The 129,292-nt window shown below is 37.8% G+C and overlaps 2 protein-coding genes across 5 annotated transcripts; one reads left to right on the top strand and one right to left on the bottom strand.

The window, feature by feature from the left end:
* Positions 1–34,393: 34,393 nt before the first annotated feature.
* Positions 34,394–92,143, bottom strand: BZW2 (basic leucine zipper and W2 domains 2). Of its 3 annotated transcripts, none has more exons than XM_036862847.1 (12): positions 91,994–92,143; positions 74,746–74,810; positions 65,205–65,381; positions 60,909–61,012; positions 57,379–57,444; positions 53,777–53,912; positions 49,472–49,581; positions 45,238–45,408; positions 43,144–43,290; positions 41,874–42,012; positions 35,541–35,663; positions 34,394–34,856 (listed from the first exon to the last, which is right to left on the bottom strand). In XM_036862847.1, the coding sequence occupies exons 2-12, from the start codon at positions 74,801–74,803 to the stop codon at positions 34,828–34,830; spliced, it is 1,260 nt and encodes a 419-aa protein (XP_036718742.1). In that variant the 5' UTR covers positions 74,804–74,810; positions 91,994–92,143; the 3' UTR covers positions 34,394–34,827. The 3 variants fall into 3 exon arrangements, with proteins under 3 accessions (XP_036718742.1, XP_036718743.1, XP_036718741.1); XM_036862848.1 differs by having other exon boundaries at positions 91,978–92,102; XM_036862846.1 differs by lacking the exon at positions 91,994–92,143 and adding an exon at positions 77,842–77,922.
* Positions 92,144–92,472: 329 nt separating this feature from the next.
* On the top strand, positions 92,473–127,688 carry ANKMY2 (ankyrin repeat and MYND domain containing 2). Of its 2 annotated transcripts, none has more exons than XM_036862845.1 (10): positions 92,473–92,767; positions 100,028–100,092; positions 105,613–105,637; positions 107,548–107,646; positions 113,594–113,754; positions 118,139–118,353; positions 119,146–119,281; positions 123,401–123,529; positions 124,494–124,623; positions 126,384–127,688. In XM_036862845.1, the coding sequence occupies exons 1-10, from the start codon at positions 92,701–92,703 to the stop codon at positions 126,566–126,568; spliced, it is 1,212 nt and encodes a 403-aa protein (XP_036718740.1). In that variant the 5' UTR covers positions 92,473–92,700; the 3' UTR covers positions 126,569–127,688. The 2 variants fall into 2 exon arrangements, with proteins under 2 accessions (XP_036718740.1, XP_036718739.1); XM_036862844.1 differs by lacking the exon at positions 105,613–105,637 and adding an exon at positions 105,681–105,819 and having other exon boundaries at positions 92,474–92,767.
* The last annotated feature ends 1,604 nt before the right edge of the window (positions 127,689–129,292 follow it).

The following is a 129,292-nucleotide window of genomic DNA, read 5'->3' as shown; positions in this document are numbered from 1 at the left end:
TACTTCAATTCTGTATGACAGTCTCTAGATCCATCCACCTCTCTACAAATGACCCAATTTCATTCCTTTTTATGGCTGAGTAATATTCCATTGTATATATGTGCCACATCTGCTTTAATCCATTCATCTGTTGATGGACACTTAGGTTGCTTCCATGACCTGGCTATTGTAAATAGTGCTACAATGAACAGTGGGGTGCATGTGTCTTTTTCAATTATGGTTTTCTCTGGGTATATGCCCAGTAGTGGGATTGCTGGGTCATATGGTAATTCTCTTTTTAGTTTTTTAAGGAACCTCCATACTGTTCTCCATAGTGGCTGTATCAATTTACATTCCCACCAACAGTGCAAGAGGGTTCCCTTTTCTCCACACCCTCTCCAGCATTTGTTGTTTGTAGATTTAATGATGATGCCCATTCTAACTGGTGTGAGGTGATACCTCATTATAGTTTTGATTTGCATTTCTCTAATAATTAGTGATGTTGAGCAGCTTTTCATGTGCTTCTTAGCCATCTGTATGTCTTCTTTGGAGAAATGCCTATTTAGGTCTTCTGCCCATTTATGGATTGGATTGTTTTTGTGATATTGAGCTGCATGAGCTGCTTGTAAATTTTGGAGATTAATCCTTTGTCAGTTGTTTCATTTGCAAATATTTTCTCCCATTGTGAGGGTTGTCTTTTCATCTTTTTTATGGTTTCCTTTTCTGTGCAAAAGCTTTTAAGTTTCATTAGGTCCCATTTGTTTATTTTTGTTTTTATTTCCATTACTCTAGGAGCTGGGTCAAAAAGGATCTTGCTGTGATTTATGTCATAGAATGTTCTGCCTATGTTTTCCTCAAAGAGTTTGATAGTGTCTGGCCTTACATTTAGGTCTTTAATCCATTTGGAGTTTATTTTGTGTATGGTGTTAGGAAGTGTTCTAATTTCATTCTTTTACATGTAGCTGTCCAGTTTTCCCAGCACCATTTACTGAAGAGGCTGTCTTTTCTTGTATATTCTTGTCTCCTTTATCAAAAATAAGGTGACCATATGTGTGTGGGTTTATCTCTGGGCTTTCTATCCTGTTCCATTGACCTATATTTCTGTTTCTGTGCCAGTACCATATACCATACTGTCTTGATTACTGTAGCTTTGTAGTATAGTCTGAAGTCAGGGAGTCTGATTCCTCACGTTCCGTTTTATTCCCTCAAGACAGCTTTGGCTATTCAGGGTCTTTTGTGTCTCCATACAAATTTTAAGATTTTTTGTTCTAGTTCTGTAAAAAATGCCACTGGTAATTTGATAAGGATTGCATTGAATCTGTAGATTGCTTCGGGGAGTATAGTCATTTTCACAATATTGATTCTTCCAATCCAAGAACATGGTATATCTCTCCACTGTTTGTGTCATCTTTGATTTCTTTCATCACTGTCTTACAGTTTTCTGAGTACAGGTCTTTTACCTCCTTAGATAGGTTTATTCCTAGGTAATTTATACTTTTTGTTGCAATGGTGAATGGGATTGTTTCCATAATTGCTCTTTCTGATCTTTCGTCGTTAGTGTATAGGAATGCAAGAGATTTCTGTGCATTAATTTCGTATCCTGCAACTTTACCAAATTCATTGATTAGCTCTAATAGTTTTCTGGTGGCATCTTTAGGATTCTCTATGTATAGTATCATATCATCTGCAAACAGTGACAGCTTTACTTGTTCTTTTCCAATTTGGATTCCTTTTACTTCTTTTTCTTCTCTGATTGCTGTGGCTAGGACTTCCAAAACTATGTTGAATAATAGTGGCGAGAGTAGACATCCTTGTCTTGTTCCTGATCTTAGAGGAAATGCTTTCAATTTTTCACCATTGAGAATGATGTTTGCTGTGGGTTTGTCGTATATGGCCTTTATTATGTTGAAGTAGGTTTCCTCCATGCCCACTTTCTGGAGAGTTTTTATCATAAATGGGTGTTGAATTTTGTCAAAAGCTTTTTCTGCATCTATTGAGATGATCATATGGTTTTTATTCTTCAATTTGTTAATATGGTATATCACATTGACTGATTTGCGTATATTGAAGAATCCTTGCATCCCTGGGATAAATCCCACTGGATCATGGTGTATGATCCTTTTAATGTGTTGTTGGATTCTGTTTGCTAGTATTTTGTTGAGGATTTTTGCATCTATATTCATCAGTGATATTGGTCTGTAATTTTCTTTTTTTGTAGTATCTCTGTCTGGTTTTGGTATCAGGGTGATGGTGGCCTCGTAGAATGAGTTTGGGAGTGTTCCTTCCTCTGCAACTTTTTGGAAGAGTTTGAGAAGGATGGGTGTTAGCTGTTCTCTAAATGTTTGATAGAATTCACCTGTGAAGCCATCTGTTCCTGGACTTTTGTTTGTTGGAAGATTTTTAATCACAGTTTCAATTTCATTAGTTGTGATTGGTCTGTTCATATTTTCTGTTTCTTCCTGGTTCAGTCTTGGGAGCTTATACCTTTCTAAGAATTTGTCCATTTCTGCTAGGTTGTCTATTTTATTGGCATAGAGTTGCTTGTAGTAGTCTCTTATGATGTTTTGTATTTCTGTGGTGTCCGTTGTAACTTCTTTTTCATTTCTAATTTTATTGATTTGAGTTCTCTCCCTCTTTTTCTTGATGAGTCTAGCTAAAGGTTTATCAATTTTGTTTATCTTCTCAATGAACCAGCTTTTAGTTTTATTGATCTTTGCTATTGTTTTCTTTGTTTCTATTTCATTTATTTCTGCTCTGATCTTTATGATTTCTTTCCTTCTACTAACTTTGGGTTTTGTTTGTTCTTCTTTCTCTAGTCCTTTCAGGTGTAAGATTAAATTGTTTATTTGAGATTTTTCTTGTTTCTTGAGGTAGGCTTGTATTGCTATAAACTTCCCTCTTTGAACTGCTTTTGCTGCATCCCATAGGTTTTGGGTCATCGTGTTTTCACTGTCATTTGTCTCTATGTATTTTTGATTTCCTCTTTGATTTCTTCAGTGATCTCTTAGTTATTTAGTAATGTATTGTTTAGCCTCCATGTGTTTGTATTTTTTACGGTTTTTTCCCTGTAATTCATTTCTGAACTCATAGCATTGTGATCAGAAAAGATGCTTGATATGATTTCAATTTTCTTAAGTTTACCAAGGCTTGATTTGTGATCCAAGATGTGATCTATCCTGGAGAATGTTCCGTGCGCACTTGAGAAGAAAGTGTAATCTGCTGTTTTGGGATGGAATGTCCTATAAATATCAATTAAATCTATCTGGTCTATTGTGTCATTTAAAGCTTCTGTTTCCTTATTTATTTTCATTTTGGATAATCTGTCTATTGGTGTGAGTGAGGTGTTAAAGTCCCCCACTATTATTGTGTTACTGTCGATTTCCTCTTTTATAGCTGTTAGCAGTTGCCTTATGTATTGAGTTGCTCCTATGTTGGGTGCATATATATTTATAATTGTTATATCTTCTTCTTGGATTGATCCCGTGCTCATTATGTAGTGTCCTTCCTTGTCTCTTGTAACATTCTTTATTTTAAAGTCTATTTTATCTGATATGAGTTTTGCTACTCCAGCTTTCTTTTGATTTCCATTTGCATGGAATATCTTTTTCTGTCCCCTCACTTTCTGTCTGTATGTGTCCCTAGGTCTAAAGTGGGTCTCTTGTAAACAGCATATATATGGGTCTTGTTTTTTTATCTATTCAGCGAGCCTGTGTCTTTTGGTTGGAGCATTTAATCCATTCACATTTAAGGTAATTATCGATATGTATGTTCCTATGACCATTTTCTTAATTGTTTTGGGTTTGTTTTTGTATGTCCTTTTCTTCTCTTGTGTTTCCCACTTAGAGAAGTTCCTTTAGCATTTGTTGTAGAGCTGGTTTGGTGGTGCTGAACTCTCTCAGCTTTTGCTTGTCTGTAAAGCTTTTGATTTCTCCGTCAAGTCTGAATGAGGTCCTTGCCAGGTAGAGTACTCTTGGTTGTAGGTTCTTCCTTTTCATCACTTTAAATATATCATGCCACTCCCTTCTGGCTTGTAGAGTTTCTGCTGAGAAATCAGCTGTTAACCTTATGGGAGTTTCCTTGTATGTTATTTGTCATTTTTCCCTTGTTGCTTTCAATAATTTTTCTTTGTCTTTAATTTTTGTCAGTTTTATTACTATGTGTCTCAGCATGTTTCTCCTTGGGTTTATCCTGCCTGGGACTCTCTGCACTTCCTGGACTTGGGTGGCTATTTCCTTTCCCATGTTAGGGAAGTTTTCGACTATAATCTCTTCAAATATTTTCTCTGGTCCTTTCTCTCTCTCTTCTCCTTCTGGGACCCCTATAGCATGAATGTTGTTGCATTTAATGTTGTCCCAGGGGTCTCTTAGGCTGTCTTCATTTCTTTTCATTCTTTTTTCTTTATTCTTTTCCGTGGCAGTGAATTCCACCATTCTGTCTTCCAGGTCACTTATCCGTTCTTCTGCCTCAGTTATTCTGCTATTGATTCCTTCTAGTGTAGTTTTCATTTCAGTTATTGTATTGGTCATCTCTGTTTGTTTGTTCTTTAATTCTTCTAGGTCTTTGTTAATCATTTCTTGCATCGTCTAGATCTTTGCCTCCATTCTTTTTTCTGAGGTCCTGGATCATCTTCACTATCATTATTCTGAATTCTTTTTCTGGAAGGTTGCCTATCTCCACTTCATTTAGTTGTTTTTCTGGGGTTTTATCTTGTTTCTTCATCTGGTACAAAGTCCTCTGCCTTTTCATTTTGTCTATCTTTCTGTGAATGTGGTTTTCCTTCCACAGGCTGCAGAATTGTAGTTCTTCTTGCTTCTGCTGTCTGCCCTCTGGTGGATGAGGCTATCTAAGAGGCTTGTGCAAGCTTCCTGATGGGAGGGACTGGTGGTGGGCAGAGCTCAGTAAAACTTTAATCCACTTGTCTGTTGATGGGTGGGACTGGGTTCCCTCCCTTTTGCTTGTTTGGCCTGATGCAACCCAGCACTGTAGCCTACCTGGCTCTTTGGTGGGGCTAATGGCAGACTCTGGGAGGGCTCACACCAATGTGTACTTCCCAGAACTTTTGCTTCCAGTGTCCTTGTCCCCACAGTGAGCCACAGCCACCACCCCGCCTCTGCAGGAGACCCTGCAACACTAGCAGGTAGGTCTGGTTCAGTCTCCTATGGGGTAACTGCTCCTTGCCCTGGGTCCCAATGCACACACTACTTTGTGTGTGCCCTCCAAGAGTGGAGTCTGTCGAAGTCCTGCAATCAAATCCCGCTAGCCTTCAAAGTCTGATTCTCTAGGAATTCCTCCTCCCGTTGCCAGACCCCCAGGTTGGGAAGCCTGACGTGGGGCTCAGAACCTTCACTCTACTGGGGGGACTTCTGTGGTATAAGTGTTCTCCAGTTTGTGAGTCACCCACCCAGTGGTTATGGGATTTGTTTTTATTGTGATTGCTCCCCTTCTACTGTCTCATTGCGGCTTCTCCTTTGTCTTTGGATGTGGGGTACCTTTTTTGGTGAGTTCCAGTGTCTTCTTGTCGATGATTGTTCAGCAGTAAGTTGTGATTCTGGTGCTCTCGCAAGAGGGAGTGCTCTCTACCCATTCTTAATATATAATAACTTCCGTGAGAGCAAGAAGCATGTTAGGAAGCTTTAACATTTTGTTCTCTCCTAGTACCTAGCAAATTCTAGGCATTCAATGAATGTTTATCGAATGAATAAATGCATTTACACCATCAAATGTTTATTATGAGGCTCCTATACCCAACTTTCCATAATCACTTGAATAAATTATCAACTATAAGACTCCGTTATATACATTCCTTCATTTTTTTTTTATTATACTCCAATGAGATCATTATGTTTTCCTATGTTATTAACCTCATTTTAAAGATCATAAAGTTGAGGCTTAGGGATCACAAGGGATTTGCTATTGGTCACACAGCAGAATTACTTCATCCTAATTCCAGGTCCCATTCTATATCTAGGCACAAAAGGGTTCACTTTTTTGAGCAGGCCTGAGTTACTCAAACCCTGCACATCACAAAGAGAGGCCAGTCTTTAGAACTGCCCTTGGCCAGTTCCTGGGAGATGAGCTGAGCCCTGGTATATTCTACCTGATAAGTTCTTTGTATGCCTGTGGCCTTAGGCCATGCTGTTCTTGTGGTGAATGCCTGTTTTGCTCTGGCAGGGGTTGGGAGGACTGGAGTCTGAGTTGTGGTCACTCACACAGTGCTGCATGCCTACCTGAGTGATCCCCAAGAAAAACCGTCAAGGCTAATGGGAGCTTCCACGGTTTGCAACATTTTACATGTGTTGTCACACATCACTGCTGGGAGAATTAAGCATGTCCCCGTGTGACTCTACTGGGAGGGAACACCTGGAAGTTTATACCTGATTACTCCCGGACCTCTCCCCATGCACCTTTTCCCTCTGCTGATATTAATCTGTGTCCTTTCACTGTAATAATCTGTAACCATGCATTTAACAGCTTTTTGGAGTCCTTCTAGTGACTCACTGAGACAGGGTGGACTTGGGGATCCCTGGCACAATATGTAATACACCATGCTACCTGCCTTGCCAGGTTCTAAAGTATGTTCATTGTAAACCTAGATTTTCAGTTGGAAAATAAATGCTTTTTATAATTAACTTCTTTATAATAAAATATTCCCATGCTATTTTCCAGAGATACATAGTTTGAGATTTGAAGTTTGTTAGAAGAACTCACCAGATAGCACACAAGAGAGTTTTAAATCATTTCTTGTGTTTCTTGGCAAGCATCAAGTATTAAGACAAAAATGCAGTAAATTACTTTATGCGGTAAAAAGTAAGACATCATTGCCTCATCTTTTTAGAAAATCATAGGAAATATAACTATTATATTCATAGAAGTGGTTTTGACATGTGGCATGATATAAATACCACTTATTTGGGAGTCTATAAATCTCATTTAACCATGGATTAGGCCTTGGGTAAGTCTGACCGTACAGTTTACTCATCTATAGCCTGCAGTGATACCACTTTTCCAATATCTCATTTAATCAGAGTGAGGAGGAAAAGAGATAAAACATATGAAACAAATCTAGAATCATTAAAGTAGTATGTAAATGTAAAACATTATTTTACGTTCTCAACTTAGCGGCAACAAAGCAGTATTTTCAAGGTAGCTCATTTGTGCTCTTAAGAAAGTGCTTTTAAATGGACTCTTTTATAGTAATTACTTGAATTCTTAACCATAAGACTCATACTTAAAACTTTAACCATTTTACCCATAAAAGTAATGTATACTTATGTTGTTAGCCTATAGGCCAAGTGGCAGGGCTGGGTAAGGAAAGGCACATTTTATATATTAATTTATAGCTCTGAAAGAGCATACGGTTGGACCATAAAGAGAAAATGTTGCAATAAAGCAGCGGCCAACCCCCACAAATATAAATATTACTTTATAAATACGAGAAAAAAGCACTTAAACTTATAATAGGGCTTGAATAATGCCAGATGTGATCCAATAATGTGACATAATAAGTCAATCAGGATAAGCTAGGTTATGATGTTGTCCTGTTAACCCTGCAACCTCATGCATTAACACAGCTGAAGTTTATTCCTTGCTTATGCTGTTTCTTCAGAGATAGCATAGTCTTCTGCTTTGCGTTGCCACCGGATTCGGGATGACGGAAGCTCCCCTATCTAGTGACGTGACTATTCTCAATACAAGCCTTCTAGGCTTGTCATATCCTGGGAAGAGGAAGGGAGCACGGCAAACTTGCACCTGTTCTTAAATGTCTCAATCGCTCCATATAGCTCATTTTCTTAGGTAATTGGTGCAAGAGACTGTGAAGTCTTCCAGAGAATGAACTGCAGTCAGCACCGTTCATCTCTACCGCAGTAGAGATGTGTCACAGGGTGATGAATCATTCCTATAATAACAGTGTGAGAAACTACGCAAAGCAGGCGAACCCAAAGTCTTCTCTAGCACCTAGTAACACTAACTCACGGGTGCCTTGGCAGATTATACCTTGTAAAATTTTTTTTTAATTAATTAATTTATTTATTTATGACTGTGTTGGGTCTTCGTTTCTGTGCGAGGGCTTTCTCCAGTTGCGGCAAGTGGGGGCCACTCTTCATGGCGGTGCACGGGCCTCTCACTATCGCGGCCTCTCTTGTTGCGGAGCACAGGCTCCAGACGCGCAGGCTCAGTAATTGTGGCTCACAGGCCTAGTTGCTCCGCGGCATGCAGGATCTTCCTAGACCAGGGCTCGAACCCGTGTCCCCTGCACTGGCAGGCAGATTCTCAACCACTGCGCCACCAGGGAAGCCCAACCTTGTAAAATTTTATGTAACAGACACGTCTTGGCCTATTCACTACACTGTGCCTTGGTACCTACCCAGTACCCATTTACTCCAGCTATCTTCTCCCGTGCTGAAAGTATACAGTGTTTCCCAGTAACACATGTAATGCAGAGGAAGGGGAATCTCACTCTATCTACAAGGCTGGTTCTTAGCTAGTTTAGTGGCTTTCCTTGACCACAGGCTTTGCTTCAGGTGTATATATGTGAACACAGTGGTCTGATAAAGGAGAATCTCAGGAGTCTTACTTGAAATAATGGGGCAAAAGTTGCTTCTCATAGTAGGCAGTTTTAAAGCATGGCACATGCCATGGTAAGAGAAACCAGTCTAAGGATGGTGATAACACAATGAAGGCACAACCAATAGAATAAAAGAGAAATGAAATGAGAGCCACTGGGCTTAGCCAGTCATGAAGCCCTGTCCTTCCTCTAAACTTGCACAGGAGCTAATATGTCTTCATAAGGCCATTGAGTCAGGTATTTACTATGTGCAGCCAAAGATATTTTAACAGATTAAATACCTAAATTCCAAAAATACCTGCAGATCTACAATGTACACAATTATTTCAAAAATATGCAGAGGTGACCAATGAAACATCACTCAAAAGTCTGGATAAAACTAAGTTTACATGAGAGCACAGGTGTCTGTGACCCTAAATGAGTTAAAATGAATAACTCTACAGGAACACTGTAGTGAGTCCCATTGTGTCAGGGTTCTCCAGAGAAACAGAAGCAACAGGACAAAAAGAGAGAGAGAGGAATTGGGAATTTATATACAGGAATTGGCTTACAAAATTATGGAGGCTGAGAAGGCTTATCATTTGCTGTCTGAAAGCTGGAGAACCAGGGAAAACAGTTGTGTAATTTAATTCAAGTCTGACGGCCTGAGAACCAGGGGAACAAGTAGTGTAAGTCTGAGTCCAAAGACCCTGAGTCCACTGACCCGGGGGGGCCAGTGATTTAAGTCCAGGTCTCAATCTGAAAGCCAGAGAACCAGGAGCACTGATGTCCAAGGGCAGGAGAAGGATGTCTGAGCTCAAGCAAAGAGAGCAAACTCGACCTTCCTCTGCCTTTTTGCTCTACACAGGCCCTCAGGCAATTGGATGGCACCCACCCACACTGGTGAGGGTGACCTTCTTTACATCCTCACAGACATGCCCAGAAATGGTGTTTTACCAGCTATCTGGGCATCCCCTAGAGTAGTCAATTTGACACATAAAATTAACCATCACACCCACTGAGTAAAATAATCTCTCAAACTCGCTCAGCTCAGACACACTTCTTTTCTCTTTTTAGCTTTTGCCGTTGACTTTAGAAGATTTCCTTCTTAACTTTTCTTCTTGCAAATTCCTCAGATATCAATAGACCATCCCCTACCTCAGCAATCTCTGTCTCAGGCCGCAATATTTAAGAAGTACACATATTACTTTTACAAGTGACACCTACCAACTGCCCATGCTTTACACAAAAGGCTAATTTAACATTAACTGAAATTTATCACTAGCAAACAAAAATTTCAGTAAGAAGGAGTTAAAATTAGCTGAACGTTATCTTTAAAATGTGGCTACTACATCATGGTGTAAATTGTTGGGGAAATAGAATTAAAAACAAAATCATCTCCCAACCCAGAAATCCTCTCCACGAAGACAGTAGAGAAAGAAACACTTTTTTTTTTAATTGCATAAGCATTAAATCCCTCTAAGAGGCTGCAAGAAGAGAGAGGAATCTTATGCTTTTATATAGCCAAGCAGATACAACTCACCTTATACATGTTCAAAAAATAACTAATAACTAGTCCTCAAGAGGACTTGACAGCACCATTTGTCACACACACGTAGTTCATCCTTAGTTTACCTGGTAATTAGGTAACCATCTATATTAGCTAGCTGGCTTTACCAAGAAAAAAAACAAAATTCTCAGATCTTTATGACAGGAGGTAGTTTTGCAACTTAGAACAAAGCACCCACCTAAATTAGTGTACTACCATCCCCCAGAAACTGGGAGAGAGGGGTGCTATCTCCCTTGATGTTCGTATTCAGAGAGATGGCTCCCAGGTTCTTGAGAAACACATTTTTGGGTCACAAAGCTGACCAAATGCTAATGTCATCCTCAAAAGGATTGATGTACATTTCAAAAAGAGAAGAAAGTACTTCCAATTATACGTTTTCGAAAATAAATCCTCCAAGAAAAAGAGGGAGAGGAAAACTCTTCCCTTATTGTCAACAGGGAGAATCAAACCTCTTAATTTTGAGTTATACTTGTCCTTACATGATGCACATATTTGGACAATAAAGTGGGTGAAATTTCATTCAGCACATATTTCTAAGACTGCCTACTATGCGCCAGGCATGCGCTAAGCAGGTCTGAAATCCTTCGTCCTTTTTCTAAAATAAGGAAGCTCTGAAATTAGTAAAGTTTTTTATAAGTCTGATGCTGAGATTCTTTTAGTAGCAAAATTTGACCTAAAATGTCATGAGACTAAGTATCAATTTAACCTTCATTTACTCCACTTGATATAAATAAATCTTGATACATTTTACTGAGAATTATTAATGTGTTTGAATACTGGATAATATCCCAGACTCTGCTTAGTTAGCTTCAGTTATTGTTTTACTTTGATTTTTAAGCCAAAAAAACATCAAAAGGTAGGGCAGTGGGAGGAGAGAGATTAGCAATATATACATATAAGTTGCATTAAATTTTTTTTTCATTCTGCATTATAGCCAATTAACAGAGGTCAAAGAAGTAGAAAGAAAAAGAGAAAGAGAAAGTAGACTGAAGGAAAGCGAAAATGCAAGCATCATATATACATATGAGGGCAAGGATCATGTTTGTTTTATTTTCTGTTGAATATCCAGAATTTAGCACAGAGCCTAATACAAAGTGGAAGCTCAAAAAATATTTGCTTCATGAGAGGTACAGGAGGAAGGACAGCTGGATGAGCACAGATAATAGAGAAAGACAGACAATCGTAGAATAACCACCAAGGGAAAGGAAACAAAGAGCATATTCCTAAAACTGTAAGGGTTTGAGGGGAGAGAGAGAAAAAGAGAGAGAGAGAGAGAACAGGTAGAGAAAGAGACAGGAAGGAAACAGAGAGATCAGGAGCTTCTGAACTATTAGTGTGGTGACAGCTCTTTCGTACAGAGAGAGACTTCAGAGGTCTATTATCTTTGATCTTTGAAATGCTAATTCACGGATTAAAGACTTTCCAGCACTTGTTATTTATACTTAACTTTTTAGAGGAGGCCTCTGAAAGGCCAGGCCACAGCAACTCCCCAGGTGGGAAATGATGCTTTTGGTTGCCCTGACAGTGACTAAAGAACCAGGGTGATGAGGTGAAGCCCTGTCAAGGTCTGAGGCCATGCATCTCTTCTTTAGAATGAGTAAAAGGTTATCCAGCATCTGATATGTTTACATTTGAAAAGAGATGTTACACAGAATTGCAATAACATTGTTCTTTTCCACATGATCCTTTTTGTTTGGTAATGTCATCCAGGGTCATTCATTCTGTAACTATTAGGGACCTCTGACTATTAGTTATTCAGAAGATCCCTAAACTTTCAAGTTGTTCCGTTGATGATATCTTTTAGATTTTTTTTCATTGTAAAATTTTGTTGTTCTTGTTCAACCCCAAGAGATTTCATCTAGGCAATAAGGAAGAGCAAGAACAGGGTACAGGGCTATATAGACAAAAGGAAGGGTCTGTGAGGAAGGAAAGTCCATCATCAGTTAAGTGATATTGAAACTGAGTCCCCTAAAGCTGAGTTCCTCTGCCAAGTATATGATGAACCTCTCTATCCAAAACTTTATTCCCTTTCTTGTCCCGCCCTTGTTGCCCTCAGGATTGAGGAGTATCAAAGAAAAAGGGGGGGGTTGAAACTGAGCAGGACCCTGAGGGGCCCTCCTGGGTACAAAAGCCTCTCCATGTCCACCATTTCTTGTTTGTAGAAAAAGGCTTTAGTCTCCGAGGCCTTCCCTGAGTTCCAAAGAGCAGACTCAAGCAGTTACTAATTAGGGAAGAGCGGGACTGCAGAAACAAAGGAAAAGCAGTTAAAGAAGAAAAGTAATGACAATAGTTTAGTTATAAACATTCCTAGTTCCTCCTCAAAGGAAATGTATAACAATCTGACACACATATTTGAGTTGTTCTGCAGGAAATTAAGACCCCTGGTGGGGACCAGAAGCTTGATTAAGACTCCTCAAACATCACCCTGTTATCCCACTGCCAACCAATCAGAAGAAAGCCACACACCCTGTAGCCCTCACCCCAAACACTGCTTTTAAAATCCTTCCCTGAAAGCCATCAAGGAGTTTGGATCTTTGGAAGATGAGCTGCCCGTACTCCTTAGCACACTGCAAATAAATACTGTACTTTCCTTCACCACAGCCTGCTGTCAGTCAATTGGCTTTGCTGCACAGCAGGCAAGTGGACCCAAGGTTGCTTCAGTAGCAATGTCAGCACAAAGATTCATAAGAACAAGATAAAATTTGGAGATAGGGCACAAAGCAACAATTTAATTTTAGCTTTTCCTCATCTCAGCCAGGAAGTTTAGTCCTGGTTGCCCTTGAAATCATTTGAGGAAGTTTTAAAAAATATGGATGGATTTCTTGGCCTCACTTCCACACAGTTTGATTCAATGGCTTCAGAGTAGGTCCTGCACATCTCATATTACACACACACACACACACACACACACACGCACACAACTCATTTTGCACCTGAATTACCAGGATGGTCTCTGAGCCAGTTTTCCTTCTTCCACTCTTTTTTCTCATACAATTCATGCTCCACATAAACTTGTTTACGACACACTCTTGCTGAAATGCTTAAGATCTTTCTTAGAATGGTCCAGAATTGTCTTTACCTTTTACTACATGGACATTTCTAAAGTTCCTCCACTATTATATTAGCTATTTAAAGTTTCTATTTAATTTGAATAGTTGAATCTTTTCTGCTTCAGAGGTTACTCACAGAAATATATAATAAAATGCTTCTGCTAGTCTTGTTCTGGCCCAAAAATATATGCCAGATATTAAAAACATCAAAGAGCAATCTACTCTTTTTTGGCAGTCATCCAATAATCTAATTACCAATCGAAAAACAATCTACTTTTTTACAGTCATCAGTCAAAAAAAAAAAAAAATGAGATCATAGTACCTAGAACTGTGAAGGAAGACAGCACAGACATAATTTCCTTCAGCTGCTTGGCACTGATACAGTTAACTAGGTTCTAGGACTCACCAAGGAAATTTCTGAGGACTTCCAAAGGCATTACCCAGCAGAAGTACCCAAAATCCTCATCCTTCCAGGCATCTGATACCATGAACTCATTTTTCTGCATGAGGTGTTGCACTTTTCAAGTTATTTAGCACCTCCACTCAGCAAATACTGCAAAGGAAGCAGTCTTAGGGCAGTGGACAAATAGAGTCATCCACAATTTGGAAACCATTTTCTGGTCCCAGAGGGAGTCCTAGAGAATGAGACTCAGGTCATAAAGCACTGGTAGGCACCAAGTGCAACACCAGCGTAGGCACCATTATTCCTCCAAGGTCCCCAGTAGCAAGCTGGGTCTCTTGGCTTAACCTCCTGGGGTATCCCTAACTGATAAATAGGTAAAAGTATAAAGAAAAAGAAGAAATTATTTATTGTTTTTTTAATTTATTGAACATAAGCAAAAGATTTATTCCCATTCCTTTTTTTTAACATTTAAAGTGAACTATTATCAGTATGTACATGATCATAACCCATTATTACAACATAAATCTCTATTATTAAAAGAGTCTCATCCTGTTGTTAACATTATTATTAACAACTAATATGTAATGAGGGCTCACTATGTGCTGACAATGTGTTAAGCATACTATATTGATTATCTCATCTAATTGTGACTAAAATTTTGTGAGAAGCTGGGTAATTTGCATAATCTTGCATATGAGAGGACCTGTATTATGAAATAAATTTCATCTCACTCAACGGTGACAGCAACCCTATGAGAAGTTAATAAACTTTTTTAATAGGGACTACGCTAACTACAGTAAAGGAAAGTTGGGAAATATTTGTGGAAAAGTAATAATTGTGGTAAAACGTTTGACAAATAAGAGCAGAATAGTTTGTTTTGATGCATTTGGTAAGGAAAGCCAACAGATCTTAAACAGAATATAAGATTAGAGACCTTTAAGATGGCACTGATATTCTAGTGTATCAGTCATAATAAATAGCAACTTACACTTGCAAAACACAATTTATTCCATTCTACATAATTCTCAAAACACTAGATAGAAAAGTTAAGGACAAAATCCTAACTAAAATTCTGTTAAAGAATCAAAAAAATAAATAAATAAGAATCCCACCAATGAGTTAGAAATTCTTCTTTAGTTGTCTACTTAAGAAAAAAAAACCTCGTTGAGATAATATATTTAAATATACAGTTGACCCTTGAACAATGCAGGGTTAGAAGTGCCGACCCCCTGTGAAATCAAAAATCCAAGTATTATGTCTGTCTCAAAAACAAAGAAATTAATCAATGATTCACCCAAGGGCAGGAAGCTAAAACAGTTTGAATAGGATCAGGACTCAAATTCTAGTACTTTTTTTTTTTTTTTAATATTTTATTTATTTATTTATTTATTTATTTATTTATTTATGGCTGTGTTGGGTCTTCGTTTCCGTGCGAGGGCTTTCTCCAGTTGCGGCAAGCGGGGGCCACTCTTCATCGCGGTGCGCGGGCCTCTCACTATCGCGGCCTCTCTTGTCGCGGAGCACAGGCTCCAGACGCACAGGCTCAGTAGTTGTGGCTCACGGGCCCAGTCGCTCCGCGGCATGTGGGATCTTCCCAGACCAGGGCTCGAACCCGTATCCCCTGCATTGGCAGGCAGATTCCCAACCACTGCGCCACCAGGGAATCCCCAAATTCTAGTACTTTTGGATCCCACATATTGTGATCTCTAATCCAACACAGGGTTTTCCCCCCACACTCTGTTTGAAGAGCTGTAAAATGAAAATACAAGTACTATATTTATTGAAAAGAATCCAGATATAAGTGGGCCTATGCAATTCAAACCCACGTTGTTCAAGGGTCAACTTTAAAATGACTACATACTTCAAAGAGCCAGCTTCTCAGATATAGAAATTCTAAGGATAATTTTCATTTTTAAGTTTTTTATAAAAATAATGATGGACTTGTAAAATAAACTTATTAAAATTTGCATTTTGAAATTTATGCATATTCTTTAAGGGTGTTAGAGCATTTAAATATCCACACCTAAAAGTCACACATGGCTTATTATCTGTAAAAATTTGGATGAGTAACTTAGCTTTGCTAATCTGGTTCATCAGCTGTAAAGTCAAACTAATAATAGTTTTACCCTACAGGGTTGTTTTGAAGATAAAACGAAAATTGATTATTTGGCCTTAGGGAATAAGTATAATTACTGAAATGACAATTATATTTGCCTACTCACATTTACAGAAGCCTGTGTACTTATTTGATTACTATGTGTTTTAATTTGGCAAATGTTTAAATTAGCTTTGAGTGGCAAGATTCCCAATATTGAAACACTTTAGAACACAGTATTACACTCATATTTAAAAGTATTTGCTTTATTCATCTGTCTCTAAAAACAATTTCTGATCAATGTTAGGATGCTCACAAATTTGACATTTAATTATAATTATCTTCAATGTTTTAAAAGAAATTTTTATGTCAACTTGATTTCAGACACCCAGCAGAGCTGTTTGTGCTCCATACTCAACTTGGAGTTCCATGTGGGTTACCCAGTATATTAGTTGGTGTCTTAGCTCAGGCTGCTATAGCAAAATGCCATAGACTGGGTGGCTTAAAAAACAGATATTTATTTTTTCACAGATCTGAGGCTGGGAAGTCCAAGATCAGGGTGCCAGCATCATTGGGTTCTGGTGAAGAAATTTCTTCCTGCTTTGCTGATGGCTACCTTCTTGCTGTGTCCTCATAGGGCAGAGAGATAGAACGAGAGACTGTAAGCTCTCTGATGGCTCTTTTTTATAAGGACACTAATTTCAACTCAGGGCGCCATCATCATGATCTCATCTAAACCTAATGACCTCCCAAAGGCCCTATTTCCAAATACCCTCGCAATGGAGATTACGGCTTCAACATACGAATTTTGATGGATACAAGCATTCGGTTCATAACATTTGGCTAGGGCTGCCATGACAAAGTACCACAAGCAGGGTGGCTTACACAATAGAAATTTATTGTCTCACAGTTATGTAGGCTGGAAGTCTGAAATCAATATCTGTAGGGTTGGTTTCTGCTGAGAGCCGCACAGGGCAATCTGTTCCATGCCACTCTTTCAGCTTCTGGTGGTTTGCTGGCAACCTTTGGCATTCCTTGGCATCCCTCTGTGTGCGTCTCTGTATCCAATATTCCCCTTCTAATAAGGACACCACTCATATTGGATTAGGAGCCTATCCTACTCCAGAATGACCTCATCTTAACTAATTACATCTGCAATGATCCTATTTCAGATAAGGTCATATTCTAAGGTATTGGGGATTAAGACACCAACATATGAATGGGGGGGGGCACAATTCAATACATAGTGCTTAGTTACCTTTACTATCTGTAAAACTTAGATAAAGATATGAAACATATTATTTAGTTCCTAAGTAGTCATAGGATATATTGATTTTTCACATTAATATATTATTTAATACATTACATGGTCTATGTTTGAAGTATTGGCCATATTGAAATAAAATTCTGAGCTTTGTGAACAAAAAGGAACATTCATTTACAAAAAGAAACAGAATCCTAGGTGTCATCTGAGAACACCTTACCAAATCAAATTGGTAATTTGCTCAGTTTCCTGGTATGGTACTTTTAGTGTTTAAAAGTGTTTTCTCAATTAGCTATTAAAAAGCATTTAATTTTGCATAAAGCAGCTTTCACTTCAGAGCCTTAATTAAAAGTCACTATTCAATTATTTATGTACCACTCAGGGTATCAAATCATTTAGAAGGAATAGCATGTAACATTTTACAGATTTGGGCTCATTGACACTCAGGGTACATTTAAAATACGATTATGACTTTCCTTCTTTGGGTTTGTATCTGTTAGCCTTTAGAGAAAGCTGCCAGCTAATGCGTTCTCTGATGAGATCAAAAGCCAAGATGATGCTAGAAATATTCTGAATACTCAAAAGTCCAGAGAAATATGAAGCTCAAAAAGTTATACCAGCTTGCAGGAGAACAATTAGGTTGATACAACATTTTAAGAGCTAAGTAATAATCACGCTGAAAGAAGGAAGACTCAGTTATCTAATGCAACAGGACATCTGTAGCTCCTTGGTGACCAAGCAGGCTCTGGGGGTGTTAGACTCCCCACTGGTGACATCCAGCCCTGGCCAGCTAACTTAGGGGCTCCTGAAGCAAGAGGAGTTTAAGGATGTGTCCGTGGTTCTCCCAAACAATGAGCTACCGAGGGTGACACTACCCATCATGGACAAGCTTCCCAGGGAGGAGCTATAGGAGTTCTATCCCAGGTGGAAGCAAGTCAAATAGTTTCAGGTGATACCCAGAGGCATAATGGGGGCTCTGCCCAAGTACAGCTTCGAACAGCAAACCTGATCTCTGTTTTACATTCACAGGATCCCAAAATTCTTCGTCAGTTTTAAGTTTTAATATCTTCAGTAGTGTAGATGTTACAAATTTATAAAGTGAGCATGATTTGGAAGACTATTTATCTGTACTTATTTAGTTTTGAAATATTTGAAAAATTAATTTTTTTTAGTCACTCTGAAGATGGCAGACACTGACTAAAACAAAAAATTAAATTAAAAATGTATTATTTGACCAACAAACATATGAAAAGATGCTCAACATCACTAATCATTAGGAAGAAGTAAAATCAAAACCACAATGAGATATCATCACCTCATACACATTAGGATGGCTAATACTATCAAAAAAACAGAAAATAACCAGTGTTGGCCAGGATGTGGAGTAATTAGAACACTTGTGCCCTGTTGGTGGGAATGCAAAATGGTGCAGCCACTATAGACAAAAGTATGGTGCTTCCTCAAAAGATTAAAAATAGAATGGCTGTATGATCCAGCAATTTTGTTTCTAGATATATATCCAAAAGAATTGAGAGCAGGGTCTCGAAAAGATATTCATACTTTAATGTTCATAGCAGCATTAATGGCAATAACCAAAAGGTGGAAACAACTCAGATGTCCATTGATGGATGAGCTGATAAACAAAATGTGGTATATACATATTATAGAATATTATTCTGCCTTGAAAGGGAAGGAAATTCTGATACATGCTATAGTGTGGATGAACCTCGAGGACATTATGTTAAGTGAAATAAACCAATCACAAAAAGACAAATACTGAATTATTTCCTTACTATGAGATATCTAGAGTAGTCAAATTCATCAAAATAGAAAGTGGATGGCGGGTTGTCAGGGACGGTGGAAAAGAGGAAATGGGCACTTGTTGTTTAATGGGTATAGAGTTTCAGTTTTGGCAAGATGAAAAAGTCCTGGAAATTGGTTGCACAACTATGTGAATACACTTAATACTACTTAACTGTACATTAAGAAATGGTTAAAATGGTAAATTTTATGTTATGGGATTTTTACCCCAATAAAAAATTTATTATTCAAAGTTTCTCAAAACTGCATGATGTGGTAAATGTAAATAATTTACATTTTCAATTTTTTTTTATTTTGAAGCATTTATACTTCTGAGATTATTGAAACTTAAGAACATCTTAGACTTTTGAGATACCCTATGTTTTTGGTCTGCCTTCCATTTATGGCTGATGGTATTCACTATTAAGTTTAGTTTAGCCAACGTGTTACTGTGATAAAATCCATGTCATAAATAAAAGCTTCAATATTATTTTGAAATACTTGATATTTCCAAAATTTGTATGGATTTGAAATCTATTTGCATTACCACAGAACTTTCAATATTTCATTTGGCAATGAAAGAAGTGAAGTACCATCAGACCCTAAAATGTAATTTCAAATATATATTTTAGAATAGTTGCAAGAACAGTTAAAATCTCTTCACTTTTAATTATGAAAATTTTCAAATATATAATAAAAGAACAGAGATGCTGGGATAACTGGAGACTTATGTTCAAGATTCAATAGCACGCTATCCAAAGAGTTGATAGAAGAATCAGAAGACTCAAAAATACTGTGTTACTGAGGAATAAAGAATTTTAAGTTGTTAAAAAATAACTGCTTTTTAAAATGAAAATGAACTGCTTTTAAAATCAAAAAAGTGTTTACTTGCAAAATCAACTTCCACAAATAAAAAGTCCATGAGATAGTCTTCTAATTTAAATTTACATTTTTCTTGTCATTGTTTTTCCTTTTTTTTTTTTTTTTTTTGGCTGAGTTGCTTTTGCAAGATCAGTGAAGTCATAGCAGTTATCAGGAGGCTGGTGAATAAATTCATCCTCCTAAAAACAAACATTGTCTACAACTTTAAGTGAACAAGCTGTTCTCCAAAGCAAATATTTTCACAAACACCATTTTCCATAAAACAAAACAATTCTAAGGTCAACAATGCTTAGGGCATCTCTAATAAATCAAATATAAAATATGAATATAAAAAGTAAGAAAATTGAAATATTAGGGGAAATTTCCTTCCCCTTTTAGTACAAAGATATTCACTTTAGGATGACAAGGAACAGACTGAATGTAGATTTAACTAACTTTTTATGGTAAATAAAGGCTAAATATTGTCCTCTGTCTTCCTTTCTCTCTAAACACGTAGTGATGACTAATCTAGTGATGTGAATTCATGCATCACTTGCTTCAGCGTCTTTCTATTTTTTCTTCTGTTTCACTTACGGATCTTCAAACAGGGACTTTTTTTCCCCTTTGACTTAATCAAGGCTGAATTAAAGTATCCTGGGCTAATAATTTCTTTTCTCTCTTAGTTCATCGGGAATGAGCACTGTAACCAAGCTTCCTTATATTCTGATTGACATTTTGACAACTGTAGGAGGTTGAATAATTACCCCACACACATACCCCTGCAAGATATCCACATCCTCGTCCCCAGAACCTGTGAACATGTTACTTACATGGCAAAGGAGCTTTGCAGATGTAATTGAATTAGGGATTCTGATATGGGGAGATTTTCCTCGATTATCCAGGTGTAATGTAATCACAAGAGTCCTATAAGAGGGAGAGTAGGCATACACAGAACAGGCTATGCTGCTGGCTTTGAGTATGGAGGAAGGAGCCACAGGCCCAGGAAGACAGGCCACGTCTAGAAGCTGAAAAAGGCAAGGATCTGTATTCTTCCCTAGAGCCTACACAAGAACACAGGTCTGCTGACCCATTCTAGACTCTGACCACCAGACAGTGGTTTTAAGCTACTACACATGTGGTGATTTGTCTGCCAATAGGAAATTAATACAACAATGGTCTATAAGCAGCTTTCACTCATCTCCTTTGTGAGATCTGCACCTGTTGTCTCTAGTGTTGCTTTTAGGTGTGTTTTTGAGGCCAGCACTGCTCAAGCCTGTGCCTCTGGTTACTGGCCTAAAGGTGATTGAAACCCTAGGTGAATGGTGTTGCCTTAGCTGCCTGATAATAAAGAGCTCCGTTTCTCCTATGTGTGACTACCTAAGATATAGATTAGAAGGTCATTCACTATAACAGAAATACTAAAAAATTAATTTTGAATAAGATAGACCCTAGAGAAAGATTCAAGGAAACATCAATACTGAAGCCCAATCAGTGACTCTAAGCAGTAAGTTTTAGCTCTTCTTCAACACTGCTTTCTATAAATTTGACTGGAATAAACTCATCTTGAACCTGTATTGCTCTGAGATAAGTCTGAAACTATCAGACCAAATTGATATGAAAAATGTTTCCTAACTGCAATACTCTTATGCTCTTTCATTAAAGATTGATCTTTAAGGCTTTCTCTGATTATCCTCTTTCCTATTTGGTTCAGAGCCCAGATCGCCTGTGGCTTGCTTCTGCTTCCATGTAGAATTAAGAATATTATTCTGTCTCCCTTCATTCTCCTGGGCTGGATTCTGTGATTGCTTTTTCATCTTATCCCTCATTTACCTTCCAAGATAAACAGCACTTTCTGCTAAAATCCTGCTGAAAGATGGCCTGTAAGAGATCAATTTTTTTTAAAGTAAGGCATGAAGTCACATTTAATTCACTCTGGGTTCTGCAATTCTGAGGGCCAGCACCGCCTCTAAACATTCCAATCCAGTTTCAAAAATTGGATCTTTAGCACGATGTGTATTACTTTTTAAATTCTTTATCAGTGTTTATAAAGTGAAGATAAGAAAACCCAATTCATCCAAAACAGACACCAGTATGTGCAGTGTCAGTGGTATGCTAGAGAGCATAGCTGCCTTCCCAAACGGACACTAAGAGGCCGTATTCTTTAGTTGGCTATTGTGTTGGACAAATCAAGTTTATTACCTGAGATTTTAAAAACTGAAAGCTACAGTGAGTTATCTAAACTGCTCCATATTTCTTGGAAAACGGGCTATTACTTTTTTTGAAACAGTATCCTGTTCTAAGGCCAACTCCTAACAGAGATGGACAAATAGTAAGTGGGTCACTGGAACAGGCATTTCATTAAATCAGCCTCAATTCTTCCTTTTCCCATCCCTTCCATTCTCTATACCCCGAGTTCCCATTCCTCTTCATTTTTCCATTATGAAAATATGTCCGAAGGAAAGAAGAATGGCCCCCAGGGCAAAAGTGAGATGCTAGTAGGGTACTCTGATATTGACAATGGCACACACATTTCCCATGGGAGTGGGGCCGTCTTGCTGTAACTACCTGCCTGAGCTACCTTGATACCACTATTTGGAAAGCCCTTGCCAGCAGGCTTCTATTTTTTTTTTTTTTTTTTTCCAGAAGGAGTACATTCTTTCATGAGTTCTATGTAATTTTCCTGAGTGTACACATTTCTAACATATTTTGCAGTCCAATCTTTAGAGACATCTACTGTATTCATTTAGTAACTAGCAAATCTTTTACCATTAGAATCATTCTTTATTTTCAGAATGATTTTTAAGAACAAAAATATTTTCCCCACATTTAAAACAATACACAAATCATAAAAACCTCCTGGGAGTTTATTTGCTTGAAACTTTGTTGGTCATTGCATATGGAAAATAACTTGTTTATATACACAAGGGGAAAAAAATTAATAAGCCTTTGGACTTCATCGAACTAAAACAACTTCAGGAATTAACATTTGACTTAAATAATTATTTTTAACCACAGTGTGGTAGAGGAATTTATCAGTGGCTTTTATGAATTTGATTGAGCATGTAAAAAAAATTGTGATTTGTGGCATTGGCAAATATTAAATTTTCTTATTACAACCATTCTTTTAGGGTATCCTGAGAGCATATCGATAGGGCTCAAAGAGATCAGAAGACAGTTCTAGAGCAGCTCCAAGTCTCAGCTCCTATGTATGGAATTATGGAATCACGGACACTTAGAAAGATCTGTGTTCTTAGAGGTCATCATGTCTAACCCTCTGCTTTGGCAAGAAGAAACCCATCAAGAGAAGATAAGAATGAAGAACAGAGAGATCATGGTCTCTCTTTTTTTTAATTAAAAACCAATTGAGACCATGGTCTTTTGAATCCCAATCTGATGCACTTGGAGACTAAATGTCTCCAAAACCATTTACTGCAGACTTCAAACATAGCATAGTTTTGTAGAATATGTTTAAGAATGAAAAGGTTATAATATCCATTTTAGAGATTTTCGTTGACATTTTTGGAGATTTTATTTTAATCTGAAGACAAGCTGAAGTCATATTTTCAGCACTTTAAAATGGGATTAAATAAATAATTTTGTTATTCCATGTAGCTTCCATGCAAAATAGTGTATATGTCCCCATGTATGTATATATGTGTGTTTTGGTGTCTGTATCTATATCTATAGATATATATATATCCTACTGGTTCTATTTCCCTGGTAGAACTCTAATCAGTACAGATTTTGGTATCCTTTTATCTTGATATCATAGTTCACTGAAGAAGTTCTGGGATGTAATGAAACCCACAATCTATTTCTACAGTGGTCTATCATCATTATTTCTAAGTGCTTTCAACAAGCTGCCAGTAGAGGTGATACTGCAATTACCAGGAAATATGCCAATATTTGTAATTTTGTTTTTTTCTGTCAACTAGAACATAAGAAGTTATACTAGGTTTTAAAGGTGACTTTAATGATACAAAACTATCAGAGACCTGATAACTGCATCCCACTCCAGGTGTGATACTGATGCTCATTCACTGATATTAATTTTGTGATATAAATTATGACCAAAAGGAATTCTCTCTTCCCATGACACCATCAATTTCCAGTCCCTGATTATTATTATTATTTATGGTGGTGAGTATACCTGCCTTCCTGATTAAGTTGCTTTTTTATTTTTTATTTTTATTTTTTGGCCACACAGCACAGCCTGTGGGATCTTAGTCCCCTGACCAGGGATCAAACCCGCACCCCGTGCATTGGCAGCACAGAGTCTTCACCACTGGACCACCCGGGAAGTCCCCCTGATTAAGTTTTAATAGAGATTTTTGTTTCCTACGGAACCTACAATGATTTTTACAAAACATTAGATTTTTCTTACTTCTGCCAAAGTAACTAATACCTGACAGAGTTGGTAATCTAAGATGAAGGAGGATTTCTGGAACCAGAGCCTTCTCTTTGGAGCTGTGAGCAATCAAGTTGAACGTGAGTTAACCGACTTTCATACATATCCCTGCCTAGGATCTAGCACAGAGTAGGATGTGAAATATTGTTTGAGTGTGGTATAGTCAGATGCCAAGTTCATAGCAGAAACACGCTCTCCTTTGTTATCTCCTAGATCTCTCCTGACTTTGGGGGCAAACTGAACCCCACTTTAAGCCATTAACAGCAACATGATAAATCGTTCCTTAAATTAGCTCTCCAAATGTGGAGGCTACAGACTTTTCCCAGAGTGTTTAAAAGACAAATGTAGCTGAGTCGAAAAAAGCTTACATCTGTCTAATAAGTGTGTAAATGAACAAGGATAGGTGTGGGTGTTGTGTGACTACAGCTGCAAGCTGGAGTGATGGGCTGGTCAATAAGATCCCTAAAGAATCCATTGTTCAAGGTCCTGCTTCTGATAACGGCTAATTTCTGTAAGACTGAACTCCCCAAAGATAAAAGATATAAACTCTAAACACATTAGGAAAAATAATTACTTAAAGGCACTGGAGAGTGACAAAAAATCAGGCAGATACTAGTGGGGGCACAAGCAATGGGAGGAGTTGACACTTGGAGGAAGAGAAGAGCACTTCGTGAGTGGATCCCACTCTCCTTTTTTCAGAAGTATGATATGTATGCTATCTAATATCTACGTCTATGTGTACCTTTTAGCTTCGGGGAAGTTCCGGGAAAATGACTTGAATTCCCCACCCCTCCCCAACCACCTTGCCCACTCATTGGAAAAAATGGAGTCATACAGTGGAACAAGATCTTTCAGCACTGAGGGTTAAAAACTGCAAGCCCAGAACACTACATCCAATGAAAATATTCTTTCATAATGAAGAATGTGGGCTGATCTATACCTATACTGTAAAAACAGGATTTGGGATTTTGTTTTATAATGAAGAGACATGGTACCAGATGAAAACTCAGATATTCACGAAAGAAGAGGAGCGCCAGGAATGACAAATCAATGGGTAGGTATAAAACAAGTTTTTCTTTCATTAAAAAAATACTCAGAACTGTTGAAAACAGAAAGTGATAATATTGTATTCTGCAGTGTATAATATTTATAGATGTCATATATATGATAACAATTACACAAAGAATGGAGGAGACGGTAGACAGACCTATACAGTTATGAGGTATTTATATTTTATGCAAAGTATAACAATAGTACCTCTAAACTGAAAATTTAAGATTGTCCATTTTAACCCCAGCACCATCACTAAAAATATAAAGAGGTACAGGTAGAAGGCAATAGATAAATTAAAATGGAATTCTAAAAAATATTCAATTAATTCTAAAAATAGGCAGGAAAAGGTGGAAAGAGGACTAAAAACAGAGGGGACAAATAGGAAAAAAATTCCAAAATTATAGACTTAAATCCAACTATGTCAATAATGAACCAAACACACTATTTAAAAGGCAGAGATTGGGCTTCCCTGGTGGCGCAGTGGTTGAGAATCTGCCTGCCAATGCAGGGGACATGGGTTCGAGGCCTGGTCTGGGAAGATCCCACATGCCGCGGAGTGACTAGGCCTGTGAGCCACAACTACTGAGCCTGCGCGTCTGGAGCCTGTGCTCCGCAACAAGAGAGGCCGCGACATGAGAGGCCCGCGCACCGCAATGAAGAGTGGTCCCCGCTCGCCGCAACTAGAGAAAGCCCTGGCACAGAAACGAAGACCCAACACAGCCATAAATAAATAAATAAATAATTTAAAAAAAAAAAAAAAGGCAGAGATTATCAAGATGGATTTTTTAAAAAGTAAGACTCAGTTATGTTGTGAACAAGAGTCATACTGTAAATATAAAGACACCGATTGAAAAGGACATGAATGAAAAAAGATATGCCAACAAATAGTATGCCTTAAAAGGGTGGAGTGACTGTACCACCAGATAAAGCAGACTTCAAGACAAAGGTTATTACTAGAGGTAAAGAGGGACATTTTCTAATGAAAAATTGGCCAATTCATGAGAAAGACATAATAATCATAAATATGTATGCATCTGATAACAGAGCTTCCAGACACATGAAGCAAAATAGGTCAAATTAAAGAGAGAAATGGACAGTTTATTTAATACCCCTTTCTCAGCAACTGATGCAACTACTAGGCAAAGAAATCATTAAAGACAGAATCTCTGAACACCATCAACCACAATGATCTCATTGATGTTTACAGAACATTCCATCCAACACCTGTAGATTACACATTATTTTCAAGAGCATGTGGTACATTCAAGACAGACCAAATGTGGGACTGTAAAACAAGCCTCAATAAATGTAAAAGCTGTGAAATCATACTGTGCAAGTTCTCTGACCACAATGAAATTAAACCAGAAAGCAGCAACAATAATATGTTAGAAAAACTCAAATATCTGGAAATTTTAAAATGCACTTGTAAATAGTTCATGGGCCCTTGTCACAGTTCATAATATTTCAGAAGCCATTTAGTATTCACTATGATGTGAACTGATGTGAACAGAATCAACAGACGTGAGCTATGATGTGTTTTGATGTGAACAGAAGGCTAGAGGCTGTATTGGCAAAGTAAACAGCTTTTCTAAAATCCATGGAAAACCTTTAAGTTTTGGCCAAAAGAAAGATAAATGATCAGAAATTTCATTTGTTATTTTATCCTTGGTATTAATATGGCATTAGAATTTTAAAATCTTTTGTTTACAAGCCAGTTAGCCTAAATGTAATCCTCCTATCTAGACCCCATATGCATGTACATATAAAATTCATCTTTCCCTACTCTGTTGCCCCTATGTTCCTCTCTATTATCCAGATGTCTATTTGAGAATACTCATCTTCCAGATCCTACTGTATTTAGAAAATGTGCTGCTTATTCCTACTAAACCTGCTGCTGTACTTATCCATGGTAAGCTACTGTAAAGAAGAAAAAAAAAAACCCCAAATACATTTTCATTTCATTGCTCAGTAAGAAGATAAGAAATTGAGAAAAAAACAGTTTTTAGAAGAACTATAACTTTTCAGAAGGCCGTGCACTTGGGAATGAGTTCATATTAGCTAACAGCCACTTCCATAGCTTGGTCTGAGTTATATAGTTACAGGGCATTGACATCCTTTATTCTCCTAAATTAGCAAAGAAGAAGGAAAAAAAAAAACACCTCCCTGAAGCATTCCAGGTCAGCTTGCCCTCAGAGATATTTTTCAGTCTCTGATTCAGCTTTCAAGAGTAGTGAAATCTATTGTCTCAGTAACCCCTTATCTTGTGCCAAAGCTTGGTCCTGCCTTTGTTCTAATTTTCCTTCTACCCTTATGTCTTTTAGGGATGTGTTTCAAGATAACCTGACACCTGAAGTTTAAGTTAGGTCAGTGGTTCTTAAACCTAACCATGGGTCAGAATCACCAGGGACGCTTGTTAAAATAGATTGCTGGGTCTACCCCTAGAGTTTTGGATTTAGCAGGTCTGGAGTGGATCCTGACAATTTCCATTTCTAGCTGCTTCCCAAGTGAGGCTGATGCCGCTGGTCTGGGGTCTACACTTAGAAAACCATTGGCTTTTCCTGTTCAAAGGGAAAGAGAATGTTAAGAAATGTTCCAGCATTTACTCAATAGGATTTTTTCTATTGCAAGAAGTCAAGACTGTCTGAGTTGAAAATGTTTCAAACTCTCTCATACCTCTTAAGAATACTTAAGGATACAGAGGAGACAGGAGCTTGAGAGAGCTAGGGAAGAAATTATAGAAATTCAATAGCTTTTAAGTTAGTCTAAATCAAGTTCCCATTCTGTGAGGCTGGGTTGCTTCAACATGCCTATTCCTAAGGGTTTAGAAACCAGTTAGTCCAGTGGTTCTCAATCTGTGGTCACTGGTTCAGCAGGAGCAGCATGACCTGGGAACTTGTTAGAGATGCAGATCTTCAGGTCTTAGCCCAGGTGTACTGCATCAGAAACTCTGGAGCTGTTGTCAACAATCTGTAATTAACAAGCCCTCCAGGTGATTCTGATGCACGATAAAGTTTGAAAACTAATGATCTAGCCCAGTGAGTGTTTCCCTTTCTTAGACCTGTTCTAAGAGACCGTAGGCTCTGTTCTGGAGACCGTAGGCTGAGGGGTTCACAGTTGGTCAACATTGTGTGGTCAACACCCACAAATGTACTGTTGCAGTGCCTGGCTAAACAATCCTCATGAGAAAATATTTCTGCTTCTTTTAGAAACAAATAAATGATAGGGTCAGATCATTTTATAAATTATAGCCCCACCTTTTATTGGCTCTGTTTCAGAGAATGATACAATCAATAATGATGGATTTCTATCCAGCACATTAATCCAAATTCTCACCAAGTAGCTAGCAGTCAGGCTGTGTTCCCAATGCTGAAATTTTTAAAGAAGGTATAGGAACACATTAGGATGAATTTCTGATGAACCCTTTAAAAAGGAATTCTTAATACACATTTGTTCATTTATTCATTCAAACATTTCCTGAACACCAACTTCCTGGAAGCTATGCTGAATGGCAGTCAGAGATACAGTGATGACCAAAATACAACCCACCTCCTTTATTGAAGACCTAATGGACTGCAGAAGTCAGCACAGGAGTGGACCTTGGCAACCATCTGGCTCTGTGGTTCTCAGTGTGGCCCTGACACCAGGGGAATCAATTATCACTGAGAAGTTGTCCTCAGACCTTGTCCCAGACCTACTGAGTCAGAAACTCAGTGGAGGCGGGGAGGGGCGATCAACAATCAATTTTAAGTCCCTTGGGTGGTCCTGATGCATGCTGAGATTTAAGAACCAGCAATCTAGCCTCATTATATTTTACCTTTCTTAGGTCCCAGACCTAAGAATCTGAGAAGCTGATGAAAACAGAGTTTTGCTTTGAACTTTGGATGTTCTGAACGATAAAGACCCAGTTTAAGGACTGATCTTGTCCAGCTCCTTATTTTACAATTAAGCAAAGTAAACACCAAGAGTTAAGTGACTTGCTAATTATGTTAAACAGCTAATTAATGACAAAATGTTGCCTCCAAGTTCAAGCCAACCAATTCCAAGTTCATTTCTCTACTCTGTTTACACAGCAGCAAAAGCAAAGTGTGGGAGCAAGGACACCCAACTGAAGCCACAAGAATTTCTAATTTGATTAAAGAATCTATCTTGGGCTTCCCTGGTGGCACACTGGTTGAGAGTCTGCCTGCCAATGCAGGGGACACGGGTTCGAGCCCTGGTCTGGGAAGATCCTACATGCCGCAGAGCAACTAGGCCCGTGAGCCACAACTACTGAGCCTGCGCGTCTGGAGCCTGTGCTCTGCAACAAGAGAGGCCGCGATAGTGAGAGGCCCCGCGCACCGCGATGAAGAGTGGCCCCCCGCTCGCCACAACTAGAGGAAGCCCTCGCACAGAAAAACAAAGACCCAACACAGCCAAAATAAATTAAAAAAAAAAAAATTTTGTTAACCTTAAGCCTTTAAAAAAAAAAAAAAAATCTATCTTGCCCATATCAAATGGGACTACTCCTTCAGAGAAGGCAGGGATAATTTTCTTTTTCGTAATAACTACTATGAGGAAATATATGCACTCCAAAACTATCTCTGATAAGCAGATATGCACCTAGGAATTATTCTCTGTGCCAAAAGAAAATAGTGCAACATTTTGGTTCATTAAAAAATAGTGCCCTCTGGGCTTCCCTAGTGGCGCAGTGTTTAAGAATCTGCCTGCCAATGCAGAGGACACGGGTTTGAGCCCTGGTCCGCGAAGATCCCACATGCCGCGGAGCAGCTAAGCCTGTGCACCACAACGACTGAGCCTGCGCTCTAGAGCCGGTGCTCTGCAACAAGAGAAGTCACCGCAATGAGAAGCCCCCCGCTCACCGCAACTAAAGAAAGCCCGTGCGCAGCAAAGAAGACCCAACACAGCCAAAAATAAATAAGTAAAATAAATAAGTAAAATAAATAAATTTTTAAAAAAATAGTGTCCTCATGTTTCTTATGTTCTTGCTGAAAGAGCTGCGTATTATTGTTCATAGATTGACCGGGTGCGCTTAATCACATATCAGAGAAGAATTAAACACAAAAAAAGACAACGAAACAAGGTAAAGTCGAATAAAAGAAGGCACAAACGAAACAATACTGCATGCAGCCACCTCAAACACAGGCCAAATGAACCTATGCTGTCAGAGCTCAGGATGATGATTTACCTCGAGGAGGTAGAAGTGGAGGCTGGGAGGCGGCATCTTCTGGGACGCTGCTCATGTTTACGTTCTTTATTTGAGCACTGCTCCCACAGGTGTGCTTAATTTCTATTCAATCCATAGACTATGCGTTTTTCTTTCTTGTACATCAATATATAGTTGAAACATACACAAAACCAAGGTGTAGAGACTTTAAGGACGCAAAGATTCGCTCTAAAAAGTTTTCACGGAAGAAATATTTTATTTCCATCTATTCCACAAGTAGAGGGCCATGGCAGTTTAAAGGCATCTATCAGGAGGAACATTGAAGCCTATCATTTTTCAGAAAGACAGAGTGTAAAGAAATAATTGCCATTAGCAGGGAGAAGTTGAGGTCAGACACCCTGAATCAACTGAGTCCGGAACACCACTTTGGCTCAAACCAGATGAGTCTATAGCCATGTAGGACCTGATGTGTTTCCAGACTGCTGCTTTTCTTGGCTTGACAACGAAATATTTTAATTTCCCCACTTCTAGAATTTTACAAATTGGACCTGAATTCCAGAATTTTAAAACTTTCATATTTTTAGAGGTTAACAGATAATTTTTCAATTTCTTATTGAAATGATATTGCCTGGGAGTTAAATACCTTCAAATGTATAAATTGCAAATTCAGAAAATAAGACCACATTGTGTTAACATTATTTAAATTCCTTGACCCCAATTCCATTTCTATTTTTTTCTGAATAACCATAAGATGAACAAAGACTTATGTAAGAATATTTTAAATGGCTATTTTTAAAAGCAAAAATTTATAAAATACCTTATACTGAACATAAAGAGTCATAATTGTGCCCCATCCATACCAATTATATATATTTTAAAAATCACTTATTTGAAGGACAGTTATTGATGTAGTATCAAATACCACTTAATAAAGAGCAGAATAAAAGAACTGGTACAGAATGGACTTAATTTTTGAAAGAATTAAGCAAAACCGTATTTGTAAAAATATAAAAACATTAAAAGCTCTCATTTCTGTGGCAGAATACTATGTGATGTTTAGTTTCTTCCAAAAGCTTTTCTATATTTTCCAAATTAAACATGTATGAGTTTTTAAATTATAAAGATATTGCATGCTCTTTCTAAAGAAATCCAAGTATACAGATTAAAAAGAAAAAAACTCTCCTTCCCCTTTCCTTCTCCCACCCCTGCCCAAGACTTATGCATATCTTTCAATACAGAGAAAAAGTGTTAACTTTTTATAATCAGATTTTTTTGGCTTTTGTGTCATGCTTTTCCCATGCCACAGTTATAAAGCTATTTCCAAATTGTCTTTTGTGCTTTCATTGTCTTAACATTAGTTTTAATCTATCCAGATGAAAAACTGTATGGTTGACATACAGTTTTAACCTAGCCAGGAATTATTTTAGTATGTAGATTCGTACTGCTGTGGTAGCCAGCCTCCAAGATGGCCCTCAATTCTCCCCACCGCCTGGTAGTCACACCTCAGGCAGACCCCTTCCACATTGTACCAGGGTTGGTCTGTGTGACCCAAATAATGTGTAGATGGGATATATGGGAGGTCATTTCAAATATTAGGTTATTAAAGATGGCTTCCTCCCAGGGCTCGCTTTCTCAGACCACTCATTCTGGGGAAAACCAGCTGTTAGGCTATGAAGACTCTCAGGCAGCCTAAGGAGAGAACACTGTGGTAAGGAACTCAAGTGTCTGGCTAAAAGTCAGCGAGGAACTGAGGTCCACCAACCACTGCTGCTGGGCTACACCCCACAGGCTGGCAAGCCCTGTACTCCCCCAGCCTCAAGACCAAAGACAGAGCCCCGAGGCAGCAACAGGGACATTAATGGTTTAAAGGATGGGGGATCTTACTTGTCTGAAGCAAAGTCCTGGAGTGACACGCCACGGTATGCGTCAGACGGCAGGCAGGACACCAGGGCAAGACGCGGCAACAGTCTTCAGTACCACGGGGAGAGGGAGGTTACCAGTTATAGAGGGAATTGATGTCAGGTTGGCTCATTGGTTACCAGGGAGACCACCTGAGGGGCACGCCCCTTTCAAACTATCTTAGTAGAGAGTTCGGATCTAAAGATCAGAACAATCACCAGCTGGGGCCAAGGTCAAGTAGGCATTTACTGATTAGACACTATGATTAGGAGGGAAGGTCAGTCATGTGAGGCAGGGACTGATTGAGCAGGGGATGTAGACAGAGCAAGAGAGCAGGCATCTTGAGTGGCCCTGATCATACAACCGCTGTCAGCTTGGAAGCAGACGCTACAGCCTTCAGAGGACTGCACTCCCAACCAATAGTTTGACTGCAACCTCAGCAGAGGCCGAGCTGAAAGCCACCCAGGTAAGCTGCTCCTAGATCCGGACCACAGAAACTGATAGGATAAACATCTGTTGTTTAAAGCTGCTAAATGTGGGGATAATCTGTTGTGTAGCGATAGATAACTAATGTAATTACTTTTATAATTAGGACAAGTTTTATTTTTAAAAAGAAAAAGAGACACTTGTCTTTCAGAGAAAGAAGGGGCTTTGGTTGAATGATTGTTATTAAGTTCTTGCTGATAAGCATTCTCCCTCTCCCCCAATGCTTGCTTACCTGAAAATCACTATCTTAAGTTCGTTTGGGAAAAATATTATGCTCTAGAAAAGATAAGTATTAGTATCCTACAATTCCTATAGTTTATAGGCTACAAAATTGATTTCCCAGATGTTTATTCAATAGAAGTGCTAGCTGAAAAAATTTTTGAACTGTAGAAACTTACATTCTCATAAATACTTTGATAGCAGAATATAGGAAAAAAAGAGCAAAGGCGTGGGACTCAGAAGTGGGACCTTTAGTTCCATCTTGGTCACTAACTCTAAGACCTTGGACAACTGCTTTTCTAGGTCTTAGTGTGGACCCTTTGGAAATAGCGGGGCAAAGTCAAATATCCTCTACTGCAGTGCCCTTCGCATGTTTTACACATGATCCCCTAAAATGAAGGGGGACATACTGACATAAAATTAAATATAAAATACATAAAACTTGACATATAACATTTTTATTACAAATTGAATGTAATTTGCATTATTTTATCTTTAAGTATATTCGTCAAAACATCGGAGATGAAGATTGAACTTGATTTACAGGGTGTGCCTGTCACGTATCCTAATTGGCAGTCAGCACTTGTCAAATTAGTTTGCCAACTTTGTTTTCAATGAAAATTATTCATTTTTTTCACTTTAAATAAACACATTAAATAGGCACTCTGTAACGTGACTACCGTTTAACTTCATAGTTCTAATTTTTAGATAGGTGGAAGGGTAGGTAGATGATGGAGGCTTGCCATGAACCGAGGGACTGGAAGAAATCAGATACCCCTCCCTTCGGTTTCCTGCTTTTCTCTCAAGGGACTATGCTATAAAGGCAATGCATTCTAGAATTGTCTTTGTTGAGTACCATGTGGTTTTCATCTCCAGGGCAGTGTACCATATTGGGGTAGATGAGTTAATACTTTTTTTTTAAAGTAAGACTCTCTTTTTTTTTTTTTTTAATTAATTAATTAATTTATTTTTATTTTTGGCTGTGTTGGGTCTTCGTTTCTGTGCAAGGGCTTTCTCTAGTTGCGGCAAGCGGGGGCCACTCCTCATCGCGGTGCGCAGGCCTCTCACTATCGCAGCCTCTCTTGTTGCGGAGCACAGGCTCCAGACGCGCAGGCTCAGTAGTTGTGGCTCACGGGCCCAGTTGCTCCGTGGCATGTGGGATCTTCCCAGACCAGGGCTCGAACCCGTGTCCCCTGCATTGGCAGGCAGATTCTCAACCACTGCGCCACCAGGGAAGCCCGAGTCAATACTTTTAAAGTTCTTTATCCTATGACTTCCAGTCATTCTTGGCTGCAGTTATTCTGTCCTTATTATTTCCTGTGTAATGAAAATGACATTCTCGTATATAGATAATAATTATTATTAATAATATCACTTCCTGATATTACTGCTATGTGCCTGTATTTTGGGGTTGATTTATATTTCACTACAAAGATAAGTGAAGTGCATTAGTTATGATGATAAAAGGAACAGAAGGGTTTCCATAGACAAGAACAATTCAGCATTTTGGATGGGAAAAAAAAGCCTAACACTGAAATGTCATCTGTGTAAGAAGTCAAGACAGTAAAGAAATAAAAGCTCTGAAAATATAAGCCCAGATTTTTAAAAAGCCATTTATTTTAAAAAACTGGTTTGTCAAATCACATACACGAGCAGATACACAACTACCAAAGCGGCCCTGTAATAGACACCAGTGGGGCATTCACCACACAGTACCTGAAAAATACAGCTAAAAAAGAGGGGTCTGTGGAGTATTTAATTTCAGACACCTGCTGGACTCCCTGCTGAATGGCTTTAAGTTAGCATATAGTGAGTGAGAGGTAGAGTCCCAAGTATAATAGCTGATGCCTCAGGGCTCCATTTAAAAACAAAACAAAAACAAAAACCATTTCCCCCTCTGCACAAGGGAAGCCTATCCTATTTTTTTTTTTTCCTTTGTGAAAACAGAAGCCAAGTTTCTCTTCTCAAATGGTTCAGCATTCCCAGTAAGAGTGTTGTGTGGTGACCTAGGTATTGTGCTTCTTGAGCCGTCTAATTTTCTTCACCTTCAGATTCAGATTCTAGGAGAGAAGAAAGAGAAAAGTCAGGTCATTTCTTCTGAGACACATTTAAATAAGGTCATGAAAGAGTTTCTACTCTATCTCCCTCCCCCACTTAAAAAGACATTTTTGCCTAGGCATCCATTTACTAGGTAAGAGAGTCATATATGAGGGCAGGCAGCAAACTTTTGCTCCTTTTTGCTTTTAAACGAAATTACCTTTCTAAAAATGCAACGTGCTCAGAAATATTATTGGTGACTAAAACTATTTATATTTTTCTGCATCTGCAACTTTTCATGCTTAGTTGGATTATGTCTCATCATTATTGTTCTTCCAACTTGTATTGCCATTTTAAACACCAGTCAACTGGTAAAGGTGCTATAAAAATCGATATAATCCCATAAATGTGATTAAGCCAAATGTATTTTTTTTCCTTTCACAGCTGCTGATTATTTCTTCCTCTTTGTCCCTTAAATTAGGGATAATTTAAGAGGTTTTGGTTTTGTTTTGTTTATCTTGCAGAAATTTTCATTGCCTTGATTCAGAAAGGAAGGCTAAGAGGTGGACAAAATGTCTGATATGGAACACACCTCAGAACTTTAGTTTTAGGAAGGCAAGAAAAGTCTGTGGAGGGGGGAGCTATTTTGAATTATAGTGAGAAAGGATTTGCTAAATGGTCACCCGAGTTGTTAAATGGAATCATACCTTCTTCTGCGTTTTGTAACCACTCAACAAATTTCTTCATCTGGTCAAGAAAAACACTTTTGCCTTTGGCAACATGTGCTTCTTTGTACCATTTCAATATCGCTTCTTCACTCAGCACATCAGCTGCAATTTCAAATCAAAGGTTTCAAAGTTACCACATACATGTCATGTTTTAAAGCAACTTCATGTCTTACAGTTTAATAGAAAGCAATCACTTCAAATATTAAAGCTCTTTTATAAAAGAAATTCGTATTGAAACTTATCAGAAGACAAGAACCAAGCTTATTTCCATACAGCGCAGTGCCCTATGTATTTTAGTAGTTAGGGTAGTGATGGTGATGGGACTGGGACTTGAAAATCTCACAGTGCTAATTTGCTGGTAGGAAACTAGGTTATTTTGTAATTTTGCCAATGAATCAGCAATTCTAGCATTTCAGAACACTCTGTGTCCTGCCACCAACTGCAAACACATCTTGATTAAGCAGCAACCACAAATGACTGGTCTTTTAAGGCGATTTACTTTAGGAGGAAAAAAAAGCAAATGAAAAAAATGTAGACAGGATGCAATAATAATGTTAATAATTAAATATAATGATGAGCTTCCTGGGTGTACCATGGGACCAATACACACATAATCCAAAGTTCTACATTACTCTATCGCTAAGTCCTAAATTTACTTTCCCACAGCACAATATCTAAATCACATGAGTAATGTTTTCCTTGTACACTGTTAGGAGAGAAACAAAAAGTGTTATCTATTAACTATTACCTAGAACTCTAAATTCCACAAATATGCCTTGATACCCTCAAGTTACCATTAATTTAGAATATTTAATGTTAAGAATAGAAAGGGGAATATGAAAAAAATAGCCTACAGACTTTGCCAATGTTCTAATAGGTTATCTTTTGGGATTTTGGTGTGGGAAATGAGATGGAAAACAGATAAAAAGGATTTATTATTGTCCCCAACGCCTGCCCAATCCATTGCAAATGCTGATAAATCATTCTAATGATGTTTTTGCAGTTAAAATATACCTTTAACTTATGAAAACAAGAGAAATGATTTGATACTGGTTTCATTCAAAACATCAGTGATCTTTTCATAACAAAAACTTTGTTTTCTTAAAATTAATAATTGGCTCTTGGATTCAATTGAAGGGGTCAAATTGACTAAAAATGCACATGATTGGTTTTAGAAAATATAAAGTTTGTTTTATTTTTTATTTTGGTCATTAAATACACTACATTTTGCAAAGGAAGAAGGAAGTCTGGATTTATTCATATATAAGGACTAGACATAAAAATTATAATCAGGAGCCCTAAGGAATTACTCTTAGCTTCTAGTCTTTTAGTTTCTTGTGCTTCCAGCTCCACACTCCCCACTCACAATGATGAAAGGATTCTCCTGCCTCTTGCCATCAAAGTCCAGTTTCCATAGCAATGAGGAGCAGATGCCTTACAGCTCAAGGAAGTGACCTGTTACTGGGTAAGATGGCTTTGCAGAAATCTTTCAGGAATGCTAATTAGCTCAAACATGGAATTTTAAAGTCCCGTTTATATAATTTGTTTTTATGACATCTTTAAAATGCCTGTGATTTAGACCAATAATTTCCAAACTGTTTTGATCATGCTCCCCTATCAGTAAGACAATTCTGAGTGTGTACACACAACATATGTGTATCTTTTGTTTTATAAATTATATGCATGTACTATATAACTGCTATTGTTAATGTTATAAAACAAAACATAGAATTAAACATGTAAAGAGAAATTCTCTTTTTTCTCCTCGCCTTCATGAATCATGTTATGACACAATGTACAGGTTGGAAAGGCAACAGAGAGTGTAGTTTAGCGATACTCTTTGTCTCAGGTTTTCCTTCTGAAGGTTGAGAGCTCATTCTCTGAAGGTTGAGAGTTTTATTGCCCCACAGAGGCCGAAAGAGGCCATGCAACTACTAGAATCCTTGTCAGTGACTGTGCTTGTGAAAAGGACGACACATGATCGGTAAAACTTATAGGATGTCTCATCCACTGAAAATCAGACAAACTGTGCAGAGCTGAGTTCTTAGAAGAACCTAATTTAGTAATAAACACCTGCTGCAAGACCAAATTTCTAGTCCCAGGGGAATAAATAATAAAGAAGGGACATAAGCACCCACACAGGGCAACTTTGAGGCAAAGCACGAACACCAAAAAGAAAGTCGACTTTTGTGTAGGGAAAAGTCTAATCTAAAAAGGAAGGAACTCCTTGACAAATGAAGAAGAGAGAGAACTTTTTTTTCCCACTAAGGAAAAGTAGGGAGAGGAGTTCATTATAACTGGGAGATGAAGATGACAAAGTGTTGGGATCTCCCAAAATGCATACTAGGAATACGGAGGATCAGTAAAAGTACAGCAAGAAAGGAAGACATTCTACAGTTGCACAGAGCCCCCTCACATTACAGTACACTTCTCTCCCCTCGACGTGGCCAACTTCTTCATCATCTCTGGTGAAATACTTGTGTCCCTTGAGAGGCTTCCTTTTTCTTTCTCCAAGTTAGCTTCAGCTCTGAGCTGGGGCCCCTCCTCTATCATCCTTTCACTCCTAATCAGCATCTATCTGTATGAGCCTTATTTTAGCCACTGACAGGGTGATTATGATTCTTGATTTTCTTCTACACTCTGAAATCTAGGAAGTCAAGGACTATTTTGTTCATCATCTCATTCCCAGCATTTAATAACATAAGACTTGCCATCTAGTTTGCATTCAATAAATGTATAATGTACAAATCGATGAACTTGATGAGAAAAACTAAATATGTCTCAATGTGTAGAGTTATAATTCAAAATTTGGGTTTTCATGAGGGTCAGAGAGACAATATTGTAAAAGTGGTTTGAGAACTGCAAAGTTTTAGGTAACGTTAGTTATTTAAATATTTAAGTTGAAAACTGTGTCACTTGGAACTTAGAAAATTCAGTACTTTTTATTAGCAGTGTCACATAGGGACACAAGTCAAAAATAATTTACCTTAAGAAAGCTGGCACTATATGGTGAGAAGGCAAATAACCTTTTTTTAGAACAAGAATAAGAAACTTCTTTTAGAAAAATGTGCGTGAGGAACAGAATTTAACCTAAGAAATATCTGCAAACAATAAAAGCCATGATAGAGATACCAATGGTACTTGAGAAGGTAGTTATATATTTTTCAGACCTACATGCTGAGACTATGGTACTTAGCTTCAGGAAGAAAGAAAATTATTTTAGAAAGTGAATAATGTGATATTTAAAAAGTAGTGATGGAAAAAAAAAAAAGTAGTGATGGATTTACTATTTTTCCTACTGCCTTAGAAATATAAAAATCTAGATTTTAGTACAAAAAGTACATCTTCACTAAGTGACCAATCACCACTTTCTCCTTTCATTGCCGAAAAGCATTATTATTTAAAGTTTATTCATTTTTATTCCACTGTTTTTTATATAAAACATCTAAAAATCTTTTAATAATATCATTCATTTAAGTAATTAGGTTTTCAAAGGGGACATGAGGAATCATACCCTCATGTTTCTGTTATCCTCAAGTTCTGGAAATACAGTAAGGTGGGTGTATGTAATAGAGACTTAAAATGGGAAAGAAGAAATGATTTCCATTACATTTTTGAAAACCTGCTTGAAAGCAAAATGTCAACGGATCCACATCACTAGATAAAAGAAACAAACAAGACACTATCTGATATTTGTAAAATGTATATGTGTGTATGGAATTAATGATAAGTATAATCGTAACCATGTTACCATAGTTCATGGGATTTGTCACTTCTGGCATCCAATACCCTTTAGACCAGTGGTCCCGGATGAACAGTCACAGCAACACCTGGAAATTTGTTAAAATGCAAATTTGCGGGCCCAATGCTGTACCCACTGAATCAGGATCCCTGGGGAATCTGTTTTAACAAGCTCTCCAGGTGAGTCACATGCACACGAGCCCTGGGAAAGGAGTGCTTTAATACATGCTGTCCTCAAGCCTTCGTAGGCATATGAAATACACAAGAGCACCCAAATCCTCATAAAAACAAATGAAATATATGTGTCCAGGTGCACAAGTGTTTGTTGGATGAAATAAGGTCAAAGTAAAAAGTACTATTCAAAAAGGAAGGTAAACACAGTAACTCTCCTAACAGTAGTATGGAACAATCATTCCTTGGGGGTTCCATGTTCTCAAGAGAAAAAATGCAATTACTTTACTAAAAAAAAAACAGCCTGTATGTATAATTTTGTGGAAGATTATGAAATTACCTAGAAAATGACATTTAGTTTTAACTTTTCAGTGATACAGTTTAGGTTTCCATTTGTAAAAGTTTCCTGATTTCATTTCCAAATAACTGAGTCAGAATAAAACTGTTACTGACACTTATCCTCCTGTGTTCCCTTGGGCCTGCTCATACTTGCCACAGACCTTACCAACTGAAACAATCTATTTAAAAGCTGACTACCTAGTGAATCAACGGCCTAAGGAAGAGCTAATGCCTCTTCTTTTTACTTCTCAGTGCCCACTGCTTGGTTATTTTATAACTTCAGGTCACTGTTCCTGAACATTTGGGGCTGAAGAATAGGAAATAAGTCAAAGCAATCAGTTTTGCTAGCTGTTAGTAGTTGTTATAAAAAGTTTAATGGGGAAGGATGTTGGCATTCATTAATGGTTAAAATGAGAAATTTGAAGAATAGGATTTTGATAGTTTATATGCCACTTACATGCCTTTACTGATAAAAAGCAGTTTATTTTTTGTTTGTTTGAATTAAGTATAATAATGAAATGAGGTATTGCTGCAGACGAGGCTCAAACAACTACGTCTCAGTTAAAAACAAGGATTTGGTAAGAGACACTGTTTGGTTGGGTTGGCTACTAAACAACAAGGAAGGTATTATGTGTTTAGGCAGCTAGTTTATAAACAGTTTGCTTTTCTGTAGTGGAAAATATTGACCACTCATGAAGCGAATGTGAAACCTATCCCACAGGCCTCTCTACCAGTTTAAAATGGAGCCAGCTGTGGCCGGTGTGGACAGAATGGCCACTGGCTGTGGGGGGCTGCTTCTCTTTCTTGGCTCCTGGGTACCACAGGTGGGTTGGCCATAGGACCTGCAGGTTTGGTTCTGATGGGTCACCTAGACTTAAGACATTGCTATCTCATGACCACATCCAAGAGGGTCAATTCAGATCTGGCCACAGAAAAACACCTATTACTGAATTTCAAATGGGACTTGGCAGTCATCACAGTCTCCCACTGATAATGAAAATTGTGCCAAATACCTTAGTGCTGAGAAAGCAAAAGATCACCCAAACCCTTGTGGGCAAGATGTATGCATTTGAAGAATCTGGAGAGCCAATTAAAACTCTTAGTGAAATGCTATTAAACATTTTAAAAATAGCTAGTAATCAGTAACGTAAAATTTTTACATTCCAAATGCCCAACTTGTCATTCAAAATAGACAAATTTAAGAACACATCAAAAAGCAAAGAAACATTTGGTTGGTATTAATTTATACTTTAGCCTTTTCTGTGTTATGCCATTTAAGATAGCAGTAACTGCTAATAAACATTTTATAATGTTCAAAACGTATCATTTTTTAAGTGCTCCTTTCCCCCCGCCTCATAAAACTACAAAAACCTAGACCAAAGAAGAGTCCAGGATCATTTTTTTTTATATACTACAGGTATAGAGATTGAGATCAGTTAAAACCCTAATAGCTAAAGATGTTTAAAAAAAAAACAAACCCTAATAGCATTCATTTTTAATAAACTGGCTATGCCAGTTGTCATGGCAACCTAATCCTTATAAATACAATAACAAGACAGTAAATGTGAAGTTCTAAAAATAGCCATTTCCTTGGAAAACAGGAGAATGGCTGGGCCAAATAACTAAAATACAAAGTGAAAAGCTAATTATTTCAGTAGTTTTAAAGTCAGCTTTATGGCATCTGAAAAGGTATGCACATACTATATGTAAACATTTGGTAATCATCGTTGTTATAGCTAATCCTTACAATTCAAAAACAGACCTTATTTTTTGTAATTACAGTCTTTTTCACCATCCCTCCCCACCAAAATTATTAGTTCATCACCAGTCTTCTAGCAATTTCCACCAGTGACAAGTGTACAGGGGCCTAATCAGGCTGGTTCCTGAGGCCACGCATGTCTATGGTGTTTGCACCTTCTCTCTCTACATAATATGGCTGCATCACTAAAACTCAAAGACTATCATTAACCTATATCCCCCTCTGCCTCACCCCCTACTCTGTCCCTCAAAAAGCTTCAACAAAACATAGAAACACAGTGGCAGGACGACATGGATACACACCTTTATAAAAAAGAACCACGATCTTCTGAAAGGCTTTCATGAAATGGATGTTGTCATAACAGTACTCTTGAACCTTCTGGAGGAGGATCAGCTCTGACTGGCCTTGGGAGCTGAACACAGCCAGGAGTGGAGCGTATTGCTGGAACAGAAGTGGGGAGTAAAACCATTTACTCTCGTGGGAGGTGCAGGGCTGACACCACTTGAATCATAACAATAATCTGGAGGTTTGCTTAGAAAATCTTCACTTTGAGGATTATCTTATTCTAATATTGTGACCAATCAAAATGAATTTTTTATCCCTGCACCTTATCAGATTTCTCTCACTGTACCCACTAAAAGAAACCAAATATGAAATTCTATGTTAAAGATAACTGCTATGCTACTGTGTCTGTCTAATGGGTCCTGTGAAAATAAGACAGAGTTCCTAAGTTCCAAAGGTTGCCAGGGCTGCTGTGACCCCTCCACCACTGACGTGTGGCTCTGCCACTGGAAGAGTGGGCGTCTCCTTCCCAAACATCCCAGACCCCTCACATCTCATCTTTATGGTTTTGTTCATACTGTTCCCTTCATCCCAAATGACCTTGGCTTCCAGTTGTTGATGTTTGGCTATTGTTTTCTCTAAGACCTACTCAGCTCAACACTTAACTCCACCTCTGAGCCTTCCCTGGTCAACTTAACCTGCATAGGCTACTCACTGCTCTGTCCTCCTAAATACTGAGAGTTATCTGAATTTACATCCTACCTAGTTTAAACTAGGTACCTGTTGACCTCCCAATTCAAGTGTAAACTCTGAAGGCAGGCTCTAAGTCTTCCACTTGTCTTAAGACACTTTTATAGGGAGAGGACAATAAAAGCAAAAACATATGTATCTCCCCACAAAAAATATACAATTTACACAATCAGTTGATTTCTTCCACCACTCAGTTTTCAAATTCTAATGTCAGCTTGTAGTTTACTTAAAAAATACTCATTAAGAATTTTTGTCATGTAGAAGGAGAACCAACAGTTAGACTATATTTCCCTTTAAATATTGAATATATGACTATTCTGTGGATTTTCTGACATTGTTTTTAGTAAGAACTTACCCTTAGGTATTTCATAAGCTCTTACATCTGAAACATTTTAGGTAGTGGCAAATTTGAAAAGAAAAACACTAGGAAGTACATGTTTGGACTGAGTGTGGGCGAATTATGATTAGAACCCATCCATCACATTGTTAAGAGCTGCAGTTGGCCTGCAGCCGAGACTGCGCACTGTTGGGACCCTGTACCTTCAGATGCTTGAGGGCCTGCTCGGCAACGAGCTCTTCCTTCTTGTTCCATTCCACAGCGTTCATTATACAGGTCCACAGCAGTCCAATCACTGCTGTTTCTGGAAGATCGTTCCTCTTCATTTCTTCTTTAACATAGAGCACCACCTAAATTTCACCAAAAAAAGGAGTCAGAGAGTAACAGACAGATGGGGAGTTCCTCTCTCACTGTGCCCGATCAGTAGAAGGTTAGGGGCAGACAAATATTCTGCTCAGTTCCTCCCCTCCTGGCATATACTCTCAAGTTACGAGAGGCAGGAAAAACACAATGATTTGTTCTCAAAGCAGATTTATTTTTAGTCCCAAAAGTAATAGGCTTATCTCTGGCCAGGAGGTGCTGGATAATGGAAAATAAAAAAAGAGAATCGTGGTTTCTTAGGGGCTATTCTTTTACAGGCAGGAACCCCTTTGCGTAAAGCAGGGCAAAGATTATTTAAGACAGTTTGACTTTCTGGGGTTTGAAGAAGGCAACAGAGCTGTGAATTTTTACTTCCGATCCTTAACTTTAAACCTCTTGAAAAATGTCTTGGGTTTGTACAAGGCATTCTCTGCAATTTATTCTTTAATTATCGCTTTTTTTTTTAACATCTTTATTGGAGTATAATTGCTTTACAATGGTATGTTAGTTTCTGCTTTATAACAAAGTGAATCAGTTATACATATACATATGTTCCCATATCTCTTCCCTAATTATCTCTTTTGATGATCCTCATGCCTCATGTAAATAAACTGTAAAGTGCAAAGACTGTTTTTTTATATGATACATATCAAAGCAGCAACACTGAGCAGGCTATTTTTCCTTCAGAATTACTTTTAAATATGCAAATGTATCCTGAAACCTGATCGTATGGAATAAAATCTGCCTAACAGTATACCTTATATTAAATTTGTTTGGAAAAATCTTTCTCCTTTTGAATAGAATCACAAATAGAGGTGAGGGCCTCAGAAGTGATTAAAAACCATAATATCAATATATCTCACGTGTACTACTTTGTGAGTAGTACAGCTATTTTTCTCCCTTCCTTTTTTTTAATGAAAATACGTTGCTTTCTTTCCTGCTGACCTGGGGTACAGAGGGGTCAGCTGTGGGTTAAGCAGCCTTTGAGAACAGAAGGAACTGGGAAGTCCTAGTCCCCCAGCTGGGCTGGGGAAAGCTGCAAAGAAAGGTGACATCTCTGCACCTAAAGGTATCGCAGTGTTATTTGGTTTGCTTTTTTTTCCCCCATGTTAAATCATGTTCAAGTTGTTTGCTTGGAGAAAGATTACTGAATATACTGCTGACCTTAACGCCATGAGACTTAGGACCAACAACTCCACCTGCTGGACAGCATCGGTCTGGAATTCTCCAGTCCTAAACCGCAAAAGGTACCTTGCAAGGCTGTGAGCACGCAAGGTAGTGAGGATTTGGGACTTGGGAGTAAGTGGCAAAAGGAAAGGACTCTTCATGCAATTTTTGAATTATCATGTAAAAGTTTTTAAAGTTCAAACAGGAAGTTTTCTTCAGGCAGGACTTAAAAAAAAAAAAAAAAGATACAATCATAGCCGTAAGAATGATAGCTATACAAAAAGGCAGTATTTACGTTATGTGAATACGCAACTATTATGAGTGGGATCCAGTGAGCCACTGGTCCAACTGGTCTTTACCCATGATATGAATGCAGAATCACCCCTTTTATGTCTTAAAATTAAAACCTATATATATTAACCCAATACTTAACCATATTATGTAATCTGCAATAAAATGGGAAAACTACCATAAATCGAGGTATATACTGCTAGTGGAGAGTAAATCTATTCAACAGATGAAACATTTTGACAACCATAGCAACCTGGTTAAATAAGTCACTTGTGTGGAAATACTCATTATTTTCTGGAACATCCTGGAGGAGTCTGATACTTTGAAATCGAGCTCACTTAAATGGTATGAAAAGGGCCTCAAGTTCATAGCAATAAACAAAGGGAGGTCTCCTTAAGGGAGGTAAAGCTTGTGCTGCACAGGCTACATCATCCGTCTGGCTAAACGGGTTTGCAGTGATGTCAGTCCACGGTCCCCACCTCCTTGATCGGGCATTCCTGAGAAAGACGCTCCTGGAGCTCCTTCTGCAGCTCCTTCCTGGTGCCCAGGGACTGCTGGACTCGGAGGAAGTCGGAGAGCTCCTTAAGACCTGCGTCAGTGAAGTACTGAGCAAAATGATCCACGCTCTGTCTGTTAACTGGAAAGAGCTCCTGGGAGAGAAAAGAAGAGAGACTGTTATACGACATGCCATTCACATTTCAGCAAGCATAAAGAACAACACTTTCATATTAAGAGAGCACTTAGAGTATCTCATATTTGGAAGAAAAGAAGAAGGATTGAGTTTTTCAAAAGAATAAATCTCGGATATATTTCTTGAGCATCTGCTAAGGTACCTTCCAAAATTAAGCAATTTGACAAAGAAAGAGAATAAAAAATGCTAAGCAACTTACATAAACTAGTTTCACTCATTTGGCACTGCTATTTACTTCTTCTTTTACTTTAATCAAAGTGTAGCATGTACAAAAACAGAGCTAAATTTGCTAAATTAAGTACAAATAAGATGATAACCCTGAATAACGTTGGGATTATTTTAAACTGACTAGAAAAAACTGAAATCATTAACCACACTGTTTCCTTAACTATGAGTTAACAGACCAAAGCCAGTTTTAGTAATGCTGAAATGATCTGAGATAATATGAGGAAAACAACATTGACTATTATCATCTCAAGGGCTTCTATTCAGCATTTCATTAAGGAAAATGCTGCTATTATTCTAAAATAACAGCTCAGAGCTAAAGGGAATTTTTGTTGTATCTCTTAACGATGGTGGCTCTAAATTAGGTTCATGGCGAGATCTAATCTAAATCCGCCCTACTATCTCTTCAATTCATTACATAATTCTGTTGGAAATTTTTTAAAAGAGCAGCACACCACGGCTGCCCTCATATTTTCACCTCACTTCCATTTCACCTTACACAGCTCGGCAGAGTCTCAGGAACACTTAGTCATGTTCTAACCCTGTGTGACGCCAACACCCAACTAAGAAAGGAAGGCAATTTTCAAAGCTCTCGCATTTTTCAGACTGCTGCAGAGTCTACAAAATAGATCCAAACTTTTACGATGGTTAGATTTGCATATATAGATGGCCAATGGCTATGTGGCTTCAATAAAAATCTCAGAAGAAAGATCTGCAACGAGTTTGCCACCAAGCAGAGGGACATAGCCAGATGGCTTCTGTCATGACTCAAATTTCAGTATTCTCTGTACCATCATCCCATAATTTGCCTTGTTGAGTCATCAGTTTCAAAATGTCAGAACAGAGTTGGTGGGAGCAGCTATCAAACACACATTCATGTTAAAGCAAACATTTCATACCTGACTGAAATTCTGTCACTGATATTTATTCTACCATTCAAGAGGCCTTTCAAATTTGGGGGGGGCAGGGAACTAGTTTAATTTTGAGTTTCTTCTATGAATCAAGAGGTGGTGGGCATTTTACTCATAATTGTAAAAAGTAGAAATTTTTCTACAAAAATAAACTAAGTCTCAACAAGGCTAAGCAGCTTGACCCAAATTATGCAGCCAGAAATATTTAAGGACATAGCTGTGTGACCCCAAAGGCAATAATTACTCTGTTACTCGTGCCGGCATTCAATACTCAATTTAGGGAGAATGTGACTGCAAATTCTGATGGAAAGTTAAGAGTAAGACATCATCACACATGTCACTAGTGGTTTTTTATTTATTTTTATGAACTATAACCACAGTCCTTATGAATGATACATAACATCTTGAAAATTATTATTCTGATTAAACTGAGCTAAAATCAGTATAAATCATATCATGACTTTTACTAACTTGGAACATAGTTTGCATTTGTTAGAAAAATCCTACCCAGGTAAAAACCTCTATCACCTCATCCCTAGATTAAGGTCTCCCTACTTCTGCCCTTGCTCCTGAATCTGCTCCCAATGCAACAGCCAGAGAGATCCTGTTAAGACCCCCAAATCACATTATGCACGTTTTGCAGAGACTTTTCCAAAAAACTTCTCATCTTACTCAGGATAAAAGCCAAAGTTCTTAGATGATAGGGGACCTGCTGTGCCTCTGACCTGACCTCCTACAGTTTTGCTCTTACTAAATACTCTCTCTTTCTTGCTGTCCACAACATGCCATGCCTCAAAGCCTTTGCATTTTCTGTTGCCTTTGCCTGGAATACTCTTCCTGGAGATATCTAAACAGATCGCTTCTTCACACAAATGTCACCTTATCAGAGAGGCCTCCTCATACCACACTGACACTCCTCAGTGCTTCCCTATTTAGTTTTTCACTTTTTATTATACCACGTATTTTAATTGTTTATTTAGTTTATTGCCTGTCCCCCTGAAATAGAATGTAAGCCCCATAAAGGCACAGGTTGCTTGCTTGATTTCTTTCAGTATCTTCAGCTCCTAGAAAAGCTACTAGCCAATGTCTTGATCATTGTTCCCTTTTCCAGTGATGGGGGGCATGATATCAGGCAGGCATGGTTCTAAGGCACAACCACCCTGTCCTCATGGTGTTTCTGGTAGAAACTGCTACCTATGCTTTTCATGTTCAAAACGTATGTAGACAAAGAAACCTAGTAAGAACAGTTAAATGATATGTGTTTTTCAAAAAGGAAATACATTAAAAAAATTTTAATGAAGTAACCTAATTAAGTTAACCAAGCTCTGCCTATTGGCATCTTTAAGGAACCATGCTTTAAGAAATAACTGAGTCTTTTGTGGTTAAGTTGTTATTGTATCTTTGTTCCTAATAATTCACCCCCGCTTCTCCCTTAAACAAGTATTCAGTGAAGACCTTCCTTGCTGTATCTGTCTTCACAGGTGGAGAAGTAGCCCATGAGTGGACTAAATCTTCCTACCCCAAGCCAGGCTTCTCAATGACTTCTTTTGACGAAAGAAGGTGAGCTTTTAAAGCACCGGAATATCTCCCTTCAGTCACCTGTGTTCCTGTCCTCTGCCATGAGGACAGAATAGCCCAGATGGGAGCTGCTCCTTCAGCCTGGGACCGAGAATGAAAGGGCTAGGGCCTTGCCAAGATACAGCTAATCCACAGACTCAGGGACAAGAATATATTCCTTCATATGAACTTCCACCCACATCAGCAACCTATTCACTTGTCTTCTGTGACTTCTATATACCCTTCATTGCTAGAGAGTAGGTTCCATGAAGGCAGGAAATTTTTCTGTCCTGTCTCTACTGGCTCCACAGCTTCTAGGACTGTGCCTGGCACAGAGCAGGCACTTAATAAATATAAGTTAAATGAAAAGTATTATCAGTGGCAGAAATTGACAAGAATCTAGACTTAATTTTTCTTCTTTATCATATTCTAAAGACTTCCAAGACCCAAATAGGGCTATTTTAGGTAAACCTCAAGAGATAAAGGAATTTTAAGTCATTGAAAATACAAGAGTTTACAATGAGCCAGATTTGGAATTATCCCATGAATCAACACCCTTGCACAGAACACAATGGAAGAGAAAACAGATAAGTAATTAGGTAAAGAGAAGATAGCAAGCATGTCTTGCAATTTTAGACTTTGTCCTAAAATTGTAAAAGCAATTTCACTTGAAGCAATCTCTGTCATCTACACAGCTGTTGCTTCTGGCAGAAACAAATTACAGGGAGCAGATAGAAATTATGAGGACAAAATATTTTTCTTGATTTTCTTTGAAAAATACAAAAAGAAGTAAAAATATAATCAAGCAATCATGATACTGGGAGCTTCAAATTACTATTAGCTTGTTAGCTTTCTTAAATATCTAAGTATTTCCAAGGAATCTTAGTATAAACAAGGAATCTTCTTTAACCTTTTATTTTGTTAACAAACTAAAGTGTATTTGAGGACAGTGTCATTCAACTACGACCCAAGATAATCACAAATGTCTAATTAGGTGGGATTGATGTGACTTTAAATTTCATATTAAAACTTTAAATTTCTATAGTTATTAGCTGCAAAAGAGTTAATTGTGATAAATGTTATCACTATGTCAACAAACTTCTAAATTTGAAAGTCTCTGTATTCCCTATGACTCTTTAATTTTATCATTCCATTTATTTATGCAACAAAGATTAAACTGTAATTAGTTTCTATCTGCCAATAATACAGAAATAAAAAGAACCATGTTCCAATTCGACATAGACTCGGGCATTTGTTATGTATTACATCACAATTGACAGAGCCAAGGCAGAAGCATGAAACATACAACCCTTTGCCCAGACAACTTACAAGTAGCCTCTTGTCTAAGTTGGCTTTTCTCAAAGAGGAGGTAACAGAGTTGGCATCTTTTTCTGCCATCCATGCTTTAAAAAGCTTGACAGCAAATGAGGCTGCAATGCCTGTTAAAAAAAAAAAAAAAAGAGTAAACCTTTTACAACAAAAACCACTTGTGATGATATACAAGGCAACATTTCCCATTAGGTATCCTGAAATGACTAAATAACTCAAAGACTTGATTTGGTACAAAGGAAAAATGGAAAGCTCTCTAGGCACTGTACTATTCATTACTCAAGAAAATATTTTCATAAAAAGGGGAAAAAATGTTAAAGTACTTTTCAAAGTTGGACTCCCTAATTCCAACCTGTTATAACCATAAATTTATTTATTTTTACCTTGGTCAAAACCAGATTCAAAGCCAAGGATCTTCTAGTGTTTTGCCTCTATTTCACCCTGTGGTTCACCAGTATTTCATATTTTTTTAACCGTGATCCTGAGGTACAGCAAATAAATCATAAGCCATAAAACTGAAATGTCAACATGTCAACTAATTTGCTGATAAGTAATACCAGTGAAAGAACATTAACAGTGACTGGTATAAATAAATAAAGCTACAGGATGAACATGCATCATTTACTTTACAGTTTTACTTTTTGTAAAAAGCATTTTAAAATATTCACGAGTTAAGGTATAAAAATGTCAGTGCTGCTTTAAGCTGAAATCTTTTCTGGATATTTTTAAAGAGATTTTAAAAATAGCTATGTTAATCAGGAATCTACTCAATTACATACCCATATTTATAATAGGATTTATTTCCAATATAAATAATCAGATAACTAATAGCTTTTCTGTGAACACTCCAGATTTCTAAATTAATGTTGCATTTGTGTAATGAAGACTTAAGGAGTAGTTGAAATATTAAACTGATTTTTCTGAGTTGAAGGCTTCAGTATTGTTGATGGTCTAAGCAGTGTCTATTCTCCTTTCCTCTTTCCTAAGAGAGTTCCCATTTTGCTCAGGCCAGGTGACTTCTATCTAATTAGTCTCAGCCCTGGCACCATCTTCTTCTGCAATGATTAGTCTAGTGATCTAACTTATTGGCCATAGCATCCCCCAACAATTACTACTGGGCGGGTCATGTGGCCAATTTCAGCCAATCAGCTGAAGGCAAGATAAATTATCCTATGTTCAGAAGTGCTCTTCCACTGAACCTGAATGAAGAAGCCTGTGCCATAAATGAACCAGCAGACTTCTTTTTAAAGGCTAAGGAGTCCACCCTTGGAATGAAGTCGATGCTATGGTAATGGGGGAAAATGCCTGAGTCCTGAATGATATTGCTGTTCACCCTGAAGTCTGCTCTGCTTTTATATTTATTGTTACATAAGAAATAAATGCCCTTGGTGGGGCGGGTGGGGGGGGAAACTTAGGAGGTTGGGATTAACATATACATACTACTATATATAAAATAGATAACAAACAAGGACATACTGTATAGCACAGGGAACTACACTCAATATTTTGTAGTAACCTATAAGGGAAAAGAATCTGAAAAAGAATGTATATGTGTGTGTGTGTGTGTATATATAACTGAATCACTCTTGCTATACATCTGAAACTAACATAACATTGTAAATCAACTATACTGCAAAAAAAAAAAAAAAATTTTAAAAAAAGAAAGAAAGAAAAAAAGAAATGTGCCCTTGTATACAAATTTGAGTCCTGTCTTCCAGTTACTTGCCGGTAAACAAATTCAATTGATATATATATATATAATATATAATTTATACAGACACCAACTTTACCCAATTCTTTTCTTTTGAATAGCAGAGAAACTAAGCCCCCCAAATTGTCTGTGACAATAAAACCTGTGATATGACCTGGAGAATTTTATGTTATCAACTTGTTGACCTGGATTTTTTTTTTTTTTAATTTTTTTTATTTTTTATTTATTTATTTATGGCTGTGTTGGGTCCTCGTTTCCGCGCGAGGGCTCTCTTCTAGTTGTGGCAAGCGGGGGCCACTCCTCATCGCGGTGCGCAGGCCTCTCACTATAGCGGCCTCTCCCGCTGCGGAGCACAGGCTCCAGAAGCGCAGGCTCAGCAATTGTGGCCCACGGGCCCAGCCGCTCCGCGGCATGCGGGATCCTCCCAGACCAGGGCTCAAACCCGTGTCCCCTGCACTGGCAGGCAGACTCTCAACCGCTGCGCCACCAGGGAAGCCCTGGATTTTTAACATTACCATTAGTTCCAAAAGTCAATATAAAACATAATATAAATTTATGTAATTAAATAAAAATAAAGATAACAGATCTTGTAATCCTCATTGTAAGTAAGAGAAATAAAGCATGCTTGAAACTAGGAGTCTAAAAACCAGGCTCAAACCTATCATTTTACATTAAAAGTGGCTCTTGGTGGAAGGATAGGAGAAATTTCTTTGTACTTGAGATTTTACTGAGTGGAGGGTCCCCCATAGCCACTTGTTGGGTGGGAGGTTGGGGAAAAGGTATAATTTCATAATCCTTTCCTATTTGGGAAGGAAATGTTTAATACTTTTGTTTCTAGAGATGGTGGAGTATAAAGAAAAAACATATGACATAGGTACTATGTCACTTCCATAACAAAGGTATTTTTCTTCTCCTTTCCTACCCCTCTAACATTTTACCATAAAAAATTTTAAACATAAGAAAAGTTGAACAATAAACACTCATTTACTGACCATCTAGATTCTATAACAGTTAATATTTTGCTGTATTTGCTTTACATACATAAATGGACATCTGTCCATTTATCCTTCTAATAATTTATTTTTTAATACATTTCAAAAGAAATTGTATACATCATTTAGGTTTTTCATACAACCAGAAAGGCAATTATTTTCTGTTATAAACACTAGGGATAATCTGATGTAATTAGTATTTACTGTTTACATTTTATCTTGTCTTCCTAGTATAAAATGTCTAGTACCATAAGTAAAACATGAAGGATCATGAATTCTCTTCAGGAGAATACTTTAAAGTGCTATAGTATTAACAATATATTAATAACAATTAGAGAGCTTGAAAACTATAGAGAATCTCTAAATAATATCATTTGACTCTCAATTTACTATTCTTTTCTCAGCTACAAGAAACTATAACCCATTTCACTGCAGGTATGAATGAGGCTGGGACTTCACATTTGTAGGAGAAAAACCCAGTTCTAAGAAGAAACAGGTGTGTTCGCAAAAGCTCTTTTAATTTATTTTTAAGAAAAAAAGAACTCTTTGTTTTGTGTTGCATTATAACTTGAAAATCATTATCCTCCTGCAAGAAAAAAAGCCCACTTCTGTATTATTCTATAATCAAGTAATCGTATGTATGCCCATCAAACTCTTAATGTCTTAAAATTAAAGCAAAACTCTGATGCAGCCATCTGGACTTCTAAAACAGAAAGAATATCTGAAAAATGTGATCAAAATGAACTTCTGAGCACAACATCTTGAGGGGAAACAGTCCAGAAGAATGGCCCCAACCAGGGAAATGAACAACAGTTTAAGGGGGCATCTGGGAATGTGAAGGGCCATTTTTGGCTATTCTGCTAAATGGAGGCGGGTGTTTTAGGCTGGCATTCTGTGTCTGAGGGCAAAAAGGTTAAATGTCCCACAAAGCACAAAAGAGTCCTGCACAATGAAGCACTGTCCCAACAAAGTATGCCAGTAAGCATCTATGCTGAGAGAAATGGTTTGGACCAGATCAATTTCAGGGTATTTGACCTAGGCATTGAGTCTTACACCAAAAATTCCAGCTTATTATTATTCTTTATTTGTCTTTGTATAGGTGTGCATATTTTTTCTCCTAATTGCCTACAAGAAACATGTACAATTCTCTTATTGTTTGAAGACACACACACTCACACACACACAAGTCTCTTACATGGAGGATGGGTGGGAAGTAGAGACCACTAAGAAGAGGCACTGGTGGGCTGGGAAGACCCCACATGCCGCGGAGCAACTAAGCCCATGCGCCACAACTACTGAGCCTGTGCTCTAGAGCCCTCGAGCCACAACTACTGAAGCCCGCACGCCTAGAGCCCATGCTCCACAGCAAGGGAAGCCACCACAATGAGAAGCTTGCACACCACAATGAAGAGTAGCCCCAGCTTGCCACAACTAGAGAAAACCCATGCGCAACAACGAAGACCCAACGCAGCCAAAATAAATAAATAAATAAATTTATTAAAAAAAAAAAAAAAAAAAAAAAAGAAGAGGCACTGGTATTTTTCTATCTTTGGCTTTTCTTTTCTTTTCACATCTGACAGGTAAGAAAATGAGCATAAATACCTTCTTTGACTAAGCTGTCAGTAAAGAGACTGGTGAGGATGTTGGCAGGAAGGGTGCCATTGCCCAGCAGGATCCCAGACAGCATGGCCAACTTTGTCTGCTCTGCTTCAGAAAAGGCTTTAAGGAAGAGGAGAAGCTGTGGGTCAAACAAAAGAAACCATGTCTATAAAGTAACGGACTAAAGTAGGAAAATAACACACAAGGTACATCCATGGCTAGACGGCACACAACTGGTGGGTCTTACGCAGCACACTTCTTATTCGTTGGAGACACACCCGTATGTTCGATTATAAATTGGATGCTTTATCATAGTTCCTTTCTCCCAAGTTCACTTACAACATAGCTATAGATAACATTCATGGGAAGGAAAACAGACATTTGGAGAACAATGTAAATGGGTCACATAAATAATTTACATTCGACTTTGTATATGACAAAGGGTAAGTACTACAAAGTGTTTTCTGAAATACACTATTGCCTTTCATATGTTTTTCACTTCTATGCATGCTCCCCTCACCATCCTCATCCTACATCTACCCATTTTCTTTGGGTTATAACAAAAAACAAACAAACAAAAAAACAAAAACAGGAGTCAATAAGCTTTGACATGTAGCATATACTTTTCTGAGCCCACAGCATATAAAACTTTTTTAAAACAAGACTGCTGAGTGAAAAAAGGGTTTTCTAGGTTCTTGATGCCTCTTTTAAAATAATGAGATTCAACACAACATTGTAAATCTGCTATACTTCAATAAAAAAATAAAGTTAAAATAAATAAATAAAACAATAAAAAATATATAAGCAAACAAACAAACAAAAAGAAATTCAAACTAGGTATTTTCTAGATCATACAGTTTTACCACCAGCCCTGGTGATGAGGAAATGATGGATATAAGATAAAGAAAAGTTCCTAGCAGAGTAAAGGCCTCTGCTGTGATTTTGTAGTGAGAGGGTGACAGTGTTGTTTGGGTCCTTCTGGGTCACCATGCTGCCATCCTCTTATCCCAGCAGTAGGGAAAGTAACAAAGTAGCAACCCCAGAAGGGTTGAAGGGAAGCCAAAGCAAAGGGGATTAGACCCCACTTGCCATTTTGAAGTCTAAGAGTATCCAGGCTTGTAGAATGCCCTCCTTCCTAACCCTCCTCCACTTAGTGCTTTGACTACATTATATTTATATTCCACGGCTATTTTCTCTGTTTCAACAGACCTTAGGCATGTTACTGAGATTCCCCAGGGCCCAATATCACTATTGGGGCCCTGTTGACTTTTTCATTACTCTGTACCGACAAAAAAATCACTGGCATCATATAGGCTTATTAAATGCTTTACAGCCAACGAAATTCCATTAGCTCTGTGCGGTGGGTAAGACTATATTAATTTACCATTCCCAACAGTTAAAGGATTTATTACATTACAGAGAGGTTACGTGACTCCAAATATTTACATGATGAGTAAGTGGCAGAACTGGAACCAACGAGTCCGTTTCACTCCCAATTTATGCCTATTAAAATCTCAATGATTTAAAAAGAAGTCACTTTCTAAGTTCACAAGAAAAGAGGGAGTGAGGGAAGGAGGTATCAATGGTTAAAGCTCCAGGGAGCCCCAGGAATGGGGTAAAAAAACCGACAAAACTATAGATACTTTATATCAATCTGGCTTCTTTCTCTTATTATTAAAATAAGTAAGATTGAAGTAAATAATGAAAAAGAGCCCCCAAGATTAAAATATTAACACTACTTGTTTAAGCACATTAATATACTCATATTCATCAAAAAAAAACTCAATTATAGCAAAATGGTGCAAAAATTATATCTTTTCTTAAAATTAATATCCACATTGCTCAATTACACTAGTCAGCATTAAAATCAGATGCTACATGTATTGCAGCAGAATTTTCTTTAAAAAATGGATACACTGTGAAAAATAAATAATTCTTGAAAGCATGTTCATCAAATGAATCAAACAGAAAGTTTTCAAGGTTCAAATGAACTAAGAGAAGAAAAACATGAGTGATATTATTAGGCAAAATGATAAGATGTTTATTTGAATGCTTTAACATCAGCTTTTTGGTCATATCTATCCCTCTATTTTAATGAAGCACTTGTTATTTTCTAAACATCTAGCAACATAATGGACCACTTTTATCCATTTAAATGTTTCTTCATGTTAAAAAAAGTAATACCTGCTAGTAGAACAAATCTAGCAACACAGAATAATATAAAAATGTGAGTAATCTCCTCTTTAATCCTATTTCCTTAGAATTAACATTATTAACAGTCTGACGTGTCCTTTCAGATTTTTAAATGCACCTATATATGTCTATATTTTATAAATAACTAGATGCATATACACATGCTTTTACTGAATTACGCACTGATAATAGCTCAAACTTGTTGAGTGAAGCAGATAGTCTTCTGAACACTTCATGTGTATTAATAATTACAAAAGTCTTGATCCTCGCTTTAAGACAGAGAAATCTGAGGCACAAAGAACTTAAGGGACTTGCCTAAGGTTAAACTTCTACCAAATGGTTGCTTTTTCATTCAACAATTTATCATAGACATTTTCTTTTATCAATTCACGTGGTTATGCCTCATTCTTTAAACGACTGCATATTATTCCACTATTGAGAGACCATAATTTAATTAACCCATCTCCCATCATGAACATTCAGGTTACATCTCAATATTGTGATGAACATCTTTATACATATAGTTGTATGTATACATGCTGAAGGATTCTTTTAAGTGTGAAAGTTGAGTCATGGAGAATGTAAATTTAAAACAATGATTTTACTGTTTAAATGTTCTTCATTATACATGGAACCACTCTGAACAAAGGGAAGTAAGAGTAGGTAAGCAGCAAAGGAGATGTTGCAAAGTAACAAAGTAACAAAGTAGATGATTTCTTTATTCCCTTGGTTTATAATTTAGGCATATACCTAAAATCAGAAATGAAGACAAAGCAGCATACAAATCTGTAACAAGTTAATGTAGTGACTGCTATATATAAATACAGAGGAGCTACAAATTAGAAGGAGGAACATGTTGCAGTTTCTGAAAAGAGGGCTTCTTTAATAAGGTGCTATTCTTTATTCGGCTACTTATTAGAGGCCAATTACCGTATTAAGTACCTTACAGCTCATCTCATTTATTAGTACAACAACCATAAAGTATGTACTTTTACTGCAGCTATTTTATAGATGAGAAAAACCACTGAGATTTACACGCAGACACACCTATTTCCAAAGATGTGCTTCTATCCCCTTTGCTAAACTGCACCTTCTAAAATTAAGGAATTTTACTGAGTATTAGCTGCTGTGCTATGCTCTTTCACAAGCTTTAACTAATTACATATTCTGTAAAACTAGTCCTTTGAACAAAGCATGCTGGCTTACATTAAACATGAAGGAAAAATTCTAGGCTAATCATGTTTTCTTTCTACAGCTATTAGCTAATGATCTGTCATACTCATTCCTTCATTCAACGAACATTTATTAAAAACTTAAGAGGTCCATGGTACTTCTGGACCATCACTGTAAAAGCAACATTTTTGTCCTTCTTCATCATTTTAGCAAACAGAGCATTACATTTGAATTTTTACCTTTTTCATTTCATCCTCAAATGCCTTTTCCAAATACTTATATCTCCTGATGAGTTTATTGAAGACCTAAACATAAAAGAGAACCAGTCAATATTATGTAAACAATTTTAAAAGGCAACAGAAGGAGGTGTAGAAACTCACCCTAACTACAAGGGTCTACACTAATAAAAAGGTGTAGTTAAACATTCTCAGACTGTGATATGAGAACTATCAGCATTTCAAGGAGTTATTATGACCTGAGGGAAAAAGAGGATCAAAATGCACACGTAGGGCTTCCCTGGTGGCGCAGTGGTTGAGAATCTGCCTGCCAATGCAAGGGACACAGGTTCCAGCCCTGGTCTGGGAAGATCCCACATGCCGTGGAGCAGCTAGGCCCGAGAGCCACAGCTGCTGAGCCTGCGCGTCTGGAGCCTGTGCTCCGCAACAAGAGAGGCCGCGATAGTGAGAGGCCCGCGCATCGCGATGAAGAGTGGCCCCCGCTTACTGCAACTAGAGAAAGCCCTCGCACAGAAACGAAGACCCAACACAGCCAAAAATAAATAATAAATAAATTTTTTTTTAAAATACACATGTAGAATAAAACAAATTCATTCGAGAATGTAACAGGTGAGAACCAAAAATAACTTTGATGAAAATGAAATGAATATAATTTTAAAACTGTGTGATGTAGAGATTGAAAATAACTGAAACTAAGCGGATTAGATATAATCACTTATATACTGGATATGATGAAGAGGAGATCAGAGTTCAGGGGAGATTATACTCCAGGTGAACACAAGCACGAATTCAGCAGATGAGCAATAAAGATTACTGGCCTCCACAATCCAGTTAGAATTCTCAAGCAGGGTTTGCAACTGTGTCCGTGGAATTCTGGACTGTTTTTAAGAGGAATGTTGTTTGTTATGGACTGAGTTCGTGTTCCTCCTAAATTCATATGTTGAAGTCCTACCCTCAATGTGACTATTTGGAGGTAGGGACTTCAGGACAGGGTTAAGTGAGGTCATAAGGGTGGGGCCCTAGTCTGACAGGACTGATGGTCTTCTAAGAGCCAGGAAGGGAAACCTCACAAGGAACCAAATCCATTGGCACCTTGATCTTGGACTTCCCAGCCTCCCAAACTGCAAGAAATAATATTCTCTTGTTTAAGCCACCCAGTCTGTGGTATTTTGTTACGGCAGCCCGAACAGACTAATACAATGTTCTTATTTAAATGGGGATTTTATAAATATTATTTTAATAAGTGTGGAAATGATTTCTGAATCCAATTCCTTTCTCTTATACCCACGTGATATACTCTCATCTAAAACTTTGTGTTTCTTCCTTAATGTGATCAAGATGGAGTTCAAGAGTAAAAATTATGGTGTTGCCCTTTGTGAGGAAAGAAAAATGAGCCAGGAGGGAATTGATAATGCAATAAGGCAAAAATAATAAACTCTACTGAAGTCCTACAAATTTGATTTCCAACTTACACGAGCACTCACATATTCCTTAGTGTGATTACCATCAGGAAAAAGAACTCTCCTTATCCAAGAATGATTCTCCAAATCCCCACAGGTAAATGTTTACATATGAAAGCAAAAGTCATTATACTACCAAAGTACTCTTCAATGAACTAACAGCTTATAAAATTAACTTCCACTCAAATACCTTTCTCAATTTAATCTCTCTCCCTGACTACCCCATTGACCTCTGTCAGTCTATCAGTATATAATAATGTTTAATAAACCTAGAAACAATAATGTATCAAAAGTTCTTTCAAATATACGTATTCCATATGAAAAAACAAAATCATAAGTAAAAGAAACTATCCTATTTAGAAATAATGATGAGGTTAAGTCTATATAGATCTTTTTAATTTTATGAGAATAGTAGAGTACTGATTTTTCTTCCAGACCTTCTTATCTTTCTTTCCCAGTGGGACTCAAAGAGCAAATAATACACCTTGTACTTGCATTAATTTAATCCTAACAAAAATTCTCTGAGGAAGGTAAGGCAGGCATTAACATCACTGGCAGACCTGGAAACTGCTACTAAGTATCGGAGCAGGAACAGAACTCAGAAATTCTGATCCTCAGTGAACTGTACTTATCTAATATATCATAAGGTGAGAGAGAATTTTAAAAGAACAGCTTTTGAATTGAGAACATCTGCTTCAGTATCCACCTGGCCCAAGGTGTTTGTGGCCATTGACGTAAGAGAGTAGAAGCAAAGATTTAGAGAGGACAGGTTAGAACATCATCCACTGAACCCACGTGCTTAACCTTTTGGTCCATTTTTAAAGATTTCCTTGGTTTTTATCTATTACACATTTCTTAAATATAAAAAAGGGGAAGAAATATCTATGCTAAAATAGCATGTGATTAAAAGAATAATTTTTGAAGTTTAAATTCTTAATGGCCGCATATCCCAAATTACTTGGCTTAGCATGCCTTACACATTTTAATAAACAAAGTAAAGACAGTTTCTAGCATCTGAAATCACGTAGCTGCCAGGGATTCCTATGGCCTTTTTCATATATATATATATATATATATATATATATATATATATATATATATATATATATATAAAATGAAATGTGTAAAACAAGAAGACTTGTTGACCTGGGACTTGCCTTCATGGTTTAGATGGGAATAAAAACTGACTTTTAAGAAGAGTCAGTGAAAGAATCAGAATAGGAACACACCAACCCTAAGCTGGCTGGTCACAATGCACATATGTTCAGCTTTAGAAGGTAATGTCTACAAGGTTGTCCCATTTTACACTACCACCGCTTCCTGATCTTCACCAGGGCCTAAATACTTCTTAATTTTCACCAATCTAATGAATGCAGAAGGGTATCTCGATATTGAAATTTTCTCAATGAGTTTGAACTCATTTCCTTTGTTTTTTGGAGGAATTGTGTTTCCTCTTTTCTGAAATGCCTGTAAGTCTTCTCCTAATAGGTTGCTTGTCCTTTTCTTATTGACTTACAGTTCTTTATTTAATCTGGATATGAATCCTTTATCGGTTTTATGTATTACAAGTATCTTCTTGCCTCTTTCTTTTAAACAGCTACCTGAGAGTCTGTTAATATGAATTATTAAACTCTTGGATTGACATATATTGTTTTCATCCTTTGATATTATTACAAGCAACACTATAATAACTGCCACTGTTTGCGTCACTTTACACATGCCACTGTCTAAGGGATGAAGTCCTAGAAGTAGAATTGCTGAGTCAAAGGGAATGTGTAGTTTGTTTTGAAAGATAGTGCTAAACTGCTCTCCCTAAAGCTTGGACCAATATATACTCCACCAGAAATTATGATTCCCCATATCTCTTATAGGTGAAAGGTAAAGAAACTCTACTTTGGTGAAGCTTTAATGTCCATTATCACGAATGCAATTCAGTATCTCTTCCTATGCTTAAGACCTATCTAATATCCCTATTTAAAAAGTGGCCTGTAGAATTTCTGAACCTAATGTTTTCCTAAATCCTGTTCAAATGTTTCCCTTCCAGTACAACAATCTCTCAGTGACAAGCTCTACCTGAGCATAGTTTCGGATGGTTTCGTGATCTTCATTTGCTGAAAACACACAGTGGTTGGTCATCTTGGTCTTGTCACCATCATCTATGCGTGTTCCTCCAGGGGCTAAAAAGGGAAAGGTAATGACCATTAGGACGATACTGAAATCAGAAGAGCATTTGCAGAAGAGATCAATTCCTGCACATCAAGGAAAACAATAAAGGTAGAAGTCACATAAACTTTCATAGAATGATATGCATGTGTAGACACACAGTTTTTAGATTATCATCTTAATAAAATTTTGTACAGGTGGTTGTATTTATTACAAAGGGCTAATTAAATCTTGTACATAAATTAATTGCATGAAAATAGACTCCTGAAGGAGGTGACTTTTCTAAAAACTAATTTACTTATAAAAGATGCATACATGTTATGATTTGTTTACATTTCTAACATAATGCAAAGTGGTTGTTCGATTTTCTATTCCTACCATAGTGTATGACGAGATTGTTGTTCTATATACTTGCCTTCACTAGATCCTATCACTACAAGTCTGGTTCTTTCCAAAGTACATCCTTAACCATGACAGCTAAACAATAACATTTGTTCAGTGAATTTAACTTGATTATTCTCAGTGCAGTTCCTGATGTTTTCCCACATCAGGACACTTTTCAGGCTTGATAATATTTTGCTAGACTCCAGTTCACCAATACTGGAACTGCCCAGACCTGGCTTTTACAGATCTTGCTGGTTTCTACTTCAGTAGGTATTTAAAATGTTCCCTCCTCCACCAACTCAGTTATTCACACAGGGTTGAACAGTATACACTCTGACCCCTTGTCATTTGTATTTGATCACCCAGTGGTTGCATTGGCTAGGAAAGAGTGTATTTTATCCTCTCTAATCTTTTTTCCCCACGGCCTATAGAGTAATCATGGAATAAATGGATGGACCAAAAGAATGCCTTTTTTCCATTCCTCAACTTTCCTCATTCAAAGGCTCCTCCTGTAAGTTTCAGTGGTGGTCATTACAAACATTGGTTGATTAGAAGACCAGAGTCAGAACACTAGGTACTTTTGTTTTCTGATTCTACTTTATCAGAATAAGGGTAGAAATTTGAGCAAGCCAAGTTAGAGTAATAACTATTATATACTCAACAAGTATTTGCAGAGTATACACTTGTATAGGCCACTCTATTTATTTTAGTGTTTTGATTTCAGTCATATTTCAGATCTTTGGATGAAATGAGCTACACATAGCCAACTTTTTTACAGACTCCGGCATACAGTTTTATAAGTAAATTCGTTTTTAGAAAAGTCCGCTCCTTCAGGAGTCTATTCTCATGCAATTAATTTATGCACAAGATTTAATTAGCTCTTTGTAATGAATACAACCACCTGGAACAAAATTTTATTAAGATGATAATCTTCTAAAAACCCTGGGCTAATGATTCCTATCTGATAGAAGTTACATAACTGAAAAGTCTGATTTTGAAACTACAGTCTTTTCTCTTAAGAGGTAAGATTTAAAAATTGTATTCCCTTACAAAACAAAATATTTGTTATACATTGATAATATTGCCACACCTCACATTTAAAATTTTGTTCCCTGATATCGGGATGAAGTATGAATTGCCATTTCTAAAAATTTTGGTGATCCTGCTGTTTTTCTCAAACTAGAAGTAAAAGAAAAGTATTTCCTTTTTTTAAAATTTTTTATAAATTTATTTATTTTATTTATTTATTCTTGGCTGTGTTGGGTGTTCGTTGCTGCGCGCGGGCTTTCTCTAGTTGTGGAGAGCGAGGGCTACTCTTCGTTGCAGTGCGTGGGCTTCTCATTGCAGTGGCTTCTCTCGTTGTGGAGCACGGGCTGTAGGCGCGTGGGCTTCCGTAGTTGCGGCACATGGGCTCAGCAGTTGTCGCTCACAGGCTCTAGAGCACAGGCTCAGTAGTTGTGGCGCACGGGCTTAGTTGCTCCGTGGAATGTGGGATCTTCCCAGACCAGGGCTCGAACCCGTGTCCCCTGCATTGGCAGGCGGATTCTCAACCACTGCGCCACCAGGGAAGCCCTGAGAAAAGTAAAGTATTTCTTGTGTCTACTCTTCAAAGGGTACAACTGAAAAACCAAGATAACTGTTGTCTCAAGAATAACAGGGGAAGGTAAATATTTTTGTGGGAGTGAAGAAAATTCTTACATACTCCATTTGTAAACAAAATGTTTACATAAAAAGAATGCACCTGGCTGACTTTATTCATTACATCATAGGTCTGGCCTCAGTAGACATCTGGGGTTGTACTGCCTGTGCTCGTAAGTTGTACCAAACATTTGCCCTCCCCTCTTTTGGATGGATAGGTGTGGTGTGAAGGAGTGAAATCTAGGCTGCAGATATAAATTTGTTGATCATCATTATAGAGATGGTAAATGAAGTCTTGAGATAACCAATGCAAAGCATATAATTTTAAGCATATGTAAGGGGACAAATATGGAAACGTAGGAGTCATGTGAGAAGTGGCATCTAGAGAGGTAGGAGGGAGTCTAAATTGTCCCATGTAAGGCAAGAAAGGAAAGCATTTCAAGAATGATGAAAGGGTCAACAGTGCTGCCAGGAAGGCACTAAGAACTGAAAAGTGTGCGTTGAATTGACTGGTGAAGTCATGTGTGACTTTGGCAAGAACCAAAACCGACCAAAGACTACTCTTGCATAGAATTTACCAGTGCATCGATAAAAGTATACCACAACTAAGGAAATTGAAAAAGCCAATAATCACATCAGGAAAGGTTCAACTTCACTATTAATTATAGTTTTCATTCTTTTTAGAATCATCTAAGGTAACATAATACTCATGGGCACGAAAGGCAACAACATACTGCAGAGTAAACATAAAACAGCATGTAGAGTATCACATTTGTATATTATCATCCCATTCTCAAAAGTTTATGTATTTCGGTAAAGAGATTTCTAGAAAAGAATTAACCAAAATTATTAACAATAGCTATCTCTGTGTATTGGGATTTGAACACACTACAAAGAGCTTTTTATACGTGGACTTGAATTACCTACAGGGATAAACTGAGACTTTCATAAATGATAACAACAAAATAAACTTGGTACATAGTGAAAACCAGCAGTTCAGATCAAAAGGGGGCCTGAAAGTAAACGGGACCAGGTACCAGCATAGATAGATCTAAGAGCTCAGAGGGAAGAATTAAAGGGTAGCTCTACCTAAAAATGTATGTATACACCCTGTCTTAAAGTAGATTGGCTTAAGCAGCTTTTCTCAATGAAAGGCACTCACAGCACGCTGGGCAGGGCAATTTTTCATTGTACTGAATGTTCCTTGCACAGCAAAGTAGGTGGCATACCTGGCCTCCACTCCCAAGTCTTTGTAGCAACCAAAACACTTCCACACATTTGCGAATGTCCCCTAGGCAGCTGAAAATCACTGGCCTGGGGATCTGACCATTTCCAGTGATTTATGGTTACCATAGGAACTAATTATGGAAACCAAGTTCTAAGAATAACTATGAAAGGAAAAATGGGTGGTTGTGATACCTAATAAACATTTAGAACAATACACCATACCACTTAAATAGTATTCTGAAGCCTTTCCCCCTGATGTCCCTGCTCTATAAGACATAGTTTTTATTTTGCTTTTTATCTATCTTTAACAATTTCCAAACTTCTATCTTTAATCCTTTTACCTATACACTCACAATTACAAGGATTTTTTAAAAACTAGATTTAAACTATATTTCGTAGACATTTAACTTTCTATGGATGAAATGAATTTTAATGAGAATTAAATTTAATGGGAATTCTTTTTAAATTTGTTGACACAGTTAAATCTCACTGCTCGCTATACCAAAAAAAAAAGAAAGAAAAAGAAAAAAAGGGTGGGACTCAAAAGAAAGGTGCTACGGCAATTGGGATTTAATGATATATACTGGAAGGATCTAGATGACAAACATAAAGTTATACTCTACTGCAGAAATTACTCCTCCTAAGTCCACTCCAGAAACATTCAAAGATTAGGGACACATGGAAAAATTGGCTTTTATCTAAAGTCAAGGGGCCAATCGTGTTGTATGTCAACAAAAGTCCTCAATGCTATGCCTCTCTTAACTAACAATCATTTCATAGCCACATTAATACCATTCTAAATCGTAATCTAGGTAAAAGTTGTAGAGACTCCCATCTACATTTTTTTTATCAATTATCATAAATGTAAGCTTATAAAGATTCTATCTCATAAGAAAATATTTCAGTAGAATTGAAAGTACGTAATATTATAAGAAGGTGCTCTAATGTGTGGTTTACCGAGCATACTACCAGCCACCAGGATATCGAAGAGTGTGTCTGCATAGCGACGATAATCTAATCGTGAGCCTGTAGAGTCCAGAAACTTGGCTACAGCTTCAAGGTCGTCACCAGCTTCATTAAGTCCCTGGACGAGTGTATCCCTGAAGACTGTGGGTTCGAATTTCTCTTTTTCATCTAAAATAAATACAGAATACAATTATTCTTTTACTTACACAACATATTCCCAAATGCAACCATACATTTCCTTTGTTCACTGGTTTTTATTTGATAGTATGATTATTTAAAAGTTGAAGGATGATTAAGTTTTTCTACTAGTTTTTCATGTTAAAGCCCTTGTTTAAATATTTATTCAAGCAATTTATTTCTGTTTAAAGGGGCCACACTCTATCTAATACATTAAAAAAATTGATGATTGATCATTTGTGTCACTCATAGGATAGGCCAATGTAACCTACTAACCCTATCTATCTGATAAACAATAAAGTATAACAATCAAAACTTAAAATTTTGTTCCACTTAAGACAGAAAAAGAAAATGATCCGGGGAGAATCACTTAAGAATAAGGGAGAATATATAAACAAACAAAATAAAGATTGGGAGGAAGAAAATCAAGAGGGGTATCTCTTTTTAAATTTTTTTAATCTAGATATAATTGACATATGATATATTAGTTGCAAGAATACAATATGATTTGATATTTGTATATATTGCAAAATGATCACCATAATAAGTCTAGCTAACATTCATTACCCTACATAGTCACAAATTTTTGTCTTGTAATGAGAAATTTTAAGATCTTTCTTAGCAACTTTCAAGTATGCAATACAGTATATTTTTTAACTTTTAATTTTATATTGGAGTATAGCCTGTTAACAATGTTGTGATAGTTTTAGAGGCACAGCAAAGCAACTCAGCCATACATACACACGTGTCCATTCTCCCCCAAACTCCCCTCCCATCCAGGCTGCCACATAACATTGAGCAGAGTTCCCTGTGCTATCCAGTAGGTCCTCGTTGGTTTCATTTTAAATATAGCGGTGTGTGCATGTCAATCCCAAACTCTCAAACTATCCCTTCCCTCCACCTTCCCCCCTTGTTAACCATAAGTTCGTTCTCTAAGTCTGTGAGTCTGTTTCTGTTTTGTGCAATACAGTATTATTAACTAGTTATTATGCTGTATATCACATCCTCATTACTTATTCTACGATTGGAAGTTTGTACTTTTTGACCACTACCTTCACCCACTGCTCCCTCCCCACCACCTCCTCACCAGTGTGCCTCTGGCACCCATCAATCTGTTATCCATGAGCTGTTTTTTTGTTGTTGTTTGTTTGTTTTTGTTTTAAAGATTCCACACGTAAGTGAGATCATACAGAATTTGCCTTTCTTATTTCACTTAACATAATGCCCTCCAGATCCATCCATGTAGTCACAAATGACAGGACTTCCTTCTTTTTATGGCTGAGTAATAGACTCTTAGGTTGTTTCCATATCTTGGCTTATTGTAAATAATGCTGCAGTGAACATTGGGGTGCATGTGTCTTTTTGAGTTGGTGTTTTCATTTTCTTCCAATAAATACCCAGAAGTGGAGTTGCTGAACATGTGTAATTCTATTTTTAAGGAACCTCCATACTGTTTTCTATAGTGGCTGCACCAATTTACATTCCCACCAATACTGTTCAAGGGTTCTCCTTTTTCCACATCCTCACCAAACACTTGTTATTTCCTGGAGGAATTTTTTTTTAACAAGATAAATTATTCCAGAGTACTTAAATATTTAAAAAATATCGTGAGCTATACGTTTATGTATCCAGCTTCAGAGCAGATGTTCTCAACCTTCTTGGTTTCATGACCCCTTGACACCCTTCAGAAGTAGTAGAGATTCCAAAGAGCTCTTGTTTATGGAGGTTACATCCATGGATACTTACTTTATAGAAATTAAAGCATAAAATTATTTGTTACATGAAAAATATTAGTGAGAAGAGAGGCACTGTTTTACACTTTTGCAAATCTCTTTAATGTCTGGCTTAATGGCAGACAGATTCCCAAACATGCTGCATGCAATTTGTTGCAATATCACACAACCTGCAGCCACCCACTGTAAACTCATGAGAGAATGTGTGAAAGGTGCAAATAATATCTCGGTATTTTATTTGAAAACAGTTTTGACTTTGTAGATGCCCTGAAATATTTCAGAGGATTTAGGGGTACAGATATTATGTAAGTTCCTCTCCTCAGCAGACTCTAGAGGGACTTCTTGTGGAAGGTCAGTTTTGAGCAAAATCTTGAACAAAATATAGATCATATGCCGTTAAAAAATGTGAAGATAGCAAACTAGGGGTCAGAAGAGGTGTAAAAAAAAAAAAAGACTAGGTTAAAGGCAAAGTATCTAGGATTCAGTTCAAAGGATTTCACCTTTTTCCCCCCTTATGCAGAGTCTGCATATGGTGAGAGAGGGGCAAAAGATCAAACTAGAAGTTAAAAAAAAAAAAAAATTCTATCATATGTGTCTTTAGAGATAAGTAGATATTGCAACTGTTAAAAAAAAAAAAAGGAGGAGGAGAAGAAAAGAATGCTATAGAAAAAGAAACATTTCATGAATAAAAAAAAAGTTCCTAGAAATGAAAAATATGACAGAAAAACATAAGAACTCAACTGAAGAGTTAAAAGAGAAAGCTGAGAATATCTCTTAGAAACTGGGAAAAAAGTCAAAGACCTACAAAATAGGAGCAAAAGGATAAGAAAAAGAGCAGACCAGTCAAATGTCCAAATAATAAGTGAATAAAAAGATATTTTTTTAAAAAAGGAAAGGAAAGGATTTAAAAATTTCAAGAAAGTTTTACCGTACTGAAGGACGTGAGTTTCCCAATGAAGGACTGTCTAGGGATCCAGCACAGGGATTGAAAGTGGATCCACAAGGTGCATTCATTACTGTGAAACTTCAGAACACTGGGAATAAAGCAACTCTCTGAAGTTTCAGGTGCAAAAAACCAAATCACATATAAAGTATCAAGAAACAGAATGACTTTGAATTGCGCAACAGAAATACCAGAAACCAGAAGATATTCCTTCAAAATTCTGAGGAAAAACAATTTTCAAACTAGAATTCCAGTGTTCAGTCACACTACTAATCAAACATAAGAGCAGAATAAACATATTTCAAGACATTCAAGGCCTCAAAACTTATGTTTCTGATACACTCTTTTTAAAAGCGATTGAAACAGATACTACACCGAAATGAGAGAATAACTCATGATTTCACAATCTTAGTAAGTCATGAGATCCCAGGAAAAAGAGAAAAAAAATCTAAGAGACAGACAACAGTACTCTTCAGGATAGTGATGAAGGGACATTTCAAGCATTTCACGTTAACAGCTGGACAGTTGGCCTAGAGAGCAAACCGAATGGAAGAGGGTTTTTCAATACAATCATACAATATGATATGATACATAGTCAGAATTCCTTCAATGTAATAGCATTGTTAGAATTCCTAAAGTGTTTATATTAAGAGATTTACATAACAAGGGAAAGGGTAGGGTTGACTAGTTTTAAGGTACAGAAGACTAAGCAAAAAAAAAAAAGATTGATTATTATTAAACTCATTAAAACCAAAGAGAAAATGGTGTTCAGAAAAATAAATCAAATAATAGTTCAGCTCTGAAGAACATGTACCAAGTCACAATAATATGCACCCTAAACAGGAGTCTAGCTAAAACTGTGATATAATGAAAGGACGGAGAACGAGAAGAGGTTTGCAGGTGGGTAGGGCGTGAAAGAGCCGAATCCTTATCTCCCATAGGAGGAAATGCATCTAGAATACCTCCAACAGAAACATCAAGCATCAGCCATACAGGAGTGTTACTTGGCCACAGGAATGCAAACGCTAAAAGAAGCAGTTAAAGAGTAGAAAGAGTTCCGCTGGGGAACAGACTTGCTGCTGTTAGAACATGTCTTGCAGAACTGTTTGACTATTTAAACCACGTACACGCACGACTTTGATACAATTAAAAACTACATGTAAAAACCAGACAGCAGCTCCCTGGTTTGTACAGACTGCCTACCTACAGTCTAACAGAAGGGATGTGCTGTAAGGGGTTAATACCACAGCCTCAGAAACAGAGAAGAATGGCATTCCCAGTACCAGCCAGAGTCACGCAGCATAAGATACCATGAAGACAGATGTAAATTAACTTGAACACTATTCGTCATGAACAAGAGATAAAAGTCCTTTTGATGCCATAAGCAAAACATTATGCAGCCAAGAACATGCAAATGTTGACCGCAGGAAAAACATAATTGGGGTCTTGTTGTGAAGCGGGGGAGGGAGAGAATGGGCACCCTAGAAGCGTAGATCACGGGGCGCAGAAGAAGTGGGTAACTGTGACCCACAGGATGAACTCATTGGCAAGCATCATCCCCTACTCGGGGTCCAGCCAAAGGGTAATTCACCACCCACCTTGGGAAGAAGTTCCCTCTCCTTTAACACAAAAACATGAGAAGTAAAAAGACCAAGAGCTGCTTATTAAGTCTCGTGACCAGCTCCCAAAATCAATTGAGGCCATCTGCACAATGGCACCCCAACATGCTTTGACGTTGACTCAGGTGGTAGAACAGACTTTGGTGGTTTGAAAATTATAAATTCAAGACACTGGAAAATATAAGTTGGGCAATAAGGTACGCTACAAATTCATGCAGACAGCTTTGTTTTGAATCTAAGAGACAACTTAAAAACTTTTCTTTGTCAAAAGGCCCTCATCCACCAGTTATACTTTTCCAAAAGACTTGCTAAGGGAGAGGGAAAGTAAAAGGAGGAAGACAGCACATCATGGCCAGAGATATTTCAACAGTGAGTAATAATGCACAAGGTCAAAATGATCACGTATAGCTTAGGAATCTTAAAAAGTCATGATGGCCTGGGAGGATTAATGATTCTCTTGCAGGATGAAAAGCAAAACTCCCACCTGCTAAGATAAGTGTCCATCTAGAGGAAAACAAAATTCCTGTACAGGAAAATGGCAAGAACATTATTGGAAGTTTGGGGAAACAAGACAATATTTTACCCATAGGTTCTTTTTCATTTCATCTGAAACAACCAACGGTATATACGATTTGTATTTCATTTGAGGACAGTGTAGCAGAAGTACCAACAAAATCCTAACAAAAATATGCCATTGCTTCCTTGAGTTTCCATTTGGCAGGTCAAAACTCCCTTGAGGTAGGAAGTACACAGTTAGGGTCTCACATTTATACTGTGTTGGTGAATCACAAGTGTGACACTGAAGAGTCAGTCATAATCACCCTCACACAACGTAGAGAAACAGGCCTATTTCTGACACTCAAATACGCCTGTAAGTTATCTAAATACATTGCTTTCTCTAAGAACTATGGTAAATCGTTAAGACAGCATTTTCCCAATGTGTTAATTAAGTGACAAATAACATAATCTACCCTCCCTTTCTGAAGGTCACTGAGTTACAGTAAATGAATTAGAACGATCATGGGTTTTCCAACTACACACACACAGATTTACTTCCGTATATATTTAAAGATTTACCTCATTAGTTCCTAACACCACTTATTACAAATCTAAGAGTGATTTAAAACCACCAAAACAGATCTAAAGCCTCAAAGAGAAACCTGAGTATGTGGTCCCTCTGGAGGCCTGAAGTTTGGTCATTTTTTTCTCTCCTATTTTCACTAATTTTAATCCAATTTCTCCACAAAATTTAGAGGGAGGCCAGTTCAATTATTAAATATTTCATTTCACTAAGCGTTACAATGGCTCAGGGGAGAAGCGTTCATCCTTTCAGATTCCTCCAAGTCACACTAGAAAACATAATTTCTCTGGAGAAAATATTATAAGCAAGATGTGCATATTTCACAAAGGATACGTTCGATATGACGTGTCCTACCATGATGTTTAATTTTGATGTTAAGCAAAAAGAAATACATTTTTTTTCTTTAAACTTTTTTTTTTTTTTAATTTTTATTTATTTTTAATTTATGGCTATGTTGGGTCTTCGTTTCTGTGCGAGGGCTTTCACTAGTTGTGGCAAGGGGGGGGCCACTCTTCATCGCTGTGCGCGGGCCTCTCACTATCGCGGCCTCTCTTGTTGCGGAGCACAGGCTCCAGACACGCAGGCTCAGTAATTGTGGCTCATGGGCCCAGCCGCTCCGCGGCATGTGGGATCCTCCCAGACCAGGGCTCGAACCCGTGTTCCCTGCATTAGCAGGCAGATTCTCAACCACTGCGCCACCAGGGAAGCCCAAGAAATACATTTTTATACTAACTTGGCAGGGAAGAGCATTAACTTTGCTAGGAGATAGGTACAAACTGAAGACAGAGCTTCGGAAGACAGCCTATTAAAATGACCTTGAAATATCCTCCGTAGATTTTTTTTCTCGGCTCTACAAAACTGCCGACCATTTATCTGAATTCAGCCCCATCATAATAGCAGAAGAAAAGCCAAAGCACGATGAACCGTCAGGATGCAATTCACTATTATGAAAAGCAGAAAATGAGGTTGACTCCATTTTTTTTTTTCCAGTCAGCAGTTTGGCACAAAATGGCTCAAGTACTGCTCTAACCCCCAACAGACCCGAGTTATATAAATCTAGATCAACTGACAAATGATAGATAACATATTTCTGGGTGGCTCTCTGTGAGTATTCCCGCAGCTATCAGACACAGGCACAGTCTTGCCCACCAAATGAATCAGAGGCAAACCAGTTCAGTGTTAGAGGTAACCTTTACAGTCCAAAACTGAAGACTGACCGTAAGGGCCAGTTTACTTGCTGAATCATGCCTGCTCTTGTGCAACACATCCTTGGGCCCTCTCCTGGCGTTGGAGCTCAGCTACTGTGAATCAGCGTCACACTAAGAAAGCTGCCTGAGTTGGAGATCCAGGTCTGAGATTAACATGCTCCCTCAGCGGGCAGGCGATGGCAAACCTTCCTTCACCTCACAGTTGGGCATACATTAAATATTATCACATTACTAGGCGCAACAATACCTTAACTGTAACTAGGTTTCTGATTAAGTCCTTTGGAAATCATCGACGTCATTTATGTTTTTCAAGACGGCTTTAAACAATGAGACAAAGAACGCACGCTGGTTGCAGCACCTTGCATTGCTATCTGCTTCCAGATTTCAATCCGCATTGTGTAGTGGGGACACAGTTTGTAAGAGGGCTAAATATAATAGAAGGGGGTGGTTCAGACTATACTTGTACTTAGCTTATGGGGATGAGTCAAGGACGCAAAAGATAAAAATAAAAAAGAAGAGTACAAGACAGAAATACTATACAAAATAACCATATCTTTTGGTTTTTAAAATATTTTTTAATTTTCATTTTTTTAGTGGGAATGTGAAGCTTTCCGGCAGGTAGCATCTACAGTTAAATTTAGCCCTTACTGCTACCTAGTGACTCTTGCAATCTGTTCTAATTCAGATGATATATTGTACTGAGAATTCTTTTCTTTCTACATAACTACACTTGCTACTTACATAGACACAGCATTGCAAGAGAACTTCAGCTACACACATTGGCTGGAAATGCCAAAGGCACGTGATATAGTTTATCAATTCAACAATTTAGCACTCGATGACCATTACATGGCATTCTGCTTCATAATCAGCTATGAGGCCTTCAGAAAGATATTCAGTCATCCTTTATCTTTACACATGATACTTCCTTAAATATTTTTCAGTCACTCTCCTCAGTGTTAGTCAACATAATAATTTCATACCATGTTTCATATTTTAAAAAGTTTCCCTATTGGGACTTCCCTGGTGGTCCAGTGGGTAAGACTCCGTGCTCCCAGTGCAGGGGGCCTGGGTTTGATTCCTGGTCGGGGAACTAGATCCCACATGCATGTCGCAACTAAGAGTTTGCATGCTGCTACTAAGAAGCCCACACGCCGCAACTAAGACCTGGCACAGCCTAAATAAATCGATAAATAAATAAATAGACTAGGGCTTCCCTGGTGGCGCAGTGGTTGAGAATCTGCCTGCTGATGCATGGGACATGGGTTCGAGCCCTGGTCTGGGAAGATCCCACGTGCCGCGGAGCAACTAGGCCCGTGAGCCACAACTACTGAGCCTGCGCGTCTGGAGCCTGTGCTCTGCAACAAGAGAGGCCACGATAGTGAGAGGCCCGCGCACCGCAATGAGGAATGGCTTGCCGCAACTAGAGGAAGCCCTCGCACAGAAACGAAGACCCAACACAGCCAAATAAATAAATAAATAAACAATAATATAAATAAATAAATAGATAGATAGATAGATAGATAGATAGATAGATAGATAGATAGATAGATAGATAGACTAAAAAGTTTCCCTATCAAGTTTTGGCTCAACTACTCTTAAAACCAAGAGGATTTCTATATAATTATGCAAAACTGATTAAATATTATAAAAGATTTAAAAATTCTTTACACAAAAAGAATGGGAAGATGAACATAACAAAAAGAAGTCACTCACATATAGAAATTGTACCAGCCATCATCAAACTGGCTATATCACTTCTCTTCGCACGATAAAAGACATTTGAAAATATCCTGAGTTTTACAGACACTTAGGGCAGTAAATTTAGTTCGACTTTCTAAATTCTGAAAAGGTTAAAACTCTTCAATATCTTCCCTAATTTACTCTTCTCTTAGTTTTACTATCTTGGCTTATGAACGTTTTCTTAAAAACACAAAGAAAGCAAAAACGAAATGCAAACGCTGATGTTAAAAACAGTAAAGTTTATCAACTGCCTTCAGAGCCTCGCATGAGAGTAAGGCAACCTGAACAGATATAATCATCCTCATTTTGTAGATGAAGACACAAAGCTCAGACAAGTTAAATGACTTGTCCAAAATCAAACACCTAAGTAACTGGCGGTTCTGAGGCTTGAATGCACACCTTCAGATTTTACAGTCAGAGCTCGAAAGACAGAAATTAGTGAGGTTAGGTGGAAACAAAGATAATACCAATTCTTCTTTGTGGAATTAATTAAGAAACCTCAGCTAAAATTGGAGTCCGGACAGGCCTGTAGGGGGAGCTCTTATACCCTGCCATGCATCATCAATTACTCCAAACAGGAAGATAATTATGCCTTCCTCTCTAGTCTCCAACAGAAAGGTGTTGCCTACTTTACTATCCGGAAGGAAGAAGAAAACTTCTCTCCACCTAACCACAGCTCAGCCAATCAGAGAATGTACCAGACCAAACTATGAGTAGCCTCCATACTTTGGACTCCCAGCTTCCTCATGTGGACTGTTGGGTTATTAGAGCTCCTCTCAACTCCCCTCTTTTCCCTATAATAGCAAGTTCCGCTTCCTTGTTCTCTGACTTGCCCCATAGTTCGCATACCCCGAACTGCAATTCCTCTGGGCTCTTCCCAAAGAAACTCGCTTTTGCTACTAAAATAACTGGCTGTTGTATTGTTAAACTTGACATTCACCAACCTTATATTTTGATTAGAACTTTAAACACACATTTCCCCCAACCCCGTCCCCACCATACACACACAAACACACAACACAACCTACCCCTTTTCCGAGTTTTGAACCGCTGGCCTGTTAGCACTGGCTTCTGATGCTTATTCATAAAATTTCTGAAAACCAAGAAAATAAGATTAGGCACTTCAAATAAGCAGTTCATATAATATATAGCTAATAAGCGTATGTTTGACTTCACCCATACTAAATATACTTTTTAAAATGAGATAATTGTAACTACTGAACTAGCAAAACTTTTAAAGTTTAATAATATCTAGTGTGGACAAAAGAGACAAGGAAAATAACCACAGACATAAACTTTGATATAAAGGATAAACTCCATGCAATACTTTTGGGAAGCATTTGGTGAATATCTATAAATATTTACATGCGCATAACCTACGGTCCAGCAATTCCCTTACAAGGAATTTATTCTACAGTTATACCCACACAAGTATGCAAATATACGTGTATGTGTATATATAAAAGGATTTAGCTGCAACATTGTTGGATGCATAAAAAAATGGAAGTTGAATACCCATAAACCTATCTAGTTCAATAAGTTATAAATAAGCCATCAAATGGAACTACGAAGCTTTACAAAATGAATTATATCCAATGTACTACATATGGCCCTGGCTACCTCTCTGATTATGTTTCCTACATCTACCTCTTCCCATCATTCACTGCTCCAGCCACATTGCCCTCTTTGCTTCTTCCGGTGGGCCAGGGAAGCCATTCACGTGGCTTTAACTCTCTGCACTCACTCAAATGCCTCTGTTTCAGAGACCTTCCCAGACCACCCTGACTAACAAGACTCCTTCTCTCTCTCTCCCTCTCCCTCTCATCTAGCTCTATTTCTCTTCATAGCTCACAGCAGCCCCTGTCATTTCATTAGCATCTGTCTGCCATGGTCTATTTCCCCCAAGAGTAACATCCATGTGGGTAGGGACTTTGTAGGTTTTACTCAATACTGTATCTTTAGCACCTAAAACAATACTGAGAGTAAGCATTTAAATTTAATAAATAATTGTCAAATAAGCTGTTGCACTGATATGGAAAGATGTTCAAGTAAAATTGTTAAAGGAAAAAAGCAAGTTGAATAAAAGAGTGTAAAGCATAATTTTTCGGTTAAAAAGGGGGGTACACGTAGTATTTCCTTTTCTAGGCAAGGAACATTTAAGAACGATACAAGAAACTGTTAGTAAGCTTTTCATTTGTTTGCTTAACCTCAGAGGATGAGTACTTGGGTATTTTAAATTCTCCTATTGGATTTAATATATAATTTAAAATATCAAAAATTATCTTTTAAAAAAGTGAAAAACCTGCCCTAAAAGACCTTTTACAAACTGAGAATAACCTTGCTGGCATAAATATTACAATCTGAAAATATGTCTAGATTGCCTAAATTATGAGGACCAAACGATTAAGATAATGTCAAGCAAATTATTTAATTATCTTTCAAAGATTTTTAAAATTGTGATTTGAAAATGTCTAGATTTTCTCCATTACTTATACCATTAAATAATCAAGAAAATTTGCAACATTAAACAGTAAATTATTTAATTATATCTCAAAATTTTTAAAAAATCCTCAAGAATGTGCAAAAATTATTATTCAGTTTATGTACCAAAACTTTCTTCCAACCCCATGAAAAAAGAGAAACGTGTATTTTCACACAGAAAGCAATCTGTTTATCATTGAAAACTTGAATGACCATTTTTAAAGTGAAACTAAAAAAAATTTTTTTAATAAAGTAACAAAGTCCAAAAGTAATTCCTTTTATGGTTTAAGTAGAGAGAATTTTTATCAATCCTATAAAGTGAACTTACTACATCCTGCTTTGAGATATAAAGGTGACTAAGCCGGATTCCAAGCCCTCAAGGAACACAGAGCCCAGCAGAGATAAAATACAAACATTTAGGGCTTCCCTGGTGGCTGGCGCAGTGGTTGAGAGTCTGCCTGCCAATGCGGGGGACGCGGGTTCGGGCCCTGGTCTGGGAGGATCCCACATGCCGCGGAGCAACTAAGCCCGTGAGCCACAACTACTGAGCCTGTGCGTCTGGAGCCTGTGCTCCGCAACAAGAGAGGCCGCGATAGTGAGAGGCCCGCGCACCGCGATGAAGAGTGGCCCCCACTCGCCGCAACTAGAGAAACCCCTCGCACAGAAACGAAGACCCAACACAGCCAAATAAATTAATTAATTAATTAAAAAAAACAAAAACAAAAACAAACATTTATAGTACAATGTGACAGGTGAAACAACAGCGGGACACACCTAGCTAACCAGTATAGAAAAGGTATTGATTGCTGTATGTGTATGGGGCAGAGCAGCTGCACAGTGAAATGACTACAAATGCAGTAACCTTAATCAATGAAATCTCATTTCATTTGAGAAATGTTGGAAATAGAGTTTCTAATGCATTATTTATATTCACTGCAAAACTCTTTCATTCAGAATTTTCCCTGTTGGCATTTTCAACAGATTCACTCTATACCAGCAAACATTTCCATTGGAGCACAAGTAATAAATATACGTGTGTGTGTGTGTGTGTGTGTGTTCTCCTTAATGTTTCCACACCTCCCAAAACACAACAAATACCGAAATACCATACAAAATATTTTCTTGTGTTAGCGAAGAAAAATACCTGTTAAGAAGTTTGGGTCTCCTACTGAGATACAAAACCAAAAATAGAGCCTGAAACTCCTCCAGGAGGTGAACATGCAAGGAAGGAGTTTCCTTTTTTGCCAAAGATGTTTTTATTTTAGAATTAAAAAATATTTTTAAAGTGGGAGTCCCCTCTAAAAGACTTATTTTAAGGTCTAGAATATAAACATATAGAATTCCCTAATTAACTCTACCTTTACACCTTGTTTCTATTTTCCTGCTAATGGGAATTACTACCAAACACAGCCTACGTTGGAGAGAATTACTCTATTTTAAAAATTCTTTAGCTCTGTTTATACTTTCTTTAGTTCTAAATACGAAAGTTTCTTTCTTCATAGCCCAGTTATGTAGGCTTATTTTACACTACCTCAATATAGTCTATGTGGAAAATAATAAAAGAACACATAAACATAAAAAAATATGCAAAGATTTTGACATACACAACATCCAAAATAAATCAAACAAACACAGAGACTCACCTACTGGTACTGAAAGACTAAATGAAGATATTCTGTTCACCAAAAGTCTCTATCGTTTAGCTGTTACTATTTGGAGTAGAGGCTTGGCTTCCCTCTAAATTTAGCTCTGGTGCTACATTATAATCTGCTCCAGTGAGGGTCAGCCTTTATAAGGCACTCACTGAAGCTCTGGCCAAAGAAGAGCAAGGGCACTTTGACTAAGAAACTGTGCTAGCTTAAACCTGGGAAAGTAACAAAGGGAGAGTAACAAAGGCAGTTCTCTTAGGCCAATGTCAAAAGCTCACTTTTATTAGACTGCATTACAACTTACAAGTTGAAATAAACTAACATCATGATGATTTGGCTTCCATAAAAACTATAACCCAAACACTCACATAGAAAATAAGCTCATGGGACTTCCCTGGTGGTGCAGTGGTTAAGAATCCGCCTGCCAACGCAGGGGACACGGGTTCGAGCCCTGGTCCGGGAAGATCTCACATACCGCGGAGCAACTAAGCCTGTGTGCCACAACTACTGAGCCTGCGCTCTAGAGCCCGCGAGCCACAACTACTGAGCCCACGTGCCACAACTACTGAAGCCCGCATGCCTAGAGACCGTGCTCCGCAACAAGAGAAGCCACCGCAATGAGAAGCCTGTGCACCCCAACGAAGAGTAGCTCCCGCTCGCTGCAACTAGAGGAAGCCCGCACACAGCAACGAAGACCCAACACAGTCAAAAATTTAAAAATAAATAATAAAAATAAATTATTAAAAAAATAAAAAGAAAAGAAGCTCATGTCCCACCAAAATGGAAAAGCTCCACGGTTTAAAATAGAATTTTAAAAAATTGTATGTAAAGTGGTAAAACAAAATGGATTTAAGTATTTCACATGTCATCTAAGAGACTAAATTTCTTGCATAGTTTAGAAGATAAAAGAAGGCCATAAAAATACTAAAACGATCCAATCAACCAAACATTAGAAACCAGGTACTTTATTAATGAAATAAACATTTTTGAATCAATTTCTATTTAAGTCTAAATGGAAAAGTTTAATTGAAAGATTTTTAAATCTAACATATTAGATAAATATCGCCCCACCTCACTTTATTAATCTTCTAACTGCCCTCGTGCTCTTTTCATATTCCACCCCTTACTCCCAACCAGACTCTGGGTCCAAGTGTGACAATGGGCCAGCAGCATTGAAGGGTCTCATGGCTATTGTGTATTAATCCTGCCACTTGCCCTGCCCACCCTGAGTAGATTGACACCTTGCGTGTTGTCTTCCCTCGTATTCTTCCTTAATTCTCTCCATTCTGGAAAGTGTCTGATCTATCACAGAAGGCCGTACCTTCTAGTTGTCCCTACTAGTGGATGCCTGTTCTCAACCAGTAATCAAGAGATTTGGCCTGATACTCTATTCTTGCCTGTTCTTCTGGTCTGGCTCATCTTTGAAGTATGATAATCTGCCTCATGTAAGGCATTTAATATTACTAATATATGCTACACATAAAATAACTATGCTATTCAAACAACCTTGACATTATAAATACGGATACTCTAAGGTAGAGTCAATCTTTTTCTATAAAGGGATAGAAAGAAAATATTTTAGGCTCTGTGAGCTACATGATCTCTGTTCCAACTACTCAGTTCTGCTGTTATAGCCTGAAAGCAGCCATAGGCAATATATAAATAGGTGGTCATGGCTGTATTCCAGTAAAACTTTATTTACAAAACAAACAGTGGATCAGAATGGGCCCCCAGGTTGCAGTTTGCCAACACCCATCCTGGAGAGGTGTACCCAACAGAACTATCTGTGACCGTGAAAATGTTCTATATCTGCACTGTCTAATATGGTAGCCACTAGACACGTGGCTATTGGACCCTTGAAGTGCGGTTAGTGTGACTGAGGAACTAAATGTTTCATTTTATTTAATTTTCATTAATTAAAATTAAAATTGAAATAGCCAACGTGTCTAGTGGCTATCGTGTCAGGCAACCCAGTTCTAAAGCATTCCCTATGGCCCAACACACAAACTTGATAAAAAGGTTAAAACACACTCAAAGAATAGGAATTTTTTAATTAATATTTTTCAAATAAAGTAGCTCTGCAGAGCATTTTGCCCAAATTTCAAAACTATGTGGCTACAGCAGGAAAGAAAAGAAAAAGTACCAAACTTCAAAGTGAAACTCTCTTGGTACCGTCAATATTACTTAAGACAATGGGAAGAGAGAGACTTCCGATTCTAAGATAATAAAAATTATAGGGCAACAAGATTATCCCCAAAGTATAAAGTGTGTCATAAAGATGCAATAACACCAGCACACAAAACTCAAAATATAACTGACCCACTTTACTGCAACGTTCTCAGGATGTACTCTGTGTTTAGGAGCAAGTTTCAAGAACTACCTTTTATTCTATATTTCAAATGGGTAAAATAATTTACCATAAAAGAAAACTAAAAATTGCCCATAATTATAAACTATTCTCCTTTCCATTAAAGCTAAAACTGCAAGAACAAACATCATAAACTCCTGTACAAAAAGTTGTCATATCTAGGGATCATTTGGGTTGATAACATTGTAGCATCCTTCTCTCAAAAGAAAAACAAAATTAAATTGCTCTGTGAAACTTTAAATTATGAACATTCTAAAGCGATAAGCTAAATATTTGCCTATAATTACACTACACAATTTTGTTGCCCAGAATAACATTAGCTTGTTCAATATCCTTACCATGATTTTGTAACAGCCTCTCTGGACTCAAAATCACCCAGCCTCTACAACAAACTTCGCTATAGCTCCTAGAAAATTCTATCTAAGTTTCAGTATTTATAATAATTGAAAAAACATTAAAAATTTAAAATAACAAATAGCCTACCTATAAAAGAAAAAATGTTTCTAAATAAATTCAAATATTTCTTTAATACAAAAATATTACTGTTATATTCATATCCTCTTCATTCTTATAATTAATGATATAAAAGAACAAAGATATCTTTCTTAAAAAGCACAAACTTAAACTATAGTTCTCGCCTCAAAATTTTACAACGGTAGTTTGCAGCAAGGGACATTAATGGTAGGAACTTAAATTGTGCTAAGCAACGATCTTTTAAGAAAGAGGGATCAAAGCCCAAAGGAATTGTGTTGTGAAAAAAAGTACACTGAGTTAACTATATTCATCTAAATCTGCCTTAAGAAGACATAAAAGCATCGTGATTAAATTTTCATTATAATATTTCCAAATTTATTTCACTTCTTAAACTTTATTTTTGAATAATGATTCTTGCTTCCCTTTAAATAAAAATATTCCAGAAATTACATTTTAAGTATCAATGTACAACCTCTTCACTGAAATAAAGACAATTACATAATGTCACTTATTTCATCTCAATGAAGTTATTTTCAAAAACTTTCAAGAAGTATAAATTAACTCTGAAATAGTTTCACACTGCTTATCAATTCATGCCATCTACTCAAGGGACTCCGTAAGCAGTCCCTGGGGCAAGCACATGTCCTTCTCTGGGCCCTTCCACTTTCCCCAGTTGGGATCTCTCCCAGGCCCTTCCCTTCCCCCAACAAGTGACCAGCCCCACTCAGCTTCCCAGATGGCCTAATCTTGCTGATGTCATTCTTATGTCTCAACACTTTGAAAAACACAAACACACCTTCAACTACACACCCTGAACATACTTTGGCTTTTAGAAAGCTCATTCCTCAAACATAACATTTCAGGGTATCTTAATAGCAAAATGTCTTAAAACCTCTGTTCTAGTTAAGACCCTTAGAACTTTTGTCTGCAAGACAACAGGATAGTGATAACAATTGCATACCTACGATATTTCAAGTTGTAAATTCAGAGAATTTAGAGGAAATGGTGGCATGAAACAGAGAAATATCCAATGATTAAATGTCTAGCTGTGGTTTAAATATATTTATTAATTTATCAAGTATTTTAGGGGGGCTTATTGTGTATCAGGCATTGTACTAGAGCACTGGTTTCACTCCAGGGTTAATTTTGTTCCCCAAGGGACATTTGGCAGTGTCTGGAGACATTTTTGCTTGTCATGCTGGGAGAAGGGGGGTGCTACTGGAATCTAGTAGGTTGAGGCCAGGGACGCTGCTGAACAATCTACAATGTTGTAGCAGAGCCCCCTACGACAAAGGGTTATCTCGCCCAACGTTTCAATTGTGCCAAGGTTGGAAAACCCTGCATGAAAGAGGAAACAAAGGTAAGCAAAGCCAGAGATGGGCCTTGCTCTCAAGAACTGAAAATTGTGCACACAGGTCTAAACACATCAGAGCAGCAAGCAGGCAGATATTTCCTTGAAAGACTTATTTCTGTTTGCCAAACATTAATGTCAATTGTAGACAAAACAAATGCATCACCGAGTAGCTCTGGTAGGGGGGTGATGATACTGGGGAGGGGCTAGGTATGTATGGGGGGAGAGGGTATATGGGAAATCTCTGTACCCTTCTCTTAACTTTGATGTGAACCTAAAACTGCTCTAAAAAACAAATTAAGTTAAAAAAAAAAATCAGCATGCCAGAGAGCAAGTCAGTTGATTAAGGCTAATTCTGTATCAAACACAAAACTGATGCAAGTGTTTATGACTATCAGTACAAATAGAAGACTAGAAGATAAGTTATTATGGCGAGGGGGACTGAAGTCTGTTCCTCTCTTCTCAGCACTGTAATCAAGGAGGAGAAGATGACAGAAGCTTCTGGGAAAAAAAATAACACCCTAGACTGGTAACTAGTGGGAGAATGTTGCTTTGCAGCAATGGCTTTTACAAAACATGGGAATGAAACTTCAGGAAGTTCAAAGGTGGTGATGGACAGGAGTCCAAATGTCTTCTCACTTGTGAGTTCTCTCAACCAGGCCACTCCGGCCCCCATCCTCCCAGGAGAGGAACTGCCCAAGCCTGTCTAGCAGATGAAGCTTTATTTGAAAGGTTGCACACACACAAAAAGTTACCTACCATACATATGCCTATTTCACAATGAGGACAGCGTGAAATGGATAGAAATGCCCAAGCCTAGCCTGGGACTTAATGGGACACAGCACACTGATGATATGAAACTGTATTCCCAGATACAATTTTAAAGGAGTGGATTACAGTAACTCAAATTGAGAGAGAGAGAGAGAAAGAGAGAGAAGACCAGTGCCACATTACGAACTTTCAAGTATACTTTTTCAAAAGGCTTAAAATCATTCATTTGTATTCATTTATTAAACATACCTCTATCTGGTACTGGTCAATAGGGATGCAGATGGGACCAATCAGACAAGATACATAGACAAGATGCATGGTGCTCACTTTCTAGCAGGTGGAGGTTTGACCCACGCACTGCACAAAAAAACCTGGCAGTGTGAGTTAAGAAGAAGTAATGGTCTCCAGTATGTTAAAGTACATCACATGATGAATTTGAGTTGCAGTTGTGTTTATTAATGCTTTAACAATTAAACGTGTGTTGCATTTTTGTTTTTTTACGTTTTAACTTATAATGGATATCCATGAAGTATGGAACACTTTGAAACCCGAAGAACTAAACCTAGACCCTCATCTCACACTCTGATAAGGTTCTGAGATGTCACGCCACTTGCCTGAGGTCAGGCATTCCATTCTAACCTTGGTGATAAAGCAGAGATCAAAGCAGAAAAATCAGGCCCTCACAAACACAGAAGGGTCAGGGCCAGAACCCGTCAACTGTCTCCTTGCAGTGCACTTCTCCAAAGAACCAGCTGAAGTTGCCGGGTAACCATTCATATGATTCTCGAAGGCAGCTTTTTATTATTTGCCTCATGAATTTTATGGTTTAGAGTTAGAGAGTGAAGCATAAATATTAATTTTAACGTCTAGTTCAGCACTTGGATAAACTGAATTAGCATATGTTACCTCCCAAATGCCAAATAGTTCTCCGTGGAGTTCTAGTAAGGAAAAAAACATTTGTCTTTAGCAAGAGGATTTAACAGAAATCCTGCCTCTTAAGGACATGTAAATAGTAGGAAATCTATGGCTCCATGGTTTCTGGTACTACTGGAGCTGGTTCTCAACTTCTTTCCTGCAGAAGCTCAACGCTAATGTAAACACCATCTTCACACTCTTCCACGCCGATGTGGCATCCTTTCTTCTAGCCAGCAGCTTCCTCTGTACCAGCAATGTGGGCCTCTCCTTCCTGTTTACAATAACCCCATTCTATTACCTTGTATACTGAGAAAAACATATGTCATGTTCTCTTTTTTCCTTAGAAATGATCACAAATCCAGGAAGCTGTCGAGGTTGGTTTGAAAAGCATTAAAGTCTTTTGTGTGAATATGCAAAAAAGAAGAGGATACAGTAGGATATTATAAAACTGCACACCCCATGGTGGTTTATGATATAGTCTCCATAGTGCTAAGAGTTAATATTCCTTACTGCTACTCACCTCTGCCTAGCAGTTTTCTTGAGATTTATTTAGAAGTCCCCAAAATAACAGTACATCTAACAATTATTTTTTGAAAGTCCTCTTCTAACATAAAAATAAGTCGAACTATGAAAAGAGGAAACACAATTCTACACATCTCACAAATTTGTTATTATTGTTTCCCTACTAATATATTATTATTATATATATAATTGAGAGAATTAAAGATAACAAAACAAAAAACAACAAAGGATACACCTGAAATTTAAAAAATCAAGAAAGAACAATGAAAGCACTGTCTCTTTGGCATTTGCCAAAAGAATGGTTCATTCAGTGAGTTACCTAAACCTTTTATTTCCAAAGCAGTTTACAAATATGACTATCAGAATATTTTTTGGCACTTTTCACTCAAGACATGCCAAATTTAGAACAGGCCAAATTATTCCAGTTGGCATTTAGCTGCCTAAAAGATACTTGCTGAAGAGACCCATGGCCCCAATATAGACATCAGAATGAGTTAAGAATGAAAAGTATTCTTGTGTATACTGCTGATTGATACTGGTATACAGCAGACTTTTAAAATTTAGAAATTATTCTAAATTGTCATGTATTTTTTCCCCTAATAGATACAAAGGAAAAATGCTGTGGAAACTAATGACAACCACAATCCTGCATTAAAATGACTCACATTAACCTGATTATTAAATCCCCAAGTTGCATCTCTCAGGTTTAACTGTTTCAGCCATGTCTTTATTCCATTCATCAATAAAAGTAGAAAAGAAAAAATCAGAACAGTCCAACTGGAAAAAAAATCAAACTGAGAGAATAAAATTCCTTTAAGGCACTATATAGATAAAACCAGTTCCATGGATCATATTTTACTTGCAAAATAAATTTCACAATTTCCTACTCATTTTATTTTCTAGCTATTTTGGCTTTTGATATCCTAGCTATTTTGGATAATTTCAAATTAGTTTGTATTCAAAGGCAAAATATCCGAATAAGTATATGATTTTCTCTTCCATGGTTTCTTTTTATGTCCATTATTAACTTTCCTGCTACCACCAATTCTGAAGATACTGCTTTATAATTTTCAGTTTAGTCTAAAACATGTGATGTCATAAATTACTTGAGAGCAAGAACAAACCTAGTGTGCTTTAAAATATAATCTACCACTTCTGTGATTTTTAAAAAGTTGACATATTGAAGAAAACGTGCCTTTGAATGAAAAAAATTCTAGCTCCAATAGGGTTGGCCAGAAAATTACAGCCAATATTTATTTTATAAATATTTATAACATGTTATAATATTTTATGGAGTTGTTTTCTTGGGGGTTGTTCTCCCTGGAATGTTCTCCATTTTCTGGCTCGCCTGCCCAAATTCACCAATCCTTCCAGACTGTTCAGAACCTCACTTTCTCTAGTCCTCCCACTGAGCTCCACCCGTTCTGGAATCTGCACTTGTGACGGTACTGCTCTGGTTGGTGACTGGAGAAGGCTGTGTGGGGAAGGGGTCATTTGAGCTGAGAAGGATTGGAGTAAAATGTGATATGCAGAAATGGGTGGAGGAGGGCATTCTGGGAGCAGGAAGCCGGTGGGTGGGTAGGGAGTAACCACATTGTTCACATTAGAGCTGAAAGGCTGGAAGGAGCCAGCCAGCCACCTGAACAGCCAAAGGGAAGTTCTCAAAGGGGTCTAACCTGTCGGCTGACTGGGGGTGAGGGGGCGGCTTTTGGATGATGACTTTAGTCCCTATTGTTTCAGGGGCTGGCGGGTCTCCTAAAGGATAGTGGAGGCCTCTTAAGGACAAAGATCATGTCTTATCATTTGGGATTCGCTGAAAACAGATGCATACCAAGAACTTTCTTATTATTATAAAAAAAAAGTTAATCCTGATTAATATTTTTTAAAAAGTTAATCCTGAGATAGAATTACTAGAATTATATCTTTCATGAAAGTCTCTCTTGAAAAATAAATCTCTTCCAAACTGTAGGAAGTTGGGCTTATGGCAAATACTAATGTCTATACAATTTTACTTTCAAATGATTTCTTAACTAGGCCTGTAATTGTGTTATTCATCTTCTTCTCAACTGTAAAAACAGGTAGAATTGGCCCTAAAAATAACAACTAATTTTTATATAACATTTTATAGTTCACAGGGTATCGTCAAGGATCCTCAAAGTCATCCTGTAAGTTTGGTTAGTATCCCTGTTTTATATATGAAGAAAGTGAAAGCAAGAGACATTGCCTTGGAAAAGCCATCTCATCACGGAGTCTTGGTTTTCCCACTCTAATTCTCAGAGCTATGGCTGTGCTTGGCTGTCTCCCAGGGCTCATCCATAATCATTTCCTACCAGGTCAGAAGAGGCTACTTAATGGGACTGCTTTACTCCACAATCAACAGACCAGGAAGAGATTTTACTCAGAGGCTGATGAATGTAGTTTTAAGGGCTGCTTTGTCTGCCGGGTCTTTTTAACACAACCCCGCAAGAGATAACCAAATAACAAGAGATAAAAACACCGATTTTCTAGCTTAAATGTATTTATTGGGAAGGTGAATGCTACCTTTCCCCTCCTGATGCAAAAATAGCTTTCTATTTTTAATTACTGGAACCGTTTTACTATACTCAGAGATAAGAGGCACCAGCCTTGAGTTTTAAATTCCACAGTGACATAGCTAATATATAAATATATATGAGTTGAAGTTGGATATACACTAATGTGTGCTTCAGCATTACCTGGCAATGAGACTGGATTGGCTACATTGTCCTTAGACACTGTGAAGGCTGGGCTTTGAAGCTTACTTAAATATTCTTTAAGAACTCTTCAAACCAAATCTGGGAAGAAATGTTATAAATGATACCAAACAGTTCCATGTTGGCTTCTGGAAACATTAACATTTCATAAGTCCAAAACATCATAAAAGAAACATAAACATCAAGACATGCAAGTTATAAAGTTTTAAGAATTCAGAAAGCAGTTGTCAAAACAAGCATTTAGTTAAGCCAATCCTGAGGAAGGACGTGGTGGGCACACCTCAGTGTGGTCCTCATTTTCATGCAGTGAGATACCTCCTCTAACTATTGCTCATGACATTACCAAAGTACTCCTTTTTTTGGAAATGCCTTTTGACTTGATTTATGTGACACAGAAGAAAATCAGTATCTCCACTTCATTCATGTCTTGATTTTCTCAGTTAAACTAAATATATTTGCACCCCTTGTTGAGACGTGTCTGCAAATTACTTCGTCAGGGTCTAAAAAAGATGAAGATTAGCTGCCAGTAGGATATTCATAAGCTTGTGACACAGCACTGAGATATGCCACCTACCTCTTCGTTTTGTGGAGAAGCTAAAAGGTGATGTGAACAGTTTATGGAAATGCATTGTTCACAAGACAGTCTTTTGCTGATTTAGGTGTAACTGTTTTAACATTAAATGGATAACCGCGTAAGCGCAACTCTAAGTATAGAGAAAGAGCATTTGTATCCATATTGCTTTCTCTCTCTCTCTCTTTCTCTCTCTTTTTTTTTTTTTTTGGTTTAAACTACAACGACAATTTCTTAGTGGCTGTAATACTTCCAGATTTCCTTTTTAAAACTTCCTTATGGAAAATCTCAGATATATCAAAAGCAGAGAGAACAGTCTGATGAAGTCAATGTACTCATTGCCCACCTTCAACCCTTAACAACACGGTGAACTTTGTCTCATTAATGTTCTTACTCAGTCCCTGTCTCCCACTTTCACAAAATTATATTGAAGCAAGTCTTAGATATCTTACCATTTTCCCCCCTTAAACAATTCAGTACATATCTCTAAAAGATAAGGGACCTTTTAAACATATAACCACAATATTAGTTTCAAAGAAAATAAAAATCCTAATATCATCAAATATCCACTCAGTCAAGAAATGTACCTAAAAAATGAAAGTTAAATGTCAAGGAAAACATTACCCCAAAAGTTACAACACTCAAAAGTGAGCTATTCTCTTGCAATAAAAAGGAAACGGCATTCTCTTAAAGCACAGAGCTGTATGTACGTCAAGGGCTTCAAAGAGGGAGTCCAGGAACGGTCAGCAAAATTTGTAACGTGCATATGAACAATTTTTTTTTTCTTGGTTGATAGCATTCATCAGAATGTCAAGCAGCTTGAGACTGAAAACATTTAAAGACCTTCTGCCCTTGGTTATGATTGTGTGTGCTTAGGGCCACATCACCTCACATTGCCTGGAAGGATTAGTCAAGTAGGGAAACGAATCCACCTAAAATAACTTGGAGATCAAACTGAACTCAACTCAGCATGTACTGAGCACACACTAGGTGCGAGACACCGGGTCACAATCTTGAGAAGCAAAGGTAAACTAATCCTAGTTAATTTATAGTCTAGAAGGAGAAGGGGTCAAATAGATTAAAAAAACTGAACTAGGATGTCATGAAAAAGGTGCCTGCTTTAGGTTATTTTCATGGGGATCCAGATGAAGAAGCAAAGATGTTAATTTCAGGGTGCAAGGTGGCTGGGGACCAGGGCTTCTAAGAAGATAGGAGAAAATTAGAGGATGTCAGCAACTGTACCAGCAACTCCTGAGGAAACATTGTTCTTATCGCCCTTGCTGAGGGACAGGAATAAAAATGTTTACTAGAGCCTGTATTCTCCTCCTGGATGGGGTGGGAGAGGCGACCATGAAAGTATCTTGAAAGTTGACACTTCATCAGATCTGGGAAGGAGAGAAAGGCTCGGTAAAGAGGGAAGGGAGGTCATTCCAGGAAGAGAAAAGCAGGAACAAAGGGGTGGAAAATACTGGCACGTTAGGGAATCATCAGTGAGGTGACCTTAGAGCAGAGTATGTGGGAGGGGCTGGCTGGCTGACTGGAAATGCCGGCTGGGACCAGAAGTCGGAGCCTCCCAGACCAAACCTGGGCTGGTGGAGAGGAACCAGAAGTAAGAGACCAGAGCCTCTATTCTGCGGCAGGTGGAGAGCCACTGACATGCTTTAAGTGAATCAGTTCTGTCTTCACAAAGTATGTCGCATCCTTGGGTGGATGATGAGTGCTCAGTGTATATTGGTGGTGGTGCCTTAATGGTGGTGCCTTGAATGAGCTGGATGGGAAGCAGGCTACTTAGGAATCCATTGCAACAGGCCAAGAGACGTCCAGCGTGGTAGAAGTACAAAAAGGGATGATGGGGACACATATAAGAATTTCAGACATTTCAGAAATCATTATTTTTTAAAAGGAGAAGAAAGAAACAGAGACCAAAGCAACATATAAATTCTATTACACATTGTGGAACAATGTGTTAGTATGCTCTCATTTCCGTAAAAAAAAAAAAAAAGTGGAGCTACACATATAAGCTATAAACACATACAATTTCTCAGAAAGGTATGAGAAAAATAGACACCATGGGTTGTAGGGCATGGAGAAGAAACTGTGCAAAGAGGTCGGAGAGTCTTTTGTACCTTTGGCACCCTAAACCACATGAACGTGTTATCTATTAGCTAAAGAATATATAATTTCCCCCTTACTGCTAGCCACAGAGATACAGAATAATGAAAAGCGAAAAGGTTTTGGAGACAGATCTAGGTTCCAATTTTGGCTCTGATACTTCCAAACTGTGGGTCTGTGGGCAAATTAACTTCTTTCTGTTTCTGTCCCCTTATTTTCAGAAACAGGGGTAATACTAGCTAGGTCGCTACAACAATGATTAAACAAATCCTATAACAGAGCATCTGGTAGAATATCGGCACAGACTAAGGACCCAATAAGTAGTAGCTATTTTATTACCAACAAAACTTCTTTGATGTGAATACATTCTTAATACAAAAAAAGTTCCTTGATCTAGTCTAAGGTATGCTCATTAGCTAATCTTATTCCTACATTAAATATTAACACTGTCCAAAAACGATTAATGAATCCATCTGATGAACACAATCCATTACGTATCTGTTTCTAGAAATTTAAACTTAACATATTACTTATATGCATTTCTAGGCAGATGTTAGCTTTTTTACTTTAAATGTCATTGACTCTAGCTTTACTGAATTCATGTATTCACAGAGGACTAAATACCAACGAGGTGCCATAAGGCACCAGGAAAATAGATAATAAGTTGCTATCCTCGAGGAACTGACAACTTCAGTGAGACAAACAGGTGTGACCTTCAAGTAACCATGGCCCCAATTTGGCACAAGAGATGGAAATACTGGCAATGAAGCACCCAATTCTGTAACATCCCTTGTAAAATGTTAAGTCACATGGTAAGGGAAGGTTACTCCGCAAGCATTTTCTTAGGTTTCTGGGTTTCTTCTTCATGATACTGTGTTTTCAATCAGTTGTAACTGCGGCAATAGCAGCATGCTAAGTGTTACAAAAGATGGGTCACTCAAAAGCCTTACTACTTGTTTGAACAGTCACGTCATTATTAAAGCATTCCCAAACAAAAGTTTCTTTGTTATACATTGTGATGAATAATTTCAAACCATTTTCATGTGATATGTTCTGGCTCAGATCTGCCCCAGCCTGTAAAGATGAAGCCTTAGACAAGAAAACATCTGGGATTTGGGGAAAAAATTTTGTTAAAGGCAGGAAATAATGAACATCTTCCAGGATTTCAGAAGTGTTAGTGAATGCTTCCAAGAAATGAAGGCGTAAGGCCAGAGGAAAATACACTTCACTTCATATATGGCACAGCGGGGAGAAAGAGTGATGGTGGGGGGGGATGCTTAACAAAAAAAATCTACATAATTATACAAATATTTCTCTTTGAAGCAGATGCGTCTTGGGAGAAACACTAATACTAGACTGTAGAGAAACAACAGTAAACACTAATTTCTACAGAAGCTTTCGCTGATGCTTTAAATATGTTATGGATGTCCACCCGGGAGGAACGACTGACTTCGTATTAGCAAGCAAGTCCTGTCTCTGAGCCACAGGAGGGTACACGCTTGTATTTGGCCCCTAGCTTCCTATAGTGAAAGCCTGAAGCTACATATTACAGTTGAATGAAGGTTGGATTAAGAGGCTAATCTAATGCTATATATAGACAGCAACACCAATTTAATCTCCGCCCCTTCTCCCTCCCCTTCCTATTTCCATAAATCTCAAGATCTGAGTTACAAAGATACTGGGAACTCTAGAAGAGAGAAGAGGCCCTCCCTCCCCCCTCATCCCCGGCTGTCTTTCATAAACGAATATTAGTGCAAGTGTAAATTGCTTCCAAACATCCTTAACGGACACCATAGAGCGATCAGATCCGGTTTTCTTCTACAGCTCCCACAGACGCCAGAGGAGATGACAAGTGGGGGTGGGTGGGTGGAAGGGTGAGGAGGGTAGGTTGCCAAATGAGAACTACCTTCTCCCGAGACTACTCTCACATGCGTTCATATCGCTCGTAATGGGGAGCTCCCCTCTCCACCCCACCCCGAGTCCAAAGCCTCAACCCTGGCTTCCCGGGAGTTACATCTGGCAGTGCCACGCACGGGACGATGGGCACCCGCCACTTCCCACCTCGTGGCCGGCGCCTGGCCGCTCTCGGTCTCCCAGGACGGCCAAATGTGGCAAGTGGAGGGTCTTCACTCCGGGGCACTGATACGCGGTATAAGTGATGGTAATGGGGTGGAGGGGCGGCTTCCCCACCGAGAGGAAGGAAGCCGCCCCAGCAGGCACATGCTTCCTCAGGGCCAGCTCCGGTAGCGGGGAAGCTCCCGGTGGGGCTCTGGCTCCGGTTGTCGAAGGCTTCCCGGCTCTCCCCCTGCCCTACCTGGGCTGCTTCTCACCTGTCCGAGGAGGTAGCGGCGACGCGCGAGGCTGGGGGCTGCGGCGACTCCGGCAGCGGCGGTGGCAGCGGCAGCAGTGGTGGCGGCAGACAATGGAGGAGTGAAGGACAGACACATTGACACCGACACACGGAGCTCGGCGCAGCCCCGCCTACCACGCCGCCACGCCTCCCAGCCCGCCCCCGTCCCGGGCCGCTCCACTCCCTGGGAAATGAAGGGGGGTGTATAGCGAGAGCAAGGGAGATGCATGCCCGTAGCAGAAACTGCCGAACACAGAAATTCCAGAAAGAGAATTTAAATACTGTGTGTCCCTAAATATCTGCACCGGAAAGGATGGCGGTGGGGGACGTGTAACAGGCATTTAATCCCCCCCTCTGATTTTCTCCATTTGGTTTTTCCTTCCCAGGCTGTTCCAATGGGAGAGTCTCGCTGCCGCCTCCTGCAGCTCCTCCTCCCGGCCGGGCCAATGACTCGTGGGGGGCGGAGACTACCGCTGGGCCTGCAGAGACTGCCTGCCCGGCTCGCCCGAGCTCGCCCGCTGCTCGCCAGCCCCCCGGAGGGTGGAGAGAATTCGAATGCTTCCGCGGTTGGCTACTTAATGTCCTAGTCTCAAGTTGCCAAACCTTGCGGCTGGCGTTCCTAATACAGACACGTCGTTTCTTTTTAATACTTCCAAAGAAACAATAGCTGTCAAGCTGGCGGAAGCAATGGTTCACATGAAGAAAGGCGAGCTGACCCAGGAGGAAAAGGATCTGCTGGAAGTCATCGGAAAAGGTGTGGGTGCTGGGCTGCGGCGGGGGCGCTGCCTGCCTGGTCCGGGAGGGAAGGGGGGCGTGGCGGAGCCCGGGCGGCGCCCCCGGCCCGGCTGACCCTGGGTTACGGTTTTGCGAGGCTGACATCCTGCGACCGGGAAACAGCGCTCCTACCTTTGGTCTGGGACCGGTTGCGGGGGCGGAGAGGTGGGGAAGGAGAAGCGCTGCTGGGATGGGAGCGGAGGTTGCAGACGTTCGTTTTCTAAATCAGCGTTTGGAAGGGTGCACATTTCCAGGCTCCACTTCGGATGATAATGAGCGACCCGGGGTGGGGCCTCAGAATGTGCATTCTTCAAAACTCTAAGGTGATTTTGACCACAGTCCGTCTGGGCGATAGTGGCCTGGAAGTTTCAGCTTCTTAGATAGGTGTCTAAGGGCCGTTTCGACTTCCGGAGGCCGAAAGATCTGGATCCCTTGGCTGTCCCCGCCCTCGCTTGGGGCGGGTGGAGGGAGCTCCTAAGGAGAAGGGTTCTTTACAAGGGCATAAAACGAGGTCTGTAATTTGCCGCATTGAGGCTTCTGAGTCCAGGGCCTCCCTGGCTTCTTTCCAGAAGCCCCCGGCCGCCGCAGGAACTCTCACAACAGCGAGGAGGTTGGGGAGGCGTCCACACCGCTCTGCGCACTTCGCAGGGCTGCGACCTTCTAATCGCGCTCTTCCGCGCTTTCCCTTCCATTCTCCCAACGCGCGTCCCACTTCCGCCGCTCCGGGTCCTAGGGAGGGAGACGCAGGCCCCGGGGACGAGCCAGAAGCCATGTTTTCCGCGCCGTCCCCGAGTGGACGTCCCAGAAGAGTTCCCGAAGTCCCGTTACCTGGCAGGTGACAACAGCGTGACTACGTGGCTTCTGCACTGTCACGGCGCGGCGATACGGATGTATGGGAACTGCGGGCATTGTTCATGTGGCTGTTTTAAGCTCCCTCGAACGGCAGAGAAGCCAGTCATTGCAACATAAAACTTCCCAATTTCCAGTCTTTCTTTTTTTCTAAGTAGCCTGGCTCCCATCTGGACATACAGAGAGTAAGGCACATGTATTCTTTATACTGACAAGAAAAGTCTAAACGTAAAGGAGAGAAATATCGGATTGGAACTCAACAGGTGCTCATGAGCTGAGCCCACCCAATCTGATCTCAACAGGTTTAACTCAGTCACAGCTGTAATTTGCTATGACGTGTTCTTTGCCTAGAACTGTGGGACTTGGGAGTTGGTGCAGACTGTTTGTTCTGCACGGTTCTCGCTGACCTGTTTGGCACTGCAGTCTCCCTTTTCTGCCTGTCTCTGGTTCAGTTCTCCGTGCCTTTGGTGGCCCTGGGATTCAGCTCAGCAGCCATGTGAGTCTCAGCTCTGTGCCAGGTACAGTGCTGGACAAAAAAGGAGACAAAGGATCAACTTATAATCCACCAGGGATGCAAATTCTGTTTTTGAGCAGTCCAGAGCTATCACCCTCTCTCAAAGGTGTAAACAAGTGAGCAGTTTTATAAAGTGGGTCTCTGAAAGGGGCAGGTGGTGTGTGTGGGGACGTAGGGAGGGAATCCTTGGATACATTATTAGGTGTCCACCAGTTTTTATTTTTAAAGATTAAATAAAAGAATTAATGTGAATTTAGCCTGGTTAGCACTGTGATTTTTTTCTGGGCCCACATTGTGCAACAAATTACACAGACACTGTTTCACCTATTTAATTGGTCCAAGCTGATGAGAAAAAAGAAGTGAGATGGACATAGTATGTGATACATTCTTGTCAAGTGAAGGTCTGTTGGACATTACCATACTCTTAAAAAAAGGCAATGGGAGATAAGAGAAAGTAACAACCGTAGCCAACCTTTACTGATTGTTATTTTGGGCCTGGCATAATTCTTAGCACTTTACATATATCCATGCGTTTAATCTTGATAAGCTAGGAATTATTTTTAAGCTACAACATTATGAGAGACAGCATAGGATGGTAGTTAACCTTTCAAGTCTGATTTGGAATCCTCCCTCATTCATTTGCTGGTGACTTGGCCTTGGGCAAATTACTGTTTCTGAGCCTTAGGTTCTCCATGTGAAAAATGGTACCCACCTCACAACATTGCTATAAGGATAAAATGAGTTAGTGTGAGTAATGTGTTTAAAATACTGTATTGGCTATTATTACGGTAAATATGGCAGTCTGTACTTGATAGACAAGAAACCAAGAAACTGAAAAGTTCAAATAGCTTGCCCAATATAATACAGGTAATAAGTGGCAGAGCAGAGATATCATATGGCCCACAGTCCTAGAAATATGCTGGACTTGAAAACAAACTAAACAAAATGAAAAAATGAAACCAGCACCATAGTCCATACCATACCTTATTCACTTGGAGAGGCAATTTAATTGCAGCAAAATATTTTCATCTGTCAAGTTAAATTAATTTTAATTGTAAACGTTATTGATTTTGTAGTTTTGTGTGCATTTAAAATTTGTAAAATAATTTTTGGCTTGTAGATGAACGAAGCTCATAAACAAAGTTTATATTCGTACTCATAAGAAGCAATTTTCTTTAAAGGAGGTGAGTAGAGTTCTGATTTTTTTTCCCTTCGATACATTTCTCAACTTTGAGAAGCACTGGCTTAGTCAGTACTAGTAGGTGGAACTAACGATAAGTTTCCAGCCACCTGTGACCTGTCATCTTGGCCAATCTGAAATAAACTCAGCAAATTTTTGAGTTCTCCCTCCGGCTAACCACTGCCCTCCAGAAGTTAAGCCGATTGTAAGTGGGGCTTACAGTCCAGAGAATACCGCACATTGCTACTGGATACTTTTAGACAATTTCTTCTTCTGAGTAAATGCACATTCTAGGTATTCTACAGGTTGTTAATTTGTTAGAATGCCAAAAAGAAGTTCCAGATGAAACTGAGAAGCTGTTTCTCACATATTCATTTAAATCATAGTCACTGACAGCATCCATTTCACAACATTTCAGAAGAGAAATGAAATCACTTAAGCACAGTTAACTGGGTTATATTACTTGTAGATTGACCCATTCTTCTAAGCTCTGATATCTTTTTCATTAAACACTGAGGAAGTGCTATTTCAAAATAAATTAAACTTTAAGAATATAAACCAGAAAGTCTTTCATTACTTATCTTGTTTAGTACTTGAAATCCCTGGGATCACTGTTGCCGATTTCACAAGAAAGTAACGTACTTTTTTTTTTTTTTTTTTTTTTTTTTGTGTTAAAGGAACTGTGAAGCAGACTCGGACAATAAGGTTTATTCTACCAATTTTATTGGAGTATAACTAAAGTACGATAAATGGTACATATTTCAAGTGTACACTTTTTTAAAAAGTCAGTTTTGACATAAGTGTACATCCACGAAACTACTGCAATCTAGACAATGAACAGTTCCATCACCCCCAAAATGTTCTACATACCCATTTGTAATCTGTCACTCCCTCCACCCGTGTCTCCAGGCAACCACTGATAGGTTTCTGTCACTATTGATTAGATTTCTCTATTCTAGAATTTTATGTAAGTGGAATTATACAATAAGTATAATAAATATTCCTTTTTTTTTTGCATGACTTATTTCACTCAGCATCATGATATTGAGGTTCATCCATACTGTACCAATAATTTGTTTCTTATTTTTTTCTTTTATTCCCTATGTATGGATATACCACTATTTGCTTATCTGGTGACACTGATGGACATTTCAGTTGTTTCCAATTTGGGACTATTAAAACATCCTGCTCTAAGGTCCTGTGTAGTTAATAATGTTATTTCTAGTACCTCTGGTATATAGAAAGATTCAGGTCTACTAATAATTATAGCATAGAGTTCAAAGACAAATTTAAATTCAAATACGTAGTTACCATTAACTATATGACTGGGCAGGTTTTGCAACCTCTGTGGGCTTCATTGTCTTCCTTTACAAAACAGCTCTTTTAGTTACTCTAATTTTTTTTTTTTAATTTTATTTATTTATTTATTGATTGATTGATTGATTGATTGATTGATTGATTGCTTGCTGGCTGGCTGGCTGGCTGGCTGGCTGGCTGTGTTGGGTCCTCGCCTCTGTGCGAGGGCTTTCTCCAGTTGCGGCCAGCGGGGGCCACTCTTCATCGCGGTGCGCGGGCCTCTCACCGTCGCGGCCTCTCTTGTTGCTGAGCACAGGCTCCAGACGCGCAAGCTCAGTAATTGTGGCTCACGGGCCTAGTTGCTCCGCGGCATGTGGGATCCTCCCAGACCAGGGCTCGAACCCGTGTCCGCTGCATTGGCAGGCAGATTCTCAACCGCTGCGCCACCAGGGAAGCCCAGTTACTCTAATTTTTATGTAGTGATTCATAATCCTAACTTGAGGACATTTTGTTACAAAGTCTAAAAATAGATACACCTAGGAGAATTTAGAAACTTTACACTTAAACAGATTCACTATTTCAAAATATATGTTGTAATTAGAAGTCTCTCTTTTAAAATACATTTATAACTATGTATCTATGATTAAGTCTGTATCCATATATTATTTTTACATTCAGATACTTTAATTATTTTATACATGATTTTACTTATACATAAATGTAACAGCAACTAACAAGCCAAATAGTTTTTTAAATACTTGACATAGATTCCTCAAAACATTCCTGTTGAGGGATCCCACTAAATGATTGAAACTCATAAATATTCAGATCTCATGACTATCTGATGGATTGCTGGAAACAGAAAATGTCATGTTTGTTTGTTTCTCCCTTTTTGTTTGTTTTGGCTACTTCTCCTTGTCTTCAGTAGAGACCAGTGGTCCCAAACTAGATATTAGAAGTGTCGCAATGAATTATATTATGCTACTCTAAATATAAATAACAAGAGCATCTAATATGCACTGAGGTTGTACTCTGTGCCCCACACCAAGACAAGCCCTTAGTCCTAAGAACACTATGGGATGGATTATTTCTGCTTCCTATATAAGAAAACTGAGGGTTTTCTAGGACTTGTTCAGTTTTATAGTGGTCCTGAAAGGGCTCTAGTGTGGTATAAGAGAGGGCAGTAACAGTGAGAGTATCACTCTTACCATCATCTCTTCTCTGCTAAAATGCTGGTCCATCCAGATAAGTTATCTATCCCACCCTAATGGAGCAGGTTGGGTTGTGTTTTCTTCTCTGGAGCAACTTGGAGAAATTCTCACAAGGGAAAGAAATTATTAAATATTATTTTCGTCAGTTATGTCTATTCATTTTTGTCTCCAGTGAGGATAGATGTTGACTCATTTCCCATCCCCCTTATAGTACCACATCCCCTCATCTTAAGAGTTTGTTAAATCAGATTTAACATATTTCTTTCCCAAGTAAAGCAATTAATCTTTTCAATTTAATTGCAAAATATTGTTTGAGAGTCTACTATGCACAGTAAGGAATGACAAAAAATAAAAATCCTTCTGTGTAAACTATGTGTTTCCCATTTCCATGCTATTCTAGACCTTCTACAGTTTCCTACTGTCATTAAATTGGGAACTCCAAGTTAGAAATCATCACAAGTTTTTCCTCTTGGGGGTATTTTTGCTCATCTATTTTCCAAAATATGTTTTCATTCTCTAGAAGCCCAGACAGTTTCAGAAAAATTTTCCCATCCTGGTCCCTGCATTTCAAAAGACTAACTGGTATTCCGTGGCATGTGAGTGAGCAACTCATCTTTTTTTTTTAATTGCCCTGCGATTGGACAGATTTACCATATACATCGTTAGCCACCGGGCTAAACATTTTATAGAATTATTGGCCTGTTGTCTAATATGAGCCAAATGTCTATGATTGCAATCCCCATCCTTTCCCTAACATATAGCAGGCTTTGGCATGATCACAATCCCTATAGTATTCTCCCTTTATTGCATAAACATCTCTCGGTCAGATGGAAAATAACTTCAGTTATTCCTCAGTGGATAACGGGGTTCAGCTGAAGCATCTTCCTCAAGTGAAATTGGTGTGCAGGAGTTTGTTCTAATTCCTTTCCAAAGATGTTTGAGAGTCTCTGGTGAGAAGCCACAGGTATGGATAAGCTTCCCTGCACAACTTGCTTGCATGTTTGAAGGCTTTCCCCTCTCCCTCTGTAGCCATTCAGCCAGTGATACCAACTGCCCTCAGGTGGAGTGTGGGATCAGACAAATGAACTATGGACAAAATAGCTGCTGTCATAATTCGGGGCCTTGTAGATCACTCACTTGACATTTCCCCAGCTGAGCTATTTCGCTATCAATCTAGGAGACATTTCTGTATCTCCCCTCTGTTGGTGAGGGGTACTCAGACCATGTGCCTAAGAAGCAGGTTGGGTAGAAAGAAGCAGGCTAAGCTCGATTCTGCATTCCACCTTTAGCTCTGGAAGAATTGCAAAGTTTAACACATTCTTGAACTATAATTCTAAATTTAAAGACAAGAAATAACTCCTAGTTGAGGATGCTTCTATTCTTTTATGTCCTTTTAGAGGAGAGGCTTATCTCATCCTTTCTCCCTGAGAACATGCAATTTCATTATCCTGTTCCCTGTCACACCAGAAATTTTTTGGTAGAACATGTGATTGGCTCCTATTAAGGATGATAATAGCAACATTCTCTCCTGCAACTATGCCTTAGTATGCCTTACAGAAGGCTGGAAAACCTGATAGTCGTGGCCCAATTACAGCTTATTTACAAATTTACAGAGACTGACCTTCAGGTTTACATCGGATGGCTTTCAGTATGAGAGTCTGAATACTGACCATATGGCACTTTTGTATAGCACCAGGCATAAAAGATACATTTACCTCAGCATTTCCAAACCAAGAATTCTATTAGGAGCATGCCATCAATTCACAGGACGTAGTGGTGACAAGGTATATAAATACTGACTGTATTTTGAACTGTTATTACACTGACAGCAATTTAAGCTTTAGATGGTGGGTTGGATTAGATGCCCTTTAAGATTTGTTTCAGTATTAAAAGTCTTATGCTTTGTGGTTATTGTATTACTGCCAAAAGGAAAATGTGGCCAATTTAATATACTCTAAGGCCAGTGGAAGTAAAAGCAAGATGGAGCTATTTTAGTCTATATGAATCTGTTCTCTGGGATAATTACTTTGTGGAATAAACAGTATGCGATTGATGCTTTATTTCTTAGCAACCTGACCTGACTCATCTTAGTTTTACAGATAACCCTTTAAAGTCTGTTTCCTTGACGTTAGATTTTTTTTCTGTTCTAAATATAAATAACCTTTGCGCTTTCTTTCTTTTTTTTTTAAGGTACTGTCCAAGAAGCTGGAACATTGTTAGCCAGCAAGAATGTTCATGTCAACTGCTTGGATGAGGTAAAATTTAAAACATTTAATAAAATTTTACTTCCTATGAGAATGGATAATATATGAAATCTAATAATAAGAGTTGTTTTCTAGCATTTGTGCTCAAGTTATACTAAGCTCTAAAGCAAATGTCAGCAGACAGGTTGCAAAAGACAAATAAGGATGTAAAAACATGTTTAATTTTACTGGTAATCAAATAAGTGACCGTTAAACCAATTCCATATCATTTCTTGTGAAGTGTGGGAAACACTGCACTTTTATATGCTACTGGATTAGGTGTAAATTGGCATCATATTCTGGAGAAAATTTTAGAATATTTCTCATTTTTAAATGTACCTACCTTTGATCCAGCAATTCTACTTCTCGGGAGGGTTAAATGACCTAAACTCAACTTTCTAGAACAATTGCAATCCAGAATAACTTTCTGAGGTGGTAGTTTCTCTTCAGAGCTGTCCAGTATGGCAGCCATTGGTGCCATACTGGACACACACATACTGAACACACATTCAATGTGTGGCTAGTAGATACTCTATTATACAGGACAGTTCTAGTACTAGAACATTAACTGAATTTCAGTTTCTCATGCAGCAAAGGAGGTGTTTTGTTAACCCTTTACCCACACATGGGTAGTAAAGTTAATATCAGACAAAATAAAGTTTAAAGCAAAAAAGAAAAAAAAAAAAAGAAGAAGACTCTTTCTTATAGAAAGTTTATAAACCACCAGGAATATACCAGCCTTAAGCCTTCACTAATAATCTTATAAGCTTTGAAGTTCATTAAGAAAAAGGTAGAATTCAAAGGAGAAATTTGTAAGACCACAATAGCATCTTTTAGAAAATGATAAGCAGAAAAAAGTATTCAAGGGATGGAAAAGTTGGATAACCTAACAGTCTATGCACTTTTATATAAGACAGAAATAGTACATCTCCATTTACATTTAACACTGTTAAAAATTGGTTTACGTATTATACTTTTTTTTTTTTTTAGAAATGAGTTTTTTTTTAAATTTTATTTATTTATATATTTTTTGGCCGCGTTGGGTCTTTGTTGCTGCGCGCGGGCTTTCTCTAGTTGCGGGGAATGGGGTGGGGCTACTCTTCATTGCGGCATGCGGGCTTCTCATTGCAGTGGCTTCTCTTGTTGCGGAGCACATGCTGTAGGTGCGTGGGCTTCAGTAGTTGCGGCACTCGGGCTCAGTAGTTGTGGCTCACGGACTCTAGAGCGCAGGCTCAGTAGTTGTGGCGCTCGAGCTTAGTTGCTCCGCGGCATGTGGAATCTTCCTGGACCAGGGCTCGAACCCGTGTCCCCTGCATTGGCAAGCAGATTCTTAATCACTGTGCCACCAGGGAAGTCCTGTATTATACTATTTTGTAAAGGAAAATTTTAACTAACTTTAAACAAGTTTACCAAATGTAATATAACACTGAAAATAAACAGAAATATGTTCCAAAGAATAAAACATATAACCTGAATGTTTTTAAAAATTCTGAATAGTTCTTGGGTAAAAGAAGAAGTAGAAGTAGAAATTTCCTACTATAAACAACTGAAAACACAACATTTATCAAAAGCTACTGTTTATCAAAAGCTGTGTCATGTGGCCAAAGTCATATTCAGAGGAAATTTTGTAGCACTTGTTATTGTACTTTAAACCTTTGTGTTGTTCTGAGCTTTCAACTCATGAAATTAGATAAAAAGAATAAAGTATACTCAGAAAATATAAGAAATGAGTTAAGAAAAATAAAATAGAAATAAAAAATTTTAAAAGCCATCAAGCATAAGCAACAAAAGAAAAAATAAAGAAAAAATAAAAATTAAAACCTTTGTGCTTCAAAGCACACCATCCAGAAAGTAAAAAGAAAACCCACAGAATGGTTTTACAAATCATATCCGGTAAGGGACTTGTAACTAGAACGTATTAAGAACTTGTACAACTCAATAATAAAAATGACAAATAACCCTATTAAAAAATGGGCAAAGGATATTCTTCTTCCAAAGAAGACATATGAGTAACCAATATGCACATGAAAAAAGGCTCAAAATTAGCTGCCGGGGAAATGCAAATCAAAACCACAATGAGAGGCCACTTTACACCCACTAGGATGGCGATAATAAAAAAAAAATATAGGGCTTCCCTGGTGGCGCAGTGGTTGAGAATCTGCCTGCCAATGCAGGGGACACGGGTTCGAGCCCTGGTCTGGGAAGATCCCACATGCCGCAGAGCAACTAGGCCCGTGAGCCACAACTACTGAGCCTGCGCGTCTGGAACTTGTGCTCCGCAACGGGAGAGGCCGCGACGGTGAGAGGCCCGTGCACCGCGATGAAGAGTGGCCCCCGCTCGCCGCAACTGGAGAAAGCCCTCGCACAGAAACAAAGACCCAACACAGCCAAAAATAAATATTAATTAATTAATTAATTTTAAAAATATATATATATATAGATAGATAATAACAAGTATTAGTGTGGATGTGGAGAAGCTGGAACCCTCATGCGTTGCTGGTGGGAATATAAAATGGTGCAGCTGCTATTTAAAATGGGTTGACAATTCCTCAAACGATTAAACATAGAGTTACCATATAACCCAGCAATCCTAGGTATGTAACTAAGAAAAATAAAACATATGACAATACAAAAACTTGAACATGAATGTTTATAGCACCATTATTCATAACAGCCAAAGGTGGAAACAGTCCAAACATCCATCACCTGATAAGTGGATAAACACAGTGTAGTATATCCATGCAACCGAATATTATTCAGTCACAAAAAGGAATGAAGTCCTGGTGCGTGCTACAACATGGGTGAATTTCAAAAACATTCTGCCAAGTAAAAGAAGCCAATCAAACAAGACTAAATATTGTATGATTTCATGTATAGGAGATGTCCGAAATGGGCAAGTTCATAGACACAGAAAGTAGATTAGTGGTTGCCTAAGGCTGGGTAATGGGATGGGGAGGGGTAATGGGAATGACTGCTAATGGGTATGATATTTCTTTTGGTTTTGACAAAAATATTCTAAAATTGATTGTGGTGATGGTTGCACAACTCTGAAAATACTTAAAACTATTTAATTGTAACATTAAATGAGTAAATTATATCACAATGAAGCTGTTAAAAAAGAAAAGATAAAACAAAGTTATCAATTTAAGACCAGAAAATAGACACAATTTGGAAAGTATAAGCAAGAAAATAATAAACACCAAGGAAGTGAGAGCATAACTGCAATTATGAGGAATTGTCATACCTTTTTAAAGCCAATTCATTTGAAAATCCATATGAAAGTAGTGATTTTTTAGAAAAATAAAAATGAACGTATTTATCTCATATAGAAATAGAAAAACTGGGATAATTAAGGAAGATTTGTATGAATGTATTTAAGTGCCAACTACCTTCTAAAGCTGCAAACCTGAGTAAGCTTTACAAAACATTCAAGGACCATTTAATTCTCATTTTACACAGATTGTACCATTAGTTCATAAAAAGATGGGAAGATGCCTAACTCATTTGATAAAGTTAGCATAATGCTGATGCCAAAACAGGAAGAAGCCCAAGCAAACTATGGGCTCAATTCACTTTGTAAATACAGATGCAAAAACACTATATAAAATGTTAGCAACTTGATCCAGTAGTGTATCAAAAGAATAATAAGACTTAACCAAGTAAGGTTTCTCCAAGAATGATAGGATGGTTCAGTTTAGAAAATCTTTCAATGTAATTCACTATATTACAGAATAAAAGAGAAATATGATCATCTCAATAGACATAATGCATTTGATAAAATTTAACTACTGAGGGTAAAAACTCTTTTAACAGCTTAAGATAGAATGGCTTTTCTATAACTTGAATAAGTTTGCAGAAACCTTCCACAAGCATTGGCATCCTACTTAATGTTAAAACATGAGACACACTCCTATACTTAATGTTTAAACCTAGGAGCACCAAATTCAAGACAAGGAGGTTCCTGGAGCTTCTATGAGTGAGCTGCACACAGATGTGGCCTCCTTGGTATTCCTTGAACCCAATGCTCCTCTCCCCCAAAGAGTTTTACACTTGCATTCTCTTTACTGGAGCATTCTTCCTCTAGTTATTTACATCCTTTGCTCCCTCCAGGGCTTTGTTCAAATGCCACCTGCTCAGAGGGACATTCTTTGACTGTCCTTCTAAAAATAACAATCTCCTCTTACCTTCTGCCATTCCCTCTCCCCCTTACTCGATGCTGTTTCCCTATAGCACTTATTATCACCATCTGCCTTGTCACCCCTACTAAAATTTAGTGCCAGGGACTTAGACTTTAGGGGCATGGAATTTGCTCATTGCTACCCACAGTGCATAGATCTGTGTCTGACATATCTTAGGCACTCAATAAATATTTGCTGAATGAATGAATGCTGTATTTAATGATATAGAGTTGTAACGTAGTCGACTAATATTGATGAATTCTTTGATTTAAAAATTATGGGAGAGAAACTTTATTTTTAGGATCATCATATTTAAAGTTTTTAAAACTACTAAAGTTTTAATCTCCTTATCATTTTCCCATTACTACTCTCAAGAAACATTGACTACTCCTACTAAGTTGCCTCTTGTACAACCTTCCTATGATTCTCACATCAACAAGCCTCTGATAATATTGATGACAATGTTCATTATAATAGTCTAGAATCATCAAGAACAATTCAAATTATGTTAGTATTCTAAGATTTGCTAAAAAAGAGATTATATGTTTTAGAGAGGTTTTCATCCAGAGTAACTCTGAAATTCCAGCACTCAGAGAGTCTCTCCTGGATTCTGAGAAGATTTACTTACAGGGAACATCTCATTTATTTATGCACCAAATAGTATTAGGTACTCAACATATAAAGTTGGATGTTTCATTGGATATGGGCAAACATATGGAGACTAAACAGTGTAGCCTGGTGTAAACACTACCAATCATTTCTCCATATTCATATAATCATATATATAACCAAATCCTGTATATGATCAAAATATAAATGTGATTTTGAGGATCATTTTTCTTTAAATGAGAACACTCTAATGTACATTTCCCACATCTTGTTTTTCTCATTGGCAGTAATTCATGGAAATTTTTTCAATTCAATAGATATAAATGTATTCAATTAGTAACATCATACTATTCCATGCTATGGATATACCATATTCAACTTTCCCCTTGATAAGCATTCTATTTGTTTTAAGGTTTTTCCTTACTTTTTTCTCTTCTTTTCTTTTTTTAACGCATTTGTATCTGCTTGTCCATTTGTTTCCCCAGGAGCTAAGTATGTGTAGTAGAGATGAGAGCCCTGATAAACTTAAGTTTTGGTCCTTGCCCTGGCCACTTTACTAGTCATGTGAAGTTGAGCAATTCTTCTCTGAATCTGTTTGCTAATCTGTAGAAAACCTCAGGTAATGAAACCATCTTTTTTCTTCAGCAGTTTATGGAAGATCCAAGTGGGGAATTGAGTATAAAAATGCAGATTATAAAGATGATTTTATGAATTCATTTTATTTTGTGTTTTAATTTAATTGCAGGAATTGTTCATAGGCAGGGGGAAAGGTAAATAAGTAAACTTAATACTTTTTTTCCCTTTCTGTTAAAGAATGGAATGACTCCTCTAATGCATGCTGCATATAAAGGAAAACTTGATATGTGCAAATTACTTTTACGACATGGAGCTGATGTAAATTGTCATCAACATGAACATGGATACACAGCCCTCATGTTTGCTGCACTTTCTGGTGAAGTTTTAGCATTTATTCTAATATACCAATAATAGTCACCTATACAAATTTGTTATAAGTATATGTACATTTTTAAATTAAGCGCATTTTTGTTATAGTAATTTTAAGATCATGTCTCGTGGAAAGACATGGTGGGAATCGGTTTTGAAAAGCTATAATGTATGAAATATGTTATATAGTTAATTTGGTGATGTTTCTTTAGTTATTTAAATCACTTGATTCTTTGTATTGACAATATATTTTGTTTAGAGTTGTGGAGCTAGATCTATTATTCTTACAATTTAGTTCCTTTGCTGTTCTATAGTTTTATATTTTGAAGTAATATGAAAGCTTCTTTGTTGTTCTCTTGAGAGAATACCTGCTATGATAGGGCTATTTGCTTCAGTGACATTTAAGTACTAAATATGATGATCCATTTAGAAACTTACTCTGATTCATGTTGCTTATAATTTGCTGAATAAAGACAATTGGGAAATATCTAAAAGTTAAGTGGAATTATCTGTCCTTGTTACAGTTTTTTAAGAAAATAAATATGTAACTTAATATTACCATGCTTTAAAAGCAGTAATCTGTATTTTTATAATCCGGGGGGGAAAAAAGCATTTCTAAGCATAATATAAAATATAGAATTCAAAAAGGGCAACATTGCCTAATTTGATTACATAAAATCTTAAAACATTTCCATGTATAGAAAATACCGTACATAGAGTTAAAATATAAATTAAAAAACTAAGGAAAATAGTTATTACTATTTCTAAAAGGGTTATATCATTATATATGAAGAGTTCTTATAAATCAGTTAGAAAACAACAAATACTACAGTAGAAAATTAGACGGAAAATTGAACAGAGAACAAAAGAAATACAACTGGCTAATAAGCTTAAAACGCTCTCAAAGATCTGCAGATGAGAACAACAAATGATAACCTTTCACTTAAACATATTGGCAAAGGTTAAGGAGGAATGATGACGCCCAGTCTTGGCATAGGAACTTTTGTGCACTGTTTTGGGGAGTGTACATCAGCCCAACATTGCTGGAAGGCAGCCTGGTAATAAAATGCATTTAAAATATGCATACCCTTTGATCCTACAGTGTTTTCCAGGGACTCTTCCTAAGGAAATCATAGTTCAAGCTTGCAAAAAGTAATGGGAAATGCTGTCCACTGAGTATAGTTTATAATAGCAGATTATCTGTAATGATTCCTTTAGTGAAAGAACACAAATAGAAACACTATGAATGTGTAGATAGGACAAAGTGTAAAAAGATAGATCCTCAACTGTCAGTAGTTATCTCAGGGCCTGTAGGTGTGAAGGATGGGATGAGTTAGTAGACATTAAGGGGAGACTTTTATTCATTTTATTTTTTCTGTCTTTGTTTTTTATTTTTTGTTTTGACTTTATACTAAGCATTATTCTTTTTTTTAATACTAAGTATTATCCTAGGAAAAACATACTTTGTCTTGTTAAAAAAAAAAAGTTATATTCAATTCCATACCATTTTTGTATTGCTTGATGTGTTTTCTAGAAAATAAGGTTGATTTCTATGTGGGTTCTATAGCATTTTACTTTTTGCTATAGTTATGATTTATATTTTGGAAAAAATGAAAATATCCACAAAATAGAAACCTAAAACTGCGCAGAAAACAAAGGGTACAGATTATTTAAAAGGGAATATTTGAATTGTGCAGTCCTTAATTTTAACAAATATGTTTCTTTTTAACTCTAGGTAATAAAGACATCACGTGGGTAATGTTGGAAGCTGGTGCCGAGACAGATGTTGTCAACTCTGTAGGAAGAACAGCAGCTCAGATGGCAGCCTTTGTGGGTGAGTTTTTATGGCAGTTTTACATTAGCTTATACCCAGAATTTCCCCCATGGAAAAAAATACCACTTTGCTTCTCAGAGTGTAAATACTGTCATGTTTATTTTTAAAAAAGCAAATGTTTACAGTTTTGTCTAACTTAATGAAACACCTGATGACACTTTGGATAACACGAACAAGCTGTTTTGAATCTCCACTCTGAAATACAGAGTGTGGTGAGGGCTTTTTGTTGCAGTCAAATGCTTGAATGAGAATATTTTACTCCTCTAAGGAAGTAGTTTAACCTAATGTTTAAGAACAGGAACTGTGGAGTCAGTGATCCTGGGCTGAAATTCTGGCTGTACCACTTAACAGCAAGTTACTTAATGATTCTGATCTTCAGTTTCCCCACTGCAGAATGTTTACATGGTTATCGAAAGGATTAAATGAGATGATAGACCTAAAGAGCTTTACATGTAGCTCTCAATAAATGCCATCAGTTATTGCTGTTTATAATAATTACAACAATGATTAGGAAGGAGCATTAATGATAATACAATATACAGCTGTTTCATTATCATCCTCATCAACCACAAACATTTATTGCATGTGCCCAATATTTCTTGGTGTGTTAATCCTGTTACTTGATATAATATAGGGGGTTTAGAAGAGAGTGGGAATGAATATTTGATGTTTGGTATTTTGACCCCAATGAGTTGGCAGTTAGAAGAGTCCACTGATAGAAAAGCAATGATAGAAATATCTGATTTATTGGGAATGTAGTAAGTAGCTCTGTGAGGCCTAATGATTCATTAAACAGATCCTTAACATTCACAACCTGTAGACCAAGCATCACTCTAGATGCTTTGGTGAACAAGACAGAGGGTGTTCCTGCATTCATGGCACTAAGAGGATAGAGGCAATGACTGTGTGAAAATGTATTCCAATGGGTGACTTAAGGGTTCCATAAAAATACATCAAAGAGAGGGATCTTCTCTCCCATTCCAAGGGAATTTCAAGAGAGAAATTACATGTAAGCTAAGATACAGTGGGAATTAGTCAGATATGGGGGACAGTAATTGTATATGGTGTTAAATTTTATTATTATATTACTTAAAACTACTAATAGTAAGTGCTGTTGATTAAGTCAAACAGTCACTGAGTCACTTTATGACAACTCTTTGAGAACAAATATTCTTGTTTTATTTTACTTCAATTCAGGAGGATTTGAAAAAGGTATGGCTTTGCTGTGCAAACTTCAGGGAAATATTTATCTCCCACAGTTAGGGACTCCCTAGTTGCTACCACCTCAGCCCTCAGCTAATTTTGAGGGTGTCAGTTTAGTAAGAAAAGAACACTAAACTAGGAATCATGAGACTCATATTTTAGTTCATATCTGCTCCTAATGAGTTACAAGATCATAGGCAAATCCCTTCACCTCCAGATCCTCAGTTTTCTGATATGTACAAAGAAGCCAGGGAATTACATGATCTGAAGTTCTCTTTAACTCTACAAGTTTTCATTATGTCCACAATGTAATAAAATAGAGCTTAGATAGAGGTTAAGTAACTTTCCCCAGATCACAGGGCTGGAAGTGGAGGAGCCTGCACTTTCAGCCATTAATACGATGCTTTTCTTTTTCTCTGTTTTCTTAATACTATCAATACTACGTTAATAAAAATCTAATGTACACCTGTCCACAATTCCATCCTAAAGTGAGGGTAATGTTTTCATCCCATTTTAATCTATTTAGACTAATTTCATAGACAGAAAATTACATGGCACCCTTTCAAGTTGACATTATATCTTCCTTAAAGTTAGTCTTATTAAAAACTCATTCTCCCACTTTCATTCCCCTCAAGCAGATCAATATGTATACATATGTACTCACACACGTGCAAGATTTTTTCATCTTTTAAAAATAAGGTCATACAAATATATTCCTTGCAACATGTTTTCTTCACTTACCAGTACACCATGGAAGTCCCTCCCGTCTCACTCAGTATGTGGCTGTGTGTGTGTGTGTGTGTGTGTGTGTGTGTGTGTGTGTTTCTTTAATGTGATTGGCCTGGTCTTGTTAGAGTAAATTTTCTTTCTCCTTTTATTAACTTGAAAGATCAAGAATGCTTTTATATTCTACCAGTGCATACTCTCCTATTCACAATGCTCCCAGTTAAACCCATATTTCTCAGTTACTATCTAGAAACGAGAGCAAAACTATACCCTGTGCCCTACCCTTAAGGTTTTGCATTTGCCCATTTAGCAACCCCAACAAGATGAAATCCTTATAACTCATTTATTTCTCCACATTCTCTGTGTTTGCCTTGTCAGGCAACAGGCCTTTCCTTTCCTCCTCCAGCACTACGACTAGCTGTGGACTTGCCTGAGAAAGTCTAGAATGTTTGGTGCCAATATGTCATTAGAGTGTCAGTCATGGTGTGTTCTTTCTCCTTCAGCGGTCCTCGCCATCTACAGTATAATTTCTCCATTGTGCTGTCTCCACCCATTGGGATTAACTATCTCTGCTGCCAAGGGCTCTTGTTCTCCACTCTCTCCTCTCTTTTCTCCTTGCTCCATCTTGGGATCTCTGTTCTCATTTAGGTTTTGGTTACAGGACATTCTCAGATGGTACGTAGGTTGTATATTGTTTGAAACCCATCATAACCAAAACTCTCTTTTTCTCTGAAATGCGAGTCATATGTTGGCTACTTTCATGATTCTTATATCACTGTTCTATTCTCTCAATCATATGTAGAAGTTACTCCACAGTTTTCTAAATCCTGGTTTTGTAAGTGAGAATGTGATTTATTTTTCTTTGTCCACTTTTCATTTCTTATTCTGGAACTGTATTTCAATTTCAGTTTATCCTTGAAAGTAAAAAATTGTACTAGCATGTGTCTGGTTGTGTGTATATTCTCATTAATCCTGCGAGGGCTGACTCAGTGAGCCCGTTCAGTCTAGAAGACTCAAGTCCAGTGATAGTAATAATGGCACAAAATGATGCACTGGTCCCCACCCAGCCCCCACCCCCAGCATTTATTTTCTATATTAATAGTACTATTTTATTTGTAGGTATTCACAATTCATAAATTAAAAACTCATAAAACTAAATATTTAATAGTTTAAATTATAAAATTTAAATATAAATTAAGTAAAAATGTATAAAGATAAACTTTAAATATATATGTATATCACTCTAATATAAATTATTGGCAGATTTTTAAAAATAAAATATCAAAATAACCTCTAAGTACTACCTAAAATGAGAAAGATTAATGTTGGAAAAAATAAAGTAATATTATTTTTTTTCCTTCTCACAAAGGTGTAATTTTAAGAAACCTCTAGTCTTACGACAGTGTCATTGTTAGGTAGCCAGTATTTTATGTACAAATATTTCCAACTGCTAACAAGGCTTTTTCTGAGTATACTAGTTGGGGGACTGATGAGAAGATGTAGTTACAAGCTAAGTCTATATTTTCCTCTGATCCCTTTACCTTCAAATCTTCCTATGTCTATTTTGATATTTAGAAGCTATTTTATTTTTTATTTTAATTTTTTTAAATTTATTTATTTGTTTATTTATTTATTTATTTTTGGCTGCATTGGGTCTTTGTTGCTGCGCACGGACTGTCTAGTTTCGGTGAGCGGGGGCTACTCTTCATTGTGGTGTGCGGCCTTCTCACTGTGGTGGCCTCTCGTTGCGGAGCACGGGTTCTAGGCGTGCGGGTTTCAGTAGTTGTGGCACGTGTGCTCAGTAGTTGTGGCTCGCGGGCTCTAGGGCACAGGCTCAGTAGTTGTGGTGCACGCACTTAGTTGCTCCGCGGCATGTTGGATCTTCCCAGACCAGGACTCGAACCCGAGTCTCCTACGTCGGTAGGTGGATTCTTAACCACTGCACCACCAGGGAAGTCTCTAGAAGCTATTTTAGAGCACCTTTTTTTTTTTTTAAACAGGAACCTCTATCTTTTTATTGAAGCTGGATGTGTTTTAGAAAGCAGTGCGATTTGTCTTCATCTTCTTTAGTTTCTTCATGTACAGTTGTAAATTCCTGCCCACCATTATCTGTGTTACTTTTGGTGCTGTCATGTTTACATCCTGTTTGTCGTATATTTGCTTGATTGTCATTTTTCTCCCTTCTTGAAGGTTATGTAGGTAGAAATGATCATTTTCTAAACAGAACACTTCATATTTTTAATATTTCCTGTTACTGTTTGACTTCTCCTTAAGATATATACAATGGAGATTTCTGGTTTTAAAAAAAGAAAAGAAAAAGAAACTGGTGTTTCTGCATTTAAGAATAACATCAAATACCAAAAATGATACTGTGATCACTACTAAAATTTCCCTTCATATCATGGATGTGTTCTTTTATCATTTGTTTAATTATTAATTCTCCATCCATTTCTTTTTTTTCCTGGATCTGTTTTTCAGCTCTCTCATCTCTTCCATAATGATTTCTATATCCTAGTTTTTCTCTGTTTTGAAATATTTCATCCCCTTCATCTTCTACATTACTATTTTAGTTCTCGGTAGTAACCAGGATTACCTCTTTCAGTTTGTCTATTAACTTTTAAAAATGGAATCTTTCTGTGGTCCATGAAAGTCTCTTTACATACTGTAGTGGATCTGCTCAATTTAAGTTTTTCTTCTTTGGTGGTCGTGGTTATGGTTTGGTTGTGGTGTGGTTGTAGTTGTCAGAACATGTTCCGCAGAAGAAGCCCTTTGTTGGAGGCATTGCAGAGTCTTTCGAGATTGGATCCCCTTGGGTCTGCATCTCCTAGGCAGTCAGCTAAAGCCGACAGGGTCGTAGAGCAGTGAAGGGAAGTGCCATCTCTCTATACCTGTGGTCTTAGGGTCAACAAACCAGGAGATATTTTGTCCTCTGCTGAGACACAGCGAGAAACCGGTCCACTCTTGGGTTCTCCTTGAACTCTCAGGCAGGCTGAGCCCTTTGCCAACCTCAAGGGTCCACCTGGCCCACAATACAATCCCCCCACAGGTCACCTGTTGTTGGCAGGATCGAGCAGATGCTCCCTGGACCGTGTACAAGTGGGCAGGGGCCACAAGGGCCACCCAGGGTGGACCCCTCTCCGGGAGCCCTGGCGTCTGGGCCGACTCCCCAGGACTCTCCGCTGCTGATCCCTCAGCCCTTATCAGGCAGAGGGGAGGAAGAGGTCTGTTTTCCGGAGATTCTGGAAGAGCCTGCACCTGCAAATGTGCCCTGCAGGCACAGCCTGCTTGCCCAGAGGGGCCACTTTCTTGCTCCAGAGAAGTAGTGGCGAGGGAGCCAGGGACGGGGAGGCAGCAGGAAAGCACAGGCCACCAGCTTCGCCAGGGAAGGTTTTGCTTTCCTAGAACAATTTTTACCTCTGGAGATGGCTTAGAGAAGTGGCACAGGGATCTATGAGGAGCCGTAATGTGGATTCCAAGCTTACAGGGGCAAAAGCTTTTTCTCTAATTCATTTCACAAAGAGGCCAAGCTTTTCTCAAATTCAAGGAGGGAAGAGATTAGCTTAACAATATGAACAGTAATTATCATGATAATTAATAACTTTATACAGAATAAATTTAAATTCTGTGTAAGGAAAGCCAGATGTGATTAGGGAAGAATGAACATCATTTGTGTAGGGGTGGAAGAAGAGACATTTAAATTACAAGCAACTTTTATTAAACATTTAGGGTCAATTTTAAGTTGAACGTTGTTTTTTTTTTTTTTTTTGTTATCCACATAATCTTCTTATGTATTGTGAATTCTGTGTCTTTAAAAGGAGATTATTTCTTGATCACGAAGCATGCTTATAGACGTTCCCCAGAACATTTTACCTCTCCTCCTCCCCCTCTACTCTCCTTTCCTACAAATTAAAGATGTTGATGCATGTTTACTTCAGAAAACAGAGTAACATAATTAAAAAATGGAAAATGTCTTATTTTGAATAATGAAATTATATATTTCCTATTTTTCTATTAAAAGGTCAACATGATTGTGTGACGATAATCAACAATTTCTTTCCTCGAGAGAAACTGGATTATTACACTAAACCCCAGGGACTGGATAAAGAGCCGAGGCTGCCCCCAAAGTTGGCAAGCCCACTGCACAAAATTATCACCACAACAAATCTTCATCCTGTCAAGGTACTATAAGCGTCTACTGTATTTGCTTTCTATTCAAATATCGCTTCAGAATTTAAACGGCTCTTAGTACATAGGATCATAATTGTCTCGGGCTGCTTTTTGTTGATGTAAAGCTTGTGATAGGCTCTCTTGTTCACTTGATACAGTGAAGGAGTGCTGTCATTTGAAACCTAGAAAAAAGTGAAGGACACAGCCTAGAGCACGAGGAAAAGCTAGGCAGAGAGATGGCCGAAGCCTAGCTTCCACCTCATCTCACAGTGAGCTCTGGACCATTAATGGCTCCAGAGCGGCAAGGGACCCAGGCTTTCATATGTCAGTCTGTCATTGGCTGAGGTCTGTCCCCAGAGGGAAAGGACAGCTTCCCAGATAGTGCCAAGTGAGGTGGCTGTCTTTGGATGAAGGAAGTTCCCTGAGGAAGGAGGCAGCTCAGAGCCCACAGCAGCCAACAATCCAGCAGCAGGGACCTGGTACACAGGCCTGGTAAAGAGAATCTGGGTGGAGAACCAACAGCATCTACTACGCTAATTATCTTTCCAGGAAATGTTCTGAAATGTGATAATGAACACATTTTTTTTTTTTCATGCAAGTAGGTATTTGATGCATTTAAGTAATACACTTCTTCTAGTAAATAGTCAAATCACACAGATATTCATACTTAGTAGACCAACCCGGAAGTTCAAATGGCTTAACTGGGAAACTTCAGGGGCTACTGTGAACTATTTCCACTGCTATTTTCTTCATGTTTTATATATGACCTTTTTGTTTGTTTATAAACTGATTGGTTTTTTTTAAATTGATCCAAATGAATATTATTTTTTCAGTGAGTCATCACATAAAACTCCATGTGTGCTACAATGATGCTGTCCTTTTTCAAACTTCAATGTCTACCATATGTCTTCAATCATACTGTATAGATTTGATAGTAATTCAGAGCTGTTTGGTGAGCAAGACAGTATGTTGGGTCAAAAATTGAAGTTTTCCCTTAATACAAAGTGTTAATGTAGTGAAATAGATTTCCTTTGTCTGTTACAAAAGAATCTGGAATATACTGATTGTCATTAAAATAAGTGGACAGCTCTCATAAAGTAACTCTTTTGAAAACTAACACTCAAGTTCCAAATTGTGTATGATCTTATCACTTTATTGCTACATCCCTTTGCATATAGTCTTTGAAGCTCGAGGAATAAACAAATCAAAAAATACCTTTCATGTGGCCCTTCACCCAAATTAATTTTCTGGACCATCTAGAGAGATGACAGACTAGCAGATTCCTTCCCAAACAACAGACAAGTGGTATCTATTCTGTTTTTATTTTTCAAAACTCAAATGTTTTACTTAACATTCTGAAAGAACCGCTAGAGGCAACACTTATGACCCTAATCGGGCAAAAAGGAAACTCAGTCATGAATCAGGTGTTTGTGTTTCTAGTGGAGATTTTATGGGACTTAGGATTTAACCTCTAAAAAATATTTAGCCTCTTCTGTTTCAGTCTTTCTTTCCCTCCCAGCACACACAGGAAAGAGAGAACTCCTGTAAACAGTGACTCCCTCTCCATGGCACTTCTTCTTTTAGGAGTGGAGCGAGCTGGAGTGGGAAGACAGGATTTTCCCCAGGGATACAGTATTTCTCAATGTAGAGAACGTGTGTGGTTTTACAAGGCCCTTGTCATTCCCCCTCTAGCCTGAGCATTACAGAATATTCTGGGTTTGATTGATTTGAAGAAGTTTCCTGTATGTATCTGATTCACTGTCTTACATCTGTGTCCACCCTTTGAGATTGCAGTAATCTCAATTATTGTGATAATTGAGTCTATGGAGTAATTTTTGATGTTTGCACAGAACCTAGTTTCTCAGGGTTAAATATCCTAAGAATTATTGTACCTCCAATTATCTTTAAAGGCACATATTTTGAGTAAACTTGATTAGGGGTATACTTATACAGATAAATTGTAAAGGTATATAAACTAAAATAGCCTACATTATATTTTTTAAAGCACTTGGTCTTGTAAGAGAGACTATTCTATGATTATAGTACCTTCCTTCAGACCACACCTTGCTTTTTGTAGGTATAAATAGTCTATTCACTTGAAAACCTTTCTTTCATCCACACTTTAGATAAAAGCTGCCCAGTTGCTTTTGTGGTGGCCCATTTTCATTGCTTTACCCGTTTTCAAGCTGGCACAGGTCTTCATAGGGCTTATTATAAAAAAGTAACTAATAGCCACTCTACCAAATCAAAGACCTTTTAAAATAAGCACAGTACAACACTCGATCCAACAGTGCACCCTTTCGCTGCATTGTACCTAACACAGATACATTTGTGTGGAGGTTAAGTGGCTGCTATAGCAATAAGGATGTTTGCTTTCAACAGGGACTTGGGGAATTGTGCTAATGCCCAGAATACAGACATTATAATGGAGAAAAACAGAGTCACAGGAAAAATGACAATAGAGTTTAGCAGAGTCTCTAAGTGATTAGGAAACAGATGTGTACAAGTGATCCTATCTTTGATTATTAACATGATTTTTAAGCCCAGAATTGATTTATTCCTCTTCAGTAATTAATAATGATTCCCTTTATAATAAATATATTATTTTATAATGCTGCCGAGATTAAAGGAAGGAAACTAATTCAAATGTTATTATTTTGTTTGCAGCTATGTAAATGCTTCAGGGAGCTCACTGTTGAGCTGTGGGTATATATCATTTTTTATTGCGTGTACTGCTGTATATTATAAAATAAATAAAGTCTAATGTCTCTTAAAAAAATCAATCATTAATCTGGGTTCTATTTGGGATTTTTTAAAGAATTCTTACATGTAAGTTTAGATCCTATCCTTTGATTACAAATGCTGTATACAAAATATTGAGCAAACAGCTTCCATTGATTGCAGTTGACAGCAGAAATATAAACAGGTAATTAATGATATATATTATGGTAGGGAAAGTTGTCAGCAAACTTGTTGTTACCAATAAGGATTCTGATTATACTTATTTCATGAAGTCTAATAATTTGTTATTAAGTGCTATATTTTAAGTAAAATACTAGGTTATATATCAATTTAGTAGTGTCAAAAATAAGTAAAAAATCTTAATTTAACAAGAACATTTAATATATGTTAAATTTTCAAGTAGGAGGCTCAGCATGGGTTTTACTTAATAAATTATCTTCATGTCTAAAGAAAAGGATCTAATTCATGAAATCTGCTACCTGTTGTTTCCTAAGATTACCTGGGACAGGTATTTAACTGTAACACGTAAGTTAACAAATACTGAATGAACTTCCGCTCTGAGAATACAACTGTGCCTATGTTACACACATGTTTACATTACTGTATCTCATTATGGATTTTTACAGCTGTCCTATGCAAGCCTACCACAACCAATAAAGAAAAAAGAAATACTCCTTATTACACTAAATTTGGGCTTAATCTGGGCATATATGGGAAGTGTGGGACTCATAATGCATCAGATTGGATAACTCTCTTAGAATCCCTTTTTTTTTTTTATTTAAACTTTTTTTTTTTTTTTTTTTTTGACTGTGTTGGGTCTTCGTTTCTGTGTGAGGGCTTTCTCTAGTTGCGGCGAGCGGGGGGCCACTCTTCATCGCCGTGCACTGGCCTCTCACTGTCGTGGCCTCTCCCGTTGCGGAGTACAGGCTCAGTAGGTGTGGCTCACGGGCCCAGTTGCTCCGCGGCATGTGGGATCTTCCCGGTCCAGGGCTCGAACCCGTGTCCCCTGCATTGGCAGGCAGATTCTCAACCACTGCGCCACCAGGGAAGCCCTAGAATCCCTTTTTAAAGCTATTTTTGCTTTCCTCTTTGACCTATTCACATTGGTGATTAGAAGCATATTAGGAAAATTTCCAAAGAGAAATGTAGTCAATCAGTAAGTAATACACCTTTTATTTTTAGACTTCTGTCAGTAAAAATCTTCATTTCCTTATAATTAACAAGAATGAATGAGAATTGTGGTTTTCCTAGCCATGAAATCCTAACACTCAGTAACATTAACTAAAAGTAACGATTGCTCTGTTAGTTGATTCTATATATAAAAGGTGTACAAATATGCCATGCTTATCTTTAGTGAAAGTGCTTTTAACAGAGATAGTGAAACCATGATTCCTACTGGCCAACTAACACCCCAGTTTAGCTGGATGGCAAATCACTCAATAACTGATACACAGAATTCAAGAGATTCCATAATGTCAGGGTCCTTCTGTATTAGTTTTACAACTTGATCAGTGGCAATTTGCATTCTAATTTAAATTAACACAGTAAATATGTGACCATAAGAAAGACTTTATTTGGTAATCAAAACTGACTACCTAATTTGTACATGGAAAATCTCTCAAGGAATTTCTAAGCTCACTGGGATTTCTTCTAGATTGTGATGCTTATAAATGAGAATCCTCTGCTGGCAGAAGAAGCAGCTCTGAATAAATGCTACAAGGTGATGGATCTGATTTGTGAGAAATGTATGAAGCAAAGAGACATGAATGAAGTACTGGCTATGAAAATGCATTACATCAGCTGTATCTTTCAGAAATGTATTAACTTCTTAAAAGACGGAGAGAATAAATTGGACACCCTGATCAAAAGGTACTGTTTTTTCCCATGTCATGTATAAAGTACACTCAAATGGATAATGTTTCATTATATGAAATCTCATTATGGATTTAAAAATTAAACATTTTAGCAGCAGATGTTAATGTTGAGATCACATTTCATCTGTAAGAAACAGGGGCACTCATAACTAAATTGATTATTCCATTCTATACTCTTTACAACAATGCTTTTGTTATCCCCAACTATAGGTGAGAAATCTGAAGTTTGGAGAGGTTAAATATCATGTGTAAAATCATACAGCTAGAAAGTAGCCGAAGTCCAAATTTGAGGATAGGTGTGCTTATGCCATAATTGCTGCTCTGGATTCACAATGGCGCTCAATGTATCTCTGTTTCTGTACCCGGGAGAGCTGTGTGTTACCCTTGTTCTCTGACCCCTGGGGGTCAAATTCTCCCATAGTTTTACTAAGAAAAGAGAACTAAGTTAGAAGGGTGTGACTCAATGAGAGTTTTCATTCTTTGTACAAATAACTGACATGGTAATAAGTAACTAGCTAATCTGATAACAGTGTTTAGTATGTTTTATGTCAGGGGTTACTTTTATAAATACATCTCTGAGCCCCTAAACCTGATAAGGCCTAGCCTAATGTGCAGGTAGAGCAGCAATTTGAATTGAGTCTATCCTCATGATGTGAAGACCCAATGAAAATCTTACGCAGCAAAGAAGAAACTACTCAAAGTTCATGGGTTCAGCTGGGAGGAAATGCTTAGTAATTCAACTCCTTTAAAAAGTAACTCTAGTTACTTTTTAAAAAATATCTTTCAGCTTGTTAAAAGGCCGACCTTCTGATGGCTTTCCAATATATCAAGAAAAGATCATTAGAGAAAGTATCAGAAAATTTCCTTACTGTGAAGCTACACTCCTCCAGCAGCTGGTGCGAAGCATTGCTCCTGTTGAAATTGTAAGGCTCTTTGCAACTAAGTTAACTCTATCAGTAAGACCTAATTACCATATTTTGTACGATTAAAGTCATGTTCTCTTTAGCATTATTTATTTATTTAATAAAGACTTAATTCTTTATTATTTTAGAAAAATTTCAGAAGCAAACATGGAGATAGGTTTGCCTGTTAACACTGTTTCTGTTTATCCGTTTCCCCTCTCTCAATCCTCTTCTTCCATTTATATGGTTCATGGTTTAATAAACAGTATATCCTTATGTCAGAATATAGATTGTTACAGTGGATACTTACATTTTTAATGCCTCTGTGAAACCTTAACGGTGGGTACACATCCACTATGTAATACAGATCCACACTTGTTCAGGTGTAGTGTGTGAAAAACCAGTACAAAATCCCATACTAGATGAAAGTAGGAATTGCATGTCTGCGTTGATGGTTTCCTGTCAGGGGATGTGAGAGGATAAGTCATGAGAAGGCTCATTGTGTGTCCTGCTAAACAATCTCAAAGGATGTCCCAGCTTCTTATGTTCTACCTTAATACCTCTGATTTTATAAATTTTCCATACGTTAAAAAAAAAAAAAATCTATTTATACTTGCCAGTTATGGGAAGTAAATTTTAACTTTATTATCTATTCTTTAAATTATTTACTGCCCTTTTGTCATATATTTATTTAAGTAGTATGAAAGACACTCCCTGCCTTCCCTATTTTGAATAGGTTTCAGTTTACCTTATCTACACCGGTTATGCTTTTATACATTTCAATCAAATCCTTTATCAGCCTTTGTCTATTAGGCAAGAAACTGATCCTGACACTATTCCCATCCCTGGTTTCCTCCCTCCATCTGGCAATGTTGGTTCTTCTCTGCCTTCTCTAGGCTGTTATATTATTCTCAGTCTGAAAAATCAGGACTAAAAATGGGTTCCAGGTGCTCCTTTATACATTAAGACTTAACCGACCCAGAGCCACGGAAGAAGAAAGACCCAAGCAGACAAGATGATCTCATGAAGTTCAGGCACTGATTTATTCCTGAGAGCTCTCCATGATTTCACATAGAGATTCTTTCCCCTGGCTCTTTAATATGCTTGGCTATTTGGTGTTTAAGCTTTTGGAAGATTAAAGTTAGCAAATTATGATGAGGGTGGTGTATCAATTATGAATGTGTTTTGGCTGTGCATATCAAACTCCAGGCAACTATGAATTAAATAGATAAGGGTTTAGTCATTCTCATATACTCAGAAGCCCAAAGATAGGCAGACCAGATCTGGCACAGTAGCTCAGAAATGGACTGGGGACCCAAATACTTTCCTATTTTTCCACCCAATATTCTTTAGCCATACAGATTATCATACACATGCTTATGACCTCAGAGTTGCAAGGCATCTCATGCTCTTCCTCCAAGCTCACATTCCTATCCTAGGCAGACAAGAAAAGGAAATTGGTCTGTAGCTGGAAAACATAAGCTCTCCCTGAAACCCATGCTGACCTGTGCTCTTAGTGGCACAGGTGGAAGTGAGTATTTTGGAGAAATGGGTATTCTGGGGAGATGCTTTTGGCTGGTCTAAACACTGCTGCTCTGACAAAATTATGTTTCTGTTAGTAAGGAGTTGGGGGAATGGCTATCAGAGAAGCAATTAATAGTGGCTGCTGTGGGATATTTCCAGCACTGACAAGTGTAGCTGACATTGTACCTTCAAGGGAGAAAACAGAAAAACTAAAAATAGCAGCCTGGAGTATTTTTTTAAAAGTCAAAGCAGGTCAGTGTAAGGCTCAACAATCCATTTTAACCCTGTATCATAAAATAATGTAGTTAGAGTGTATAGTGTATGATTGATATTTATCCTAGTGATCTGAGCCATCAATGAATAGATAGTATTTATTTAAGGCAATTTAGAAAAATTTCTCTCTTTAAACATTTTTGTTCTTTAAGAGTTACATATTCTGCTCTCTGGAAAACTTTATTTATCTGCAATGCTTGTGCTTGTGAGTGTCCCAGATAGCCACTGTTTACTGCTAATGGCTTCCGGTATCCTGCAAGTTCAAAAGCCTCTGAAGCAGTGTTAAGCTTGTCCCGTGACATGGTGGTTCTCACAGCTGGCTGCCACGAGGGTCCCCTATGGTACTTTCTGACAGTGCTGATGCCTGGGCCCTCATGGAGGGGTTTTGATTCCCTCTGCCTACTGTGGAACTCTGGCTTCCACCTGGGACAGAATTCAGCAGGAAGTGTGAGGCATGCCTACATTTAAGAAATGCTGCTCCAGCATTGTAACAGATGATACTGTTAGAGATATTTTGCTTTCTCAATTGGCAGTGTATATTTTAACTTCTGGAAGGCTAGCTAATGTCTCTGATTTTATAGGATATATTGAATAAAGCATCCTGTTTGTTTTTAGGCTGACTGTCTCCTATAGGCGGAGCTCTGGTGCCTAAACAGATTCTTATTTAACAAAGTAGATGACAAGATTTTGCACAGCAAGAAAGAATTCTTGTCATTCAACTGTGACAAGAAAGATTTCATGTGGTTACTCTACTGTACCGTCAATTTTTTTCTGAAGCAATAGTTCACATTAACAGCCATACTTCTAGCAAAAAATCCTTTAGTTTTACCTCCGGTTACATCTGTGAGAATGTCATTGTTTTCTGACTCCCACAAAAGTCCTATTGTGGGGGAGATTTTGAACATGTCTCAGTCACTTTTACAAAAAAAAAAAACGTGTAATTGTTGTAAAATCTGTTGAATATATCATACTCTGTGGGCCAGACTGCTGTCTGATCAAATACTCTACTTTCGAGGCAGAATAATTTTATAGATTAATAAGTGTTCATTGTAACATTTAAGTACCAGTAATTCTCAAACTTTTAGTATGTTTCAGAATTACCTGTAATAATGCAGGTACATGGACCACATCCTTAGAGATTCTAATTTAGAAAGTATAGATCAATCTGAATTTTTAACAAGTTCTCTTATGAGCACAACTGCCATAGACATTCATTCCTTATGAAATTATTAACTTATATCTAGTATCTGAGGTTTTATTTCCCTATTTTTTTCTCACTGTTATACTATCTTCATTCCAAAAGAGAATTCTCAGCCCTTGAATGTGAAAGGAAATTCAGTCATCATTTGTTTTCAGGAGGAGTAAGGCGGTTTTCAAAATGAGTACAGTCTAAAACAATGTTCCAAGGTGGTATTTGTAAAGCTCTGTTGTGTACAATTGGTAAGATAATATTAAAACAAATAAACTTAGGAAGAAAAGGCAAATGCAAATGAAAATTTAAATTATGAAAATTGGCAAAAATTTAGTTGGGAATAAAGAAGCAAATTTGAAAAACTCAGAAACAAGAACTGTTTTGAGTAGGTAAGACAGCTCCATACCCTGTAATTGCTCTAAATAGGTCTTAATAGTATTATGCTAGGCAGATAAACATTCAAATAGGTCTTAATAGCATTATCCCAGGCAGATAAATATTTGCCCTTATAATTTCCCATGTAAAAAAATTTCATAAATCCTCTTTAGCAAGCCATTCTGATTTTCAGTAGCCATATGATAACTTTCATATTTTTGGTTTTTCTTAATACCCTAATGCAATCACGTCTATGTCTTTTTAATTTTAAGAGTTTGGAACATTTCAGTAATAAAGGTGATAATTTTTAACTATTAGAATTGCAGACCAGCATCAAGTAAATAGTTTAAAGTCTTTAAAACACTTAAATTGCACTAAACTTTTAAGAATTAAGATGAACATTTGTGATGTACCCTATAAATTGTCCCTCAAAATATGTATATTGTCTTAATTCTCAGAAGGAAATTCCACTCTGAGCTCATTGTCATATATCTGAAATCTTTGTGTGCTTACTGAATAATACTAATTGAAAAAATACTTTTATTCTAGAATAGGGCCAATTTTTTTCTGTCTGAATATTTGGATCCATGACTTACCTGCCATGTACTTTGTATAGAAAAAGGTGTACTCAGAAAGGCATTTATCATTTTGTCATAGTCTGTCATAAGGCAGTCTCTTGCCTTAATAATTTTGTCTCCTGTTCTTGACGTGTCTTCTCTGTAGTCTTTCAACAGTGATTTCAGAGGTGTTTTTCCTCCTCTTCTAACCCACTGTAGGGTTCTGATCCCACTGCATTCTCTGTACTTACCCAAGCCATCACTGGTCAGGTGGGTTTTGTGGATGTTGAATTTTGCACTACCTGTGGAGAAAAAGGAGCAAGTAAAAGATGCTCAGTGTGCAAAATGGTAAGAATGAAGTTCTTTTAAGTTCATTGACATCTGGTTTAGATTTCATCCAAATTGATAATTGAGTTTTAACATTCTGTAAATATAATAGTTGACGTCTGCTTTCTAATAAATTCTAATCCATTAGATATAAAGTATTGCATCTAATATTTTAAAATAATTTTGGAAGAGAACTACAGGATAAATGTAGTTCTGTGCCCTCTCTATCTTCTGTCAAACTCCCAGGCTGCCCAGATTCTATGCTGACTACCCCCAAAAAGGAAAGAATATGAATGAATGAATCAATATGAGAAAAATTATCCATAGGGGACTGAGACTGGTACAGATATGAGAACCTACAATGGAACAATTCTAAATACGCAGTCTTAAGTCTTCTGATGTTGACTTTAACTACAATCTCTTCATCAACTCTTCCTTGTAAAACTACAACTGCCTTCTGACTGTCACCAATCTTTAAGCTTTCTGGTTTACTGCCCACTTCTGTCAGAATTATCTTTATAAAGGGCATATCTGAATGGCTTCTTCTCACATACAAATGTCACCCACATGCATGCGTCTGTACATTCACTTTACCCTATAGATTATGTTAATTTCCTCTTGTTTTTTAAGGTTGAAATTCTTCAGCATATTCTTCTGTAACCTATCATATTCTGCTATAACCTACTTCTCCAGTTTCATTTCCTTTAATTACCTACTTCTCTGAGCCTCAGTTTCCTTATGTGTGAAATCGGGCTAGAGTTGTGAGAATTAAATGTGACCATCTATATTGATTAACTATTGCCACATGTAAAAACCCTCTAAAATATTTTACTTAAAACAACAATCATTTATTTTTTCTCTCATGTCTGGGGTTGGCTGGGGCATAGAAAAGTTAACGTTTTTACAGCACAGTACTTGGTTGAATGTCATAATGGAAAAATTATGCGATTACACCTCTTGAAAATAAACGTGCAATTGCCTTCAGGTAATATATTGCGATCAAACCTGCCAGAAAACACATTGGTTTGCACATAAGAAAATCTGTAAGAATCTCAAGGACATTTATGAGAAGCAACAGTTGGAAGCTGCCAAAGAAAAGAGTGAAGAGGAGAACAGTAAGTGTATAAAAACCAAGATCATACTGTTGGTCAGTGGGGAAAGGAAGGATCAATGATATTAACACAGGACACACAGGAACTGAGTCTTCTCAGGGGACCAAGGAAGCTTGGGGTTAACCAACATAAGGATCACGCTTAAATGTATCCCTGTTTTGAGTCCCTGGGATAATGTACAAGACTGTAGTCAGCCTAGCTATCACTAGAAAATGAAAGACATAAAATTCTGAGGATGGGACTTCCCTGGTGGCGCAGTGGTTAGGAATCTGCCTGCCAGTGCAGGGGACATGGGTTCATGCCCTGGTCCGGGAAGATCCCACATGCCGTGGAGCAACTAAGCCCGTGGGCCACAACTACTGAGCCTGTGCTCTAGAGCCCACGAGCCACAACTACTGAGCCCGTGTGCCACAACTACTGAGCCCATGCACCACAACTACTGAGCCCATGCACCTAGAGCCTGTGCTCCACAACAAGAGAAGCCACCGCAATGAGAAGCCCACACACTGCAACGAAGAGTAGCCCCCGCTTGCCACAACTAGAGAAAGCCCACGCGGAGCAACGACGACCCAATGCAGCCAAAACTAAATAAATAAAATAAAATAAAATAAATTCTGAGGAATGTCGTTTATTCCACATTCTACTTTATGATTCATGAGACTGCCCTGGAACCATGTACTCTTAATGAGTTGTTACTTATATTTTGCTCACAAAGGATTTTAAGGTCTTTGAATAATAATTAAATTTCCCCTAATGGCTACCCAAAGATTTTATGGTCGGAAGTCTTTAAATTTCTTAACTATGAAACTTCAGGTGAAATTACAGAGTAAATCTATAAATTACAAATTAACTTGAACAAATTAAATTTCTACAAGTGTGAGGGCAGTGAGTTACATATTATTTTTCCTCTCCCTCCCTCCTGAAGTATATGACTCATTTTCATCAGGAACAGTGAGTTGCTTGAGCAATGATTCATATATTGGAGAAGAGAACCGCCCACACTACCCAGAGGATATATAGCACATTCTGGGGAGTGATAGTTTGAAAACACTGCCCAGGTGATTCTGATACTAAGCACGTCCATCTCCACCCCTCAAGGGACTGTGTCCACTTTACCACGTGGTGGAGAAACACTACTAGTGGGGACGGATGATTCGTACAAAGCTGAATTCATACAAAATTAAATTTTTAGAAATAAATTGTTAAGAGCATAGTCAGGCTTTCTGACTGCTGTGCGTTCTCCTGTTTTTGTGGACCAAACTTGAATATCCTGTATGTTGCCAGGTACTAGAGAAGCCGTATGGGAGGACTGTCAGTAGAATGGGAACTCCTGGTGGTTAGACATCAGCGTGTATCACACACTGTTCTACACCTTTATTCTCCACAAATGTAGGATAGGCTTTATTATGCCCCACTTTATGGATAAGGAAACAGCCTTGTACAGGCAGTTACCTAACCAAGGACGTCAAGCTAACTCATGGCAAAACTGTATTCGAATGCGGATTTTGCCAGTCAGCAATCCTGATTTCAAGGCCTGAGTTCAAATGCCAGCTCTGTTCTTTTCCTAGCTGTGCAACTATGAGCAAGTTAACAAACTCCTCTCTTCTCAGTTTCTCCATTTGTAAAAGAATGATAATAGAGATAATACTTGGCCTCATGGTTGTTTTGAGGATTAAATGATTGAATACACGTAAAGTACTTAGAAGAGTGTCCAGCATACGGTAGGAACAAAATGACTCTTTTTTTTTTTTTCTTTTTATCAGATGGCAAACTTGATGTCAATTCTAACTGTGTTAATGAAGAGCAGCCGGAGGCTGAAACAGGAATCTCCCAGGAGGACTGCAATCCTAAAGATTCTGTGGAAGGGGAGAGAGAATCTCTTCAGAGTGATGCTGGGCTAGAATGCTTACAGGATGCTCCTGCAGGTCCACAGCTGTCCGAGGAGTAAGAGACAGAGCGAGTGCCAGCGTGGACAGTCCTCACCCTGGCAGGCAGCTGGAAAACTCACGAGACCGTGTCCTCCCTGCCTCCACACCTGCATGGCACTGTGGCAGGATTCCACATTTCATAGAATACGTGCTCTCCAGCAAAGCTCTGTCTACCAAGCCCTAATTTCCTACTGATTCTGTTCAATAATTGGTCAGATATTCCTAGGGAGAAACATTTTTTTTCAAAATATAGGAGAAACATTTCTATTCCCTTTCTGAGGCAGGCTTCCCAGCAGTTGTTCTCAAAGGAAAATAAATCACCTTTTAAAGAAGAAATATAGGCTTTAGGGAACAAAGAGGCAAGCAGAACAGTTGTAGGAGAGAGGAGATTTTCAGGAAAGAAAAATTTTATAGCCATAGAGATGGGTAGTTAAAAGAATCATAACTTATATGTAAATAAAATGCATATAAATAGCATTGACAATAGTGAAGTTCTACTTATTAAGGTGCAATGAAGATATGGGGATATATGTATATGTAGAGCTGATTCACTTTGTTATAAAGCAGAAACTAACACATCATTGTAAAGCAATTATACTCCAATAAAGATGTTAAAAAAAAAAAAAGATGCAATGAAATGAAGAAAAGCTACATGTTAAAGGATCTTTGCCATAGTTCAGCTAATTGTAGTTTTTCTATAGAATTTATCCTGAGCAGCCTGAACTTTATATAGTTCCTGCAGTGGTGTTTTATCTACAGTCTTTGTACCTTCAGAAATGTCAAATCCCCAGGAGGAACTAAGGCATAGCCACAGTTATCTCAGCATTTGCATTTAAAAGGATGTTTGATGAAATTGTCAGTTAAACAAAGGCTATACATACTGTGTCCACAATTATTATAAAACTAATTCATGTGCCATTTTCCACTTGAAAGGCTTTTACCTTCCTGTAAGCTTTTCATGTGGCTTTTTCTGTCCACAAACTGATTTGTAACTGTCACTTATAGACTGTCCTGGCATCAGTTTTTAGTGTCTGAGTATTTAAATAAAGCTAGAGTATGAGATCTGAAGATAGTGCTGTGTTTCAAAGTTTCTTGTGTTGATTTGTAAAATAAATTGTGCCTACTGATATAGCCACCTCACATCTTGTTTCGTAGTTTTTTGCTGTCGGGGGTGGCAAATATTAAAGAAATACTAGAGAACTTAAAACATTTTAGGAAACTTAGCAAATACTGGAGAACACAGTATAATTATTTTAATATTCACAATTGCAAATCAAAATGACTAGAATTCTCGCCTCACTTCACTGATTAGATTTTTCTGTCTTGCTGCTTTTCCTCTTCCTTACACTCACTTTTCTCCCAGTCCCAACACATACATCTTCTGCACACCCTGTACCATGCTGCTCTAGGAAGACTTCATGTGAGTAAATCACTGTTAAGTGTTAAGTGAGTAGGAATTCTGCAGGCAGATTTCACCTAAACTTCTCAATCATGACGAGCCTCCCTTCACTCATCAAGGTACCTCAATCTACACGCTGATAAACATTTATCTTTGACCAGAAAAATAGTCCTCCCAGGGCTTCCTCTTCCAAAAGTATGTTTTTTAACCTGAGTTCCCTGATTCTAATTATTTTCTGGGTGTGTGGTATAATCGTGGTCCCTGTCTTTGGATAGCATGGAAGGTTATGAAAAAGCAGAATAGGGAAGGGAATAGGAAAGTCAAGAGATGAGGCAACGTAGAGGTAATTTTCCCTTCATTGAAATGAATGCTAATATGAATCAGAACTCTAACACAGCTACAACTGGCATTAATAGTAACTTTCCAATTGGACAAAGAGAACTTTAGATATAAGCCATGACAATATCAAAATTTCCATGGATGTATTTCAAGAAAGGGGTGGTCAGAAAATGGGGTTTAAGAGAAATGAGGTTGGTTCTCATTATACTCCCTTCCTTTGTCATAAATAACCAAAAATAGATGTTTCCATTATAACACCATCAAAACAGGTGTTACCCATTTTTTTGTTTTGTTTTTCGATATGCCACCAAGAAACTTTTCTCAAACAAAAATAGGACCTAAAGGATAAGAATAGCCTTACTATTCCAATATGTCTTATACTTAGAGCAGATGTAATAGAATATTAAATTAGCCAGTGGGTTTATTAGGAAATTGGATTCTGCTTTTTAATCCAGTAGGTGGTAATAATAGCTACCACTGAAAGTTACTGTATCCCTGAAGTTATCTTGTTTAATATTCACAACAACCCCATGAAGTAGACTTTATTTTTATCCCCATAACACAGATAAGGAGGTTAAAGTCTAAAGAGGTCCACTAATGTATCCAAAAGTACAGAACTGGAACTCAACAAGGTCTGCAGTTTTGACTACAACATTGTACACTCTTAATATGTTACCATCACTGTAGTTTCTCTGCAGATGTAAGATAATAATAGAGCTCTGAAGACAAGCCATTATTTTACAGGATATGGTAGATAATCCCTAGGCTCTTAAAAAGATGAGAGATTTTAGTCATCCATGATGTATATGAGTTTACTTGAGTTTTAATATTATTGGATATTAAACTTAATAGAAATTCTTAAAGTAGATGTTCTTGCAGTGTTTTTATCTTCTCAGGATCATCTCCCCTGCTTCTGAAGCAAATCAGTCCCCTTCTTGAGCAGGAGGTAGATGCCTTCCAGTTCTCATGGTTTACAACTAGGCCAATAAGAATACTTTTCAGAAAT

The sequence above is a fragment of the Balaenoptera musculus genome, chromosome 9 (assembly GCF_009873245.2).
Source record: "Balaenoptera musculus isolate JJ_BM4_2016_0621 chromosome 9, mBalMus1.pri.v3, whole genome shotgun sequence".
Classification (NCBI taxonomy): domain Eukaryota; kingdom Metazoa; phylum Chordata; class Mammalia; order Artiodactyla; family Balaenopteridae; genus Balaenoptera; species Balaenoptera musculus.
This window is presented reverse-complemented; position numbering and strand designations above follow the sequence as displayed.

Coding starts and splice junctions, on each gene's coding strand:
- ANKMY2 (XM_036862844.1), top strand. CDS start 92,701: ATGGTTCACATGAAGAAAGGCGAGCTGACCCAGGAGGAAAAGGATCTG. Junction 113,755..118,138: donor CAAATCTTCATCCTGTCAAG/GTACTATAAGCG, acceptor GATTTCTTCTAG/ATTGTGATGCTTATAAATGA. Junction 124,624..126,383: donor AAAGAGTGAAGAGGAGAACA/GTAAGTGTATAA, acceptor TCTTTTTATCAG/ATGGCAAACTTGATGTCAAT.
- BZW2 (XM_036862847.1), bottom strand. CDS start 74,803: ATGAATAAGCATCAGAAGCCAGTGCTAACAGGCCAGCGGTTCAAAACT. Junction 53,913..57,378: donor TTGAGGATGAAATGAAAAAG/GTAAAAATTCAA, acceptor TTTGACCCACAG/CTTCTCCTCTTCCTTAAAGC. Junction 35,664..41,873: donor CGTGGTTCTTTTTTATAAAG/GTGTGTATCCAT, acceptor TTGAAATTGCAG/CTGATGTGCTGAGTGAAGAA.